Genomic DNA, 143808 nt, shown 5'->3' with positions numbered 1-143808 from the left:
ATGATAATGTTTTTGCCTGCCTTTGTGTGTGTGTGCATGTGTGTGTGTGTGTGTGTGTGTGTGTGTGTGTGTGTGTGTGTGTGTGTGTGTGTGTGTGTATTTGTTCCCATTATATCTCATGAACAATTTGAACTATCAACATGGAACCTTCAGGGTATCAAAATATGGCCAAAAACTTGGACTTAACCATCATATGCTAGCGGGCAATTAGCGTTCAGCTTCTGAATGCTTTTCTTTCATTGTTATTATTATTATTACTGTATTATTATGTAGATAGATGTTTATTAATATAATATGCAAGGATGTAACATTTCCTGTATTTATTATTTTGTAATATAACTAGATTTTTTATTTTGTTGTTAACTCCTCCAATCTGGTAATGCTTTTGTTTTCAGTGTTGTTACCTTCACACACTTACTCAGCTTTGGTAGAGAAATCAGATTATGAAGGAGTTAATGGAAACTTTTTAACTCATCACTACAAATGATTTCTTTCATTCTTGCTACCGTCAAATGATTTTATTTTGGCTTAAGTAGAGAACGTTAGGTTTGTGACTCATCACTGCAAATGGTTTCTCGAGGGGCAACTAAATTGTCTCGTGGTAGCAAGGGGGGAGAGTGTCACAAGATTCAAGAAGGAGTCGAGGTCTCATACTAATCAGAACATCTTCCAGGAACAGAGAAATGTGTATACAGTACATTATATTTATTTTTTATTTATATAATTTACATACAAAGCCATGCTTTTTTTTTTTTTTTTCCCCACATTAACATTCCTTTAACATTACTATCACATATATGTAAGAAAATGCCATAGTTTCTCACCATACAAAATTCAATTATAAAACTAGCTATGGTGTGGTACAGGTCTTTGTACATAATACAGTACAGGCATCCCAGTGTTATGATACACATTGTTCACATTTACCTCCAACTCAAAAGTAATAATTTTCCATTTACAGTACATTGTCCTCATGCATTCAGCTTGATTTCTGAAGGAAAGGTGGGGGGGGAGGGGCTTTGCTTTTTCTGTTACATAAAGTGTTACCAGGGATGAAGTTCGGTCTTGTACCCTTTTATGTTCTGGGCTATATTAGCGTAGCCTCAGGTCCATATGCACTGGAGGCGGGTAATACTGCACATGGAATCTGTCAGCCTTAGTTTTGCAGTGTTAAATATCTTATGTGTTCAGTAGTCTCAGATACCAGTGACATATGTTTCATTTTACTCAGGCCCCAAAAGACAGTTTTGCTGAACAAGGAAGGATTTCAGTTTGTGAAATGGGGTAGTGAAGGATGTTTCCAACACACCCAATTTGAAAAGTATCCCAGAAGGTGACTGTAACTGTATGGAGGCAGCAAGAATGAAATGAAAAGCATATCACTGGACTGAGCTTCACCCTGACACAAAATTAACACATGAAGCAGCCCATGCCTGCCCCCCCACACACACACACATATAGCTGTATCACAAGAACACATTACCTGGTAAATTAAAATTGTTTCTAGTATTGGCTAGTCATCATGATTCCAACTTAAATTCCCACCTAAAAGGCTGGGTGAGCTATGGGGAAAGAAAGCACAAATGTAGAACTAGAGCAGAGATAACACACACAACTTTTAAAACACACAACAGTTGTAGAAATAAAGCTATCTTATACATTCAGTTATAGATGCAGGATATAATACAGTATTTACAGTATACATATATAAATTATTTACAAATATAACTCTCCAGTACAATAGCAAAAGCAAAAATTCTAATAACAAATTGAACACATTTAGCAGCCACAAAAGTATGGAATGTAGTATCAGCTATCTGCTTCAAACCTTCAGTCTGATAATTTATTTTAATCTTAATATCTCCAAATATTCTGTACATCCCAGGAAAGACTTTTGAACAAGCTTTGTTAAATGATCTGTATACTCTTTTCACCTTAATTTGACCCAGATTTTTGTCCTTTTGCAGCATATTTCACATGGCTTAGTGGCAGAAAAAGACGACACTGTGGCTCAAGCCTCTTATTGTTTGTCGTGGTGCTTGAAGCTCTCACGTGACTTCAGAAATGGACTCTCATGGGAGATGTTGTATGCTGATGACTTGGTGTTGATTGCAGAGAATTATAGGGAGTGGGAGAAAAGATTTGGGAAGTGGAGTTGTGGAATGGGGCACAGTGGTTTCTGAGTAAAGGCAGATAAAACAAGTGATGATATCTAAGGCTGGTGGCAGTACTGTCAAAACAGAGGGAGTGTGGCCATGTGCAGTTTGCCACAAAAGTATGGGAAGTAAATTTGTGCATTGTTTGTGGTTCGTTTGTAATAAGAAATGTAGTGGTATTACAGGTAGGCTGCAAAATAATGTTGATTTCATGTGTGTGGTGTGTCAGGGGAGCCTATAGCCATGAAGGGATTGATCTTGCTGGAGAGTCTCGAGTGTGTGGAGTTTTGTTGTGCGGGGGACATGTTATGTGCTGAGGGTGGAGCTGGAACTAGCTCTGTGGCTAGGGTAAGGGGTGGATGGAGGAAATTCTGGGAGCTGTTGCTGTTCCTAACACTGAGGGTGTTCTCTCTCTCTGCTAATGGTCCTTGTATGTGGCATGTGTTACGAGTGTAATGCTGTATGGTAGTGAGACCTGGAAAGTAAAGGAGGGGGATATTCATAAGCTCAGACACAGAGAAATGACAACAATTACAAAGATGTGTAGTGCATCCTTAAATGCAAGGCCTAAGGGGGCTAGGACTGTGACTGAAGAGTTGAGAGGAAGAATGGGACTTGACTGTATTGTTGCTGTGATGAGGAGGGGTAGATTAAGATAGTTTGGGTCTGCTGAGAGATGTCCACAAGAAAGTCAGCACCACGCCTGTCTGCACCACGTTAACTCCAGGTGTATGCATAAATCTTCTGCCACTGTGGTATGTACTCCATCAGCGGCTGACACACAGTACGCGCTAGGGGTACACGTCGGCCCAGGGTTCCGAGGATGTACCGAATACGCTTGTGTGTGACTGCTTGGAAGGCTGGTGTGCGCATCAGGTAGTACAGCAGGTTGATTCGACGATGGGCAAGTTCAGTTCTTTCTGCCATTGTAAGGGCTGCCTCATCGTACAACCGTAAACTGGAAAGAAGGTATTTTAGTACTGTACTGTAGGTTTGTTTTCACTTGATGGAAGTTGAATACTAAGTTGTAATTGCATGAAATTCTATGAGCCTTAGTTGTAAGGTAGGGATAAATCTGCTTGGTTATTATGGTCATTTTGTTTTCACCTGACTGAACTGGGCCACTCCCATGACTTCAACATTAAAACTATAGTTGCATGAGGTTCAGTGTGCTTTAGTTATGCAATAGGAATAAATTTCCTTGGTTACTTCCAGTCTGACTACACTTGGCCATCATATGAACTGAAAGTGGTTAGGGATCTTTATCAAGCAAGAACAAATCCACTGTACCTGATATGTTTCACTGCTCACTTAAACTTGGCTCAGTTAATTCATGGTCATTAGGATGTATAAGGCAGGGAAATTATCTGACATTATAGGTAAAGTCAGGGATGTGTTCCTTAGTATCAGCTTTCTCATTCAGCTGATATTGTAAACTGAGGGTAACAGTGGAACTTTAAGAGGCAATATTTTTTAACATGTGGATATCACAATACTAGGAGTAGTAGCGGTACAGGTAGTTGCAACCCTGGGCTTATTTGTAAGTGAACTTGTTGGACTGAAGATTGAAGATATCCTCATCCTTCAGTTCACCAGCCAGTTTTTTGGGGGGACAGGGAGGTAGTCAAGGGGCATTTATATATCCAGGTACAGTAATTGGGTCACAGGGTTATATTGGTGCCACCATGTGAAGGTGTCCCTCTCCAGCACCTGACTTCACAGTACAAAGGGGATAAGAGAAAAGGCAATGTATGACAAGGGAGAAAATGGGAGAAATGGAGTTCCCCCGAGCTAAGCCCTGTATTGGACTATATAGCCCCGCTAGGGTTACAGGAGGGAGCTACCCCTCCCGGCACGGCAGCCCGGGCGAGGCTCGAACTTGCAATCCCCCGATCACAAGTCCAGCGCGCTACCACTGCTACCGCGTCCCCCTAATGTATGACAAGGGCTTAACTATGTTTACCCTTCTACTCTCACTCACCTGGTAATGTCCATACCAAGGGAGAGTACCCAGGGTATCCAGGCACGCTGACCAAACACATACATGCTGCTGAGGTGGCAGATAGGGCGTAGGATGTGCACTACCTGATGGATGGATTGGATAAGTTTGCATCATCATCATCCAGACCTCCTTTCGCACTCAAAGATGGAGAGAAGTTGGATTTCAGACAGCAAGAAAAGATCATCATCATCATCATCCAGACCTCCTTTCCCACTCAAAGATGGAGAGAAGTTGGATCCAGAAAGCAAGAAAAGATCATCATCATCATCATCTGGACCTCCTTTCCCACCCTAGGGCAGGGTGAGGAGTAGCAACATCCAGACAGCCCAAGTTTGCCCACTCCAATGGGCCACACATCCATTCATTAATAATTCAAGCCTCTGGAATCCTGGATCTATCTGATATGCCAAAGCTTTCACCACATTCCGTAGGTTCCCATAAAAATATCTGACAAAGTTACCTGTACCCAGGAAACAATTTACTATGCTGGGTGATACCCATATTACAGGGGTTTTTGGCCAGGTTATGTGTCCCCCAGATTCCCCTACCTAAAATCACTTAATCATGGTAGAAGCAAGGAAAGAAAAACATCATAAAAGGAGAACTAATCAATGGCATGCATCACAAAATCTGCAACACACTATGGCAGCGATGATAATTACATTCGCTGCCTCCAGATGATGATATAAATTTTAGTGCAAATTTTATCAAAGTACTGTACAAGACTGAATGTACCTTGTCTACTTGCCTCTGCAATAAGATGGTTCCTGGGCATAACTTTGGTGATGAAGGGTTCGCAGATGTTGTTGTTGGGTGGGCATGGTGGCAAGAAAGTGCGTTGGTGGGCTGGGGGAGCACCGGCCAGAGTCCTCATCACTCGACCTGACCTTGGCAACCTCATCACCTCTGTTTGGAAACGATGTGACTGAATAAAATTGAATTTAGCCCATCACTTTTTGAAGGGGAGAGGAGTTTGCCCATTTTTAGGGCAGATAACATTTTCAGTGCTGATTCTTTGTAATTCTCCTTCTGCCTGAACAAACTGCCTGCACATCACCCTGTCCTCTGCCATCAGGTGTCCTCCCCCCTTCTCTCTCTCATGTACTGTATACCACTACACTCCATCCTTCTACCACATTCTAAGTTCCTCACCCCCTCTCCTGCCTTGCATCCATATTTTCTCTTTAGTCAATCCCTCCCCAGTGCTGTTCATGAATGTTAATAGGTAGACAGACACTGAGAGACTAGACAGACAAACACACAAAGACAGTTAAACAAACAAATATCAGTACATCCCATATGCCATGGCAAAAAATACCGAAAACATCTTCCTGAGAACAAACTACAGTGTCAAAACTTTCCTTACCAGGCACTGTCCCATTGTTTGCATACATCTGCTGCTCCCGACTGCTCTTAACAGCCGCTCGTCTGTCCAGCGGCTTGATAGGTGGGGATGGTACTACTTGTATCTTGTGTTGCAGTAGTAGGAAGAACCGGCCTATGCACCTGGAAATACAGTACAAGAAATCCTATGAGCATCAAATTTTGAAGCTGTTTGAACTTTAAACTGCAGTATACAGAACCTGGGAAAGGGTTTTATGTAGATTATACCAAAACACCAGGGTTCAGGCCCAAGAGGGGCCTGAAAAACTAGCTACGAACTTAGACATTACAAGCACAAGACCTCATTTCTAATTTCAGAACAAAATGAATGAAATCTGAACTTGGCTTTGTTTTTTGTTTCTTTTCCTTGAAAGGAAGAAATTTTGCAGGCTTAGCCTTGGGTATTTCGTTATTGAATTAAAAAAAAAAAAAATGCTGTCATTGTTGGTTTTACAATCTTAGAAAGAGGAACATCTATAAGCTGTATGCAAAGATGAAAGTAACTATCCCCACTTGGTTATTATTCCTCCCCCCCCCAACTTACTTGCAAATCTGTATAACTGTAACCACTGCCCAGCGTCCCATCTCCCCCCATAGCTGCACTGCCGCCACCTCCACAAGTACCTCCACATACTCCACCACTGTCAGCAGGATCTGTGTGACAAAATGGGTTATGAGGCCAAAATGCACTATATTACCCCCTATCATATTAGCCCCTTCAATGTGTGCAAGATGCTGGAAAGGGATGCCTTCATGTGGTGGCAATGATATAATCAGGCTGCTTTTATAGAAATGTCCCTGAACTCTCTCCTTATCCTGTGAAAGGAGGATAGAGGACTGCAAAAGGACAACTTTTAAGCCTGCAGTCCACTGAGCTCGCATTCAGATAAGCCTGGGCCACAAGGTTAACCGGCCACAACAACAAGGTATAGGGGCCTGAGTTTAGGTTTCTGCAGTTTTGAAAGTTTAACCCTGCATAACTGGTGATATATATTTTTTATACAGTACAGTAATTGTTTATTTTTCCTACTTCCTTACAGTATGAGTCAGGAGAGATTTTATGAGCTGGAGAAGTCTCAATCAATGAATCATAGGATGCCATGTTTCCTCTTGAAATCCCTTTAGTAAGGCTGATGATGGCAGTGCTGATGTTTTCTATGGACTGGATTCTAAATCCACTGTCAAAACCTGTAATTATTTCCCACCTGTTGCTGGAAAGTATTGTGGAAAAAGAAATGAGAGCAGTGTGAAATGTTTAGTTAATAAGGTGTGTAGCAATGGGAGTCTCAGTCTGGATTTTGAGTAAGATATTGGGCTAAAATATTTTCTACCAGAGAGTGATGATTGTGTAGCTTGTAACCAGGGCTGGATTTAGGCATAAACTAAACAAGCTACAGCTTAGGGCCTCACAGTCAGAATGGGGCCTCTCAAAATCTGATTTTTTAAAATTTGTTAAAGTTTCTTTAAAATGTACATTTAAGTAAAGATTTAACCTAAATAACCCATTCTGCATGGATCTGTCATGCATCTTGGTGGTTTTCTTGTCAAGTTCAGTTGCTACACAACCTTATTCCTTAACAACTGCCAAACAATGTCTCTACACCTTCCAACTGCTTAAGGCCTCACCATGTCTAAATCTGGCCCTGCATGTAGCCACACTTCACTCATGCTATTACCTCCTAAGATTGATGGTAGCTATTTATGTACTATCTAAAACTGTATGTGTAAATGATGGCACACCTTTTGTGACATGGATGAAGTAAGAAGTACAGGTATACTGGTGAGAGAAGAAATTCTGACATAGTAGGAGAGTTATGTGAAGACAAACTAGTTTAGAGGTGGTTCTGTCATGGTCATCCCCTGCCGGGGGGGGGGGGGTTCCCAGGGATATGCAAGGCAATGGAGATGATTTTGATGATCTGGATGACTTCATGTTATAAAAATTAAAGTCTTCTGAGAACATTTTACCTTGAGTCTGTCAGCAGTGTGTGGTGAGAGGTGTGGCAGTGTGCCCTTGATAAGGAAGTCGTTGAACAGCTCAAACAGGCGGGAGCCAGCATACACTATCTCACACAGCAGAGTGGAGTTCTTTAACCGACCTGAGAATAAAAGGAAAATTGTGGTGAGATAATACTGACTTTGTTTATACACAGTCAGATGCCTTAATCCCACATGTGGTGGCCCCAAACAAAATGTCTCCAAGTCACTTTGTCCTCTGCCATTGGCTGCCCTTCTTCCAACTCACACCCTTTTATTTCATACAGTGTATCTGTCCACTCCATTCCTTCATCTCATCCTTGGTCTACCACTTAACCTCGCTCATACATTCCTCTAGTCAGTCTCTAACTTTCCATCCTTTTCACATGGCCGAACCATCTACAAGTATTTCTCGTAACACTTTCAATCACTGCTTCCTGTGGGTATTTATCCCATTATGCTCTTTCTCAAAGTGGCATAACATAACCAGTTGGCTTTACTGTCTGGTTTCACATATGCATCTTGTACTCTCTAGACCATTTTATTCAGTTTTCAAGAGTTGTCATGAAAGTTAGATGTAGCCTTCATATTTATATCCCTTCAATATAAGGGGTGGTGTTGCAAAGGGATGCCTTTATGTGGTAAAATCAATATAACTGAGTTGAAGGGCATTTCCATACCCAGATAGTTGATCAGCCCAGTTATAGGCCTACTGATGCTACCTCATGAAAGCATTCCATTCCATAATTAAAAACACCTCAAAAATATCCTACAACCAAGCTGTAACATTTATCCCATATACCTAAATACCCAAACATTCAAGGTCAATCAACAGTTCAAAACTGTCGTTGATAAGATAAGATGGCATTGAGAAAGGAGCCACCAAATTTGACATTATTCTCTGTTAGGCTACACACCTGCCAGTATGTATGAGCCCCACTTTACGACGGCTTCCATCTCCGAGGCACCTTGTGGGTTGCTCGTAATCCATTTTTTATACCGCTCGAACCACTCTCTTAATTTATCACTGGAACTTGCCATCACGGTTTGTTTACATTTGTCGCGATTGTCAGCCATCTGGGTAGAGGGGAAAAGTTTTAGGTATGTGGGGGCAGAATTGAAAATAATATACTTTGATTTCATTGCATTAAAAAAGTCAATCTTCCTCCTCTAAATCTACTGATGCTAAGAAAAGATGTTTCTTAAATTAAGCTCGTATGTGTAGAGAAATTGTGGTTTCGATGTTTTTTTTTTAATCGGATACTCTGAGTGATATTCATTGAAGAGTGTACTAATTTTCTCATAATATCTTATAGTAAGGTAAAGAGCGCAATATATAATGTGTAAAATATAAAACGTTGCTTTAAAAGTGCCAAATGATTGTGCGTTCTAATTCACCGGTACCGAAATCTCGAAGAGCGGATGTTTACTTTGTCAAGGGCACGTGCTAATATTTTTGAAAATTATATAAAAGCAACTAAACAGGAAGCAAAAGGCATTCCACTGACCACGTTTCTACAAGTGCATGGAAATGAGAAAACGCCTGGAGACTAACTGACAAGAAGAGAAAGACAGTACCGTAGCTGTGTAAAGACCATGGGAGTTGTTCACAATAGCTCTTATTTTACAGCGTTTTGTACTGGAAAATCTATAATTATTTTCAATCACAGGTAATGTATGTGGAAGCACTGAGTTGCCTGTATCCGTATCCATAAGAGCTTTACTTAAGTTCCTTGTATCATAATGGCTGTGACTTGAGATACCTTATTGAAAAAGAGGCAAGATTATCAGGCCGTTTTATTGTTTTGAAAGTAGCTCTAGTTATTCATGCGTTAATGTTATGTAACTTAGATACCTTGGTAGTTACCTTACTGCCAGGTTTTGAAGGTGTTTGTCATGGTATATACCATATTAGTAAAGGAGGGTAATGGCCATAGGTTCTGCAGCTTTTAAATAGCCTACCTGTCTGAAGAAGGCCAGTTATGTGTTAATGATGTATGTATGTAAGATGCTTCACTTAAAGTACTGATATAATTTTTCTTGCACCCAACCTAGATGTTAAGTGAGGACAGATTATTATCATTCATTTGCCTTTCCAGAACCTCGGAAACTCAAGTCCTAAATGAGCTGAGTATTGGAGAGAAGCAGCCAGCCTCAGAGAACAACAGAGACAGTGGCGAGGGTAACATAGTAGCAGCCAGTACCTCCCCCAATGGCAAGTACTTTGTGGTGGCATGTGATACGAAGGTGGCGGTGGTGTGGTGTACACAGACTTGGACGCAGCTGGCCTCTCACTTGCTTGTAAAGAGACCCATGGCACTTGCTGTCACAAGAGATTCTTCAACTCTTCTGGTTGCTGGTAAGTTTGGGGCAGAGTATAGCTAATGTGTGGCTAGTTAGGGAAGAATAGGGTAAAATAAGTTAGGGTAGGGTAGGGTAGAATAGATTAAGTTAAGTTAGGGGAGGGCAGGGCAGGGCAGATCAGGGTAGGTTGGGTTTGGAATAGAGAGGGGAGGGTAGGATGCGATATAGTACAATACAGTGCAATATGATAGGCTCAGGTAGGTTAGATTAGGGTAGAATAAGGTAGCTAGGTTATTTTACAGTAATGTAGATTAAATTAGGTTAGAATAGTTAAGATTAGAGTTGAGTAGGGTAGGTTAGATGATTCCATCTCTTCCAGGATTCCTCTGCTCTTCGGGTCATCTGTTAAGGATAGATTAGAGTGGATATGAATTGGATTTGGCTTAAATAGAGCTGAATATTTACAAGCAGGTAGTGGAGCCACCCAGTTCTTTAGTATCACCACATGTAGGCATCCTTCTCCAGCACCTGATTCTGTTGTAATAGCTGTCAGTGCTTTCCGTATTTTCCCAACATTTTCCCCTTTCTTCCTCAGATAAATCTGGTGACGTCTATGAATTTCCGATGCTTGGACAGAGAGCAGAGATAAAGGACACAGAATTACCGAGCAAAGAGAGTGAAAAGGAGGAATTTGAGGAGCCTGGAGGACATAAGCCACTACTGGGGCATCTCTCAATGTTGCTGGATGTGGTAGGGAGCTGTTAGAGGTATATACTGTATAAGAAATAGACAAAGTCAAGTTAGGATTGACTTAATTAGTAATAGCAGTAATACTGGCAGTTGTTGCAACCCCAGACTCATATGAACATGAACCCAGTAGACTGCAGACCAAAATTGCCATTTTGCAGTCCACCATGTCCTTGGTGAGGAATAAGAAGGGGACTGAAGGATTTTTGTACAACCAGGACACTCCACCACCATGTCATATCAATGCCATCACTTTCAGGTGTCCCTCACCAGCGCCTCGTGTATTAGTAATTGGTTGTGTCAGAAGAGTTGGTGCTGGAGAGGAATGTATTCATGTAGTGGCACCAATGTAAGTGGACAACAGAGCTGCCCATTAATACCAGTGTCTCTCAGCATCCTCCCTGTTCTCTGAAAGATGGATGGTGGACTGTGGTAGAAGGGCAGCTTCAACCTGCATTCCAACAGATTCATGCTTAGATGAGCTGGGATTTGCAACTACTACTACTACTACTCTCAGTGGGAAATAGAATGTTAATGATGGTGATGATGATAATGATAAACAGCTGCCAAAATAATCTTTCAGGCTGTGACAGACGATAACAAGTATGTGATCACGTGTGACCGAGACGAGAAGATCCGGGTGTCACACTACCCAAGAGCGTACGACATTCACACCTTCTGTCTGGGCCATCAGGAGTTTGTCTCACAGGTCTCAGTACTCGCTGGAAATCCACACAAACTACTCTCTTGTTCTGGGGTGAGTGGAGGTCTTTGATTCATCTCTTGGGCAGGATGAAAAGGATGGGCAGTCTCCTAACATGCAGTGCCTCTGCTAACATATCACTGAATATTCCTATGTGCAGTAGCTGTCTACCAGTTTGAGCTTTCCCACTTAATAAAGGTTGATGCAGAGTGGAGTACAGTACTGTACTGTACACTGTTATCATGCTCATTATTTAATGTACAGTACAGTATTTTCTTGTAATTAAAGCCTGCTTTGGTTAACCCAGTGAAAAGTTTTTTATTTATTTATTTATTTTTTATTGTGCCTGTTTTATTAATTTAATTCTCCCACTATTGTATTGTCTCATTTTTGTTGCCCTCTAAACCTTCACCCCACCTGCAGGTGGGGAAAAAGAGGTGGGATGATGATGATGATGATGCATCAGATGGGATCCTAGGCTCATCATTTGCCAGTGGAAAATAGGATGATGGTGTTTGGTGCTTTGTTTCAGGATGGAACATTAAGATTGTGGGACTATGTGAAGGGAGAGTGTGTGTGTTGTGTTGACACCCGAGAGCAGCTGCAACACAGCCCTGACCTTTTGCAGCACTACCTCAACCACCACAACACCAAGATGACACAGCACAGGTACCGGTACTCTCCTGCGTATGTAAGGGTTAGCTTTATCAAGACACTGTGCCAAACTTTTTTTTTTTCTTTTTCTTTTTCTTTACATAAAAGCTTTGCTGATGAGCCTAAGTTACTCAAGCATCCCTCTCACTTCTGTATAAGTAAAAAATAAATAAATGTATAAAATTAAAGAAAAATTAGTTAAACAAAACCTAGAGAGACACATGGAAAAGGCTGAGGAGTCACAAAAAGATGGTTTAGTATGTACTATAATGTTTTTTATATATATATAGTACATAAAGTTAAGTTTTCCAGAGAATTAATGAGTAAAAATGATATTACATATACAGGTCAGATGACACCAATACAGGCAAACATGAACACAAGGGTGATGGGGAAAAGACTGGTAAGCAGGAGGAGATCAGGAAGACACTGCCTGACTACCCTGCAGTGAAGTGCATGGCTGTGTGCCCCTCTGGGACTGAGGTGCATCTCGTAGCAGCGCTGTTGGACAAGTATGTTGTTGATGGTTAGTTATTTAGCACTAGCCTTTCTGCATTGTGTTACTTGCATTGCTGTTTGCCTACTTTCAGTCCTGCTCACATCCATCTATGCATCTCACTCTCACTTTTAATAAATAACAAAAATTCTTAGTGCCCATAGCTCCTTCTGTGGAAAATAATATAATATTTACATAGTTATGCATGCAGACAGTGCTAGCCTGTTTCCTTTGTTATGTAACTAATATAGCTATTCGATTGTCTTTGGTTCTACTCATATCCATCTGTGCCTCTCACTCTTACTTTTAAATAACAGTATTCTTATTGCCTGTAACTGAACAAGCATACATTGTGGATGAGACAGGGCAATGGTGGCATATATGTAAAAGAAACATTATTAATAGCTAATTAAATTCACATTAACATTAGAGTAGTTGTGTAAGAATGATATAAGGAATATATTAAGGGGGGTGTTAGAGCATTTGTATCAAGACAGGATTTGTATGTTGACAGGTGTTATACCCCCAGTAGACAGGTTTGGGGAGGAGGTGGTACGGCATTATCTGAAAAGATGCATTAACTGACAGGGTCTTGGCTGAATTTCAACAGATAAATGCAGGATTTCTGTACAGGTATTTTTCATTTTTTCTGCTTCCCTATGTACCAGTATGTTGTTCTTCCTCACAGAATTCCTGCCATATTCCTGTACAAGGTAGATGACCAGCAAATGATGTACATGTCAACCCTGAATCTGAGCACTGAACCTCACACAGCAGCCTGGATCAGCAACAGAAAATTGGTCATTATACAGAGTGACGTGGAGGAAAAAGTCAGGGTGTTCAGATTCCGGGAGAATGTATTAGACCCCATTTCAGAACATCCCATGGTAGAGGTTGGGAAAAAGTATAAGGATTACTTTAAAGGTAGGGTTATTACTGATACTGTGCTTTTGTTTTAACCTGATAAAGATCCCTAACAATTATGACCTCTTATAATGCTTTATTCTAATCTGATAAAAGATCCCTCACTTTTAGTTCAGATGGTGGCCAAGTGTGGTAAGATTTCATAGTGGACTTTGACTGTAATGCATTTTCTATAACCTGACAAAGATCGTTTGCCGTTTTCACCTCAGTTGATAGCCATGTGTAGTCATATCAGAAGGCCGATTGACAAGTAACCAGCAGACTCTTACCTGCCTCATAACCAAATTTCATGCGACAGTAACTTAGTATCTGAGTTACGGGAGCCACCCATTTCTTTCAGACAAAAACAGACCAACTTTTTCCTTCTTTAAGTCCAAGGCATATTGAATTTCATGCAACTGTCACTCGGTAATAGTTATGGAAGTGGTCCTGGTACTAAATTGTCGACTCTATCCCCAGGTTGGAGTATGGCTGGTAGACTTTAGTTAGAAGTTGCCATTTTTATGCAGTCCATCCTCCTCCTTTCAGGGAAAAATAACCATACAATTTGAGCAGTGCCATTGCATGAAGGCATTCCTCTCCAGCACATGGTCTAGTTATACATACATAAAAATGATGCCATGCGTACTCATAAGGAATCCCCATACTGAGGTTGACCATAATATAGATGTTTTCTGTGAACTGGAAGCTAAACCAAGTGTCAAAACAGTTGCTGGAAGCTGTTGGGAAACAGCACTTGAGATGTGTAATATGATCTGTAACAATGTGAATCTCAGCATAGATAATGACTTTGTATACTGTCACTCAAAAAAATAATAATAATAATAATAAAAATAAATTAATTAATAAAATGTACTTGTGGCTGAATGTTTCCTGCATAAGAGTGAATATTGTAAACCTAGTTACCAAGGTTGTTGCCACACATCACACTTATGTTAGTACCTCCCAGGGTTGATAGCCACCTGAGATCTAGTTATAATGCAGCTAAATTGTTAACCCCTCCCCGCCAGGTTGGTGTGAACCACTAGATGTTGATGTTCTGTACAAACAACGTTATGACAATGTGGCCGACTACCTGAAGAAGAAGGAAGAACGACTGGCCAATGAGAGGGCAGCGCAGGACGGTCTTATGCCACCAGTCAAGAAGGGACGCTGGGTGAAATAACCATCATCATCATTATCGTCATTACCGTTGTCATTTTTGTAAATATTGAAGTAAGAAAAAAGAAAATAAGAAAGTGGTATCATCATAATCATCATCATCATGCCCTGTTTCCAATATAAATGTGGAGTGAGGGGGGATCCAGAAATGAGGAAAGAGGAAAAAAAGAAAGCAGGGGAACTATTAACAGCATGCCCAGTGAGGTGGTCCACAAAGTCATTCAAGCCCTGGAGTCATGGATCTAAGTTGTTATTGTCACACTTCCCCAGTCTGTCTGGCCTCGCAGACCCATCAACCACAAATGAGCGGCCACCTTCGTGTGGCAGACAGTGCCTTGCCAGGGTTGAAACAGGGACCTTCCACATAGTGAGGTGCAGAGAAGAACAAAGAGGCATAGTTCCCAAGAGGACGAGCTGTGTATAGTTGATGTATATGAGTAATAGTCTCAGACCAGACTGTGACAATTTGGTAAATGTGGTTGAGTTCCCTGCCAGAGAGTGTAAAAGATCTCCAGTAACTTGTGGTCTAGAGATGCCTGGTGGTTTAGTGGACCAAGGTGCCAGTTGGAGCAGTGTGTGCTGTGCAAAGGTTTGAATCACCAAGAAATGTTTTAGTCATGTATTGCCACCAGAGAGTTAGTCAGTACATTAACCAATATAGTCTGATGATGCTTTTTACAATCTCTTCATGCTGCTTCATGATTTCCTCTGACTTAAAGGAGATCTCACTGTAGAAGGGTAGGGGGGCAGGGGGGCTCAGTGGTAGAGCACCTGACTCAAGACCAAAGGGTCAAGAGTTCACACCCCACCCTGGTAGCTGCCCTGCATGGAGAGGTAGCACTCTCCCGACACCTAGCAGGGTTATATGATCTGTCATGTTCTAGCTCAGGGAAATCATTTCCCTATATATAGAGAGAGAGAGAGAGACATAAATCAGTTCACTCCAAATGGGTAAGAAACTGCAGTAAGCCCTCCTCTTTCATGGTACGTGATTTTACTGGCCCTGTTTTTTATGGATGAGTAAACCAGTATAGAATATACCAGTTTTAATGGGATAAAATAACAAAATTTTATTGTAAAATTATCGCGGGTACAAGCATGTAGTTTGTTATCAAGTGATGTTTTGGGGCACTGCAGTTTTTTTTTTTTTTTTAAGGCCATTACAATACATAATTAAATGATGACATGTGAGCTCATTTTTTAAGGTGTCTTATTGCTTTTGGAGTACTGCAGGTTTATTTTTAGGCCATTGCAATACATAATTAAATGATGACATGTGAGCTCATTTTTTAAGGTGTGTTATTGCTTTTGCGGATTTTGATTTCTCGGGTATCCATGTTACATGACGCCCGCAAAAGACGAGGGCTTTGTATTGCCACTTATCTCCCTAATTACAAGAGATATCCCTGGGTGAAAGAAATTGTTTGGTGAAAGCAAGAATGAAATATATGCAGACGTCATTTTAACAAAAGGGTTGGCACTGTATGTGGCTAAAGACTGATCACTGATTGGTAAACTGCAGGTATTAATGCTTTTCTTTCAAGATGGAAAAATTTTATTATAATATTAACTACAATATTTCTATGTTGTTTTATTGTTTCCCATGCATTTATGGGGATTTTGATAGAATAATGGTCTCTTCAGAATTGACCTTTTTTTCCTCCAAGGATAGTAGGGTGGTTATCATCCCATGCTGTAATCTAGCCTCAGGTCCCTGCACCTCCAGTGGGGTAATACAGTATGGGATTGGCAGTTATTACCGTATCCTTATCCTGCCTGTTCAGAATTTATTTACTCATACAAAAATTGCCATATCCATCTTAACTGATGAGCTGTCACAATAGATATTTAAACATTAGAATCTAGATCTTGTCTTAAAGTACTATGGAAAGGGTGTACAGCTGTAGCAGTCATTTTTTTTCCACCGTTAGATATGTGGGGAGGGGTGGCTTGGTGATAGAGTGCAAGCCGGTGATTTTTTTCTTTATGCTTGCAGTCTCCAGGTGGGTTTCTTCAGTTTAATAAATTGCACTTCACTCCTTGATTGATCATGCATCAAAAGCTTTTGCATTTCCTGGGAAAAAAATTATCTTTTATCACGAAAATTTTCTTGCTTTGATAATCTCGGCCATGGATATGCAGACTAATACTTAACTCTGCACAAATAGCCTTAAGAACAAATCCCTCTTATAACTAGGACGTTACTGTAGAATGCCAAGGAAGGCTTCTTAGTTACGAGAAAAACCTCAGCCTAAAGTATGGGCATGTAGGCAGTTTATTCGGCTTTGTATCTGGAAGATTATTCGCAAATTTTAAATGATTTCTGTCATAGGTTAGATTTGTTACTGTAGAAAGGACAGTGAAGTGCGTTTCTGCGTCTCTTGTCCATCCTGTAAAAAAAAAAAATCCACAAGGACTGTTATTGTATTTTGCGCATCTCGGTTTGGGTATGTCGGCTATTAATTTGGATCTGCATCTGACTCAGTAACCCGGCACGCGAGACAAATTTCCAGACGAGCCTATGTGAGTGTGAGCCTCGCCCTGACCCGGTGCTTGCGGCAGGGAGCAGCTTAGGCGAGAGAGTAAAGAAAAATAAAATCGGAAAAAAAGCGACACGGAGAGAATTCCTGTTGCTTTGGGCAGTATAAGCGGTGGGGGAAGTGGAATCGTAACTCTTGTAGCCCGCTTTCATGATTTTTTACCCGTTCATTCTGCGAGTGCTCCCATCAAAATTCAGCTTAACGCAGACATTTGTGTATAATGAAAATATGATAATCAGTAAGGGTGCTGATAGAATTACTGAACTAAAATTTAGATGGATTTTATGAGTCCATTTCCCCCACCGCGGAGGGGGGGGTGCGCCGCGGGGTTTGTGCTCCTCCTCCTCGGAAGTTCAGAAGTGAGGTAGACGTTGGGGTGTGAGGGTGTTGTGTCTCTTGCTCTTGATAAACTCCACTGAAACGCCATTAATTAACCCGGTCGCCTGAAATTTACACCACGAAAGGTAAGATCCTCATGCTAGACGTTTTGAACCAAGACCGTCTGAAAAATTTGCTTGGTATTTACGGTGTTGTTGAGGTCACGGGTAGCGGCTGCCAGGTACTGATTTTTGTCATTGTTTCTCCGTCATGTTTCAACCACTTGCCCACCGTTGTCTTTGGCATCTAAGCGGATTATCCATGTATTAAAGGGCACCATAATCCACTATAAATATTTCTGGTGAGATTTAAGTGATAATATAATGAAAAATAAGTAGAAAACAAGCAACACTTGCGGAATACGTTTGGAAGACATGTTAAGAAGCCCTTGCTCTTCAGTACGGTGACGTTATATATATATATATATATATATAATTTGCCTCCAGATGATGATATTCATCTAAGGGGTTAGTGTAGGCTGTATGATGCCTCCGTAGCAGAATAAAATAAGGGGTTAACACTGGCTCCCCCATTTCGTACCAGCTTTGTAGGCCTGTAGTTTATTCACTTGAACTTAGCGGATTCGTCTTTGCAGCCGATATCGTACCTTAATGGATAAGAATAGTACGGCTTGCATTCTTTCCTCAGCACTGCTTCGTGACTAGCACCATACTCAAGTGTTAATGCATTGTTACAGCTCGGCAATAAGGTAGATAGATGACATTTTTGCATCTACATAAAGTGAAGACTAGTTTATTCCAGCCAACGACACTGTATTGTTGCTAATTCTTATCGTCATACGTCGGGGACACGAACTTCGGCAGAAAAAATGAGGAAAAAGTTATTTTATGTACTGTACGTGGTTTAACTTTTACCCTGGCTAATATTGGCCGATTTTTTTCTTTTTTCGCTCAGAAAAATATAAGTTGCACAGATAAGTTTAAATTCTTGATTTAGGTTTTGGGCAAGAATAGAAAACTTCTTAAATGGTTAACTTGAGACGACTGTATTTGTTTAATTTAGTGAAGCTTGTCTCACACACACACATAGACTCTTATTTGGGATTTAATACCGAAGGGTAGAGGACGTGGTACGGTGGTAGTAATACGGTAGTCGTAATAGTAGTAGAGAGGCCAGGTTAGAGAAAAAGAGTACCGGTATAGTGATGGGATTGAGAGTACAGTATTTGCCTTCTGTATTCCTGTAACAAGAGGCGAGATAGCATCATTAGTGTGTTGGTCCAGTACGGGATTAAGGCGGCTACCAGCTTTCTCCACTCCGACCTAGATAACACCCAAGCTCTAATATACCAGTGCTGTTATTTAGAGAAGATCGTTAGGCTAAGTTATTGTTGCTCGTATTCTATGTGGATTTCGGATGTTCATAACCCCACGTTCCATGCGATTTATTTTGTTTTAGATTTATTGATTTTAATTATACTTTTGTCTTTAAAGATAAGGATAATAGTGAAGATGTAGTAGTAATAAATAATGCTAGTGATACAAAATGCTAGTAAATAAAGCGAATAAGAAAGGCGAGGTGTTGGTACCGTCCCAAGGTCAAGTTTGTCCCTAACCACCACAACACCCACCTCGGCTCATCCACACCCTCGGGACAATAACTATCTCCGCCCCCCCTCTCTCTCTCTCTCTCTCTCTCTCTCTCTCTCACCACCACCACCATCATCATCATATTTATCATCATCATTTCCGTCTTTCTCGTCTACCCCTTCCTCCTCCCACTTTGTCCTTTACCATTTTTTTTTACCTAGCATCTTCCCATTCCTCAACTGACCACACATTCCTGAGTTTTTTTATTTTTTCTCTCAGTCATAGGGTAGAAGTCCTTGGCCAGATTTATTATGGATTTTGTGGACAACTATTTCGGGGCCCCTACAGAGAGAGAGAGAGAGATGAAATGGAGAGACGGAAGATATAACACTGGTGAGGGCTAAAGGTGAGAGGGGGGGAGGGACGGAATGGAAAGACGGAAGGAGATATGGATAAAAGTGGTGAGAAAGAGAGAGAGAGAGAGATTCGGAGGGTGGGGATGGAGGGAGGAGAAATGTAGAGGGAGAAAAGCAGCAGATTAAAGGATATTGGAAGGAAAACAAGAAATAGAAAGGGATGATGATGAGGAGGAAGGCGGAGGTGAGACATAGAGGGAAGGAGGGAGGGAGGAGGTATACAGAGAGAAGCGAAATGGAGGGAGCGAGGAAGGTGGAGCAGAGAAATTCAGGGAGGGAGGGAGGAGAAGGTGGAGAGAAAAGGAGGGAGGGAGGGAAGATGTGGAGGTGTTTCAAGGTCGTGACGTCATATGCCCAGCGGATATTCTTTTGGCTAAGTAGCTGGTTCGTCTTGAGGTTTGAATATCACATAATAATAATAATAATAATGTGTTAGTAATCCAGGTGTGGTAATTATCTTATAAATTTAAGTAACTCCTGTATAAATGTCAGTGATAATAATTAAAACAGTATATTTAATGTGTTTATACAAAAAAAGCGAATGTGAAACTTGCAGCCTCATTTGAAGAGGGACATTTCCTAGAGAAAATCCATTTGAGTGTAATTATTCTCATTATAATGATGATAATGATAATAAAATGTTAAATATTATTCTGTATTTGCGTGTGTGGGTATTGGTGGGTGGGTCGTTTTGTGTGGGTGTGGGTGGGAGGGTGGCTTGTGTGTGTGTGTGTGTGTGTGTGTGTGTGTGTGTGTGATCGGTCAAAGGTTACAGGAGGGAGGGAAGAGAGAGGGATGGAAGGAGGGAGAGGACGGGAGGAAGAAGTGAGAAAGACCTTGTACTTCTCTCTCACCTCAACTCCCTCCCTCCCGTTTCTCTTTCCCTCCGTCCCTCCTTCGCTCTCTCTTCTCTTCCTCTCTGACCCACTTCCACTTTACACATAGCCTTCCCCCCCCTCTCTCTCTCTCTAACCCTCTCTCTCTCTCTCTCTCTCTCTCATTTGCCAAAAGTGAAAGTCTTATTCATTCTGAGTCACGTATTTTTTATTAGATTTTTTTTGGTCCGTTTCTTTTCTTTTTTTTTTTTTTTTTTGGTCGACTCTCATGGGGGGAACTGGAGTGCTATTATTTTGTCTCTTGGTGTCACGGCGCGTTCGATGTTCGGTTAATTTATTTGAATTTAGAGTTTCAAGTACCCACTGTCTCGATTTACTCCCCTGCAAGTGGCCCTGCACTGTGTGACAAGACGTGATTTTTGTAAGTCAGAAAACCATTTTACTACGTTGGGTGGTAACCATGTAAGGAAATGACGTTAGGTGGTCTAGTAGGTTAAGGCGCGTCAACCGGATGAGGCACGTAAGGGTTTACATACTAGGCAGAGTTGGGTTTTATTGCTTATTATATTGCCACGCAGCTCCTTAAACCTAGCGCAGGACCCCTACGCTATTGGGCAAGATATATAATGACGAGAAAAAGCACAAGTGTTTCGGACTCAACTTTCCTCCATCATCAGGCAGTCTACATGTTGAAAGAAACCTCATGTGGCAAAAGGTTAAAGCAGGTCACCCTACTGAGTTCATTGAACACAATACGACATAAAAATATCAGTAATTAAATGAGCTGGTCAGTCTATAATAAAACTAAGTACGATAAAAAAAAAAAGTCAGTATTAAAAAAGAAGTTAAACAAGTAAAGCCAAGAAAAAGGACAAGATAAAAAAAAGTCAGGTAGGCTAAAGCAAAGTCCACAGGTAGAACATTATAGCAAGGTACTTACATTTAAAACACATTAGGTAAAGATGTCCTTGCTGGCTAGTGACGACCTATGCTGCACCGTCAACGCAGACTAAACTAGAGACAGCTCCGCCTCGTTCACACAAGCAGTGAGGACTGAAATGAAGTCAAAGCGGATGGGGTGGTTAGGCTGTAGGGAATGTTTACGTCTGGCGCTATATGATGCTTCAGCTAATGGCTTGTTTGTTCTCACTGATCGACCCAAGTGTTTACACAGTCCTAAGGGTTCGTATCTTTGAGCACGTGGGTCGATCATTGAGAACAGACAAACCATTAGCTGAACCATCATATTATAGCGTCATATGTAAACATTCCTTACAGTCTAACCACCCCATCCGCTTTGACTTCCTTTCAGTCTTCAGTGCCTGTGTGAACGAGGCGGAGCTGTCTACTCGAGTCTGTGTTGACGGTGCTACGTGGGCCGTCACTAGCCAGCAAGAACATTTCCCTCGACCTCTTGTGTTTTTAATGTAAGTAGTCTGCTTTCAGGTGTCTTTCGGCGAATTTGATCAGTGAATAAAATGAAATAAAACTAAGAAGAATTGCTTGAAAAAATCGAAAAAATTGACCTGAGTGATGAATGATTTTTGAGCCAGGAAGAGAAAGTAAAATGCTGAAAATTTTTGCAATAGGACTCTCTCTCTCTCTCTCTCTCTCTATCTCTCTCGTTTTCTGTTTGTGTGTGTGTGTATACAGAATGATTGTTTCTTGAACGGTCTGAGAGAGAGACAGACAGAGACAGACAGACAGGCAGGCAGGCAGGCAGGCAGGCAGACAGACAACCAAGACTTGACCGTGACATTTCCTCGTTGCAAGAAGTTTATCAGAGTAACGGGGGTGGGCGTGCACTGGGCCACGTGTAGGGAGACTCACGGTGCACTGGAATATGTCTCTGGGTCATTTAGGAGTCGGAGAAAGGGCAGCCTGATGACGGAGGACAGAATGACGTGGAGGTGATTTGTTTGTGGCCACCCCTTCCCCGATTACGGTATTTGGCTACAGGTATATATAATAATGGTAGATAAATTGGTAGATATACAGACTGGTACGTATAGACAGGTTGAGAGTACGGTATTATTAGTGGTTTTGGACACACCGTAGCGCCTTTTCCTAAACGATTTATCCATTTATTCTGTTCGTAATCCCAAGTTTCCTCTGCGCTGATACTGATGCAAAATGCCCCTTTTAATATGATACAATGATTTTACTAAACATAATAAATCGCTAAGTAGGAGGTGTTACGTAATCCTCCAAACTTCGTAGAATACGTATCTGACTTTATCTGTTTGTTGGTAGTTTAATGTTCTTGTTCTTGTTGGTCTTGTTTTGTTCTTTTCCTCCTCCTCCTCCTCCTCCTCCTCCTCTTCTTCGTTTTCTGCTTTTTCGTTTCTTATTATTTTTATTCTCTTACTATTATTCACCTCCTCCTCCTCCTCTTCCTCTTCGTCTTCTGCTTTTTTGTTTTTTCTTATTCTTATTCTTCTTTCTTACTATTATTCACCTCCTCCTCCTCCTCCTCCTCCTCAGACCCGTTGTTGTTATACCAGACCATGGAGAAGGGGGAGGAGGTTATGGGAAGGGGAAAAACCCTGTTGAACCAGACTGTAATCTGGCAATAGTGAGTGTGTTATCTAAGGCTTATATCATGACTTTCGTGAGAGACTATACTTTTATATCCTGTTTCTCTTCATGGCATCTATCTGTATCTATCTATCAATCTTTTTACGGCATCATTATCCCTGTTTATCTATCCATGGTATGATTGTTGTCTCTCTCTGTCTGTCTGTGTTATCTATTCATGTCTTGTTTCTATATCTCATCCTGTGTGCTATAATTCTCTCTCTATATCTATCTGCGGTCTGTCTCATTCTTTCTGTGCTGTCTGTATGTATCTGCACTGTATATCTTTCGTATATCTATCTGCGGTATATCTTCTGTTTTATATACCGTATCAGTGTATCTCGCCACTAAATATCTCACAGCTACTTTATAACTATCTCATCTGTCAACAATCTATACACTCCTTTCTCTCCATTTATCTGTCAGCTATCTCTCCCTAGTATCCATATCTATCTTTATCTATCTGTCTATGTTGTCTGAGTATATGCCTTTCTGTCTAGGGTATTCACCTCTGTCTACGCTACCTGTCTGTCTATCTGTCTGTCTGTCTACTGTACTCGTGTATCTGCTGTATCTACCTCTCTTTACCCAATCTATATGTGTCTGTCTATTGTATCTCTCTCTGTCTATTGTATCTCTCTCTGTCTACGCTTATCTGTCTATCTATCGCTCTGTCCATCTACTATACCTACATAACTACTGTGTCTGCCTTTCTGTTTTTCTGTATCTATCAATCTTGTCTTTCCAGTGTATGTCTGTCTGCCTATATCTATCTGTCTACCTACCCTCCTCTCTCACTACCTCACCTGCGTCACCCCCCTACCTGTTGCACATCTTAATTGCCTAACTCACCTGCCTCACACCCTGCCTGCTCGCTCGCTCTCTTTCTCTCTCTCTCTCTCTCTCTCTCTCTCTCTGGAATTAAACATGGCGATAAAAATAGCGCCAATAAAGGTAAATGACCCCGGAAAAAGGCCGGGAAAATGCGACCGTCCCTTGAGGAAGACCGTACCATTGACAGCCTTTGTTTACATTCCGTAGTACCGACCCGACCGTGAAATTATCCTGGGAATTTGTGTTGTTGTTGTTGCTGTTTCTTTGTAGTTTCTGGTAGCGAGATTTGTGAATGGTTAGTCTCTCTCTCTCTCTTTGTGTGTGTGTGTGTGTGTGTGTGTGTGTGTGTGTGTGTGTGTGTGATTTATAGTGCTGTAAGGCGCCTCAGCCGGATAGGGCACGCAGGTTTATATCCAAGGGCTGGTTGAGGTTTATTGCTTTCATAATGCTACTCAGGGGCAAATGAGCGTGGTAGCCTAGCCGAGGGTCTCCACACTCGTAATGAGACAGAAAAGGACTGGAGGGAGGGAGGGAGAGATTACTGAATTACTGGTGTGTTGAGTTTGATTTTTTTTTTTCCACATGATCAGTAACTCTACCGTGATTTCTTGCAACGCGTCAGTGGTAGGTAGGTAGTAATAGTAGTAGTGGCGGCAGTAGTGCTAGGAGTAGTAGTAACAGGATATGTGCAGAATTTGGGGGGGGGGGGAATCTATACCTAAGTTTGACAAAGGAGGAAATTTATATAGAGTTGGAATGTTCGAATCGTAAACTAAGAGAGAGAGAGAGAGAGAGAGAGAGAGAGAGAGAGAGAGAGAGAGAGAGAGAGAGAATCAGTGGAAGAGGATCAAGTACCGGTATGTTTATAGGGGTTTGGAGTAATAAACAAATGCGATAAACTAAAAACGCTTGGCAAAGGAACTCTTGTGTGGAGGAATCAGGTGGTAAGCATTCCTGTGTGGCCGTTCAACCCGTTATACCGAACTCACACACACACGCACTCGCCACACACACACACACACTCGCCACACACACACACACACACACACACACACACACACACACACACACACACACACACACACACACACACACACACACACACACACACACATCTCGCCGCCACAGTCAGTTTTCTAGATCCCTTACTTGTACAGAGAGGGACAAGTATCATCCCAGTGTTTGACGAATACAGCTGAAAAAATTCTCCTCTCTCTCTCTCTCTCTCTCTCTCTCTCTCTCTCTCTCTCTCATAAATCCCAACAGCGACCTTGCCAGCGAAGGGTAGTATATCTGGAGCGAGACACAGTGAAGGTTACAAACATAAAGGATTACAGAATACCTGATGGAAAGTGTTTTGTTGTCCGTGTGTAACATAGGGATATATTGCGTTGACTAGAACTGTTAGGTGGCTGGAGGAACTAACGCTGTACAGATTGTTAAACGAAAGGGTTGAACACATATTTACTGTACAAATGCATAGGCCTACATTACATACATACATACACGCACATACATACTGTACAAATGCATACATTACTAACACACATGCATACATATTGTATACATGGAATATTGAGAGAGAGAGAGAGAGAGAGAGGTGGCATGTGACGTTGTGAAGGTGATATTCTCTGATAATTTGCATGCAAAGCCACCTTTCTTACATCACGCTCTTTCTCTCTTGTTCATATATACAGTATATATATATATATATATAGTGAGAGAGAAAGAGAGAATATCTAACGTAGTACACAATTATCGCTAATCTCAAGACGGAGAAATGCATCTCGCCTTGAACTCCATTACTCCTAAAGTAATCGTGAAGAGATAAATAGTATTCGTACCATGATTGCAAAATGTAACTGCCAGAGAGAGAGAGAGAGAGAATCCTAACTAAGGTCAAACTGTTAGGTTAGCGTTCAAAGGTCAACGTTTGTCCACAAGTGAATGAACTTTCGATTGCACGAAAACTTATTCAGCTTTCTCTTAATGTTGCACAATGTTGAAAATGTCACAGAATTTCTTTTTATTCTGCGAAATATTAAGTTTGGTATGGTTCTATCTCTAGGGTGTTGAGTTTTTAGGAAGAGATAAACGCTTGAATATGGTGCATGTCACGAAGAAGTGCTGTAGAAAGGATGTAGAGCCACAGTATTGTCTCATTCTGGCACTTAGCTTCGTGAAATAGCAGCGAAAGGACGAAAAGCTGGGCCAAGTAAAGGTTAAATGGCTAGTTTTGAATTGGCATTGAGTGTGGGAAGTGGAAAATGAAAAAAAGATAATGCAGAGTAGGAATTAAGAACTCAGATAAGCCGTCCCCGCAACACACGAGGAGAAAATGAATGCAATAAATGGACCTCCTTGTGTAGATATTGTCCTCATTGGGAAGGGGAGATGTCAACGGTGGGGTAGAAAGTGATCCATCTGGTGCTTCTAGGTCGAGTTGTTTAAGGTCTTGATTTAGTTTTGATAGGATGCTGCTCTCTCTCTCTCTCTCTCTCTCTCTCTCTCTCTCTCTCTCTCTCTCTCAGCCTACAATACATTCCCACACTGAATAGTCTCACATTATATAGTCTGCCAATCAATTTCTTCTAACGCTGGGGACAGACATTAGAATACACCCATTTACATACATTTATATCAGTTACCCGTGTATTACTCATTTTTTATCAGGTACTCATTTATTACACACTTATTTGACCCACATTTACATTTCTGCTCCATCGCCTGTAAACGTAAACACAGCGACCGTCCCACGCTGGAGACAGGCCCGAGTTTGTTTACATTGAAAGTCCGTGGAACCCAGTCATGGTCACAGCCTATTGTCTGTAGTCACGATTGGGACGGGAATTTAAATTAGGTCTCAAGTAGGTGATGTTTTAACGTGGTGGTGGTGGTGGTGGTGGTGGTAGCAGGTTAGTAGTTGTAGTAATAGTTATATAATAGTAATAGTCGTATCATAAGAGTAGTATTGGTATAGTAGTAATAGGTATTAGTAATGGTGGTGGTGGTAGTAGTAGTACCGGTAGTAGTTGTAGTAGTAGTAATTTTAATCACCCGTTTCCCATCCTACATCGCGTGAGACAGAGGCATAACTTTGATGTCTTGGCATTTGGATGAGAGCTGCTGGTCTCCCCACTATGTCGCAAGAGTTGTGGGGCTGCATGCATGAGAGGGAGAGAGCTGGGGACATGACACCTTTATGACAGTCCCCTTCTACCGTCCACTTTTATGGAATTTCTATCGCGTGCTGGGAATACTTGGATAATATTGATTTTTCTTCATTTTGAGGGATTGTAAAGATGATACTATTATTATTATTATTATTATTATTATTATTATAACTATTATTACCGGTATTGACAAATAAAGTAACCGATTTATACATTAATAATTCCGATATTGATAGAGCGGTACTAACGATGATAATGATTAGTAAAAAAAAATATAATTCCAGTTTTAGACAGCGAGTTAAAGTGTTTATTCTGTAAATATGAAATTTTGGGGGAAATGAAAGTTTTAACATTTAACATGGAAATTAACAAACGAAACCACACACCTCACGATCCATGTTCGTTGGGGATCACTGAACCATTAAAAGTAGTAGTAGTGGTAGTAGTAGTAGTAGCAGTAGTAGTAGTAGCAGTTAGTAGTAGTGGTGGTGGTAGTAGTAGTAGTAGTTGTTGTTGTTGTTGTTGCTGTTGTTGTTGTTGTTGTTGTGGCCCCAGGCTTATCTGAAATGCGAACCCAGTGGACTGCAGGCTTAAGTTACTCCTCTCCAGTCCACCATCCTCCTTTCGGGGGATAGAGAAGTAGTTGAGGGACGTTTGTATGGCCAGGCAGTGGGGCTTCCCACTTATACCAAGGAATAGAATGATAAAGGCTACGGTGATATTAGTGACGTCATAAGTGGACTGATGACGTCATAGGTGAAGGACCACTTGTATAAGAGCATGGAGTGTCTGGGGTGAATTAACAATGGGTGAGCAAGGCCGAGTGAGGCTTAAATTGCTGTATTGTTTTTGTTTTTTGTAATTTCTTAGCTGCTTTTTTGTTTTGGTTGCGTTGTTAACTTCCTGTCTTAATTTGGGGGTGTTGTTCCGTGTTATTGTTTGATACAGATAGATAGATAGATTGTCTCTTTTGTCATTACTATATTTTCATCAGTACGGTGTTATTATTGTTATTTTATTATTAGTATTAGTTTTAGTATTGGTATTGTATGATGCTTCTTTCACTGGGGAACCTGTCTGATAGTTCTGCATGGTTTGCTTGTTGCTGAATCCTGCCTCATTGTACTGTATCTCTTACGTGAGAATTAGGTTTGGGGTGATGATGATGAAGACTGTGGTGGTGGTGATGGTGGTGGGAGTGATGATGATGATGAAGATTGTGGTGGTGATGGTGGTGGTGATACAGATTGTGGTGCTGGTGGTGGCGGCGGTGGTGGTCGAGATATTATTGTGCTGGCGTCATTATTACTCCACCATCACCACCATCATCATCATCATCATCATCATCATCATCACATCCATTATTGGTTAATTTTCTACGCTTGAATTATAGTGTGAGAAGCATATGACCTTTGAGTTAATGACGGAGCCTGGCTGAGTTATTTATCAGAGAGAGAGAGAGAGTGAGCGTGTGTGTGTGTGTGTGTGTGTGTGTGTGTGTGTGTGTGTGTGTGTGTGTGTGTGTGTGTGCGCGCGCTGATGGGAACTCACCCTCAAGCTGTCTCCCTTGCTTCCTCTCTCTCTCTCTCTCTCTCTCTCTCTCTCTCTCTCTCTCTCTCTCTCGTCTCCTCCTCCTCCTCCTCCTCCTCCTCCTCCAGCCATCCATCCAAATCATCATATAATCTGCATATATAAAGATTATTAAGTCTTGTATTCCTGGCCCATATCCTAATAAAGAAATGTACCCTAGTGTTTTGAAGGGAGGAGGAGAGGGTGACCGAGGACGAGGTGGAAGAATGGAGGAGTAAATGAATGAGAGAGTGATATGTAAATTGCAGAATAAGACGCTAACGGCGAGGTGTTAGGAAATTGCCAAGCTGCTTAGAATTCGGTCGTTTGTGTCAATAATAAGGTTGAATCCCTAGAAAGGACCTCAGTGTGTGTGTGGGCTATGTAACCTGTGTGGCACTCCCTCTGGCCTTGACCGTTGGGGCGTTACTGTAACCTTAGGGCCTTTGGGTGACGCCCTTACTGATATTTCTGGCACCATACCCACCCCTGTCACTTAGGTTACCACATACATACATACATACACACATACATACATACTTAAACTTACATACATTCATTGTTACATACACAGGTGAAGAGAGAGAGAGAAAAATAAAGATAATTGGGGGTATGAACAGTCAGCTGGCTAAATAGATATATAGATAAGGGATTGACGTGTACTGTTGACTGACAAGAGGATAGCTGCAGAGAGGGAAAACACACAGCCATATACTCGTGTGTGTGTGTGTGTGTGTGTGTGTGTGTGTGTGTGTGTGTGTGTGTGTGTGTGTGTGTGTGTGTGTGTGTGTGTGTGTGTGTGTGTGTGTGTGTGTGAGAGAGAGAGAGAGAGAGACTGGGAGAAGCATCCGGGCGTGACCATAATGGTACTCACGGGGGAGTACCACCTGGCTACAAGCACCTGTGGCAAAGATGGTAGCTAGTTGTGGTAGCCGTGAGTAGCTGTGGTAGTTATGGTAGCGGTAGCATATAATTGTGGTGGTGGTGGTTACGGCGCTGAGAAATACGTACATAAGAGCATACATACGTAGAAATTGACACACACACACACACACACACACACACACACACACACACACACACACACACACACACAGAACAAAGCCAGGGATAAAAACATGCAAACGTACACAATAGGCGAGGGAATAAAAAGGGCAGTAGGAAATAGCACGTGGTTATTTTGATAGTACTAATAGCACTCATTTTACTCATGAATAATGTCTTTCTCTCGGCGGCCAGGAAGTCACTTATTCTGTCTGTATGCCGTTATTTGTGTGTGTGCGTGTGTGTGTGTGTGTGTGTGTGTGTGTGTGTGTGTGTGTGTGTGTGTGTGTGTGTGTAAGTGTGGACAGGTGTACATATCAGGTGTACTGTATTCAGGATTCCGGAAGATGACTCAAATTGTTGTTGTATAATCCAGCGAGAAATCTCTACAATTACTGTGTTATAATTTAGGCGGGTCCATGCTCTCTCTCTCTCTCTCTCTCTCTCTCTCATTGTATTATTGTAATGGGGAAATATTTGCCAAGTAACGCAGCTGGCTTTACATCAGACCGGTAAGCAAATAACAAGCATACTCGTAGCACGCACGAAATCCATTAGAAACTTGAAAATAAAGAGAGAGAGAGAGAGAGAGAGAGAGAGAGAGAGAGAGAGAGAGAGAGAGAGAGAGAGAGAGAGAGCAATTAAATCAGGTGATGCAGAAAGGAAAATTTTAATATGAGTAAGGAAAGTGTGGAATTATACGGTATGCAGTTTAGAGAGAGAGAGAGAGAGAGAGAGAGAGAGAGAGAGAGAGAGAGAGCAAGTGTAGAAAGGAAAAACTGAATATGAGTTAAGAAAAAAAAACATGAGGAATTGAAGTAGTTTCCTCTAAATGCATATATATAGGACTATTCAGATAAGATTTCTCCAGGACTTCTTTTTTGCCGTTTTATTTCTTCACATGGCAGGTTAATATCGTACTCTCGTTTATGATATGTATGCAAACTGCGTCGGTAGTAATGAAAATAATATACTTGTTTACCATATAACATAAATGAAAATATTAAGGCGTATTATAAGGAGTAGACTGTTGAGAGAAATCAGGCTAACTTTTGCATAACTAGAAACCACATCATAAAGAAAGTGCATTTATGACAGTGTAACGTAGAAAGGGAAATTCAAAGATAGCGCAATGTGTGCAGGTAAAAATGAAATGTGTGTCTGTACCGAAATTAGATGATAATGTTTCTGGCGAGTGTCATGTTAATGTTTAGTAAAAGGAGAGTAATGTAGAAAGGAAAATTCAAATATAATCGTAAAAGATGTAAAGTTAGAAGCAGTTACCTCACAGTCAAATTAAAATATAAAGTTTGGATCTAGTGTTTACATCTGATCCAATATGGCGGCTGGAGGGGCTACGAGCGTGTGTGTATTTACCTCAAGGGGCTACGTGTGGTGGGCTGGGGTCCGTTATGTAGCAGCTGCCGTAGCCCAGTGGTTATGCTCCCGCCCTGGAACCCAACCACTGTTTATTCAGGTCCTCAAACTGTTATTCTGCACTAATTTGTTGTGGAAATGCGCTGTGTTGACTGACCAAACGACGACGTGCTTTTGAAGTGTGTGTGTGTGTGTGTGTGTGTGTGTGTGTGTGTGTGTGTGTGTGTGTGTGTGTGTGTGTGTGTGTGTGTGTGTGTGTGTGTGTGTTCAGTATTTGTCGCGTTTTGCTTCATTAAATGTGTTGTTGTTGCTTGGGATGTGTTTAAAAGATCTGAAGGACCCCCCCCTCTCTATCTCTTACTACGAGAGAGAGAGAGAGAGAGAGAGAGAGTACAAGCCATGAACATTCCAGAGCACCGACTGTTACCAAACCCACCCACCGTGACCACAAGAAAGAAAGAAAGAAAGTAAGAAAGAATAAAAGTGAGAGAGCACCAGTACAAAGACAATGACGAAAGGGAAAAAAAGTGAGATAAATTTCGAGAAAGGGAAGAAAATGAACATAATCCATCTCACGTTCTCAATTTCCTCTCCTGGCTAATATTCCCAAGCTGAGAAAGGCCTGGTATGTTTTCCTGTGTTACTATTACTACTGCTATTACTACTATACTACTACTACTAATACTAATACCGGTACTACTAATGCTGTGTTTTTCTGTCGTAAGCCTCCACCTGCACACTTCCTCACGCCCCTCTGCTGGCTGATATTCCTAAGCTGAGAGAGGCTCGGTGTGTTTCTCTGTCCAAATATTTCACTTGACCCATATATTCCTTACCCCTGCTGGCTAATATTCCTTATTCGTGTGAAATGATGATGCTTATACTACTACTACTACTATTACTACTACTACTACTACTAATACAAATGTAACGGATATTTCATGATCAGAGTCACTCTTATGGAGGTTGTTTATCGTAAATATTACTGAGAGAGAGAGAGAGAGAGAGAGAGAGAGAGAGAGAGAGAGAGAGAGAGAGAGAGAGAGAATGTTCAAGCTGAGTGTGAGCCTGTGTAACTTGAAAGGGTGCATTAGATGTTATAACGGTATGGTAAGTATATTCTGTCTTCATGCGTCTGTCTGTCTCTCTCTATATCTATCTTTCTATCTGTGTCTGTCTGCCTCTCTCTATATCTGTCTTTCTATCTGTGTCTGTCTGTCTTTCTGTATATCTGTCTTTCTATCTGTGTCTGTCTGTCTTTCTGTATATCTGCCTTTCTATCTGTCTTTCTATCTGTAACTTTTCATTTATTTATCTGTCTCTTTTTTCTAACTTTCCATCTATTTATCTATTACTGTTTGTCTATCTGCCTTCCTATCTCTCTGTTTGTCTGTCTATGTCTGTCTATCTGTCTGTCTGCCTTAGTCATTTTATATCTACAGTATATGGCCGTCTCCTTACCTGTCTACCTGGGTCTGTCTATATATCTGTCTACTTACCTATCTATCTATCTGTCCATTTGAGAGAGAGAGAGAGAGAGAGAGAGAGAGAGAGAGAGAGAGAGAGAGAGAGAGAGAGAGAGAGAGAGAGAGAAGTGGTCAGACAGGATGCTAGGCAGGAAGATGTGAGAAGGGGAGGGGTGAGGGGAGGGGAGGAGAGAGACCTGGAGAGAAGAGAGGGGAGGAAATTTGAGAGGGGAGAGGGAAGGGAGAGGAAGGAAGGGATGGAGAGAAAGAGAAGGAGGAGAGAGAGGGAGGAAAAAGAAAATGGGAGGAAGAAAGGGATGGGGAGAGAGAAGGGGGGAGGTAGAGAGGAAGAAAGAAGTGGATAGTGAGAGAGGGGGAGTGGGGGAGGGAGGGAGGAAGAAGAGACGAGAAAGTAGGAAGAAGCGAGGGGAGAGGGAGGGAAGGAATGAGGAAGAAGCGGGTGGAGAGGGAGGGAAGGAGAAGAGAAATGAAGAGGAAGAAGAAAGGGAAGAGGGAGGAAGGGAGGGAAAAGAGAAGAGAGAGGAAGGAAGATGTTTAGAGATTGGGTTGATTAGAGGGAGAGGGAGGGAGGAAGAAAATGTAGAAGATGGAAGTCACAAAAAGGAAAAAAGAGGAAAGGTTGAGGAAGGGAGAAGAAAGAACTGAGAAAATGAGGAAAGAAATGAAGAAGGAAATAGAGGAAAGGAGGGAGATGAAGCAGGGCAGGAGGTGAGGAAAGGAAGGATGGGAAGTGAGGAGAGGAGCAAGAGAAAGAGCTAAGAGGAAAGAAAAGGAGAAAGAAAGAGGAAGGAAAGGAAGGTGGAGGAGGAGGAGAGAGGAGAAGGAATGGGTTGAAAATTGTGGAGAGGAGGGAAAAGAAGAGGAAAGAGGAAGGAAGGAGAGAGGTAAAGAGGGAGAGAGAGAGAGAGGGAGGAGGGGGAAGGGAAGGAAAGGGGGAGGGGGAGGGATGGAAGGCAGAGGTGGACTTGCCTGACCCAAAAGCCTGAATTCTCCAGCACTTCCTTACGGCTAGGAGAGAGAGAGAGAGAGAGAGAGTAACAGTAAGAGGTCCCCTTCACCAAAAGCTTCCCTTCTTTACTTCATGTGGAGTTATTACTGTTGATATTATCGCTCTGTCTCTAATTCTTTTCTCGCCCTATTTTCTTCTGCTTTCACCTCTTTCTCCTCTTCCTTGTCATCTTCTTCTTTTGCTACTACTACTACTGCTACTACTACTACTACTACTACTACTGCTACTACTACTACTACTACTACTACTACTACTACTACTACTACTACTACTATCATCATCATCATCTCCTCCACTTCCTCCTCCTCATCATCATCATCATCATCATCTCCTCCACCTCCTCCTCCTCCTCATCATCATCATCATCACCATCATCATCTCCTCCTCCTCCTCCTCCTCCTCCTCCTCCTCCTCCTCCTCCTCTCCCCCTTCCTCCTCTCTCATCATGTCTATTTTTAATCCCATATCCTTCTCTCAATACATCGATCAGTATTTCCTGTGACCTTTTCTTTAAGTTTCGTTCACTGAATTTAATGGCAGTGTTTTTAGTGAAGGAAATTTATCGTGTGGCAAAATGGAAGATGCGAATTGAAGTGGTTATGAGTTGATAGATACATAGATAGATAGATACAGTAGATAGAAGATGGATGGATAGATAGCATGATAGCATCATGAGAGATAATTGGGTAGACAGGCAGACGTAGATAGATTGATATATAGATAGCCAAATATGAGAGAGAGAGAGAGAGAGAGAAGGCTGACGGGAGAGAGAGAAGAGGAAGAGAATGACTTGGAAGATGGAGTGGAAGAATACGTGAGAGAGCGAGTTGGTGGCATTGGTCTGCGTTGGGAGGGTGTTCTGGAGCGGGTTCGAGTCCCACTGAATGCCACTGAGTTTGTAATAATAATAAAATGTACCCCATACCTCTGTCTACTACCACTGTATTCTGTTTCCCTGTATCTGCCCTACCCTCCTACCTTTACGAGAGAGAGAGAGAGAGAGAGAATCGGGAGGAGTATAATCTCGTCCTCCTCCTCCTTCGTGTTTACCAGTGACGTCACAACATGGCTGCCGGTGTACGATAATTACCATATATTTTTATTTTTAATTCCCACACTTGTCAGATTTTTTTTAATTAGTTGGTAATTCTTTCGTTCTTTCTTTTCAATCGTTGTTCATAAGCTTCTGTGTATTTCATTTGTTGGTATTATACAGCTACTGTTATTATCTTCTTCATCATCATCATCATCATCATCATCTTCTTCTTCTTCTTCTTCCTTCTTTTTCTTCATCATCTTTTTCTGCTGCTTCTTCCTCTTCCTCATTATCTTCTACCTTTCGTCTCCTCCTCCTCCTCCTCCTCCTGAAGTGTAGGATGGTTAGACGAGTGTAGAAACCTAAGGAGAAGGGGGAAGGGGGAAGAACCAGGGTCAGGTGTAGAAGAATGGAGTATTGTATATACACTTGGCCATAAACTGAGCTGATAGTTGGGAATCTGCCTGACTAAATGCGCTAAAAATAACACACACACACACACACACACACACACACACACACACACACACACACACACACACACACACACACACACACAATGAATCATCTTTTTCATAAACCTAACAATATTCACACCTAATAATAAATAATAAAGAAGTTCAGACAATTATTAGATAACGAAGTAAAGATATTTGGGTCACTATCTTATTACAGATCTGAAACTGTTTGGATGTGGACTGCGTTGAGAAGGAAGACAGGGAAGTTGCTGAGTATTTTTTTTTTTTTTTTAATGCAAGGAACAAGGAACTAAAGGCCGGGCAAAACCTCCCATTCTTTGAGGAAGGAAAGTCAGAACATCTTCAAAGCAAATATCCTCATCAGCGATGTTGGGGTCACACGAATTTCCAGCCTCCTCTTGCTTCTGATCTATGTAGAAACTTGGGAAGGAAATGTCAAATACTTTCACCATTAAGATGCATCATCAGCTACAACTTTCTTTACTTTCCCTTGAATACTGAACCGATTGACAATTTCCTCTTAGGCAGATGCAGTGTTAAATGTTGTGTGTCGACCATCAAAATTATCACAACCCAGCTCAACCCAGGCCACTTTTCTCGGTGGCCTCGACTCAGGTGGGTCAGGTGCCATGAGAGTGTTGAGGACAAAGGCAGGAGAACTGTCAAAACGCGGCTTAGCTGGGTTAATCCTGTGGCATCTTAATCCCATAATGACAGCTGGGTATGGGATAAACTTACCACTACCACTCTCCTTCCCTTTCATAATACCAATTTAATTACAATTACAATTCATTACTTCAATTTTACTTTTAATTACAATTATGATTACGATTACAATATTTCTAAATAATTACATTTCAGTTAAATTACAATTACAATTACTCCAACCCTGCTCTCATCTCTTTTCTATACGATTTACTCCCAGTCCTCCATGTATGCAACAGGTCAACTCTGGAACTGTCTTCCTCTGTATTTCCTACTGCCTATGACCTCCAGTCTTTCAAACGCAGTGCATCCAGGCATCTCCAAATGAACACATCCTGAATTCAGCCCTCTTATTAATGTATTTAATTTCTGGGAGGGAGAAATCGTGCGGGCTTCTGGCCTTTGGTTCCTTCTTCCATGCATAAAAAAAATAATTCGTAAAGCTTAAGTAATTACAGATGCAAATTCACCCTTGAATCTTTGTTGGTTAGGGGAGAGAGAGAGAATGTATGTGTGTGTGTGTGTGTGTGTGTGTGTGTGTGTGTGTGTGTGTGTGTTCTACTTAACTGCTGCTTAAGATCAAGTTCCACTTAAGTGCCACTCAAGTTCCACTCAAGCGGCACTTAAGGGGAACTTGAACTTAAGTGACACTTAAGTAGAACACTTCCACATAGGTGCCACCTGAGTGCCACTTGAGGCACTTAAGTTGGCACTTAAATTGGGACAAGTTGGGAACTAAGTTGGCACTTGAGTTGGGACTTTAGTTGGAACTTGAGATGGGTCTTTAAGTTTGCGCTTCAGTTCGGTCATAGGTTGGCACTTGAGCTGGGACATAAGTTGGTGCTTGAGTTGGGACTTAAGTTGGCGCTTGAGTTGGGACTTAAGTTGGCGCTTGAGTTGGGACTTAAGTTGGCGCTTGAGTTGGGATTTAAGTTGGCGTTTGAGTTGGAACTTAAGTTGAGGCTTCAGATGGGACCTAAGATGGCGCTTGAATTGGGACTTAGGTTGGCGCTTGAGTTGTGACTTAAGTTGGTGCTTGAGTTGGGACTTAAGTTGGCGCTTGAGTTGGAACTTAAGTTGGCGCCAACTTAGATCCTAGCTCAAGTGACAACTAAAGTCCCAACTCAAGCGCCACATTTAGTCCCAATTAAAGGGCGAACATAGGTCTCAACTCAAGCACCAACTTAAGTTCCATTTCAAGCAGCAGCTTAAGTCCCAACTCAAGTGCAAACTTAAGTCCAAACTTAACTGCCAACGTAAATGCCAAATAAAGTGCTAACGTAAATGATAAGTGCAAACTTGTGTGCCAATTCAAGTGCCAACTTAAGTGCCAACTCAAATGCAAACTGAAGAGAAAACTCAAATGTTAACTTAACTGGAAACGCAAATGCTACCCTAAGTGCAAACGCGAATGCCAACTTAAGTGCAAACGCAAATCCCAACTTAAGTGCAAACTCACGTGGTGACGTAAGTTCCAATTCAAATGTTAACTAAAGCTCCGACTCAAGTGCCAAATTAAGTCCCAAAATAAGTGCCAACTTAAGTCCTATAACAAGTGCCAACTTAAGTCCTAAAACAAGTGCCAACTTAAATCCAACACAAGCGCCAATTTAAATCCCAAATCAAGTACCACCTAGTGATCAAACTCAAGTGTCAATTCGTCCCAACACAGGTACCACTTCGGTCCAAACACAAGTACCAACTTAAGTCCTAACACAAGTTCGAGATCAAGTCCTAACTCAAGCGCTAACTTAAGTCCCAACTTAAGCGCCAACTAAGGTCTCAACTCAAGCGCCAACTTAAGTCCCAAGTCAAGCGTAAACTTGTCCCAATCCAAGCACCAACTTTAGTCCCAACTCAAGCACCAACTGAAGTCCCAACTCAAGCACCAACTTAAGTCCCAACTCAAGCGCGAACTTAGGTCCCAACTCAAGCGCCAACTTAAGTAAAAACTCAAGCGCCAACCTAAGTCCTAACTCAAGCGCCAACTTAAGTCCTAACTCAGGCGCCAAACTAATTCCCAACTCAAGCACCAACTTAAGTCCCAAGTCAAGCGACAACCTAAGTCCCAAGTCAAGCGACAACCTAAGTCCCAACTCAAGCACCAAAGTAGATCCCAACTCAAGCCCCAATTCAAGTGCCAACTTAAGTCCCAACTCAAGCGCCAACTTAAGTCCCAACTCAAGCGCCAACTTAAGTCCCAACTCAAGTACCAACTTAAGTCCCAACACAAGCACCAACCTACGTCCCAACTCAAGCGCCAACCTAAGTCCAAACTCAAGTGCCAAAGTAGCTCCCAACTCAAGCACCAACTTAAGTCCCAACTCAAGCGCCAACATAAGTCCCAACTCAAGCGCCAACTTAAGTCCCAACTCAAGCGCCAACTGAAATTCCAACTCAAGCGCCAACTTAAGTCCCAACTCAAGCGCCAATTTAAGTCCCAACTCAAGCGCCAATTTAAGTCCCAACTCAAGCGCCAATTTAAGTCCCAACTCAAGCGCCAACTTAAATTCCAACTCAAGCGCCAACTTAAGTTTCAACTCAAGCGCCAACTTAAGTCCCAACTCAAGCGCCAACTAAAGTCCCAACTCAAATGCCAGCTTAGTTCCAACTTGTCCCAATTTAAGTGCCAACTTAAATGCCTAAAGTGGCACTCAGATGGCACCTATCCGGAAGAGTTTTACTTAAGTTCCACTAAGTTCAAGTTCCACTTGAGTGGCACTTAAGTGGCACTTTAGTGGAACTTAAGTGGAACTTAAGTGCCACTTAAGTGGCACTTAAGTGCCACTTAAGTGCCACTCAAGTGGAACTTGAACTTAGTGGAACTTAAGTAGAACTCTTCCGGATAGGTGCCATCTGAGTGCCACTTTAGGCATTTAAGTTGGCACTTAAATTGGGACAAGTTGGAACTAAGTTGGCATTTGAGTTGAGACTTTAGTTGGCGCTTGAGTTGGGACTTAAGTTGGCGCTTGAGTTGAAACTTAAGTTGGCGCTTGAGTTAGGACTTAAGTTGACGCTTGAATTGGGACTTAAGTTGGCGCTTGAGTTGGGACTTAGGTTGGCGCTTGAGTTGGGACTTAAGTTGGCGCTTGAGTAGGGACTTAAGTTGGCGCTTGAGTTGGAATTTAAGTTGGTGCTTGAGTTGGGACTTAAGTTGGCGCTTGAGTTGAGACTTAAGTTGACGCTTGAATTGGGACTTAAGTTGGCGCTTGAGTTGGGACTTAGGTTGGCGCTTGAGTTGGGGCTTAAGTTGGCGCATGAGTAGGGACTTAAGTTGGCGCTTAAGTAGGGACTTAAGTTGGCGCTTAAGTAGGGACTTAAGTTGGCGCTTGAGTTGGGACTTAAGTTGGCGTTGAGTTGGGACTTAGGTTGGCGCCTGAGTTGGACATAAGTTGGCGCTTGAGTTGGAACTTAAGTACGCGCTTGAGCTGGGATCTACATTGGCGCTTGAGTTTTGACCTAAGTTGGCACTTAAGGTTTCAATTGAGTTGGGATTAATGTTGGTGCTTGAGATGCAGCGTAAGTTGGCGCTTTAGTTGGGACTTGAGTTGACTTGTGAACTGGGACTTAAGTTGGTGCTTGAGTTGTAACTTACGTTGGCACTTGAGTTGTGACCTACGTTGGCACTTGAGTTGGGACTTCAGTTGGTGCTTGAGTTGGGACTTCAGTTGGTGCTTGAGTTGGAACTTAAGTTGGTGCTTGGATTGGGACAAGTTGACTCATGAGTTGGGATCTTAGTTGGCACTTGAGTTGGGACTTAAGTTAGCGCTTGAGTTAGGACTTGAGCTCGTACTTGTGTTAGGACTTCAGTTGGTACTTGTGTTTGGGCCCAAGTAGTACCTGTGTTGGGACTTGAGTTGACACTTGAGTTTGAGCTATAGTTGGTACTTGAGTTGGGATTTAAATTGGCGCTTGTGTTGGATTTAAGTTGGCACTTGTCTTAGGATTTAAGTTGGCACTTATTTTGGGACTTAATTTGGCACTTTGGTCGGAGCTTAACATTTGAATTGGCACTTACGTCACCACGTGAGTTTGCACTTAAGTTGGCATTTAAGTTGACATTTGAGTTTTCTCTTAAGTTTGCATTTGAGTTGGCACTTAAGTTGGCACTTGAACTGGCACTCACATTTGCACTTATCATTTACGATAGCACTTTATTTGGCACTTAAGTTGGCAGTTAAGTTTGGACTTAAGGTGGCACTTGAGTTGGGACTTAAGCTGGTGCTTGAATTGGAACTCCAGTTGATGCTTGAGTTGGGACGTAAGCTCGCCCTTTCGTTGGGACTAAAGATGGTGCTTGAATTGGGACTTGAGTTTCCGCTTGAGATGAAACATGATGGAGGTTGAGTTGGGACTTAAGTTGTAACTTAAGCTAAGACCCAAGCTGGCGCATGAGTTTGGACCTGAGTTGACGTTTGAGCTGGCACTTATTTTGTCACTTGAGTTGGCACTTATGTTGTCACGAGTTGGCACTTGTGTTGTCACTTGAGTTGGCACTTATGTTGTCACTTGAGTTGGGAGATATGTTTGCGCTTGAGTTGCAACATAAGTTGGCGCTTTAGTTGGCACTTAAGTTAGCTCTTGAGTTGGCATTTACGTTGGCACTAGTTGGAGCTTTCGTTGACACTTACGTTGGCACTTGAGTTGGAGCTAACGTTGGCACTTGAGTTGGGACCTATGCTGACCCGTGAGTTGTGATTAAGCTGGTGCTTGAGTTGGGACTAAGGTTGGCGCTTGAGTTGAGACATGGGTTGGCACTTGAGTTGGGACCTACGTTGGCGCTTGAGTTTTGACCCAAGTTGGCACTTGAGTTGGCACTTAAGGTTTCACTTGAGTTGGGATTAATGTTCGTACCTGAGTTGGCACGTTGTCACTTGAGTTGGCACTTAAGTTGATTCATTAGTTGGGACTTAAGTTGACACTTGAGTTGTAATTTACGTTGGCACTTGAGTTGGGACTTAGGCTGGCGCTTGGGTTGGGACGCTTGAGCTGATACTTAAGTTTCCGCTTGAGTTGGGACTAAGTTAACGCTTGAGTTATGACTTGAGTTGGTACTTGTGTTAAGACTTAAGTTGGTACTTGCGTTTGGTAACTGTGTTGGGACCTGAGTTGGCACTTGTGTTTGAACGTCAGTTCGTACTGGAGTTGGGATTTAAATTGGCCCTTGTGCAGAGAGGATGGGGAAGGGTAGGGGGAGGAGATGAAGGGGGGAGTCGTAGGGGGAGGAGAGGAGGGGGGGAGAGGGTCCGAGGACTGGCAAGGAGGGGAGAAAAGGAGGGGGCGAAGGAGATAATGGCAGGAAGGGAGGAAATGCTGAAAAGAACAGGGAGGGAGAAGAGGGAAGGATGTGAAAAGGAAGATGGAAGGAAAAGGAGTGGAAATGGTGAAAAGAATTAGGAGGAGGAAAAGGGAACTGGATGGGAAAAAGTGAGGAAGGGGAAATAGGGAAAGAAAGAGACGTCGAAGAAAGGAAGGAATTAAGGAAAAAAGGGAAGGAAAGAAGGAGTTAGCCTGAGACGTAAAGAGAAGTAAGGTCGTTCCCACAAAGGTTCGAGACAGGCAGACAAAAGATAAGAGAGAGAGAGAGAGAGTTATCGTGCTATCGGACAGACGTAAACATGAAGCAAACTAAACATTATAATGCTAACAAAAACAACACTAATTCTACTGTAAATTTGTGTTTATCTGACGGAAGTGGGCCACTGACAGCCTGAATATTATGTTGTGGTTCCATGAAATTTAATTAGCTTTATTCCTGCTCTAAAAATGAGTCTCCTTGGTTACTATAGCCGCGGCGCGCGACTCTGAGGTTGTTATTATCGTGTATAATATGTTCGTGAATAATAATATTCGTGGATAATATATCCGTGCATAATAATAAGATTCGTGTGTAATATTATTCGTGTATAATATATTCGTGCATACTTATATTCGTGTGTCATATTATTCGTGTATAATATATTCGTGCACAATAATATGATTCGTGTATATGTTCGTGTATAATAATATTCGTGCATAATAATATGATTCGTGTATAATATGTTCGTGTATAATAATATTCGTGTATAATATATTCGTGCATATAATATGATTCGTGTATAATATGATACGAAATCGGACGCACTCTCGAATGGTAGGTTGCCAGGGTACGATAATGACAACCTCAGAGTCCTGCTCCGCGACTACAGTCTATTCAGTCCTCTAATCTGACTATAGTGGGTATTGTGTCGCGGGTATCGTGAACTGTGGCAGGAGTTGTAAATATTGTTTTGGTTATCGTGGATATTGTGATTACTGTTCCTGTTACCGCAGTGGGCTAATTAACTTTGCTGAGTGTGTGTGTGTGTGTGTGTGTGTGTGTGTGTGTGTGTGTGTGTGTGTGTGTGTGTGTGTGTGTGTGTGTGTGTGTGTGTGTGTGTGTGTTTTGATGCAAGGAAGAAGGAACCAAAAGCTAGAAGACGGCAAGATTGTTCCTCCCAAGAAGAAAAATAAAAACAAAACAAGTCCGGTATCGCGGGAGCTCGATTCCTGGTGCGGGCAGGTGTCACTCAAGCCAGGTGTCCATATGTCCCTTGTCCTGTAGTTTGGCGGGTAAAATGGGAGTCCAGGGTAACGCTTGGTGGGGGTAACTGTGGTAACCTGGATGATAGAGTGGCTGTTTGTCCCTGGATACTGGTTGAAGTGTTGGCTGGGTTAGAGGGACAGGTTAGAGTTTGAATTCTGTGTATGGCTGTGGGAATGGGAGAGGTAAGGGCACGATATATGGTGTTAATATATGGTGAGTATGTTTGATTGATGTATGGTGTTAATATATCGTGGGTATGGGCGCGATATATAATGTTGATGTATCGTGGGTATGGCTGTTTGGGTATGGTAGTGTGTGTGTGTGTGAGACAGTGTTGTTTTGAGGTGAGCGTACCGCTATACCTGACTCTCTCTTACCTGTCATTCCTCACCCCCCCCTCCCCTGGCCTCACCTGTCCTCTCCTTGTAAATATGCTCTACTTTGATACCCTTCTCTTCTCTCCCAGTCTTATCATCTCTTCTCTGCTTTGTCTTATGTTCTCCCTTTTCCTTCTCTCCTTTCTTCCTCTGTCATTTTCCCTCCCTCCCACCTTTCCTGACCTCCCCTTTCCTACATACCTTCCTCCCTCTTCCCCTCCCTCTCCCTCACTCACCCCCTTACCCTTTAGGCTTGTCTTTCCCGGATATTCTTCTCTCTCTTCTTCTCGTCTCTTATTCTCTCTTCCCACCCCCACCTTCCCTCCCCCTTTTCTCTCATGGCCCTCATCTACCCTTCCGTCTCTTTCCTGTCCTCATCTTCCCTTCCCTCTCTCCTACCCTCTTCTACCTTTCCCTCTCTCTTCTACCCTTCTCTACTCTTCCCTCCCTCTCTCTCCTACCGTCATCTGCTCTCAACTTTCTCACATCTATCCTTATCTTCCCTCTCCTCTTTCCTACCCTCATCTACCCTTCCCCCTCTCTCCTGTCCACATCTGCCTTTCCGACGGCCACCTCTATTTTTCTACCCCGTCTCTACCACTCCTCTCCCTTCGTCCTCCCCTCTTCACTTGTCTGTTCTGTTTTCGTCTCTCTTTCCTCCATTCTGCTTCCCTTTCCTTCCTCCTCCTCTTTCTTATCTACCTCTCCCATCTCTTTGTCTTCTTTCCTCTTGTTTCCTCTCCCTTACCCATTTTTTTCTGTCCATACCTTCCTTTCCTTCATCTCTTCTTTCTTTTTCCTCCTTTCCTCCCCTTCTTCCCACCCCCCTTCCCTTCTTTACTGCCCCGCCCCACCTTCATCCGTTTCCTTCCTCCTCCCCTCTCATCCTCTCTCTGCATTCCTTCCACATTCTCTCCCTCTCCCCTCTCCTTCTCCACTTCTCCCCCTCATTCTTCATTCCCCATCTCCTCCCCCTTCTCCCTCCTCCTCCCCTCCTCCTTCCTCCTCCCCCTCCCCTGCCCATCTCCTTCTCCTTTCCTTCCTACTCTTCTCACTCCCTTCCCCCTCCCCTCCCTCCCTCCCTCCCTCCTCCTCGTGCCCCACCTTCATACCTTTCCCTCCACACCCTTCCCCCTCCCTCATGCATTCCTCCTCCTTTGACCTCTACTTCTCTCTCTCTCTCTCTCTCTCTCTCTGGTATATAAGATAAAATAACAAATACGTGTGATATATAATATGAACTATAATCGTGGTAGGGAAAAAAACTGGAATTCTAGGTTTCAGAGTATTACTTTGTTGAAACAATAGACGAAAGCTCGATATATCACTCTTACTTTTTTTCCTTAGGGAAATTATACGTCAGGATGGTGTGTGTGTGTGTGTGTGTGTGTGTGTGTGTGTGTGTGTGTGTGTGTGTGTGTGTGTCATTAGGTTCATACAATCTTGACGTACATTATGTCTAACCTCAGGAAAGCTGAACACTGAAAGACGAGCGTTGTTATATTGAAAGATTGAGCAACACCCACTACTTATTATTCAGAAATTTTTATATGTTTACCTAATGTGATAGTAAAATATAACATGGTCGTAACTGTCAAGAAATATCAAATGGAATTCACCACTCTTACGCAAGAAAAGAAAAGAAAAGAAAAACTAATCACGGTAGCCTACTTTCTCTCTCAATTGTTTGATTTAAATTCTTCAGTATAGTGACTTCTCGTTTTTTCTTTCATTTATTTTTATTATTATTATTATTATTATTATTATTATTGTTATTGGTGGCAGTAGTAGTTGTAGTAGTAGTAGTAGTATCATCATTGTTGTTATTATTAGTGGTAGTAGTAGTAGCAGTGGTATAATTATAATTGTTGGTGGCTGTGATTTTTGTTTCATGGGATAGATTGGGAATTAATGATGATAGCCTGGTTGTGATAGTGGTTTTATTAATAGTGATAGTAGCTGCAGTCATAATATAATAAAAATAATAATAATAATAATAATAATAATAATAATAATAATGGTACAGTAATAAAATTTCTTCGTATTACTATTATTATTATTATTATTATTATTATTATTATTATTCCTATTTTTATACAGAGATAAGGAAACTATTTACTGCTACTTCTACTCTTACTACTACTACTACTACCACTACTGTTATAAATCTCAAAATCTCAAAGAAATCGTTCGTAAATCCCCAAAATTATCCATACCTTAACTCTGAGGTACTTTCCGCATTGCTCCATCTGCCGCCATAACGGTATATCAGTTGCCGCTTACCACTGGCCTCGACAAGATTCATTATTTCCCTCTATTTCAATCTTTTTACTCATAATTTCGTCATGTATTGGTAGATTTAATTATTTATTGGTTATTTCTTTATTTTGTGTTTGATGGTGATGTTTTTCGGGTAATTTTTTTACGAGCTCTTGTTGATGTTAGAGTTGCCACATGTACTCAACCTACTTTTCTCCTATGTTTAATCTGTGTGTGTGTGTGTGTGTGTGTGTGTGTGTGTGTGTGTGTGTGTGTGTGTGTGTGTGTGTGTGTGTGTGTGCTTCTTGGTTTGTTTTTATATTTTCTCACAATGTAAAGGAAAAAACAAAAAAGAAGAGTATACAGGTAATCATTACAGTATGAAGGTCAGTGTCCAGCAACGTCCCTCATGCGGTTTGATGGAGTCTCGTCCTTCCCATTTATTTTCACTTTTTATGTTTGTTTTGACGTTGAGTAGAACAAATATTTACCTCAGATTTCTCTCGGTAGGTAGCTTTTCATAATCTCGTTTATTTATTTATTATTTCCCTACTGGACCAGAGGTGTGAGCGGTTCCGTCAGTCCGTCAGTCCGTCTGCAATTTCGTGTCCGCTCCGTAACTTCACATGCAGGGACAGATTTTGATATAACTTCACACAATTGTTCCCCATACCACGATGGTGTGTCGCGCGCAATCATTCCCAGGGTCAAGGTCATACTTGGGGCTCAAACAAGGTCGAGTGCTGTCATTCTTAACAGCCACACCTACATTCGTGTCCGCTTCGTAACTCCCACATGCATGTACAGATTTTGATGAACCTTCACACAATTGTTCCCTATACCATGACGGTGTGTCTTGCGGAACAGCCAGCATCTACTCTCAGGGTCAATTACATCTGTATATCATCCTAGAGGAGACTTTGTAGTGCACGGCAGTACTGAATGCACTGCTCATTTATTTATTTATTTACTTATATATTTATTTTGCAAAGAAGGAACGAAATGCCAGAAACCCACAAAATTATTCCCTAAAAAACATGATGATAATAATAATAATGAAATTAGTAGTAGTAGACTAAAAGTAGTAGTAGTACTAGCTGTAGTAGTAATAGAAGTAGTAGTAATAATAATAATAACTGGTATTTTTATTCGTGTTTAAATAGTAGCAATTACGCATAGGAAAATATCGAGGCGTTATGCTGTATGGGAAAAAAAAGAAAGAAATCTCCAAGGAATTTCTGCTGATATTAATCCATAAACCTTGCAGCTTGACTGATGACTGGGCATTGTTAGGAAAGTTTGACTAGTAACCAAGGAGACAACTGAAGACAAACTAATCGTGAGGGAATTTCAACTCCCCTGATAGTGATCCATAAGCCCTTCCGCACGATTGATGGTCAGGCGTAGTTAGGAGGGTTTGACTAGTAACCAAGGAGACGACAGAATGGAAAAATAAATCGTGAGGGAATTTCAACTCTTGTGATAGTGATCCGTAAACCTGCTTGATTGATGTCCAGGCCTAGTTAGGAGAGTTTGACTAGTAACCAAGGAGACTCATTCGTACTTCATAAAGGCTCCCAAGTCGTGGAAATGACCCAGTTCCGTCATATGAAAATAAACTGACTATACAAAAGAAAGTATATGACAAGATTTCAGCCCATAGGTTAATGTGGAGTATGGAAATAAGGCGCTGTTAAAGTGTTGTTAAGTCGGCATTGGCCAAGAAAAGCGACACACACACACACACACACACACACACACACACACACACACAGGCAGACAGACAGACAGACAGACAGGGAGGGAAAAAAAATCCGGCCACACAAAAAGTGATAACCGCAAACTCGCCACCTCCTTCCCACGCCATCGTACTTGTAACACCACATTGCTGTACATTTTATAGCGGTTTCTTCCGGACCAACGTTGTGCTGTTATATTTAAACGTATGATGTATTTTGTGATGGTGATGTATGTGGCTTTGATTTATTGTGGTGGTGATGTATGTGGCTTTGATTTATTGTGATGGTGATGTGTGTGGCTTTGATTTATTGTGATGGTGATGTGTGTGGCTTTGATTTATTGTGATGGTGATGTGTGTGGCTTTGATTTATTGTGATGGTGATGTATGTGGCTTTGAGTTGGTGATATTTATGGTGCTTTTCCGTGATTTATTTGTTTATATATTTGTTTATTTTCACTTTTTATATTTCTTGCGGTTTCTTCCAGCCCAACGTTGAGCTGTTATTTTTAGACAATTTAAATATATATTGTAATGGTCATGTGTGTGGTTTTGATTTAGTGCCATCTGTGAATGATTTTGTTATACTGTATTTATGTTATATATTCTTCTGCTCCTACTCCTCCTTATCATCATCATCATCATCATCATCATCATCCGTCATAATAATCTTCCTTTTTTCTTCTTCTATTTCTTGTTCTTTCTTCCTTTTTCTTTCATTTTTCTTCTTCATCATCTTCCACTTTTTCCTCCTCCTCCTCCTCCTTATCATCATCATCATCATTATCATCATAATATTCTTCTTCCTCTTTTTCTTCTTCCACTTCTTGTTCATTCTTTCTTTTTTCATTCTTCTTCATCTTCTTGCACTTTTTCCTCCCTCTCCTCCTCCTCCTCCCCTTCTTCCATTTCTTCATCCTCCTCCTCCTCTTCTTCCATTTCTTCATCCTCCTCCTCCTCTTCTTCCATTTCTTCATCCTCCTCCCCCTCTTCTTCTTAACACTTAGGCAGCACCATGGATACCCCCACAAGCCTTTCTATAATCGTCTTTCCCTTTTCTTCAGATGGTGTCATCGTCTCGTGCCCTGGACCTGGGTGACCCGTGCACCCCCATGGCCTGGCAGCAGCGGGACATCAACTACCACCAGAACGGCTACCAAGACAGATACGGACCAGGTGAGACACTGCAGCGTTATTGGGAGGACATTTTTGAGGGACATCTGGGGTAATCTGAGACATTAGTGGACATTTTGGGGACATTTTCAGACATTTGGGGCATTTGGGGAATATTTTGAGACATTTGGGGCATTTTGGGATATTCAGAGACATTTTTGGGATATTTTTGGACATTCTGAGACAATTGGGGACATTTGGGGGACTGTTGAGACATTTTGTGTGATATTTTGAAACATTCTATGACATTTTTTAGACATTTTGGGATATTTTGAGATGCTTTCAGACATTTAGGGGTGTTATGAGACATTTTTGGACATTTAGAGACATTTGGGGACATTGTGACATTTTAGGACCTTTGGTAGATATGCCTGAGACTATTGGGACATTAACTACCACCATAATGGGCATTAAAGATAGATATGAATCGGGTGGGATATAAGGGGTACATGTGGGGGTTTATTGTAAAGGTTTTTGGGACATTAAGGGATGTTTGGTGGATGCAGTTAAGACGTTTGGGATGTCAACTACTTCCCAGACAGATTCCGGACCAAGTGGGATATATAGGTCTGGTGGGACATACTAGATATATTTGGGAAGCATTTTGGGACATTTTGGGACACTTCTTGGGTATTCCTAAGACTCTGAGGACATTGTGGACCACCAGAACGGATATCAAGACGTGCAGACCAGGAGGAGTGAAGAAGTGGGATTGTGGAAGTATAGTTATACTCTTTTCACTTTAACTTGGTCCAAAATTATCACCTCTCCACCTGAATTCCTGAGTTGTAACAATAGAGTAATGCTAGAATTTTATGCTAGTCATGAAGAAGTGCTGTGGAATAAATGGAGAACCATAGTACTGTATTGTTATGTTCTGCCATTGAGCAGTGGGAAATAAGCTAAAAGTGACAAAAATCTGGGTCAGGTTAGGGTGAAAAGAGTATAGTTGTTGACTTGTACCCAGGAGAGCAGTGCATTTTGGTGGCATCACATCTTATTTTGGTGAGGGATGCTTTAATGAGGTGGCATCGATGTAGCCGAGAAGTTCCACTCTCTGGTTATGCAAGTCTATCATCTCGCTCCCTATACCCTGAAAAGAAGATGGTGGACTTCATGAGAGGGGCAGATTCAACCAGCAGTCCACCAGGTTAATGTCCAGATGAGACTGGTGCCACAATATTAACAACACCAATCACACTTCGCCTGCCTTGTGGCATCACTCGTTCCATAATGCATGACCTTCAGGGTGACATGGCCTTTTATTCTTGTCTGCTATGGAAGCTTCGTAACTCCTCTTCCATACCAGCTTACATCTCCATAGTGCATGTTGTAGTGCTTTTAGTCTAACCTGACAAAGATCCTTAACCTCTTTCAGCTCAGTTGATGGCCAGGTGTAGTCAGATTGGACTCTTGATTTGACTGTACTGTACTCTGCAATGTTTAATTAGGTGTAAAATTGCCATCTCTTCTTGAATGCAGAATTGTAACAACATATTAACACTAGAATATGATGCAATTCATGAAGAAAGTTATGAAAAGGATGTTGATCCATAGTTTTGTCTTACTCTGCCACTGATCTTCATCTTAAGACTTCAGGAATCCCTGTATTAAGGGTGACCATGGAAGAGCTGATGTTTTCAATGGGCTGTAAGATAAACCAAGTGCAAAAACCAGCTAATTGCTTCTGATCAGTTGCTAGAAACTGTTGGGAGAAAAATCAAAGATGTGCAGTATGATAAGTAACGGAGTGAGAGTCTTGACTTAAGCATTGACTCATAACTTGGGTTTGGATTTTCTACATAAGAGTGATGATTGTATGGCTAGTTAGCTACCAAGTTTGTTGCTACACATCACTCTCATGGTAGTACCTCCAAAGGTCAGTGGTAGTCAACCTCCTGCTCTCATCAGTTGTAATTGAAGCAGTCTCGTCTGTGCTTCAAAACTGAAGGAGGGAGGTTTGAACAAAGACTTCCTTTGCTACTTACCCATGTTCCAAAAGGTATTTCTAAAACTGGATTAAATTTCCACGTGGTGCAAGAAGTAGAGTTTTCCTGTAACTTCAGCACATTAAGGGCTTTTATCTCAGAGCTACCCTTCCCACTAACTCCCTAAATTCTTCATCTCTTTACTGTGGTGTTGCATTGCTTTGTCTATTGCTTCTGCTGTCTCATGGTCTCGCTTGTGCATTTTCTGCTTGCATTCCTTCCCCATTATGGCAAGCATGTAGCACCCACAGTGCTATACACTGTCACCCCGTTAAGGCCCAGCTCTGCAATGTGACAGAAAACTGGTGTTTTCAGGGTTTCATATATGGTAACTGGTCATTTCCGGAACTGTCATTTCCAGTGTGTTTGACCTCTAAAATGTCAGTCTGTGTACCTTAAAATGAATGGATCTTGAATATGGCTTTCTTTTTGCCTAATTTCCTTTGGAAAGAAGAAGTATTGCATGGTCTCAGCCTTGGGTTCATTCTTGTTTGCATGAAAAGTGGGAAGTTTGTGAAGGCCATTCCCGTACCTTCAGTGCAAGAGATCACATCTAAGCCTAAAAAACACTGTCTGGTATAAGGCACAAAAAGTTGCTATCACAGTCCATGGTGTACACTCATACTCTAGAGTTTGCCCCTTTGAGTGCCCATTGACAACAGGGCTGTGATGATAATGCTGCCACTGCTGCTGCTGCTGCTGCTTGATCTCCCATTTTCATGCACATTGGCAACAGTGTCATGGTAATAATGCTGGTGCTGGTGGTGATGATAATGATGATGATGACGATGACATATTCCAGGTGCGGGAGGTCATGGCAGCAGTCGTGCGGGTCCACCTTCCACTAGTGACCGTATCAGCCATCGCACTGACAAGTCCTGGCGCACGCACCGTGATTCACGTGACTCGGGCAACTCTGGCCACCCACACCTGATGCCTTACCCAGACCAGTACAGCCACACCCCTGCCCACTATCCCCCATCCCGCCCATCATACTCCAGTGGACGCCCAGCATCCCGCCCACACAGCCCCTCCACCACATCCTCCTCCTCCACCTCATCCAGCGGAGATGACAGTGAGCAAGTTGCTGGCCCAGCTATGCCCCCACCTCATTATGGCTACTCTGGCTACTACCCTGGTTATCCCCCACCTGCCCCGCCCCCTGGCACCATCAAGTCGGCCCATTCAGTGCCGGCCCTGGCCCTGGCCACCTGGGATGGTGAGCCCTGCCCTGTGCATGGTGGTGCCCCTCCTGGCACTGGTCCCATGCCCTATCCTGGCCCTGTCCCACCCCCTGGCTACCCCCCCATGGTACCAGGACCTGTGTCCATGCCAATCCCACCCCCACCCGGCCCCACTCGCCGCGTCAACTCAATCTATGACATGAGGCTGGGATCATCACCGCCATCAGCCATCTATGGCACCCTGCCTGGCCGACCAGTGCCATCTGACAGACGCAGCCTTGCAGGATCATCGGTGGCCCCCGCTGGCATTCCACCCCACCTCCTGCCGCCCATGGCACGACCACTGCCCATAGTGGTAGATGAGAAGGGCAACCCAGAGCCGCTGCCAGTGCGCCAGACCGGGGACAAGGCCGGGACGCTGCCACCAGCCGTGGTGGCCAAGGTGGCAGCGTCGGTGGCAGGCGACGAGGACAAGGAAAAGAAGCGCGTGTGTTGCCGTGGTGGAGCGTGTGTCGGATGGATCATATTGGCACTGATCTGTCTTGGAGTATTACTGGCTGTCATGCTCAGGTTTATACTCTAGTCACAGTCCATAAGGGTATAGTGGTTAGGACGCCCCAGTTAGAGTGATGGCCTTGCATACAGAGGGGTCGTTTCCCAAGAGGTGGCTGGATTTTTTTTTTTTTTTTTTTCCCCATAAAACTTAGAACACCTCTGTTCGAATGACAGCCTTACCTAGGGCCATTTCCTAAGAGGTGAATGGAGGTCTTTTTGTCATGTTATACCACATTGGAGTCAGCTGGTTTCCCACCCTTAAATGTACTGGCTTATGTTAGCCAAGCCTAGGACCCTTACACCTTGAAAGGGACAATAGGAACTGGCTGTTTTGATATGGTGACCATTGCTCATTCAGACTATCAAAATTTACAAGATAAGCATATATTTTTATAACCTTGTAGCATTTTACGTGAATACAAAGTATCTTGTATAATGAACTTTACATCACTCATATGATAAAGTATTGTATTTCAAGTGGCTTTGGAAACTTTGTAAGACTCCTTTCTTAGCAGTTATATAATTCTGTGCTTTACATTTCAGTGGCCTCTTACATCACTGATAAAAACTATGTTGATAATGAAACAAGATAAATAACACAAAAGATAATGTTATCATGTATTAAGTAAAATATTTCACTCGAGAAGAGGTATGAAGTCTTCTGTGCCATTGAAAATATGACCAAGAGATGTTTGGAGCAGAGTGGCGGTAGGGATTAAGATATTATTTTATTATATCCCAGTTTTATATGTATGTAACGTTAACCCCCTTCAGTTTGATGGTGTGTTCATTATTTAATTCTTGCTGCAACGGACAATTTTTATTCCATCTATACTGTACTTGTATATCTATAGCCAGACATCTTTATCTCAGAAAGGATAGCCACAATGATTCTTCATGTCATTCTGTCCTCCAGCATCAGGCAGCCCTCTTTCCAGCTCACCCCCCTCTTCCTCATATACCTCTCCACCTCATCTTTTTGATTCTTGAGCCGTTAGTCAGGAAGGAGTTGATTAAAGGATAATATCTAACCCCTTGAGTTCAGAGTCTCTCCTAAGCTAAATAAAATAGTCGAGATAGCAAGAATTAAATACAAAATATCTATCATCAGTGGGAAGTGGTTAATATTGTTTCAAAGCTGTAATGGAGAATACAGCCTCCCTATACATATCCATCGTTAGTTTGTATTATTACATTGGTAGAGATACTGTATGCTAAGTTTATATAATATGTGTATATATATGTTATCTGTGCTGGTACACTTTTATTTTTACTTATGCAAATGCTGGTTTACATTTTGTGTACATGAATTCTGACACGTTTGTATATACAATATAATGTACAGTAAGTCTTTGTTATATGTCATTGATCAAACACTAAAGTACTGTAGTATTAGTAGTTCAACCTCAGGCTCATCTGAACATGAACCCAGTGGACTGCAGGCAGAAGTTGCCTTATTTCCACTGGCCACCATCCTCCTTTTGGGGGATAGGGAGGGACTAAAGGACTGGGCAGCTCCTTTGCTTGATTATATTGGTATCATTACATGAAAGTGTCCCCCTCCATAACTAGTAACCAAGTAAAATCAGTTGATGCCATGTTTCCTCTTAAGAAGTCCTCATATATAAGTTGGCCATGGTATAGCTGGTGTTTCACATGGACTGGAAGCTAAACCAAGTGCATACACCGCGTAATTATATCCCAACCATTGCTGGGAAGTGTTGGGAGGAAAGGAGTCTAAGATGTGTAACACTAGTTTTAACTATGTGAGGCTTTCAGCTTGGCCTTTGACTCTGTTTACTTGTTTCCTGCCTGAGAGTACCAGTAAATATAAAAAATATGTGTTTGGCATATAACGAAGACTTCGTGTATAAGACTGAGGCATTACTGACTATGGTGCTGGGATGGACAAATATATATACATTATAATTATATTTTTCATCAGTGTACATATAATAATATCTGGAGAGCCATTAAACTATTGAATGGATATAGGGTTCATTTCATATCCTTCCAGCCTAAAAATTCCCTTCCTGCAGTGAAGGGTATATATAGTGCTTTTGTTGTAACCTTATGTAACTCCTTTCAGCTCACTTGATGATCAAATCTATTGACTATATTGTGCTTTGTTCCCTTTAACTAGGGAAAAAATTACCATCTCTCCATCTTGATATCGAAGCAGTAACAGTAGATTAGCATAGGATGAAGACCTATAGTATTGTCTCTTACCAATGAGCTAGGGAGAAAAAGCTGCCATAGTAAAAAAATCTTTGCCATTTTAAAGTGAATGAACTATTTAGTTGAACAGACTTACTTGTACCTTATAACTGAGGTGTATCAAATTCCATGCAACCACAACTTATCATTCAAGTTGTGGGAGTGGCCCAATTCTGTCAAGTGAAAACAGATTAACAGGCTTCTCTGTTCTCCACTGATTTCAGGAATGGGTGAAAGGATAGCCAGGCAGAGGGTGAAGTGTGACAGATATTGGTGATAAATACAGCATGCAAAAATTTCTCCTTTCTGCAAGACACCATGCACACAACATGCATGTGTTCCTCACTATTGCAAGACAGTTGATGGTCTTGGCTCAGGTTAGTCAGATTTAACAAGTGAGCGTAGTAGTATTTTGAAGGGCAAGATGGTTGTAGTGTGTTGGTTCTAACTTAAGAAGATTCTTAACCCCTTTCAGCACATATGATGGCTAGGAGTAGTCAGAAAGAAGTTCCGTATGACTAATAACCATGGTGACTCATTCCTACTTCATAATTAAGGCGTATTGAGTTTTATGTAACCTTGTCTAAGAATTGAAGTTGGGGGAATAGACCAGTTCTGTCAGATGAAATTGAACTATCTTACAGGGTTGATGAACCTGCAAGAAAGTGGGTCTGCTATGTTCATATGAAAGTGCAACCCTGTCAGTGAGTGAGAGAGAGCTTTCCAGGTTACAGTCATTTTAAATGACCCCTCTTGGAATAGGCGAAGGCATTACCGGGATGGATGGTGTAAGTAATAGAGAAATCATGGATATTTCCAGATTGGAGAAGGGGCAATAGAAGTGGGATGTGTCAAACCACTGTCATGTGTTCCTCCATGCATATTTCATCCAACTATTTTGATCCCTTGTCAGTTTCTGACTTTCCTCAACTTTCATATCTTGCATTTTTATATACTGTACACACATCTACCACATCCATCCACCTTCATGGCCTACCACCCCTCCTCTCACCTTCATAAACGTGAAAAGACAAGCATGACACCAGGGACAGAAAGTTACCTTAAAACAATTGAATTTTTCTCTACAATCTCTCTCTTCTCAAGCTGAAGAAAATAGTCTGGCATTGATAGGAATAAAATACAGTACAAAAGACGTCATACTTTAGAATTTACTGGATAGTGCCTTTAACTCCTTCATTCTTAAGGTTCCCCCTCAGTTGAATCAAATTGGCTGGCAGTGGCATCACTTTAATTATCATCATCCAGGCCTCTTTTCTCACCTAAGGATGGGGTGAGGTAGGGTCCAGAGAGCAAGAAATAAACAGAGGAAGAACTGTCAACAGCATGTCCTACTAAATGGTCCACACTTTCATTTACTCACCATTTCAGATCTAGGAATCCTGACTTCACCTCATAGGCAAAACCATCCACACTTAGACACTGTACATTACATATCGGCTGGAGTCAGTCCAATGACCATCACATCAGCAGGTTAAAACAGGGATGCCACACCCCTGTCATAGACTGCTCTATACAGTGAAATATCAGTGTAATTGCACTGAAGGGGTTACTATAACAGAAACAAAACCAGATTCACTTCTGTATTCTTAAATAATTTGCTAACTTTACAGATTCAAACATAACAAGGAAATTCGTAAAATGAACCCTCACCACATTCCAAATAACAAAAATAATATAAAGCACAGAGTATACAAAAATGAGATGATATTCCTTATCCTTAACCCCATACAGCAGCTCAACAACGAAACATCAGTTGATATAAAGTACAGTTGCCATATAGTGTACATCCTACAGGAGCTGTTGTATTGGAGATTCAGATGTAATTCAACCTCCAGGTAAACAGTTTGTAACACCATATTTAGGTAAAAGAGTTGTTCTGTTTGCTCCAACGCAGCAGAAATTTGGTGTAAACAAATACATTGGTGCCACATCGACCTCCAACACACCATCCCATACAATATTTAAAAGTGATAGTGACTGTACTTATGTGTTAGGTAGAAACAGTGCTTCACATCATCTTAACCCTATTTCCCAGTAATACAAAAGAAGGATAAAGGAATGCAGAACAATCAGCATAAAAGTAGAAAATCATACTTGTACTAATCTTGATTCCTGTGCTGCCAAAAATAAATATACAAATAAAAAAATAAATACAAACATAATATAATAAAATATATATATAAAACGGGGAGTGAGTAAGCATATTATGAGCATATTGTACTTGAGAATAAAGTATCTAAATGACAAATAATCCCTTAATATTGTTAAAACTGTCATAGGTAGGCTAATGAAGACCACAAACTCCTTCACCAAGAGAGGTCTTCCCTTAAGATGAATAAAGTCCTATGGCACTGGTAAGAATAAACTATAAAAAGCATCACCATAGTGACGGAGTTTTTTTTGCCATCACAGGTAGTGTCTAATTTCTCTTCTTCTGGCTACTGAACATATGATTTTGACCTCTGTAATAACATTCATTACATAGTTTATTCTTGCTGTCTGCAGATTATTTATCTTATTGGAGACTTTGAACTGGGGAGGTTAGATATAGCCTTCAATAACTCCTTTGCTACTAGAGGTCCTTTCAAAATACAAATAAAATAATTTGCATGTGGCCTGATTGCCATAATGTGAGAAATATATTTGGACTGATGAGGTAAATGCAAATTAACTACTTGAATAATTCCTACAGTAACACGACATACACTTAATATATAAATAATGTAAGAGGGGATGAGTGAACACATAAGAACATAATGATACGGATCTATGCAAATGATAAAAACTGCATTGCACTAAACTAATAGGAAGACCACTTGAGAATCAAATGTTATGGGAAAAAAGTATTGTACGCAGGGTTCTTAAATACATAATACAACCAAATGGGTACAAATAAATCATCATAATCATCATCATCATCCATCAATCATCATCACTTGTCATCATCATCCATCAATCATCATCATCATCATCATCATCATCCAGACCTTTCCCTGCCTAAGGATAGGGTGAGGTAGAGTCAAGGAAGCAAGGAAAAAAACTGATAGAAGGAGATACTAATCAAAAGTCTGGCCACATATTGAGCCACACTCTCATTCACTCACCATTCAAGCCCTCAGAATCCTGATCACACCTCAGAGGCATAAATATCAACATTGATGCACTTTCAAAAAAAGTGAATGAATAAATAATAATAATAAATAGACAAACAACACTTACAATAATCTTACTTTATAGACTTCTGAGCCTTGGTAACTTCACAAAGGTGGCATCAGCTTGATTTGCATATGTGGTACGGTCATCCCTGATTTTATGCAATTTAAATTTTACCAGTTTTGGTTTTTGTATATGAGTAAGTTATCACAAAAATACACTACTCTGGGGAGTATTCTGGCTTGGCTTAACAAAATTTGATGTTATATAATCTGTAAATACACTTCAAACAAGTCGATTTTAATGTCTGGTGATACTTGGTGCTTAAAAAAATGGTTTTCAGACAATCACATAGTTAAATTTTGGCTGTGGAGGCCCTTTTTGGTTGGGTTTTCAATATTCGTGGACTTTCATTATTTGTACATGTGCCCATTCTCTAACACCCACAAATAACAGGGGATAACTGTTTACACTTAAATGGTAGTGAGTTATTATTATGATATTTTTGGTCCCTCCCTGTATAACAACTAATTCAAAGGACAAATGGCCACCTCTTACGGAATTAGTGTATCTGGCTATTGATAGACTGAAGGTATTTGCATAATTTCCACCTCCCATTTTACCTCTAACTCTTTCACTTTGATGATATAATTCTATTTTATTCTTGCTACATTCAGATTTTTACATGACCCTTAGGAATAACTTTTTAAACCAAAGGAATTAGATGCAGTCATAATTATAACCCTGAATGGGAAAAGATCTTACAGATTTAATTTAGATAATCTGGAAGTACAGCAATAAGAACAGTAATAGCAGTTGCATCCCCAGGATCATTTAAATATGAACTTGGTGGACTGCAGATTGAAGTTGCCCCTCTTCTGCAGTCCACCACCATCTTTCTGGGGGGATAGAAAGGGGGCTGAGGAATATATGTATAACTTGGCAGCTCTTCTGGCCAGTCTTATTGGTGCCACTACATGAAGACATCCCTCTCTAGGACAAGCATCAAGAATAAAATTAAAAAGACATCATCATAGTGACAAGGTTAAAAATTTCATAATCTTACATCTAGATTTACCTTCTAAGATTATCTAACCTTACAAACCTTCCAAAATACTGGAAACTTGGGCATCCAGAGTAAACAAATGCTTGTCAATGTAATCTCAAAGATACAATAATTTAAAGTGCCTTCTAATATTAAAGGATGAAAAGATGAGAAGCACAAAGGAGTACCATTTAAAATTATATAACCTCACGAAGCTTCTAATATATTGCGAACTTGGGCTTCCAAGGTAAACAGATGTTTATCCTCTACCCCCATTGCCGCCATAGTTCTAGCCAGCTGAAAGAGGTACTCGGCATTGGAGCCACTTGGACCCACTGATCTTGAGATGATGGTGGCTATTTCTGCCTCTGGTGTGTAGCCTGTGTAGAATGGATTTGTGTCTGTACCTGAGGGAGAGGAATATGGGGTTGTGAGAGGAATATCAAATTAGGAAGCACAGAAGTACTATGTCTATTTAAAGCCACACACTTCAGTCCAAGAGAGGATGGCCAAAAATGAATCACTTCCATGTTCCACTGTCTTCTGTCATCAGATACCCTCTCTCATATACATTTACCCCCCATCCTTCCATCTTATCCTTGGTCACCTCATCCACCTCACTCACATACACCCTACTGAACTAAGTTTCTTTTCATCTGGCTGAGCTAACTTGAATGCCAAGTTGTGGTTGTATGATATTTGATGAGCCTTAGTTATAAGGCAACAATGACTCTCCTTGGTGACTAGTCAAAGCAACCTTCCTGTCTGATTGCAACTGGCCATTACTTAAGCTGAAAAGTGTCAGGCATCTTTGTCAGGTTAGAATGAATGCAGCAGTTTATAGTCAGTCTCTTAGTCTCCTTTCTCACCACATGGCCAAATTAAAATACAAGTCCAAATAGATGCTGAGCATCCAGACATCTTGGTTACTTGTCAGATGGCTATCAACTGAGCTGAAAGGGGTTAGGGATCTGTGTCAGGTTAGAACAATTGCAATACAGTCAGTCTCATTCTTCATTCTCACCATGCAACCAAATTAGTACACCAACCCAGATATATGGTTAGCGTCCATGGTTTTAGCTCTGTATTCTGTGGGTGGAAGAGAACGTCAACCTTCTGATACCCATCCTTCTCTCGGTGATCCAAGTGCGCCATGACTCGATCAATGTCCTTTTCTGCTATACAGTATGCAACACCCCACACCCTCTCCTGCAGTGGTAGGACACTATGAGAAAGGGATGGTTCATGAATGTGTAGATAAAGTTGGCTTGTATTACCAATCAGAATAGAACTGTTAGCCCAATGGGATTACCTAGTACATCCATGGGGTGGTTGTGATTTACATTTATGACAAAAGTTACAAGTCACTCCATTCCATGGAATCATTTCAATAAGGGCATAGTTTGCATCAGTCATATACAAGAGGATATTGAGGTGTACTGTACAAAAAAAAAAAAAAAAAAAAAAAAAAAAAAAAAGGCTATGGAAAAGGTTTTGTGAAATCTGTCACACAGAATCTAATCCTAAAAGTAAAACTTCAGCTCACCTCAGGGTCTGTGGAGGGCACCAGGGTGACCACACGGCCAGGCTGAAAAATAACCAAGCCTTATAGAGACTGTGGTCATGCTACTTTAACTCTTTCAGTCTAGTTACCCTATTTTATATTTTAATCAGGCTGTCACCCAATGATTTTGTTCAATTTCACAAGGACCCACAGTATAGAAAGAAATTACTGTATAAAGTGCCTATTTTTTATCTTCCAGTTTGAAAATTCTTTCCCAAGATTAACAAACTGTGTTAAGATAACATCAATACCCCGCCCCCCAACACACACACAAAATGCCATCACATTCTAAGGGTTAATAGGTATATATTTTATAATTTAATCATGTATTAAATGCCAATACAATCAATATAAAAAAAGTAGCTTGTAATAAGTACTTGCAACAGTAAATGTATTACCAGTAGCAACTGTACAATATAATATTTTCATGTTTAAATATAGTCAGTTTGTTTCCACCTGATGGAACTGGCCTACTCCCACAACCTGAATGCTACCTGTTGCATGGAATTCAGTAAGCCTTAGTTATGAGATAGGAATCAGTCACCGGGCTCATCTGGGTGTGAACTTGATGGACTGCAGGCTGAAACTGCCGTCATCAGATAGCCCATCATCCTTTGCCTAGGATGTAGGGAGAGACATTTTCATAACCAGTCAGCGGAATTGTCCCATTATATCAGTGCCACCACAAGAAGGGGCCCCTCTCCAGCACCAGTCTCAAAACTGGCTTACGGTCTAGCTACTCTTGGCCACCAATTGAACTGAGAGAACTTAGAGAGCTTCATCAGGTTACAACAGACATGTACATTATTGACTAAACATCCGAAAAATCACATACACCCTAAATTCACCTTTCCCGGCACTCCCCTATGGTCCTCACTGGCCTGCCAAAACCTGCGCACATAACCCTTGATGTAGCCCACTTCTCGCTGGCAGAACGGAAAGTCCACCTTCCATGTTAGTGACCCGTACCCAAAGATCCACATTATCACCTGCAGGGAAACGGATTTAGGATATTGCTTTGAAATGTGGAGTCTAAGGGGTAATTAAATGTAACTTACAAACAAAATTACCCGTCAATATACTTGTCATCCGTTCCTTTTTTCTCTATCAGGAGCATAAGGACGCAGGGCTAGGTTACTCATTCCTGATGCAAGAGATAAGGATGACCAGCCTCACTCGCCCATGAGTGGCACTATGCGAACAATAAACCCCACCCAAACCACCCGGTAGAGGGAAACCTAGTCCCAGTCCAGTTACCTTGTCTTAACCCGCTACAAAAATAGCCTTTAAGAATTCATACCTCATTCGCTGTTTTGCTGATATTTTGGCACGGGTTCCACTCAGCAGTAATGACAGTAAGGGATAACCTATAGCATTTTTATCCACTTATAAGCACAGACGGTACTAAGTTAAACCAGCAACAGATTACGTTATTTACCCTTGTCGAGTTACGGCTGACACCAACTCGCACTCCTAAATAGGGTCTCTCTCTCTCTAAATATTCCTTCGGAGGAGTGCGTGTAGACGTCGGGACCCTCGGGAGAGGAAAAATGTCCCGATGTCGAGAACAGCTGTTTAAACCAAAACAAAACCCTTTCGGACTATCTAGGCACTTGTTCCTTTACTTTCTGGTAATATTATAGAGCCGTAAGGAGTAGGAAAGAATTGAAATATTTATTGCTGTAAAATGTGCAGAGTGCTAATAGAAAGACAACAGTTACATATATTCAATACAACATGTAATATTGTCGTGTTGGCGGTTGAGACGAATTTCCCATTGGTGGGTCAAAGCGTCTGGGCGTCGCTTCAGATGACGTGGGATTGAATGATTGAAATGTTTATTGTTGTAAAGGTATACAGAGTACATATTCAACAAAAGGAGGTGGTGGGTCTTTCCACACACACCCTTCAGCAAAACACAGCTATACATAGTGGTTACAAATCTGAGGTGTGTAGTACCCATCACCCATAATAATGGGTTTTCTTATTCAGGACCTTGTGGTACTATAAGCAGGGATGTATTTGTTATACTGTACCGTTTGATTACCACCAGTGAGGGAAGTAGTAAAACGGCTGCATACATTTTGCAGTTTACCGACAAACTCTTTCAGTTGGATTTTAGATAACAAAGTAAGTTAATTTTGAACAAGACAAACGACACCTTTGATTTGTACCCACTCCAGCCTTATCCACCACCTGAGCACATCGTCAGGTCATTTGTCTTTAGGCACATCCCAGTTAAATCCTAGTTGCACACCACACACACCTTAGACACGCATCAGGCGCGTGCCAGGCACACCACCAGTAACCCCTTTCCCTCTCCCCCCCCCCATACACCTATGTGACCTGCCAGGCAAAAAGGGACACTGACAAAGTGAGTGAGTGACACGTTTAGGGTGATTTGTCCATCCTTGTGGGTGTGGCATATACTGTATGCCCAGTTCACGACGGTGAATTGGAAAAATTTGCTACTCTGCACTTTTTTTTCTAAAAAGAAAAAAATACATATTAGGTGCCCCTCTACAGATAACGCCATCACCTGGACCATAGTAGAAAAGTGCATGAGCACTTCCAGAATGTTGTTTAGAGAAAATTACGTAGTCTTATTACTATTTTTCTTTTTCTTTTTGAAGGGAGAGAAAATATTTCCTGTTCTTCATCCACAAATAAGCCCATCACTAGCAGGGCTGGTACATACATGTATATGTAAGCTTTCAGAATAAGTAGTTGGTTAGAAAACAATTAGGTACAATTATATTTTTTCCTCTTTCTTTCTTTTTCTTCTCTCTTTCTTCGTCAAGGAAAATATTCCAGTGTTCATCCACAAATGAGTCCATCCACTGGGCTGGTAGAGGTGTGCATGTGTGCTTCGAGAATGTTGCTGGACAGATGTGCCGTAACGCAGTCAGCTCCATCACTATTACCATCGAGTGCCCTGTTGTTCCTCCACATTATGAACGAACTGGCCATCGCGCCTGTTAGAGAGAGAGAGAGAGAGAGAGAGAGAGAATTTTCAGTTGTACTCTCAGTGAATAAACTATCCATGGCATTTTGGGCAGAGTAAAAGAGTTATCGTGATGTGTGTGTGTGTGTGTGTGTGTGTGTGTGTGTGTGTGTATGAATGAATTATGTGCAACTGGCAGGCCGTCAAGTGATTCAGAGCCGCACAAAAAGTGACATGTGTAAAATGTGTAAAAATACCTACTTGTTCCATCCAGCCATCTCAGTGTGCCCTCGTCCTGTGTGTCCGTGGCGGGTATCCATGTGTGTCCGTAGGCAAAGTTGACGGCCACACTTGACATCCAGTTCCAGTCCTTAGTGTCCTTAGGGATGAAGAACTGGGGAAGACGAGAAAGTTTTAGCTGTATCTCTCTCTCTCTCTCTCTCTCTCTCTCTCTGTTTGTGTGTGTGTGTGTGTGTGTGTGTGTGTGTGTGTGTGTGTGTGACCAACTACTACTGCGGCGTGATGAAAACTGTCTGAGAAAAATTATTATCTGTCTCATAATTTTTTCTTACATGTCTCGCAGCTGTTTCTTAGATGTGTGATTGATGCCACATTACACCAAACACCATACCACCCCCTCACACACCACACCATACCACCTCCTCATATCATGCCATACCATCCTTACACACCACACCATACCATCTTCTCATACCATGCCATATCACCCTCACACATCATACCATACCTCCCTTACCATACCATACCACTCCCTCATATACCATAAAATACCACTCACACACCACCATCACACCATAACCCCCTTCGCACCATACCATACCACCCTCACACACCATCAAACCATGCTGGGTGATATCCATATAGCCAAGCAACCACGACATATTATTGGGTCGTAGTTGTGTGACCCTGATGTTAGAGAGTAATTTGTCCCTCTTGTTATTAAAATAATTACTTGTCACGGCCCCTGGGTGTGTATCAGTGCTGTCCTCCTTGTGAGTGGCCCAGTTCCCTCAGGTGATGAACAAACTGAGTATATAGTGTACTCACGGACAGTCCACGGTCAGTGCACCATGCCTTGGCCGCCTCCCAGTTCAGGCTCGGGGCATTCTTTGGGTAGGGCAGCGTTACCTGGTTGCCGTACATGAGGAAGGATGGGGCCTGATCCTCGTCTGATGACATGAACAGGAAAAAGAGGGAATTACACTTTGAAAATTGTACTGTGGCTGATGACAGGTTAAAATATTGTTTCCTTTACTTCAGAGAACCATTTCCTACGCTGGTATTTGGTAACCACGTAGCCAACACATGGACGTCTGATGGTCTGAATTTCTGGTACTCCTCATGGATGTAGCCCATAATATATAAAGTTGCATAACCAAAAGTGGTGTGGTTACCGAAATGTGGAACCCATTAACTCTAGTGAGCCTGGGGTTCTGGAGGTGATGGAAGAGGGAGACCTTACCATTATTCCCAAGGACGAAGTCAGGTGTTTTAGGCGACTGAGCGAGAATGAGAGTTTTCCATCTGTTTGACCGTTCGTTTGAGTTCAGCATTTACTGCCGCAATTTTTTGGAGCGATTTTGATGAGCGGGGTCTCAGTGAATCATGCTGGTGGTGTGCCCTCGTCTTTGTGGTCAGCACTTAGGTCAGTTTCAAGGTCAGTGTGATCAAAAAGGTCAGAGTCAGTCAACTGGGAATCCCCCTTTGATGTCATAGTACTTCACATCCAACAACAGACACCTACCCCACCCCTACCCGTGTCTCACGCACCCTCCTTTGATCGTGCCCCAGATTTATTGAGAGAGAGAGAGAGAGAGAGAGATAATAGCCGAAACTCACCATAATAGGCAGTGACACCGGCGGTGGCGGTGGCGTAGGAGGTGAGTTGGGAAAAAACTGAGCATTGTATTGCGCCAGTGTTGTCATCCAGTGTGAAGGCACGGCATGAATGGGCCTGACACACACTGCCACACTGCACAGACGTCCGCACCTGAGCAATGTGCAGGAATAAGAGTTAGTGGTTTATTCATACAGAGTTAATGAATCACATGTATTCCCTGTTTTGTCTGTAGATTATTTAAAGCTCGCAAAACGGAACCAGAGTCCTAACAGGTCAGATGAGTCTCAGATGGTTTGTCTTTTTCGCGATGTGTTTACCAGGTATTTGAAGATAATCTGTTCCTTGACTGGGCCTGGGTTTTTATGGGAGCGTTTTAACATTATCCAGGCTAGATTTGAACTTTGAATCATCCAGTTTGGTCCACCATATAACGCAATACACCAAACTATGCCAGCCATTTATTTCCATGGTCAATATTACCTAACTTGATGCTTATGTTTCTCCCACCGGTTTTACGAGCGTGCCTTGGGCCCATAGGGTAATTAGGTACACAGTCATATTCTGAAAACTGAGGACAAACACACATACTGTACATACACGGCTCAGTGGTAACGCTTTCGCGTAACAATTGCTCAGACGGGGGTTCGCGCCTTGCTCGGGATGCGAAAAGTTTTACTGATGAAGCGGGTGGGTACTGTCCCCCTTGAGCAAGGGGATGGGTGTGTGCGTGTGTGAAGGTCAAGGCTTTGCCCTTAGATCGGACTATATGAGCTCTCAAGCTCTCTGCCGGGAGGGTAAAAAGCTAATGATCACGACAGTCACGTGATCCTGACCGACCCTATGAATTACACACACACACACACACACACACACACACACACACACACACACACACACACACACACACACACCTGCCTACCTACCTACCTACCTACATACATACATACACACACACACACACACACACACACACACACACACACACACACACACACACACACACACACACACACACACACACACACACACTATAAAAAGTATACAAAATTACCTGCAAGGAGAGGGCAACTTTGCCTGTCCATTTTGCCCCCTCCAACCTGACGTACTTAGCGGCTTCCACCACATTTGCCACACCTGTCACCACACCCACCACACCTGCCCTGAACCACACCTCCAGCCAACCCTGAAATGAGAAAAATATCAACATCATCATTAACACCATCATCATCATCACCCTCATTATCACCATCATCATCATCACCCTCATTATCACCATCATCATCATCACCCTCATTATCACCATCATCATCATCATCATCCAGACGTTTTCAATCTCAAGGTGGGGTGAGGTATTTTGATAATAATAAAAATAACAGTAGCAGTAATAATGATAAAATGATGATAAAAATAATAATACTTATCATCATCATCATCATCACCACCACCACCACCACCACCACCATTCCCACACACTTACCTTTATTCCCATACCCCGTTCTCGGTGTACCACTCCATCTTCTGCCATCCGCCGTGCTCTCTGTATCAATAATTCACTCAACAGCACGCCACACTTCCCCATGTACCCCTCTCACCATATCCATTATCTGCTGTATTTTTTTTCTCTTTTTATCATCAATATCACTATCGTCTTCTTCCTCTCCTCCTCCTCCTCCTCCTTCTCCTCCTCCTCCTCCTCCTCCTCCTCCTCCTCAACCCTATGTTCCCTGTACCCTTTTGGTCAACCTCTTCTTGTTTCGAAAGTGTATTCTCATATTCTCCTTTGACAAATTACCTTGCCACCACGTGTGTGTGTGTGTGTGTGTGTGTGTGTGTGTGTGTGTGTGTGTGTGTGAGAGAGAGAGAGAGAGAGAGAGAGAGAGAGCGGCCTATTCGTGACACATAGTAAATAGCGCTGTACTAGAATCTCATTTAGTGCTATCTTGTGTGTTTGGGAGTAGGTGTAGCAGCGCGCCTAGGAAACGAATGGATTATACAGGATAGACACTGATGAAGCTGCCTGATCCTACAACACACAAGATATCGCCTGTAGGAGGGGAAGTGCAGCGTTATGTTTGGACAACCCTGTATTTGAAAACGGCAAAAATAAATAAATAATTAGATAAATAAATAAGCCGTCTATAGATCTTGTAAAATTTGTTGTTTCCGCACAGTGTTATGAGAAGAAAGATGATGATGATGATGATGATGATGATGGAGGAAGAGGACAAGGAGGAAGAGGAGGAGAAGGAAGGGAAGGAGGAGGAAGAAAAGGAAGGGGAGGAGGAGGAGGAAAAGGAAGGGGAGGAGGAGGAGGAGGAAAAGGAAGGGGAGGAGGAGGAGGAGGAAAAGGAAGGGTAGGAGGAGGAAGAAGAAAAGGAAGGGGAGGAGGAGGAGGAACAGAAGGAGATGGGGGAGAATGAGCAGGAAAAGGAGGAGGAAGAGGAGGGAGGAACAGAAGGAGGAGGAGGAGGGGAAAAGGAGCAGAAAAAGGAGGAGGAGGAGGAGGAAGGAGGAACAGAAGGAAAAGGAGGAGGAAGGAGGAACAGGGTAAGGAGGAGGGGTGGAAGGAGCGGGAAAAGGAGGAGGAGGAGGAGGAGGAGGAGGGATGAACAGAAGAAGAAGGAGGAGGGGGAGGGAACAGAAAAAGGAGGAGGAGGAGAAGCGGCAGCAGCAGCAGAAAAAGGAGGAGGAGGGGTGGGAAAAGAAAGACAGTCAGAATCCATACCCGTACATTTGGAAACACCTAAAGCAAGACAAATCATTCCCATAGCCTCCACCACCACCATCACCACATTTCATCACCACCACATATCATCGCCACCACCACCACCACCACCACCACCATTTCATCACCCCCTCCACTACTCCTCATTCACCTTGTCTCACGGATTGTCTTTTCATTTCCTTTTTTTTTCCTCATACTTCCCCCCCCCTCTCTCTCTCTCTCTTTCTCATTTTATTCATCCCAGGACAGACCCCCGGCAGCGAAGGTGCTATACTGAAGGCTGAATCTAGCCCCTCCAGTTCCTAACACCTTTCCACAGCCGAATTAAACCGTCTGGTGTAGTCATAACAGGATAACGTCATCGGTACGAAGGGGTTTGCTGTTATGTAATGGGAAAATCGAAATGAGAATGGATTTTTTTTTTTAATAGGAATTTTGTGTGAATTTTGTCTGGTTCCCTCTTTTTGCAAGCGCGCACACACACACACACACACACACACACACACACACACACACACACACACACACACACACACACACACACACACACACACACACACACACTCACTCACACACTCACTCACACACTCACTCACACACACACACACACACACACACACACACACACACATGCCGTGATTTCGTGGGTAGTAGCAATAAACTATGCGCATATTAAGGTTTCAGCACAGGCTCAGCCCATATACCAGCACACCATATACCCTACTAGAGAGAGAGAGAGAGAGAGAGAGACGGGGGGAGGGGGGGAGCTGTGAAGATCGTAAAGGAGCTAATGACAAAGAACGATGAGTTAAGACAAATAAGGTTATAATAACAGTGGGGAATGGGAAGGCATCGAAGAGAGAGAGAGAGAGAGAGAGAGAGAGAGAGAGAGAGGGAGAGAGAGTCAGTGGATTAAAAGGGGTAAACTTCAATAACTCCAGAAGTATTTGTTTATTTTTGTCCTCAGACGATTTCATTCAGTTTAGGGGAGGGTTTTCCAGCTAGGGGGGTTAGATAAAGCCTTCATTTAACCCTTCGATCTAATCTCCCTCTCTCTCTCTCTCTCTCTCTCTCTCTCTCTCTCTCTCTCTCTCTCTCTCTCTCTCTCTCTCTCTCTCTCATACTTACCATCCCCAGACTTTTTTTTTTTTTTTTTTTTTAGTAGGGAGAGAATTATCAAGCTGGAGGGGTTGGATAAGACCTTCATTCACCTCTCATTTTACATTTTTCATCTCCAGACGATTTTATTCAGTTCAGGAGACGGTTTTGAAAATGGGGGGAGGGGTTAGGTGCAGTCCTCATCAATATTTTAGTGTAATAGGTCACTCCCCCTAAAAAAAGAAAAAAAAAATCGCACACGCATCGACAGTAACCTTCAGTAACTTTTGGAGCAGTATTAATATTATTCTCGTGGGTTAAGGAAGCTCTTTAACACCTTTTCCTATGCTATTTTTATTTTGCTTACTGCACGCCACTGTCCTTTTCTGCTTTATATAAATCCCCAAGCGTCGCCATACTCTATATATATAACGTACAAAAGATTGTTATCCAAAAATAAATCTTCAAGGAAGAGGTGTTAGGGAGCATCTTCAACCAAGGAGAACACGGGTCATAGGAGCATGTCACTAGGGCAAACGCAAGACAGGAACGAGGTGCAAAAGTTGGGAAATGAGGAAGAAGGACTAATGATAATGATGATGATAATTATAATTATAATTAGAACGCCGTAAAATTGTCAAGAAACATTTCTGGTACCGGTACAGAAAAATTCAACCCAGTTATTGCGCACAAGAAACCGAACTATAATGGGACCTTGAGGTTAAAGTCACTGATCTTGTGCATGTCACCTTAGGTCATCAAGGTCTATAAGTCCACCATGTTTGGTGGCTCTTTCTTTATTCTTTCGTGTAAAATTAGGCGATTTGTTTGTCATTCACAGTAACCCAAAATTTTGGACCATGGGCGATTTCAGCGAATAATGATCCGATGTGGACTATATTAAGAACTGCATTCTTGCCATGGCCCAGGTATATGCCATAAAAATGTGAGTCCTCTAACTTAAGTGGTTCTTGAGCTTTAGGGTCCTTTTTTTTAATTTTTTCCGGATCCTATCTTGGTTCCGGTAGTCAGATCAGGATGATATTTGGTCAAATGAAACGGTCAGCTAGTACTATAATATGACAAACAATGAAGGTTGTAGCTCAGACGGTATGCGAATGACAGCAGTGTGTATCTTCCCTACAATAATAGTAGCCTAATATTAAAAGCAAGTTTCCCACCGGGATTTGGGAAGTTTTAATAATAAATCCCAGAAAATGTCAGACCATCTACCCTAATGATCGTAATGGATGTTACAGTAACCCTAGTAGTAGTAGGAGTAGTAGTAGTAGTTCTCTAAAAACGTCAAATCACCTACCATAATAAATGTTGTGAATGGTAGAGTCAGGAGGTATGGTGGTGGAGTGACTGTGGTAGGAAAGGCTGTGGTGATGGAGTGGATGTGGTGGTGGGTGGTGGTGGAGTGGCGGGCTATCTCACTGTCACTCTGCACCGCATCTCAGACTTCGATCAGTTCCATGGGTCGTGCAGTGAAAATATTAATTTCGGAGGAGGAACAGTATTAGAAATGAAGAGTCCAAATCCTACGCAAATACGGCTTGTCAGAATTCCTACAGGTTAACGGGTGACCAAGGTACTGTTCTAAGGGAACATCAAAGAATTAGATTATTTGTTTATATTGGTTGCCCCTTATTTTTTATTTGTTCATGATGAAGACTTGACAGACTTCCTGACCCAATACCTGCTTGAAAAGGTTCATAGGAGCGTACATACGATTTTTAAAAATGAGATGGGTCAGCCTACCTATGAAGTTGCCCATGGAGAACTCTAGGAAGATCTGGGGGTATCTACTCGGATGTGATGCGGTCACTGGGGTGGTCAGGATTATAATTTTCTGGTGGCCAATCCAGCCACCCCTTAGGCTACGTCTATCTATCTATCTATCGCCCTACGCCCTAATCCCGCAAAGGGTTGCCGCAGGCAAAACGCCTCCAAGTCGCTCTGTCACCCACCATTTGACTGCCCTCCCCCCCAACTCACTCCCCCCTCCCTCATTTACCTCTCGACTCCATCCCTCCACCTCATCCTCGGTCTCCCCCTTCCTCACCCTCCCTCCACTTCACCTACTGTACATACACCCTGTTAGTCTTTCATTCTCCATTCTCTCCATTTGTCATTCTCTCCACTATGTCACTGCCAGTTAATTGATTGAATTCATGCATATTTTGGTAGAACTTAGTTTTATTGTTTAAGGAAGAAAAAGTAATTTTGCTGCAAGTATTCAAGAGCGCTTTGCCACGCACTTGTATTTTCCCTTCCTTCGTTGATAAGTTATCGTGTGAACCATCTCATCCGCACGATTTTCCTTCAGATAATATTTAAACTGCCTTTACAGATTCTCAGTGGAATTTAATTTAAATTTCACGTTAATTATGTATCATCTTTTCCCGGTCTTCTATAATCTCAAGAAAAATACAGAAACGTCAGAAGGAGACCGCAGGGCGTCTGTCTTTTGATGTGGTAAGCAAATATTAGAAAAAATCTGATGTACTCCCGACCTTAAAATTTCAGTGCCGATCAGTTTCAAGGGCTTCTACCATCAAATGCGATAATTATGTATAAATTTGTTTTTGTAATTCTTTATATTTTTGTTTATAAGACAAAAAATCTTGTTTGTTTATGTAAAAGATTGCTGTGTGTTGCGAAGGGCGTGTTATGAGCCAGCTGCTGCTCAACCAGTAGACAGTTCGAGGCGCAATAACTTTCGCCTGCTGACCCAGAAAGCCATATTTATAGGCTCAACAGCCTTAGCTCTGTGACTCAACACAAAACTTAGATTGGAGTGCTATAACTGCTGTCAGGTAATTTAGCTTTATTGACAGGATTGATAGATATAGATTGAATGTCGAAGTATCCAGCACGACGAATTCTCTCCCTCCGGTGCTGCCCTCTGTCGAGCTGACGTGGCGTGAAGCGACATGACCTATTGTAAACACACCTCTGTTCTCGCTGTTTTCTGATCCAAACTAGCCAATATGTTAGTGTCTGCGGCTTTATTCGTGATCTGCAATTTGATGTGGGTCGTGGTCGGAGATGAGCACACACACACGGTAAGAAAATAAGGAGGTAGAAGGTAAAACAGGCGATACGGTCACTGATCTGTTGACGTAGATATGCATGTAACCTACCGATACCGGTGTTGTTTGGATTTAGGCGTTTTACTGTTTCCACGTGGCCTTTGTGTTGGTTGTTGATTATGTTTGAAATGTCATCCGTTATTTGTATTTATATCTTTGTGGTATTTGTTATTTTTATGCAGTGGCGGTTCAGAGGAAAATTAGCTCTCAAAGGTAGGCTAGCTTAAGGTGTTTAATACTCTGAACCCTTTGTATTATCTGTAATTTGTTTATTGGTACCCCTTTGTTGATGAGAGGCCCCTTTAAACAGAATATAATCATGTGATGTTAGCAAAAATAAAAGTCATGGTTTGTGTCGTTGGAGGGTCAACCATGTGATGATAGGTCCCAATTATCACCTGATTGCCAAAAAATGTTTTAGGAATGTAATGCTGTACGGTAGTGACGCTTAGGGAGTAACGTTGCGGGAGGATATTTGTAGGCTCAAATGTATGGAGATTATAGTGATTAGATGGATGTGTAGTGCATCCTTGAATGTGATGCAGGGAGGGGTTAGGATTGCGAATAAAGTGTCAGAGAAAAGGTGTGCTTGAACATATTCTTGTTGGCCATCCTTCCTCTAAACTCTTCATCTATTCATCTTAGCCTTCACTGTGTCTACCCATTCCCCTCAGCTAACCCCACCATCTCTGTGTTTTATCCTTTGTTCCATATCCCTCGTCCACCCCCCACAGTCACCTAGCCTTTTGTTATGTCGCCATTGATGTTAGAGAGAGAGAGGCATTGTGTGTGATAGTTACTTCCTGTCATCATTACTTCTTTTTATCAGCTAACTAATTATACAGTATGCTGTTAAGCCAAATACGTGAACTTGTTCTGACCTTCAAAAATTCACCAAGGCCAAGCAGATGTAACTGTCAGTATACTATCTGGCAATCTCTCACTGAATGTATGGTGAGAGGTGATGGAGAGAGAGACTTGGAACTAAAAGGGATAGATACTGTATAGCTTTTTAGGAACCCCTTTACTACTCAGGTGCTCTCAAATTAAGTAAAATAAATTGTTAGAAATAAATACAGTACAGTACAGTCATTTTATTCTCAACATTACTTGCCACAATATTAACTTCATAGTACGAGGGTAATGTGAAATATTAGTATATACTGGTAAATAGAATAACTGGAAAGCCTAACACCTACAGTCTGACATACTGTATTTTTCTTGCTGCCATGTGGTATCTCAGATGATTTTCTTCACCCCAAGATAAACTTTTTGATCTGTAAGAATAGATACTAGACTAGATATAGTCTCCAGTTACCCCCTCGCTACTAAAGCTCCTTCCTGAAGTGAAAAAAGTACCGGTAGTTTGGTAGTGACACGAATAAAGCTGTATCATAGTACAGTACTAAAGAGGTTTAATCGTGGACAAAGAAGTGTTGACCGACTTGTGAATGCTAACACTGTGCATAGCAGTATAATATATGGTCAGTCTGATGTTCAGGCATAAACATTGCAGCTTGTTACATGCAGGGTGAGTCAGGTATGAAACAGAGGAAAGGTCATATCACAGGATATACACACTGTGACGTCCATCCTGTTAATCCTCATTCTGGCCTGGTCACACTTGGTTATTTGATTCATGCTACATCCATGCCATTTTATTCACATGAGGGATTTTCCAGCAGTGCAAAGGGACTATTAGTATTCCACTCAGCTGAACAAAACCATCTTGGCAGCCAGAATAAAATGGTGTAATGCATTTGTAAAAGGTGAAAGGGTTAAATGCATGTTCACTGGCATCTTTTCCTGTCGTTGTGAATTTCCTGTATGTCATCATATATTAACAAATGCTTGTAAAAAGAGGAAGCATTACAGTTTTTCCTCTGTATTTTTTGGGGGGGATAGGTAGAGATGGGGTGCAGAGGTATATGAGTGAGTGGGATAAGAATTAGGGCAGGCTGATGGGGAAGGACTGGGTGACATGAAGGAGATTCGTTTGTATTATGTCATCTTGCCGTTGATAGATGTCGATAGTTAACTGTTGGTGAGGAACTGGTGAGCAGCGAGTGTGATAGTGTAGATTGGATAGGTTGAGTGTGTGACCACCAAGCATTTGTGGCAAATAGAGGTCGGACAATGTTGGATAGGATAAGTAACTGACAGATCCAATTTTGCTCCATTTGGAGTTTAGGGGTCAGAGACTAGGCTACCATTAGGTCAGAACATTGATGGATAAGAGACCAGCCTATGCCCCTGGTAGTAGGTACATGATAGAAAAACCTCTATCCACCCATGGGACTCGAACCCCAGTGCATAAACCACAATGTGTACACCACTACCGTAGGTATTTAGTTTTTATAGGATAAGTAATGTAGGCAGTCGTATTCTACACACTACAAAAGTTGTTCTGATGTGCCAGTATACAGATGCAGAGGAGGTGGTGCTATGGATGAACACAGTGGGTCCGTACCACAACCGGCAGGAGACATACTCGTACTTCTCCTTGCCGTTCTGTGTGGGACCCAAGGAGAAAATATCCCACTACCATGAGACGCTGGGCGAGGCACTGCAGGGAGTTGAGTTGGAGTTTTCTGGCCTTGAAATTGACTTCAAGGGTGAGTTACTATTGAATACAGGTAGTCTTCATATAGTGTATATACTCTTTTCATTTTAATTATACCCTTTTTACACTAACTTGATCAAAAATTGTCATCTCTCCATGCTGAGTTGTAACAGTAGATTAGCTAACTCTAGAAAAAGGCTGTAGTACAGTATTATATTTTCCTGATCGTGAGTTATGCAAAATAAGCTGCAAAAGGACAAAAATCTTGAACAAGTTGCAGTAGAATAAAAATGGTACTGGTATATATATTAAATTGCCATTTGTTCATCTTGAATATTGATCAGTAACAAGTCATTAACAATAGCATATGATGCCAGCCATGGAGGAGTCTCATGGAAAGAATGTTGAGCCATAGTATTGTTTCTTCTGCCATTGAATTATGGAAAAGAAACGTTTTAAGGGAAAAAAAAAATCTCTGCATAATAAAAATAAATGAACTAAAGGATGTGTGTTGGCAGAATTGAACTTTTTTTCACGATTGAAGAAGCAAAAAATTAAAAGCACTAAAAACTATATTCTAACTTCAGAACATTATTGTGACTCAGGAACAACTTTAGTGAAAATTAAGTATCAGTAGTTAGTCATAAAAGCTATTGCTTCTGCAGTTCACTATTGATTTTCATCTGCATATCATAGTTATAAAGGTTGTTGGGATTTGCATGTAAGCATTTGGTGACTTCCGTATGGTATAACATTTGAAAATATAGTTTCCCTCACCCCACTCTTTCCTCACACAGCTGACATCAGCAAGACAACGTACTGTGAGATAGAACTGAATGAGGAGCGACTGAAGACCTTTATATATGCAGTAAAGAATCACTACTGGTACCAGATGTACATTGATGATCTACCTATCTGGGGTGAGTCACTCATGTATCTTCCATGTTTTTATACAGTTTAAAAATATTATGTCCTTAGTCTTGTTTCCACAGTCTGGTAAAGTAAAGCTTGTACAGTACGGTACTTGGACCATTTGATTCAGATGTATTTTCATACTGGAGAATTAACTGAAGATTTTTTCTAATCCATCCACTGTGATTCAACCTGGTTCATTTGGCGGTAATAAGAATGAAACTAAAAGATGTCGTTTTCGTTGTTTCCTCGCACAGGGATCGTGGGTGAGGTAGATGAGGCTAGTGACCAGTACTACATCTGGACACACAAAAAGTTTGATCTTGGCTACAGTGACAACCAGATAGTGGATGTGAACTTGACCTCAGAGGCACGACAGAGGCTGGAGCTGGGGGCCAAGGTCAAGTTCACTTATGAGGTCAACTGGCGAAAGTCAAGCATCAAGTTTGAGGATCGCTTTGACAAGTATCTCGACCCTAACTTCTTCCAGCACAGGGTGAGGTTTTGAACTTGTTTATACCTGGCAATATAGGGTTGTTACAGTACTAGGGAGCTGTGCAAAGTAGAGAAGTGTTATCAGGTGAACTTATCAGAACAATGTTACACGTGGAAAACAGATGTAAAGTAAAAAATGATTGTGTTGATGACAGTCTGGTGGTTTCTTGCTAGTGCAATTTACTGTATAAAGCATTCCATACTCTGACTGTTGCCAGAGGTAGATTGACAGATGATGATGTTGCACTGAGTATAGTAGGGGATGTAATCTTCTTCATCCAAAGTTCTTGATATTGTATTATTCTATTTAATCTTAGAAATAACTGTGAAAATTTGAATATAAGCTTATGTAAAGAAAAGAAGTAATTTAAGCTTCTGTGGCATTAATACATATGTTGAGGATATCATGAGGTTGTTGATTGTTGTATATCAAACCTTTTATTTAATAGGACTGTGATAGCTGAGCCTCAGATCCGTGTTCCTTCAGAGTCATATCTGTAGATTCAACTGCACAGAACCATAATTTCCAAACGTTTCCTGTTAAATGTACAGTGATAAAACTGTGGTAGCCATGGTTCATCATTAAAGTAATAATATGATGCTAAACTCGCATTTTGAAAGAGTTGCCAGTATATCATCTCCGTATCAGATCCACTGGTTCAGCATCTTCAATTCCTTCATGATGGTAATTTTCCTGGTTGGTCTGGTGTCCATGATTCTGATGAGGACACTACGCAAGGACTATGCTCGCTACTCCAAAGATGAGGAGATGGATGATATGGTGAGTTTGAGTATTGTATTAGCTGTTAATGTTTCATTGATCACTTTGTTAACCCTTTCAGGGATGATGGACAGATTTCTAGTAAACATGTTTCATTATAGTCTCAATTAACCCATTCACTATGATGTAGGAGAGGTTGGAAAATGAACAACTGATTTGAAGAGTGTATGTGAGTGAGATGCAGTGGGGAGGCCAAGGATGAGATGTAGGAAAGGAGTTGGGGGATATATGTGGAAGGTGGTTTAATTTGGAGAGAGGACAGCTAAATGGCAGAGGACAGGGTGACATGAGGCAGTTTATTTGTAGCCACCCCTTGCAAATATTTTTATTTAGGTTAGCAAGGATATCTTAGTAAAGAAGGAGCTTACCAAACTTGTGGATAACAGCAAAATAGCATCTAAATAATGAAACTACTTTAAAGGAAAACTAACTCACCATAACTTCTTCCTCGCATTAAAAAAAAAAAAAAAAATAAACGAGTGCAGTGAAATTTGCGTAGATCTGTTTACATCTGGTTGTAAGCTGTGTAATATTTCTGTACACATGATTTATGCAGGAAATAATGCCTGTGACTGTATTTGCCCACCAAAGATAACTCCATTCAGCTGCTGTCACATCACTGACACTCCTCTATAGCTGTCCATCTTTTCTAAGTACAGAATTTCATGTTAATATGGCCATTAATAACAGTGTGTAGATGTGTTTTTAGCCATTTCATAAGCCTGTGATAGTTTGACCTTTAATTTAGATGGCAGTATTAGTCATGCCCATTTGTAGGTGTGTATTTAGGCATGATGTAAACTTTGGATAATATGACCCTAAGTTTAGATGGCGGTATTACACTTATGTCCATTTGTGATTAATTTATATTTAAGGCATGATGTTTTGCTGATAAGTCCGACATGGTAAACTGATGAGAACTGTCACTGACCCACCATGGTAGATAAGACACACACGCTGTTATTGTACTCCACCATCACTAATTTATTTTTGTTTCTGTGTGTGTTTGTGTTTGTGTGGTATGTGTGTTCATGTCTGTGGTTGTGTATGCTTATTTTTTTTTCTTATACTGGAATATGTATGTGTGTGTATATGGCCTGTGTTTGTGAATTTGTGTGTGTGTGTGTGTGTGTGTGTGTGTGTGTGTGTGTGTGTGTGTGCATGTGCGTGCATGCATGTGAACCCCACAGGAACGTGACCTAGGGGACGAATATGGGTGGAAGCAGGTCCATGGGGATGTTTTCCGGCCTCCTTCTCACCCCATGCTATTCTCAGCATTAGTGGGCACTGGATGTCAGATGCTCATCGTTACGTCACTCGTCATTCTGCTTGCAATTGTTGGAGAGCTTTACACAGAGTGAGTACCCCTTCCCCCTTTCTGTCACTCGTTTGTGCTTTCTATCTCTCGTTCTTTCTCCTCCTCATTCCATGCTCGTATTATCAGCACTGGTGGACACAGGATATCAGTATTTAGTGTTGCATCACTTATCATTTTATCTAATATTGCGAAGGTACTATAGACAGAGTGAGTGTCTCTGTCTTGCTCACTTGTTCCTTCTCCTTATCCCCCCTTATCTCCCCCCACCTCATCCTTCGCTTTCGCACATCCTCTCCGTGTCCCACCACATGCTCTTCTCAGCACTGGTCAGCACCATATGCCAGATACCGGTATTTTAGTTACTTTACTTGTCATTTTCCTTGTTTTTCAGGGGAACAAGGCTCTTAAACCCGTCTGTTAGTAGAGTTGGATTGTATATTCCTGTTACTTATGAGATCCTACATCTGAAATAATAGGTTGTTGGGATATGATGATATATTGAAGATTTTGTCCTTGTTCACCAGACGAGGGTCGATGGTAAGCATTGCCATCTTCATCTATGCAGCAACATCACCCATCAATGGATACTTTGGGGGATCCCTCTACTCTAGAATGGGAGGTGAGGATAATGATAGGGCTATTTTTTATCATGATTATTTTTATTTTTTACAGTAAAACCTCTATATAACTGACTTCAATAGACCAGAATTCGCTTTTTCCGGAATCGATGAGATACCAGACAAATTCTTATTTAAAGACAAGTTTATCAGTGTACAGTACAGTATTATTACTGTACCAGTATATATATTATACCATGTAGTTATTGTAGTGAATGTATAATACAGTACAGTACTGCAATGGTAGTGAAAACAGTTTAAAAACTGTTGGTGCGATCCGGACTAATGTCTGATATATTGGGAAAAGTTCGGGTTCATAGGAGGAAGTCCAGGTGTTGCTTTTATCAGAGCTTCACGTTTTTCAGAATGACTTGGGCCCCAATTAGTCCGTTATAGTGAGGTTTTACCGTACTGTTATTACAGTATTATTATTGTTTACATTATTGCCTTAAATGTCAAGACTGAGTAGCCTAGTCCCAGGTCCCTACACCCCTGTTTTTATTGGGCAGAATGAGCCACCACAGCAGAATGAAAGATCTTTAGTGGAGTGCTTACCTGAACTACGCTGATTGTCAGAAGATTACTGGGAGAATGTTGTTTCAAAATACTGTACTCTGTCTGTGGGTGGACTCAGACCGGAAATATTATGCAGTGTTCAGTTCCTCCTTCTCTTCCATGTACCAGTTTCCTTCTTTTCACTTGTCATTCAGCCATATTTTATGTGTGCCATGTCATTATTTTTTTCAGGTAAGGTGTGGATCCGTCAGATGATGTTGTCTGCACTGTTACTGCCAACACTGGTGTGTGGTACAGCGTTCTTCATCAACTTCATTGCCATCTACTACCATGCCTCCAGGGCCATTGCATTCACTATTATGGTAATATTATTGGCTGCATTGAATTCTGAAGTTGCATGGAGAGAGAGAGACAGACAGACAGACAATGAGGAAGTGAAGGAGCACTGTGGTGTTGCTGTGCATGTGTTAGAAAGCATTGTGAGAAATGCCCTGGAAGTGGTATTTCCATTGAGAGAGAATGGAAAATGAGAGACTGACTAGGAGATTGTATGTGAGTGAGGAGGATGGGGTAAGGGGGAGACTGAGGATGAAATGAATAAGGTGGAGAGGTACAAGAGAGGGGTGGTATGAATGGGAGAGAACTAGCCTGATGGTGGAGGGCAGAGTGACATGGTGGCATATGGCCATAGATAAGTAAATGTTAAAATATGAGATAGAGAGCCAGTTTTACCGTCCCATTGCAGTTCCAGGGACAAAAATTGGCAAACTATTTTGCTGCAGGTATTTCACATTTTGGGCTTGTTATTCATTTTTCTTCATGACATATCATATGAGAGAGGATCATCTGTGAGAGAAGAAATATACCAAACCTCTCAAGTTAGTCACTTTTCTTACTGATGTGACACATCAAAGAGAGTCGTCTGTGTATAGAGACACATACCAAGCTCCTCTTCACAAAGGAATATTAACCACCATAAGAAAGTGACAAGTACAAGGGGTGAGGTATCAGGTAAAATGAGGGGGACCTGTACCATAGCCTAGCCTTGGGCCCCTATGTTTCAAAGGGGTTAGTATGTGATTGGCAGCTATCCCCACAACCAAATCAGTTTTAGTGGGCTGGGGCATTTTCACCAGGAAGCATTAAGTGAGCAGACTATTGTATTACTTACATACATACATACATCATCTAATCCTGTGGAGCGTAGGAGCCTGGGTCTAGGCAAGTTTGTCTTGACATTTAAGATGAGAGTGACCAGGCTCACACTTCCCTGGGTGGCATTACATGAGCAGTAAACCCCAACCATCCCTTGGTTATAAACCTACACAGGCTCAGTCTGGTTGGAGCACCTTACTTACCCACTAAATCACAAGGCATCATGGTTTGGTTATATGGTTACCACCCATCGAAGTAAATGGTTTCTTGGTGTACAGGAAACCATTTGGCTTGTCACTCAGTGTAGAGTCACCCATAGACAGAAGGAAGAGAAAAGAAAGAAGGAAATAAAGACAGAGGAGGAAGGAAGGAAGAGAGGGAAGAGCAGTCACCCGAGAGCAGTACTGCATCAAGTGAGTGGATAGTGAGCACCCCCATCTACCACTACTATTGTATAATACCATATGATTTCCATTGTCTTTACCCTCGCATTTGGCAGTGATATATTTATGTATGTTTCTGATCCTTCAGTTATAAGAGCTGTACTGTAGCATTATCTTACTTCATTTTAGGCGGTCATCTACACAAAGAGGTGGTGCGTCTAGACTAGGAAACTTAAACAGACAACAGTGTACAATAATTTCCATTTTCTTTACTCCTTCAGTTGGCGGTGATCTGCATTTGTACATTTGTGATCCTGCCGTTGACCCTAGTAGGTACGGTGCTGGGGCGCAACTTAGCAGGTCACCCCAACCACCCCTGCCGGGTCAATGCTGTGCCACGCCCCATACCAGAGAAGAAGTGGTTCATGGAACCACTTGTCATCATACCCCTCGGCGGCATACTACCATTTGGATCCATCTTTATTGAGATGTGAGAACCTCCATTGTTTGTTAGGTTATATATTATTTTCTGTAGTTAAGGTGGCATACAGTAGCACAGACTGGATCTGTATTGAAATATGAGTCATTTTCTCGTGTTGAGTGTAGGTTATACTGTGGTTGACAGCTGTCTGCAAATCTTTAACTAATCATAGTCATATTGGAACATGATGGTGATTATGATAGTTACTGGTATAGATCCAACTAACATGTACATTGCTGTTTAATTTCCAACAGGTACTTCATCTTCACATCATTCTGGGCTTACAAGATCTACTATGTGTATGGGTTCATGCTACTTGTGTATGTAATCCTGCTGGTTGTGGTGATGTGCGTAACAGTGGTGTGTGCATACTTCCTCCTCAACGCAGAGGACTATCGCTGGCAGTGGACAAGTTTCCTGGCAGCTGCTTCCACTGCTGGCTATGTGTATATCTACGCCACATATTATTTCTTCTTCAAAACCAAGTAAGTCGTTGTCATCAACTTCGAAATGAACTAGGCCTTGGAATCTAGGGAAAGTGAGGCTGATCAATATTGTCTCAAATGCCAGGTCTGAGTAGCCTAACACTTATGATGGGGCATAAAGGGATGGAAGATATAACTGTTCTAACCCTCAGTCTCAGTACAATTATTCTGGTAGTTCATTCTTTGCTTTGATTTTTGTGTAGGTTCCTGTAGATTTGTGATTAACTTTAGGAAGTTTATCCTTGGTGAACAAGATAATCTATTGTTATTCACAGTAAAAATTTTCGTTGTCCTTGGGTGCTTAAGGGTTTAATGAAGATGGTTTCAGTCAAGTTAATTTGGTTGAGTCATGTAGCGAGGCAGACAGACCAGTGAGGAAGTAAAGGCTGCAAAATGACAAGAATCTCCAACAACTTATGGTGAAAGAACTATATAATGTTTTTATTTTTTTTCCAGAATGTATGGCTTTTTCCAGACCAGCTTCTATTTTGGGTACATGGCCCTGTTCAGCATCACCTTAGGTATCATGTGCGGCACCATTGGGTACCTGGGCACCAGCGAGTTCGTGCGTAAGATCTACTCCACAGTCAAGATAGATTAGACCCTATGTAAGATTCCATGAGAGTTGTGTTTCTATCAGGGTACACCCTGGAATAGTATGAAAGATTTATTCTATGTGGCAGAGGAGGATTTGTAACACCTCTTCCTTAGTTACTTATTGTGCATGTTCCACCTTATGATTCTCGTGTAGCAATGTTATCAGCTATGTTATTTTAATGTTATGTTACCTGTAGTTCTAATTAAAGTTATAAGAGGGCATTGAGGTGTAATGTGCTGGATAATGCACTGAGGGAAAGGTATATGTTGACGTAGTTCAAATTAATAACATACAAGAATATCGAGGTGCAATGTACAGAATAAATCCATAAGGAAGAGGTGATATCAAATCTCAAAGCGACTTAGAATACATCTCTAAGAGTGGCAGAGCAGGGCCCAGATTCACGGACGTATGACCAGTTCCCTGTTGTTACCATGATTGGTTTTAGAGGAAGAATTAGAGACTAGTAATGTAAAAGAAGTGCATTACAGTAGTTGCAACCTTGAGCTTACCCAAATGTGAACCTGGTGGACTGCAGGCTGAAGTTGCCCTCCTGCAATCCACTGTCCTTTTGTGGGATAGGGAGGGAGTTGAGGGATATTTGTATTACTGGATAGCTTCACTGCACATTTATATCAGTGTTACCACATGAAAATGTTCCGTTCCAGCACCAGATATGTGAAGGACAACATACATTCTTATGTTCAATGTGTTCATACTTAAAGAGGATATAGCTCTTCTTGGTAAGCTACTTTTCGGTTGTGAATGTAATTATTTCATATGAGCAGTTATGGGACATTTCTAGATATGGATATACTAGTATACTGTAATTGCAATAGTTGTGGCACTTAGGTATCAAGATACAGATATGAGAAGATTCTGCGCGCTCCTTTTCCTGTCCTTTATGCAAAAAGATATCAGTTACACAGTGCTTTTCCCCTTGTAACCAAGATCAGATGTGCAGGAAAGGCAAGGAAAAAAAGGGCTGGATCTTCTTAGATAAATACCTCCTGGTTACAGCAGGTAAATGGATGTGTGTATATTAGTGAATCTGGCCCTGAGATCTTACTGTGAAGATTAATTGCTAGCGAGTGTGTTGTTAGGTCTTGTGAGGAAATGGTTTCATGATTAAGTTGAGGATTAGCGGCCATGGATTTTTTAAAGGTAGATGAACGAGCATAGTAAAGATCACATTGCTGTGTAGCAGTGATAATTTAAGAGAGGATCAGGAAGATGTCCATTAAGAAGAAGTATTGAGACCCCTCAAGGTGAATTGTGTGAGGTGTAGGGTGCACAGTGTTGATGATGATGATGATGATGATGATGATGATGTAGGGTGCTTAGAAAATACAATAGGTGTGAATGAAATGATTGATTGCTTAGGATGTATGGTGTGTGAGTGATATGATGAGGTATGCACTACAGTATTCAGAAATTTAATTTATATTTAATGTAGCAGTAGAAATAGACAGTTTGGTTTGAGAGTTGACCCTTTCACCACAAGATGTGTCCCATGAGATGTGTATAATAGTATGGTGATAATAGAAATAATGTATAAAATGCCATCTTACTGAAGAGTTAATAGTGGCTGCTTCCTAATGTTGTGAGAGGAGAGACGTGCCCGAAACTAAATGAAATACGATAGTGTCTAATGTATTCACCCTGAGAGACCGTCTTTAAGCCGAAGAAACAGTTGGGTAGTGGCAAGAGTTAAACTGGAGGAGACATCGTTGTAGTGAAAGACTTAATGACGATTCTTTCCATTGACGTCACTGAGGAATTTTGCACCAGTTAAATAAAATATTTTGCTTGATTTAAGAGCTCTTCAGTGTGAGAGGTCTATGGTAAATTGAAGGATTTAATTAGCATAAATACAATAGAAGAGATTGTTGTTATTATTATTATTATTATTACACTATTATTATTATTAATAACTGTAAAACCTCTTCAGTTACACAGTGAGTAGAAGGTAGAAAAGAGTAGTGAGAATATAGAATGAAGGAGTGAATGAGTCTGTACATAGATCTTATGAACTTGTTGATAGCTTTCCCTGTTTCGTAATTTTCCCTTCCTTATAATAACCTCTATGACCTCTTTAAGTTGCAAAGTAAGTAGCCTGTAGAGGAGATAAAAAGAATGAGATTGAAAGGGTGATTTTGTTTGCAGATTTTTTTAACTGATGTCAATTCACTCTCTTATGATTTTCTTTTTTCCTAGTTCGTTTCTCGCCCAATTTTTAGATGGGGAAAAAATGTCAGAATAATGAAATATAGAGATCTGTAAGAATGGTTGATGTTTTGTGGTTTGATAATGATTTGTAATTTTGAGTCACAGCAATGGTTTTCTTAAGTGAGCACCTACATTTGTGTATTATGTTGTTGCTCACAGGTTTTGTTAAGAAATTGGGTGATTGGTTAATACCGTACTTTTTTTTTTTCTTCTTCTTTTTTTTTTTTTTTTAAATAATCACGATATTTAATTCATCTTGTTGAGTTTTTTTTGTTGAATGGCACCTTTTGATATATATTTATCTGTTTACTAGGGAGCAGAATATACGCATCATGTTGTTTAATCTCCTTTTTTTATTACATGTAACAGAATATTTGCATTATTCATACATCGTGCTAACATTTTCCAGACCAACCAGCGAAATACTCTTCTGTGACAGTGCATATCTTGAATGACACAAGTTTTTTCTTCCTATCTCTAGCCAGGTACCTTAATCCCAAAAGGGGTGGCCACATACAAATCACCTCTTTATCACCTTGTCCTTGACCATCAGGCTGCCCTCTCTGCAGTGCACCTCAGTTTCTCTCATTACATCCAACAAATTACTCATATGTCATACATCTCATTATACCAGTTTTTCACCTTTCTCTTTATTTTATTTGTGGCTGCTTTCTCTTACTGCATATATCCTTGATGCTTTTAGTTCTCCCCCTCCCCCTCCTTTTTTTTTTTTTTTTTTTACCACCTCACCCGGTCCGTAAGTGGGAAATAAAGGTCTGGATGATGATGATGATTGGTGGTACTGCACTTCGTCATGGGACTTTTTTATATCCTATCATCATCATCATCATCATCATCAACAACAACAACAACATCATCATTATCATCCTCATCCTCATCATCATCATCATTAACAACATCATCATCATCATCATTAACAACATCCTCATCCTCATCCTCATCATCATCATCATCATCATCTTCATCTGGACCTCCTTTCCCACCTTAGGGCAGGGTGAGGGGTATTAGTGTCCAGACAGCCCAAGTTTGCCCAGTCCAATGGACCACGCATCCATTCACTCATCATTCAGGCCCTCAGAATCCTGGCACTGTCTGATACACCTAAAACTTTCACCACATACTGTAGCTTCACATTAATGTATCGTATCAGAGTTGGTAATACATTCACCTGTTGTTAATTCTGACACACTTCAGCCCAAGGATGTTATATTTGTTTTTGCTCTTCATTTGATTAAATTCAAAGTAGGAAGGACCTCTTGTAGTAGTAGTGGTAGTAGTAGCTGATAGGTGTAGTTGTAGTAGTAGCAGCAGCTCCAGATCTGAAATATGAACCCCTGGGACTGACTGCTGAAGTTGTCCTCCTCCTACAGTCCACCATCCTCCTTTGTGGGGATAGGGAGGGAACTGAGGGATGCTCACATAGCCAGGTCATGGAGCCAGCTGGTCATATTGGTGCCACCACATGAAGGCATCCTTATCCTTCAAAAGAGGATAGTGGACTGTGAAAGGTCAGCTTTGGCCTGCAGTCTACCAGGATCATGTTCAGTGGAGCCTAGGGGTGCAGCTAATACTAATACCAGTTCCAATACTAGTACTACTACTAATAAAAATACTTCATGAAGGGTCAAACTTTACAGTCCTCCTTTATAATAGTGGTTGTAAAAGACCTGACAAAAGTCGTAGTTCTCAAACTCGTTGCGGCACTGTACGTCTTCGTATTGTAGATGTTTATTATGACATTAAAAGAGCATTCCATATGAAGTTTCTGTCCTAGGTTTTATGCCACTAACTTAAGCAAAATATGGCCTCATTTTAAGCATTTCAGTGCCTAATTTTATATTTATTTTGTTTATTTATTAGTATGTTTTGGCACATTTTTGGTTTACCCATATATGACAAAGATACCCAACCCCTCTCAGCTTAGTTGATGGTAGGATGTACTGTACTTAGATTGGAGGTTTGATTTGACCACCAACCAAGGAGAGTCATTCCTACTTCTTAATTGAGGCTTTGAATTTCATGCAACCACTACATAGTAATCAAGTTATGAGTGGCCCAGTTCTGTCAAATGAAAGCAAACCAACTACAGTATACTAGACTTTTATTTAGTTTAGGAGAGTCCCGTAATACTGATGGAGTTAATGATTGTTATACCGGACTCTCTCAGTTCAAAAAGTCTTACCCAAATAAAATAATCTGGAGATAAAGAATTAAATACAAAATTACTTGATCACACTGCTTGGGTTAAGATATGAGAGTCAGATGGTTGTGCAGGTGTTGATGTATATTGATGTTTGATATTGTGACTTGCTTCTTAGATTTAAACCATTTCACTTTCATGTTGGATCGCTGGGTGTATTCTCGCTGTGCAGAGATGATTGGTGCTGGACAGGGATGCGTTCATGTGGTGGCATGATATAATTGAGTAACGTCTCTGCCCAATTGTACCAATGCCCCATAACTCATTCCCTGCCCCCAAGATGGAGAATGGTGAACTGCAGGTAAAGAGGAACATCAGTCTGCAGTTCAGCAGGTTCCTATCCAGATGAGCCTGGGTCTACTGTTGCTGTTACTAATACAACTACCACTACTACAGATGATTTGATTCATCTTAGGGGAAACGCATTACAGGGAATATGTTAGAAAGAGTCTGTTGTATTCTGAATATGTTCAAAATGGAATCTGTCACATTCTGAAAGGGTTATTGGAGAAGCAACTTTTTATTACATTAAGTCCTTGTAACTGATAACCTTTTGTTAGGTATCATTCCCTAGTACAGTAAGCCCATGGGATATTATAGAAATACTGGGTACAATATGTACAATCTTCCGCGTCTTCTCCAGAGTCAGCACTACCCTTTTCCTTTTCCCTGGTGGAGGGGCCATCATCACACACCCTAGGAAGAGGCATGCAAGAAACAGGAAGTCCAGAAGCAGGTAGGAAACAATCACAAAAGCCACCACGTTTGCTGCCATAACAACTGTCTGAGGGGAGCTGCGCACTACGCAATCACCACGCCCGAGAGGGTCCATAGCCGATGCTGGGTGAACTACCTAGCCAGACAGTGCTGCGCCACCGGGCTATTCCTGCCTGGCCAGGCGAAAATGATTGCATGGCCACAATTTCCACCTGGATGCAATAATTTTGTCCAGAAAGAATGGACAAATTTATGAATAATGGTTTTGAACAGCCATATCACAGCATCCAGGTAACGGATTGTTCAGATAATGGACATCCAGATAATCGGGTATAATCGAGGGATTACTGTAGTAGTACAGTTGCAACCTCTGTCTTATCTGAAACGTAACCTGGTGGTCTGCAGGCATAACTTGCCCTACTTCTGCAGTCTGTTGTCCACTTTTGGGGACAGAGATAGTTGAGGATATTAAAGAGGCAGTTTTACCTCATTCATATCATTGTCATCACATGAAGACATCTCCTTACATAACCTACATTAATCCATTGACCACCCAGCAAGTGGGAAAAAGACAGAAAAGGAATAATGGTGGTGGTGGTGATATAATGATGATGAACAAGACTTAATTTCATTCAGCATGTTAACATCCTTATCATTTTCTTTTTTCATTAGTGAGTTTTGCAGTGTGGGTGAGTTGGATATTGCACATATGTTTTTAAAGTTGGCATTGCTGGTGGTTGTTATAATTAGTGATTACTTGACTTGTAGTAGGATGAACTAATTTATTTTAATGTAAGTCCCTATTATAGTTTTTTAAATTCTCTCTCTCTCTCTCTCTCTGTTATATATAATGTATATATATATATATCCATATAAATAATATTTTTTCCTATCAGGCCTACAGTATATTGAAATATAGTACAGTACCTGTACCTCTTAGTACCTTCAGTCCGATTTTTTTTTTTTTCCTGTAGATGATTTTATTTAGCTGGTGATAATGTGAACTGGAGGGATTAGTTATATTCATAATTAATCCCATCACAACTCAGCATCCTTCCTAAGTTGATATAAAATTGCCTGGTGGTAGCAAGACTAAAGGAAAAAGTCATATGAGTGAAGGGTTGATGTGTGATTCTTAAGATGTAAAGAAAGGACATTATCGTATCAAATGTGTGTGTATCTGGGTCAGTGAATAGTGTCTCCGAAGGCGGTATGGGTTATATAAGTACGGTTTTGTAGGAGTGTCTATGCTAATTTGTCACGGTTGCCAGGAGGTACAGTAACTGGAAGTTTTCTCGTCATCTAAATGTTAACAAGGATGTAAGGTGGTGGTCTATAGCTTTGCTCCTTGAATTTGTGTGATGTCCTTTTTGTTTTTTTTATGCTGCTACCAGGTGATTTTAGTCTGCTTAAGAAAGGCCTCTTGTATTGAAGAGATTTTTTAATGCTACATGTAACTCCTCCAGTTCGAAAAGTCTTTTAAACTGAATAGAATAATTAGAAGGTGCCGAGATGAAAATAAGATGTCCCTGGGCCCAGTGAGTTAAATGATTTGTACTACATTAGTGTATCCTTAGGCCCTCCAGTGCACCAAAAGGGATAATGAAGGATTATCTGTTACCATTTTACATAAGGTTTGGTGAATGTATCTAAGACACACAGTAGACAAGATAGATGATGCTATGTACTGTATTGTGTTTCACAGTGCTGCCAGTGTTTCAAAGGGTGAGTTATGCCTGAGTAGTGAAACTGTTTGTTATGAGGATCTGTGTCAGACTGAAACTGTTCTGTCTTCACAATGAACTCAGTTTCATTGTGCAGAGAAACACCATTACAAGACTCTGCCTTTTTTCGTGAATAAAAAAGGCCAAGTCCCGTAATGCTGTTTCTCTGCATATAGCTGTGGCTGACCATGCCTAGTTTTACACACACTATCATTTTATGGATTAGAATGTCCCAGCCAGAAAGATAACCTTGCAAAGGTTTCATTCCCAGGAAGTGACTGGACATTTCCTAATCATGTATTGCTATGAAAGTAAGTAAACTGGAGTTTATTACTAAATATCCTGGGCCATGGTAGCCAACCTTTGCACCTGTACATTTCGAAGGTGGTGATATGGGATTCTCTCTCTCTCTCTCTCTCTCACACACACACACACACACACACACACACACGCACACACACACACACACTTTTTTTTTCCTCTCTCTCTCTCTCTCTCTCTCTCCAAGATTTGTATTCTGTATCACCAGTTGTAAATAGTTGTCTGACAAAGTTGGGAAGGTTGTTGTTTCACTGACTACTTATTGCATACACATAGGAGGTGCACTTTGAGTTATTTGCGTTATTTTGATAGAATGGTATTTGCCAGCACAAATACTTGTTGCATTCCTCTTTAATTTAGTAGTATTTTTCCCATGGTAGTTGAGTATTATTTTCTCTGTAATAGCCTAACCTTATGCCCATACACCTTGGAGGGGTATGGGACTAGTTGACATTTTAATTATTTTCCCAAATCATTTATAAACAGACTAAACAATTTTTTATAAACATTTTCAAGTACATACAGATGACTTGCAGTGCTGTGAATAGTAACCTGATTGCACAGTGACATCCTTTTATTCATGCTACCACTGATTGACAAAATTGTGAGAAGGACGTTCTGTAATGAAAGGACCAAAATCTCCATTAACTGCGTTTGGATGTGAAATCTTCCTTGGTTGTAATAGTATAGTAGTAGTAGTAGTGGTGACAATACTGTAGTTGTAGTAATAGTAGTAGTATAGTGGATGTACTGTAATGTTAGTTGTACTAGTCATAGTAGTAGTAGTGGTTTCAGTCCCATGAACCTGATGAACTGCAGGCCTTAGTTGCCCTTCTTCAGTAATCTACCATCTTCTTTGGGGAAGAGGGAAGGAATTGAGGGATGTTTGTATAACCAGGTAGCTCCACCACCCAGTCGTATCAATACCACTGCATTGAAGACATCCCTCTCCAGCACCAGATCAAGCACAATAAAACTGTTGCAGTTAACCTCATTGCTTCAGAGTAATATTTTTCATTTTATTTTTGCAGTCTCCAGATTGGTGGTGGAGAGATGTGCCTTCACATGGTGGTGCTAGTGTAAGGTGGTTCCTCTCTTTGGTTATACAAATGTCCATCAACTCATGCCCTGAAAGGAGGATGGTGGACTGCAGGAGTAAGGCAGCTGCAGCCTGCAATCCACCTGGTTCACATTTCAGATGAACCTGGGGCTACAACTACTACTGTTTTGACTCTTTAAATATGAGAGGCCTTTTTCTAAATTGAATGAATTTGTCTGGAAGAAGCAAAATTAAGTAGAAAAAATTCATCATAGGGGTTATTGGTCTACTGTATATACATGATTTCTTATGTTAGTAACCTGGGTGGATGGGTTTATGTTCAGTATTTGCTGTGTTGAATGTTGTTTTAAACATTCATATGCTTCATATTTACTTGAAATTAACTCCCTTCTGCACAAGGACATTGTCTGCAGTTTGATTTTGCTGCCTGCTGACTTACCCATGGAGTAATTACTTTATTATTCCTATTTCTCTTTTCTGATATTCTGCTTAGGTTAGACTTTTGAAGTGGAGGGGTTGCATACAAGTATAATAAACCTCTTAGAATATGAGACGCCTTTCCTAACTAGAATAATATCATCTGGTAGCTGCAAGAATGAATTTAAAAGGATATCACATGGATTTTGAGGGGTTAAGGGAAGATGTCTGATGGGCAAAAGGTTAATGAAGATCATATCTCATTCATTTCCAAAATGATCAAACTGAATAAAATTGTCTAGTGGTAGCAGGAATATGGTGTGTAATGACTAAGATATGGCTTACAATACTTAAGTATTGTTTAGATATTTTTAATTTAAATACATTGATTTGAGCTTAATGCCTTTCAATATGACATAAGTTTATTGCTGGTGCCAGATGAATTTATTCAGCTACGTTGAGCCCCTGGTGGTGAAAGGATTTATGAAGGGTGTATTTAATTAGGCTTGTTGGCATTGATTGTAGTTTCAGTCTGAGAATTGGTTGGGGTTTGTTACTGTCATAATATTAGCCACTCTGTCACCCTTGCCTTAAATGTTTGGATTGTTTAGCATAGCTCTGGGTCCCAAGTGTTCCTGATGAGGGGGAAAAAAAAAAAAAAGGAATTAAATAAATGATTGTATTTACCTACTCCAGTTTGAAAAGTCAGCCCAGTAACCAAATAAAATTATCAAGAGACAGCAGAAGAGAATATACATGATGCCCCCAGGCAGAAGAGGTTACTAAGTTGGAATTAAAAAAAAAAAAAAAAAAAAAGTGCATCTCTTCAGCATGTAAAGCACATTGACTGTATTTTCTTTATTTAGATTCAGGTGGCTGCAGTGAGGGAAAGTTGTGGTACAGTAGCTTTGACAGTGAAATTTAAGGGGGAAAAAATCACTCTATTCACAAACTGAAGTGTCTGCTGTCCATGCAATCCTTCCTTTGGTTGAGAAGTTGTTGCTAGAGTGTCTTGTTAAGTTGGTAATTTGAGACTTATACTATACAGGGAATAGTTTGAAATAACACTGTTACTTTTGCAGTTTGGGAAACCTTTGAACTGCCTTAATGAAGAGCTGTGGTCCCTCATTACAGTGGTAGGTCAGGACTGTTAGACTATGTGAGGAGAAGTATGTGGCAGCAGCTGTTGCTCATGCAGTGTAGAAAACCTCTGACCCACCACCAACTGGTGTCTCTTTGATGTACAACCTTGACTTCCATTTAGCCAGGGGTGAGCAGAAACTGACTTCTAAACATACAGTCAAATACATTAGTCCATTCACCTCCCCTGCCTCTCTCCTAATTCAAGATTCATACATGCTTGAATGAAACAGTTTACAAAGGTGAATGATGTGCTCTTCAGTCCCCTATATCACATTCAGGTGTTTATGAATCTATTGTGAAAAAGAGGTAGGAGAGGCAAACAGACTTAAGTATTGAACTGTACCTCTCTCTGACATGTAGATAATATACAGTATGCAGATTAATGGTAGTGCATTGAGGTCAATTACATTATCCTTATTTCGGTTGGAGAATTGTAGGCCGTTTAGTAGTTATTATTTTATTGGCATTAGCTGAGTGTGTGTGAGTCTTCTAACTATACATATTCCTGTATCCTTAAGGCTCATTGTCCTGTATGTTTCACAGAGAAATTGGTCAGGAATGCCCATCATTTCTCGGCTCTTCATTAACATTTTACTATTTTAGCCACGTTAAACAATTTTCTTAATTCATTCTTGCTATCTCAAGACAATTTTAATCAGCCTAAACATTTTTGAACTGGAGAAATTAGTAAGCATTTGTCTTTTGCACTGTCGAACTTGCTAGCTCTGTTTTTTTTGCTGGTGAGTTAACCATAAAAAATACACTACTTTTAGATGTATTGAGAATTATTTAACAACATTTGTGAATAAAAAATCTCAAAATACACTTTAACCAAATAGAATCTAATGTCTGGTGATGTTTGGGATTCTAGAAAGGGTTTTTAGGCCATTTTATAGTTAAATTACGGCTGTGGGACTCCTTACATAATGGTTTCAATACTCAGCTTTAAATTTGTTTCACGTGGGTGTCCATGTAATTAACCCCCATGAGACGAGGGCTTACTGTATTGTATAGGTTTTACTAACTTCCCTTTGAGAGCTTCATCATAAGTGGAATAAAATTGTCAGGAGGTGGTAAGAATAAACTAAAGTAATACATCATCACTGTTGAGGTTTCGAGTTCTCGGGCCATCTGGGAAAAAAAAAAAAAAAAAAAAGAATGGGATGTGCAGTAAGTCCATCCGTTGGTGTGTGAATCCTTGATTTTTAAAAATTTCTACTCATCCTAGTAAAAGAAAATACAGTATACAGTATATGTATGGGGGGAAAATTTGATGAAAAAGTCATTCCAATACTGCACCAAGCTATAGCATTTTTTTTTTTTTTTTTTTTTTTTTACCCTTTGTAATATAAAGATGTGTTGTTTGAGGTAGAGAGTTTGTGTTTTTGTATTTGTTATGCCTTTACAATAATTAGAGAAGGACCATAAATGCCACTGCTTTCTTCATTTGTCATATAAATACATGAAGTTGATTGTACCATTGAACTTTCCTCTGACCTTTATAATAAGGTTTGTGTTATAAGTGGCATAGTTTTATTTACTATTAGTAAAGTTGTAGGTGGCGATGCCCATCATCCACTCATGATGTAGTGCTGCCTACTTCTTCCTTCAGCTTTATTCCCCTCCCCCCCCATCTACCCTTCTTTCTTCCTATTTGCATCATCTTTCTAGTCAGTTTTTATTACAGGTAGCCTTCTTCCAACTTCAAGTAGCTGTACACTGAGTGACAAGCCAAATGGTTTTTTATAATCCATGAAACCATTTACAGTGCTGGGTGGTAACCATATAACCAGGTAACAGAGTGATGTTTGGCCTAGTATGATGTCTGAGTTTGGGTGGAGAGCTGCAAATGTGGCCTCCATCCAGGAACCAAACGTCCACATTCTTCCCAGCTCCTCGCAGTGGCTAGTTGCTGTCAACCACAAGGGAACATTGCTTTGTTGCAGGGGACAGCCCTTCAGGGTCAGTTGCTTGCTTGCAGTTGATGAGTCTGTTCAGCCAGGCAGACCAGGGTTAACAACACAAGAACATTATTTTGCATTTATTTTATGATTTTAGTTGAGTGAGAAGTGAAGTAAATCTTCAGGAATCAAATAATGAAAACACTTTAAATTAGAAATACCTTTGTTATCGTTATCACAGGTTGTGGAACATCAAGTCTGTTAGGCTTCACACCATACCTGCCACAGTGATGAGTTAGGAAGCTTCATCCACGGTAGTTTGAAATGAACTCAGGCTTCTACAGTGAAGAGTAATCAGTGGGAAATATAAGGCAAGGAATAGATACCTGTCTCTTATGTTTATTATGTAGTTTGGACCATGCCAACATGGTCAGTGGTTTCTAAATGTAAACCATGTAAATTGGACATGAGGAAAGAATGTGCGAGGGTATTAGTAATACTGTAGTAGTAGCAGTAGTAGTAGTAGCTCCAGGTCCATCTCAAATGTGAACCTGATGGATTGCTGGCTGAAATTTCCCTTCTCCAGCAGTCAATCATGCTCCTCTTGCGTGACAGAGGGAGCTGAGGGATGTTTGTAAGACTAGGTAGTTCTACCTTCAAACAAAAGCAGTCTCATTGCATGAAATGCCATTCAGACCAAGGAATGTGTTGGATGACAGCCTGAAAAAGGTAAGAGGACTTGACCAGAATCCTGCAACAGTTGAGAATGTGACTGACCAGTGTAAGCATAGAACATTAGCTTATAAAATGTATTGTACAGTATGTATTTACCTTTTTGTTTCTTTAGTATGATGACTCATTACTGTATACAGTACTGTACTGTACTGTATTATTGTTCCAGTTAGTCAGACAGTTTTATTGAGCCTAGGAAAGGTATCTTGTATTGAAGTGATCAATTACAGTACATTGACTTCTTGTCTACACATGGTCTTCCCTTAGGTGGGTAAAATTACCTCTCAGTAGCACTGTTTAGATAAGGCATCATAGCATTCTTACTTCATTGTGTTCCTTCTAGTCATCCACCCATCATTCAATCCCTTATTGTCTCCATTATAAGCGTGGGACCCAGGGCTAGGCTACTCACAACTCTGAACCACATCTGGTTGGAGCACCTTAACTCAGTAGACCACCAGGTGCCTGTTTCATTGCTCAGATTTGGAGACTAGTTAACTCTGTGGGCTTGTGACTGTATTTGTTTAATACTTGAGTTGCCCCAGCTGTGAATGGGTCAGGCATTAGCTGCAATAGAACACTAGATTTGTTGTGATGATGAGAATGTTAAAAAGTGCAACCACTTATAGACAACAGCTTTATTGCTAAGACGAAGGCAGATATGCAACTGAAAGCAATATTAAAAGACACAAAATACCATATCCCACATACAGTACAAACAGTACTGGCTGAACCCATGCAGTTCAATAATGTATTTTTTATTCTATTCTTGCTACCAATCATTCTCCTCAACTTGGTGGAGATTTTCATCTTTTTACAGCTCATTGACAGAATAAGTGAATGCTGTGGCTTTATATCCTTTCTTTAACACTTCTTCATGACCAGCTCCATATACTAGTGCTAATCATTATAGCTTCAGATAAACGATGTAGAGATGTCAATTTTATGTCTAGTTAAATTGAACAGCAATACCTCCAAATTTTAGTCCACATAGGACGCACTTTTGGAACAAGGGGTTAGATACGGACTTAACTCCACTGTCATAGACGCTTCGTAAGTTGGGTAAAAACAGTCTGTTGGCAGCAAAAATAAACCAAGAAATACATCACTGGATTCAATGGTTTCTAAGAGTAATCTGTCATGTTTGGAAAATATAGTAAGTTTTTGTTATGTGTTGCTGATGTGTTAAAAAATATCACAGTATTTTGCACACTCCACCTAAAATATTACAACCTTTCCCACTTGTTGTGGCCCAGGTTCATCTGAAGTGTGAATACAGTGAGTTGCAGGCTGAAGTTGTCTTTCTTCTGCAGGCCACTATCCTCCATTTGGGGGATAAGTGAGTTCAGGGATGTTTGTATGACCACACCACTGTGTAAAGGAATCTCTCTCCAGCACCATATTTCCTGTACAACTGGTTGTGTTAATTGGGATCAACAGAGAAATCATTTTCACAGACAGCAGTGGAACTTAACCCCTTCACTTGAATTATTTATTTTCCATTTTATCCTAGCAGCCACCTGACAAACATCAAAGTGTAGGAGTTAACAGCATAAAGGAACATAGGTGGTGGTAGCAGTAGTAGTTGCAGCCCAAAACTCATCTGAATATGAACCAAGTGGACTGAGGCTGAAGCTGCCCTGCTCCTGCAGTCCACCAGTATCCTTTTGGGGGATACGGAGGGAGCTGAGGGACATTTGTATGAATGGGTAACAAAGTCAAACAGTTGCATCAATGCCACTGCATGAAGGCATCCCTCTCCAGCACCAGGAACAAAAAAAAGGTGACATATAACAATAACTTGCTGTACTTCCTTTAAACAAAAATCCAACACAAGTGTTGTCAATACATATAAACAGTTCTTTACATCTACATTATTTACAAAACATATTACAGTAGCTCACAAACCACCAGTAATCATAAAAAGAAAAACGAGAACTGTACCATCTGTCTCCAAGCTAGCTGTTACTATGCGATAATTTCTTAGCTTGTGCCAATTCATCTAGAAATGTGTACAAGTTTAATACTATATATCACATTATAATTTTTTTTCCCCATTTCAGAATGATGATGCCTTTAAATTTTATTTTTGGTTCCATTGGATGATGGTACTCAGCTCAATGGAGACTTTGAGGTTGGGGAATTAAGTGTGGTGATGATTATGCAGTTTACTGCTATGACCCCTTCAGGTGTTGACGAGGAACGCTTTTATATAATGACTGATAAATCTGGGTTTGATCTGATGCCTCTTACACAAGCATCCCCTCCTCTGAAAGGAGGATTGTGGACTGCAGGAGGAGGGTAACTTCAGCCTGCAGTCCATGGGGTTCATGTCCAGATGGGGCTGGGGTTACACGAAGAGCAGGACCCCATCAATCCGGTGATTTATTTTCACTTCATTCTTGCTGCCGTCAAACAATACAGGTGTACTGTTTAGCAAAGGAGAGACGTCTGGTAGTGACTATGTTCGCAATAAATGCCATTAATGCCTCTATTTTGAAAGATACATCCTGAGCAGAGTAAAACTGTCTCACGGTAGCATAAAAGCATATCACTGGATTAGTAGTAATATTTTCAGTGTTGGGTTCACCTGATTGTGAACCCAGTGAACTCAGACTGAAGCTGTTCCTCACCTGAAATCTGTCTTCCTCATTCTGGGGGCACTGGAAATAGCTGAGGGATATTTGTATAACCAGACAGGTGAGTTGCCCTGCTTATCAGTGCCAGCACATGAAAGCATCCCTGTCTAGCAGCCCATCACCAGACTGAATGGGTTAAGTATGACCCCATTTAAAGGACTGTGGAGGCATACAGCACTGTGTAACAAACTGCCTTGCCTAGACTCATTCACTGGCCCTCATGTGGCATCAAACACACAACCCTGCCATCAGCAGCATACACTCCGACCTGCAAGACCACAGCAGCTTCATTAACCCCTTCATTATCAGGCCATCTCTTCAGTTGAATAAAATCATCTGGTGGAAGCAAAAGTAAAATATAAACGGTATCATCATACTGAAATGGTTAAATCAACTGTTTATCTACGCAAGAACCCTTAATCCCAGAAGGGATGGCCACAAATCAATCAGCTCCATGCCACCCTGTCCTCCATCAGGCTCAGGCTATCCTCTCCAAGTTTCACCCGCCCCCCTTACTCATATGCCACTCCACCCCATCCTAAAGCTGATCCTTCCAATCGTGACATGCTTCAAACATGAATTTACAATGTTCACTTAAAAAAAAAAAAAAAAACTTGGCTGGGCATATTACAAGCTATGGAACAGCTGTAACTGCACTGAAAATACATTACACAAAAACCCTACACACTCAGTACTGATGAACTTGGAATATCAATCTCATATAATCCAGAATGCTGGATGAAAAGATATTAAGAAGTACACTTGAAAATTTAGTTGCCATCAGAAAAGAATAGGTGGTTACACATATAATACATAAGTGTTTATTAAATAATACAGGTTGTCCATTAAAGTCTGGAATCGTGGGAAAAATAATGAAAAATGGCAATAAAAAAGCTTCTATGGGCAAAACATATTTATGAGTCCACCACTGTTCCTCTTATATACATCAAGATAAGATACCTAGTCAGCATCTTGGTCCCGCGAGAAAAAACTACATAAATTCAGCATGCCCTGTTTTAAGACTAGGATGCATTTTTGAAAACCAATCGTATAACAAATTTAGTGTTGTAGCAATCTTATAAGTAAGAGAAACAGTCATATAACAAGAAATCTGGGTATCACTAATTGTATATGCAAAAAACAGTCATTAAACAACAAGAAATCTGGGTATCATAGTAACTGTATATGAAAAAAACAATCATTAAACAAATAGGGTCAACATTCTCATTGATAAAATAAGCTAATTATTATATATAGCCCGATGATATAAGAAGGGTGTGCTGTATATGAATTATAGTAATTATATTTTCCCATGACTCCAGACCTGTGGGACAGATACCCTGGATAACTGAGACTATAATACTGTACACTATACATGTCTTAATGTTCACTTGCCATCACATGGAAACAAGCAGACACACACACACACCAAGGCCCATCAGCATTTTTAACCCTTAAAATCCAGTTATGTAATATCTTTATTTCTTGCTAGTTCCAAATGACATTACTCGGTTTAGGAAAGCACCCTAGCAATAAATGCATTAATAAAGGCTATATATAAAACCCCTCCAGTCTTAGTTTATGTTAAAGAGAAGAAAATCATCCAGAGTAAGCAAGAATTAAAATACATCATCAGACTGAATGGGTTATAACTGAAAGGTGAAGAACGTTAAGCCCCATTATGTGGCAATCTGTTTCTGAAAAATAAGCTGAAAGCTAATCATGTTCAGGTTGTTCCTCATTCATTCCATCAGAATAGCATTACCATCCATCATTCAGTTAAGGGAAGTCCTCAATACAGTATATGTCAAGTATATGCTACAAAGTTATCAATACTTTTTCCATTTAGCTGGTTCTGTAAATAGGGGCAGTTGTTGTGGCCTGAGGCTCCTCTGAAATGTGAACTTTGTGGACTGCAGGCTTCAGAGTCCTTTCTCTGGCAGTCCACCATCCTCCTTTTAGGGGACAGGGAAGTACTGTAGCTGAGGGACATTTGTATAACCAAGCAGTCAGTTGCCTGGTTATATCAATGCCACCACATTAAGGTGTCCTTTTCCAGCAACAGGCAACTCACCATTATAGGTAGCAATAGAAGTTTTATATGCATTTTTTTTTTTTTTTTTTTTTTTTTTTTTTTTTTTTTTGGGGGGGGGGGGGGGGGGGTCATTTACTGTGAACTAACAGGAAAAAAGGCCAGAATGTGATATGGACTTAACTTCCACATAACACAAGTCTCAGTAAGTCCAGCATCTTCTGATCCCAACAGCCTACAATCCTGTATCTTACATTAAACATTAACAGTGGTGTGGTTTATAATTTTTCAGGGTGTGGTGGACAACTACTGTATAGTATGTTTGTTCTAACCTGATTTGGATATCCCCTGCCACTTTCACTTCAGTTGATGGCCGTGTATAGTCATACTACACTGTTGGTTTGACTAGTAACCATGGAGACACAGTCCTGCTTCATAACTGATGCTTGTTGACTTTTGCATAACCGTGGTACAGTAGTAAATTGTGAGAGTAGCCTAGTTCCGTCAAGTAACAACAAATAATCACAACCAGGAAGACTCATCTTCCACCCTTCCCAAGTTAAACCTGCAGCCAAATGAAATTACATAGTGTGGTACCATCTTGGCAGTCAGTCAGTCAAAAGATGCCATGCTTTCCCTTAATGATTCCCCATGTTGCAGTTGGCCATGGTACAGCTGATACTTTTTGTGGAACTCTTAAGATGTGAAATAAGATCTGTAACAATGTAAGGGTCTCAGCTTGGACTTGATTGTGTATTTGTAGCTGAATGTTTCCTACCAGAGAGTGATGATATGTAGCTAGTTACCAAGCTTGTAGCCATCTTCAACATTTGTAATAATTTTACTGGGAAGAGGTTTTTTCCCTCAGCTGGAAAAATCATCTAAGAATACAATCATTGGGATGTGATCCATAAACATACCACTGAAAGGGGAGACAGAGCATACTGCACTTTCGGTTTGCCTTTCTTTGTTCATCTTTATAATTTTTGAAAAAAAAAAAAAAAAAAAAAAAAAAAAAATAATAATAATAATAATAATACAAATCACTCAGTCCAGGTACCACCAAAAGGGTTTTGATGCAAACAAGAACATTAATAAACAATTTGTCTTTTTGTCCATCTTACTAAATTTGTATTTTTAAAAAATGTAGCATATTAATACAAAGTCTCCCAGTGAAGGTATTGTAATCTGGAAGACTGAGTCTTTACTGCCACAGTAATGATGTGTGACAGTTTATAAGTTTAGCTTGTTTGATTTTTTAGTCAAGACAATGTGTGAAAATTTTTTTGGTCCGGTTAGTTTGACTTGGGAAGACAAAGAGGTAACACCTTCAAAGATTTACATTATTACAACCACACTGCACCAGAATACTCTAACCTACTGCAGTTATTCTAACCTCAACTAAGCTAGTCTACCCTAACCTAACCTAACAATCACTTGCATTATGCAACAATTATTTCTTGGAAGTCTGTAAAGAATTCTGTTGAAACACCCACCAAAGCACAGTAAAAATCACTGAAGACATCTCAGCCATCAGTCCTGGTTAACCATTCAGCTATGACATGCCCTGTTAGAAGGACTTTCTGATAGCCTATGCAGTGTACCTCTGGGAATCCCAACTAATTTGTCGAAATTTCTGTGTTTCCTACTGCTCTGAGGCATGTGCTTATGCTTGGTGAGTGGCCAGACACAAGAGTAAAGACTGTTAAAGAGTTTTATTGAGGTATGGTAAATATTTCTAGGAAATTTTTCAAGCAAAAAAGGTCAAATTTTTCAAACTTCCCACACCACAGACCTCTTGTTTGGCAGGTATGCCACAGTCTTTTGCCTAAAGGACAGTTACCTTCTCCTCATAAATAAGGTTTTAGATATTTAGTGTCAAAAGACTGACGTTTACAAACATTAAATACGGCTTGGCCCAAAATCTAACACTGAGTAATGTGGTACAACACACACGATGTGGATCAGCTGTGGGTATGACTATGCCAGGTACATACATGTGTATCACCATACAAACTATTATTACAAATAGTGAAAGAAAACACTGAAGGTGAATAAATAACAGGACTGATGCATAGCAGTCATTAGGTATACATGCCTGACTAGGTTCATAAGAGTACCCAAACTGTGCATGGGCTAATGCACCTTCATCTATTAGTTACATATAATCACGATATCTGGCTCATAGTACAGGAAACTATTTACCACTAATAGCATCAATATTTTACACTGATTTTTTTTTTTCTTTTTCTTTTTTTTATGTGACCTTAACCTCTGACCTTGCCACAGAGAACCTGTGACATGAGCAGGTCCTTAATATAAGTCAGGCTGTTTTCTTTAAATACTGTATTAAAAATATTTCATACAACCAATACTCTACATTAAGGAAAATTACAGTTCTTTCACCTTAACTTGGCCCACATTTTTCCCTTTGGTAGCTTATTTCACATAATGGCAAAAGACAGTACTATGGCTCTACATCCTATCCATAGCACTTCCTCACAACCAACATCATATCCTAGTGTTAATCTATTGTTACAGCTCAGCAGTCAGGATGAAGAGATGGCAGTTTTAAGCCAAGTTAGAGTAAATGGAGTATAGCAAATCTGCCTTATATGTAGCACTGGCACTTCCCTAGGCAAAATTTTTGTTTCATTTGGGTCTTATAAAAAAAAAAAAAAAAAAAAAAAAAAAAAAAAAAGGACAATGTACTTTAAGTGGTCAAAATTTTATTAGTCAGGTACTTGGCCAGGTAGATATGTACTACACTTCGTCTACCTTAACTTGGCGAAGACTTTTGTCCTGTGCAGCTTACAGTATATCCCTTAGCTTCGAATAAGACATTATGGCTGGACATCTTTCCAGTAACACTTTCATTACTATAGTTCTTTCACCTTAACTTGGCCCAGCGTTTTGCCCTTTTGCAGCTTATTTCACACAGTTCAGTGGCAGAGAAAACACTATGGCTCTACCATTTTTCCATCTTTTCATGATAAGCATAATAATCTACTGCCTAACCTCTCATTACAGCTCAGCATTCACAATGGAGAGGTGACAATTTTAGGCCAAGTTTCAGTGAATACAGTGTAGCACCATTATTTCTTGATAATCTCTTACAGTTCAGTATTTATGACTGAGAGAGGTGATCTGAAGCCAAGTTAACATAGACAGAGCATATTATCAATAATAATAATAACAAGTATATAGTTGCTCACTATTTCTAAAGAAGTAACCAGCATCAGTCCTATATGCAACTTGTCATAATACATATTCAGTAAAATTCCTTTAAAGTGGATTAACTGGGGTGGAAGGGTGTCCATCATATAGCAACTTTACAAAACTCAGTTTTATTCAGTTAGCATCAAAGGAAAGGGCAACTAAACAAAGAGATATGGGTTGGGCCCCATGTTTGGTGTCTTGCTCAGGGCTATATTTACCCTGTACTGTGGAAATTTCTCCCACTTTACCTGTCTGCCTTAACAGAAATCCACCTTAAGGGAATTTTACTGTGGCCTGCTGTCATTAACATTTGTCCACTCTTGAAGTAATATCCATTCCTGAGACAATAAAAAACTTACTGTATGAACAAAGTAGGAATAGACACACAGTCCTTGTTATAAGTCACGGATGTGTTAAAAAATATAAATTGTTCCATTTTCCAAACATTAGGTAGTTACTGTAAATGAGGAAACAGTTCTTTCACCTAGGGATTCATCCTTTTCGATCTACTGTACATAATGCCAAATACCGTAATCCTCTTTAGGGAGATCATAAATTGCCACCATTTCACCATCTTCTGCCATCAGGTTACCCTCTGTTCATTTCACACACCCCTCTCTCATGTACTCACCATCCCTTCCCTCCATTAGTCTCCTCCATCTCATCCCCAATCTCCCCTTCCATCTCACTCACATACAATTTTTTTTGCAGCTAATTTCACAGAAAGAAAGGCAGTGCTGTGGCTCTACATCCCTGGAACATAACTTTTTCTAATATCATATAGTATTTTAGTGTTAATCTGTTGCTACAAATCAGCATTCAAGATGGAAAGAAGACAATTTCAGGCCAAGTTAAGGGGTTAAGAGTATAGCAGATTATACATAGCATTTGAACTTAAATAGGCAAGAGTTCCATACAGTACTTTACTGTGGAGGTAATCCCATGAATGGCTACACTGAGTGTCAGATAATAATACAATAGTAGTAGTAGTAGCAGCTGTAGTAGTAACAGTAGTAGTAGTAGTAGCAGCAGTAGTAATAATAAGGTAGTTTATAACAAGGACATAGTTTATCCATTTCCTACACTGACACTCTGTACATGGTCCTGTGGATATATATATATATATACCCTGGTATATAGGTCAAACCCTGTTGCTCAGTTGTAACATCTAGCTACAGATTGAGGAAAATGTGCCACCAACATTGATATACAAGGTGGTTCATACATAACACACCCTTTACACTCTGCCAGGGGATATCGTGTGTGTTGAGGGGACAACTCGGTCAGCGCTGTGAATGTCTAGCCTGCATCACGTCATTTCCTGTTCACACTGCCATACCCACACCCATATCAGCAGAGCCACACCCACCCACACCAGCAAACTGAGCCATCCCTGCAATACATAAGATGCAGCCAGGTGAGCTTCTAGAGGAGTGCTATTTGAAGACCACCCTGTACTATACATAGTTTGTTGTGTTCACGATGCTGATTTAGCAAGCTCCATTTCTGTCCACCTGTATGCTATATGCTTCAATCCTAGAGGTGGTGGCCACAAACAAATTGCCTACAGGGTGACATCACTTCATTTATATAGACTCCAACATGCGCTTGAATGCACTGGCCTTCATCACCTAACGGTGGCTGTTGACACTGTTCAATCTCTATGAAGGCAACCTGTTTGTGGCCACCCCCTCCGAGACTAAAGTTTATGGCTAGATACGGAAAGAAATAGAACTTGTTAAGTCAGATTCACAGACTTTACACTGAATACTTATTGTTAAACAGTCTTCTGTACTGGTTATGCTAACTTCCAATACAGTAATCCCGCAATTATCCGAACAATTCATTATCCAGACGCTGTGATCTGGCCGTTCAAATCCATTATTCATACATTCTTCCATTTTAGCCGGGCAAAATGCATGCATCTGGGTGGAAATTATGGCCGAGAGAACATTTTTGCCCAGCAGGGCCTCTTCCCCCCCCCCCCCATGTCAGTGCAGGGTATGGCCCTGCAGTGGTGATTGCCTGTCTGTGGTTGATGAGTCTGCTTGACCTGGGTAAATGCTTGGCTGTGATTTAGAGGTCTGCCTGACCAGATAGGGTAGTGTAAAACACACCCTGTACAATGTACTGTAATAGCCTTTTGCACTGGCTTTCAAAGTTAGGGTATGTACGAAGGGGGGCCAGGGGAGAAGTCCATTATCCACACAGATTCACTATCCAGACATGCTTTTGGCTCTATTATGTATGATAATTGAGGGATTACTGTATTTATATATATATATTTTTTTGTAATATTCTTGCTTATACGGGCACAATTAACTCCTTGATACATGTGATGTCCTTTTTAGTTTATTCACACTGTTTGTAGATTATTTTATTAAACTTATGGAAGGCCTCTTGCACTGAAAATGTTTTTAGGTTATGTCCATTTAAGAAGTCTTATCCTTCACTGAATGAAATCATGAGATAATACTGTAATAATAATAAAAAATAATGGGGTCACTCATCATCCACTCATTCCATGCAGTGCTGCTCTCGGGTGACTGCCCTTTCCTCTCTTCCTTCCGTCCTCTTCTGTCTTTCTTTCCTTCATTCTTTCCTCTTCCTTATGCCTCCGGGTGACTCTATTCTTCCTCTTCTGTCTTTTTCTCCTTCATTCTTTCCTCTTCCTATTGGCCATGGGTGACTCTACACTGAGTGACAAGCCAAATTATTTCCTGTACACTAGGAAACCATTTACTATGCTGGGTGGTAACCATACAACCAAGTTATGGCACATGGTGGTTTAGTGGGTAATTAAGGCACTCCAATCAGATTGAGCCTGTGCAGGTTTCCACATCCAAGGGGTGGATGGGGTTTATTGCTCACATAATGCCACTCAGGGATGAGTGAGGCTGGTCATTCTCATCTTAAATGTCAGGACCAACTTGCCTAGCCCTAAGCTCATACGCCCCTCATGGGGAAACACAGGATTAGATGATGATGATGAAAAAAAAAATGATGATAGTAATGATAGTAATCTGGTCCTCTGTTTCTCAGAAGCACTGTTCCTTTCAATAATAATCCCACCATCCATGCATCATCCAATCCTATGTTGCACCATGAGGAGTGTAGGAGCCCAGGGCTAGGTAAGTTGGTCCTGACATTTGTGAGAGTGACCTGCCTCTCTCATCCCTGAGTGGCATTATGTAAGCAATAAACCCCAACCACCCCTTGGATATAAACCTGCACCACCTCAATCCAATTGAAGTGCCTTAATTACCCACTAAACCACCAGGTGCCATAATTTGGTTATGTGGTTACCACCAAGCGTAGTAAATGGTTTCCTGGTGTACAGGAAACCATTTGGCTTGTCACTCAGTGCAGAGTCATCTACAGGCAGAAGGAAGGGGAGAGAATGAAGGAAACAAAGACAAAAGAGGAAGTGTAAAGTCACCTGTAAGCAGAAGGAAGAGGAATAAGGGAAAGACAGAAGAGGAAGGAAGGACGAGAGGAAAGGGCAGACATCCAAAGCGGCGCAACATCGAGTGAGTGGATGGTAAGCGCCCCCCCCCCCACAATAATAATTAATACCGTAATAATATGGTTTTTCATTTCACAAAAGCACCAGTCCCTTCAATAATAATAATATTTCAATAATAAAATAAAAAGGATATCACTAAGCTCACTAGGTTAACGGAAGTGCCACATGTTTTCTAAGTAACAGGTAAACACAGAAAGTAGCTCTGACTGGCTGGCCACTTATCTGTATCATCCATATATCCATTTATTTATCAGTAAACCTGTTTTATTTCATTCATTTATAAAGGTGCCAATATACTTGCATGTGTCAGCCTTTGTCACCAACTGGTGGCTCTCCATGCCGCTTAGTCTCTACCAGCCTTTTTGAATAGTCTCTTATCCCTGAGGTCACATTATATGGCCATCCCATCTCTTTTGGTCTGCCTCCACAACCCTACCCTCATTGTTCAAACCTCTCACCCTCTGCACCCAGTTGCCATCCTCCATCCTCTCCACATGTCCAAACTATCTCATCACTGATATTAATAACAACCTTCACAGGCTATTACAGAACTGCCCTGCAATATAAATTGCACATCAACATCAATTACTGGTCAGTATTGTGCTAACTGCCCATCCACATTCATAACTGTACTGTTTTAAACTGTCCATCCACATTAACAACCGTACTATATTGTTCTCAGTCACCCATCCACATAAGTGACTGTACTGTTTTGTCCATTTGCCCATCAAGGTTAATGAATGCCTAGCACCACGTTTCACAAGGGTACAGTCCTAAATCACCTCACAGCGTTGCTCGATCCAGTCAGAGCCAGGGTGGGCCACAGGAGCCTAGGAATTATTGTGGTTGTTTATTTCCACGCTGGGGCCCTGGTACTCTGCCTGATCACACCAGAAATCAGAAGGTGTTGGTATACTGAGGAGCCACGTGGAATTAGGTGTCTCAGGATTGACAGACAAGTTGGGGAGAAGACCTGGGGTGAGGTGCGGGGCAAGGCTTTGGGCCAGACTCGGAGACAGTTCCTGGTAGTAATGGCAGTCGCGATCATATCCTGTACGGATGTCCTCGCCATACGGAGGTGAAAGAATGTCGAGGAATGCTGCAGGACCATCCACCGAGTGTATTTCGTGGATGTTGTGGTCGCCTGGGCAAAGTCTGCATGCCTCATCTCCTGCCCGCACCTCTACCTTAGAGTGCTTAGTAGCAGGGAACACTCCACCTGTGCCGGTCTCCCCTGCTACCTCCCCACCTAGGCTGTAGCTCTGTACTGACACCACACCATGCACCACCTGGAAATATTTGCAGTTAGTTAGCATCATCATTACCATCATCACCTATCATGAATCATCATCATCACAACCATCATCACCGATTACTGTATGCATCATCGCCACCGCCACCCCATGCAGTACCTGAAAACAGCAGTGGTCAGACGCTAGTACAGAAGATCCTTCCATTATGTTACTTTTTCTTAACAATGTTTTCTGTTGTTAAGCCAACTTCTGCCATGTGCTCCCAGAAATCATTCTGAAATTACTGTACACTGAAGGACTGTCTGTGTTATGAGTGAGGTGCAGGAGGTGAGTAATGGTGTGGGGGGCTGAATTATACTGTGATCATAATGGATTGTTTTTATGAGTTGTATTTTGTGTTGGTACTGAAAAAGGAAGGGGTGATGATTCTGTTGTGGTCTCAGGCTTTTCTGAAACATGAACCCGGTGGACTACTTCCCCATCCTCCTTTCAGAAGATATGGAAGTAGTTGTGGGACATTTGTATAGCCAGGCAGTTAAGAAAATTTGTATAACCATCAGAGCCAGATTTAAGCATCTGCTAAACAAGCTACAGCTTAGGGCCCCACAGTCTGAGGGGAACCTCTAAAAATCTTTGTTTTTTAAGTGTTTTATTATAATTTATACTTGAGGAATGATTTAACCAAATTAACCTATTCTTCACAGACTTGTGATGCATCTTTGCAGCATTTTTGTCAAGTTCAATTGTTACACAGCCTTAGTCTCCAGATAAGGTCTCCACAGTTTCCCATAGCTTAGGGCCTCACCATGTCAATATCCAGCCCCAATAACCAGGCAGTTGTCACCCAGTTACATCAGTGCCACCACATGCAGGCATCCCTCTCTTGCACCATTGCTCACTATAAACATTATGCACAATGCTGGTTATAGAATGCAATAGCAGCCATTGTTTTCAATGCAATACTATTTATGACTTCATAATCATGCCAATTCGAGGTTTTGAGTACTAGTGATTTTTTTCTGAAAACTGACACTTTTGAGAAACAAGATCAGCCATTATTACTTATGATATTTGATTACCTTAAGGAGTCCATACATGTCTGGGTGGTCGTGTAGTGGCAGCCGCACCCCGTGCTTCAGTATAAACACACAGATGGTCACGTCTTGGTCCTCATATATCTGCATGTATGTCACTGGAGCACCATCCCTGTTTGGCTTTTGGCAGAAACAGATACTGATAATAGTAGCATTTCTAATACAGTTATTGACCTTATGAGAAACATGTAAAAAACATGCCTATGACTGAGGGGACAAAAAAAAATCCTACAGCATGTCATTATTGATGACCCATTGTCACAACAAATTAGTTATCATCTCTGTCACTACCATTGTCATCATTATCATCATGACATTGCAGTGGTGACTTGTTTATTAATCACTGTCACAGGCAGTCAGTATTTACTTTACAGCCTTCTTTTTCGTGTGTGTGTGTGTGTGTGTGTGTGTGTGTGTGTGTTATGGTGCTGTATCGCGGAACAATAAGCTAAAAAGAAACACCAAAGTATAGGAGCCCACAAATACTGACCGAACAGGCTAAAATCTTATTTAAATTTTACTACAACTGGATAAAACGTACATTATAGTGTCCACGATCATGGAGTAGGCGAGGGTCGAGGTTGAGGTCCTGTGGTGTTAGGGTGTTCAGGAGATCGCACAGTTGTTCATATCGGCCCTTGAATACCTCTGTGGTCAGCTTAGGGTCTCTGCGGAATGTATTCACTGCCAGTCTTGCTAGATTTTGAATTAGGGTGGCCATTGCTGAGGTGCTGTAGAGCAAAAGTGGGCTGGACCTCGAGAATAACAAACGGCTTTCAATGATGATTAACACACAGGTGAAAATTTTCCTGATCATACTTAGGTAATTCATTTTGGCAAACCATTTTTGCTATTTTGGGTAAAATATAATAAACTGTAGGAAAATATACGTTCTTTTTCACTCTAGTAGCGAGAAACAGGAAATATTAGGAATTGGTGTGGTTGTGAATGTTACAAACAGCTGTTGATGATGCCAGGTACTCACGTTCTGGTAATAACATACTATTTATTACTTATTTTCAGGCTGTCAGAACGCAATGCACGCTTATCTGATGATGCCTTGATAAAAATGGGACTAGCTACATTGCTTAGGTAAGTGTTTGAGTTGTTGTCAATTATTTCCTAGAATGAAATTTGCGTTTACTTGGTTTATTGGTTTTGTAGTTATGACAAATGACATGGCGTAGATTATTTAAGAATACAGCACAATACATAATTTAAACCTGCTTACAGTTTGAGTGCTTACGATCATGCCATTGAAAAAAAAAATAATACACCCTTTAACCTTTAGCCTACGTGACGAGATGCAACCACAGAGATAAGAATACACACTAGAGAGGTGCAGGCACAAAGACAACTTGGGAATAAACATCGCAAATATTTGCTCCCTGTTGAAAATTTGGAAGAACGAATCAGTTATGGAGGTTAAGCCGGGTTTTGAATACAAACAGGAAAGGTTAGGTTAGTTCCGGTGGTGCAATCTACAGTTGGGGAAAAAGTTCACATTTTCATTATTCCGTCTACTCTGTAACTATATCCCTAATACCAGTAAAACGCCTTTGTCGGCGAGGTACGAGCGAGGCAGTTTAAATCCGAAAGCACTGAATTGTCACCTTACACCCCGAGGATGCCTAGAGTATAGTACGTGATGGCCATCTGCCTACCAAGTTTCATGCCTTTACGGGCCTGTGACCGTCCGAAGATTTTCGACATGCACTTGGCGCGTGTCACGTGCCACGTGCACCGCCTGGGTGTGATGAAACCTGTCAAAAACAGATCTTAAAGAACTGGGCTATCATATGGTGTAAATCACACAGTGATCGGCCCTGTGGTTGCTGAGATATAGCCTAAGCTAGCATTTCAGAAGCGTTATAATCGGGCCGCTCATATAATGAGAAAATGCCACCACTTGCGAGACTGGTGGGGGCTTCGCCCTCGCTCGTAGGGTCATGGTATGATACTTTTTAACGTTTCACTAAACCCTTTACTTTCTGCTGCTGGCTGTTATTCGTAATGAGAGGCTTGGGCCCGTATTCTCGTCGGTTAAGGAAGCTTCCTAATACCTTTTCCTAAGTGAATTTTTTTATTATTATACCTTACTGCCCTTTTATGTTACATAAATCTTTCTATTATCGCCATACTTTGCATAAATAATGTACAAATGGATATTAACCATCCAAATCCAAAAATAAATCGCTTAGGAAGAGGTGCTGGCTATATTTCTAGGTTAATGTGAGAGAGGATCTGAATGTTTTTGTCTGCTAAAATTTCACTTCTGCATTTTAATTTTCGCTTCCGACCGATATTCCTGATCTGAGAGAGACTGTCGGCTGTTTATCTTTCCTCACATTTACTTTCCTCTGCTGAGTAATACTCCTAATGTAAGAGAAGCTCTGTTTTTTCTCTTCTGATGTGTCACCACTCCCCTTTTCTTGGTATGTTTCTCTCTCCTGTTTTTTACTTCTGCTGGTCTGCTGGCTAATACCTGTATATTCCTAAGCTGAGAGATTTGATATATTTTCTCTTGCTTTTTACATTCCTCTGCTGGCTAATATTTCTGAGCTGAGAGTGGTTTGGTATATCTCTCTCTCCTACCCTTTGCTTTCCTCTGCTGGCTAATATTTCTAAGTTAAGAGAAGCTTGGGATGTTTCTCTGCCTATGAATGATTCTTTTTAATAGGATACGTCAGGACGGACATGCCTTAACTGTGACGTAGACGTAGTGGAATAGTAGGTTAACTTTGTGGCTGACTATGCTGGAGATCTGATGAAAATGATTACCGTAGTTTCCAAGATACAAACGCATGGATACTATTTCTCTAACTTAGACTACAAACAGTGAATTTGTAGTTAGGTAGTTTAGAATGTATTGTGATAGGTTAACTTTGGAGTCATATTGTCAGAACATGTGTGAAAACATATTCTCTCTCTCTTCCTGGGTCAAGCCTTTGAACCAACTGACCAATATATTAATGTAGTTGTTTATTCCTCGATGATAAACATGAAGCATATTCTTAGCATTGGTAAATAAACAGGTCTTAATACGATGGATACAAAGCAGATATATACTGTGGATAATAATGATGACCAGCAGACGTAATAAAAAGCAGACAGGTGGATACAAAGCAAATACTGTAAATGATAATGATGACCAGCAGGCGTAGTAAAAAGCAGACGGATGGATACAAAGCAGATACAGTAGATAATAACGATGACCAGCAGACCTAGCAATGTAATCTCTCACCAACTCACACAGACGCACTGATAAAGGAATTTGTACAGTACAGTACTCCAGTGTTATTATGTACTTATACTCAAGTCTGAACATTGTATAAGAGGCAACCCCCAATTTTTTAGGCTTGTGTCTGATGCAGGATATTAGTAGTAGTTGTAGCAGTAGTAGTAGTTGTGGTATGTTTCCGTGGACATGCTCGTTGATATGCGGTAGTTCTCTCTCTCTCTCTCTCTCTCTCCTGTATTCTGCCTCATCTAACCCAGGTGGGGATTAGGGCGGGGATGATTTTTTTTTCAAGCAAAAGAAAGGACCTATGGCTGAAACCTATTTCTAGACGCTTGGAGATACTGCGTTTAAATTACCCTTTTTTTTTTCTTTTTTTTTAACCCTTAAATAGAAGATGAACAGAGGAAGGAAAAATAAATGGAATAAAAAGAATCCATGTTTTTCATCTGACTGAATTTGTGATTGCATGAAAATCGATAAACCATAGTTAAGAGGTAGGGATGAGTCTCCTGGTTACTAGTCAATTATACCCTTCAATTTTACTACACAATAGAGAAAAAAGATTGTGGTAAAAACAGGTTCAGAGTTGATCAGATCAGTTGTATGTAATATTTACGTAAGACAGAGTATTGGGTAAAGGAGAGAGATAATCGATTTGTGTGTGTGTGTGAGTGTGTGTGTGAGAGAGAGAGGCGGGGGGGGGGGATAACTTTCAGACAGAAAAGTGTACGTTTTGGTGGGTCACTGGTAGGTCAGATATGTACAGTATGTGCACTTGCAAGAGTACGCGTGCACCTGCGTGTGTGTGTGTGAATCCGGAATGTACCTGATCTCACCTTATCTCTCCACAAATATGCCAGATCAGTATCGCACTGGTCACCGTTCATCGTTACTTAACAAGATATTTTCAGCCAGCCGGCAGGGTGGCAGGTGGAGAGACCGAAAACAGGGCAGACAGGGAGCCCTAGATTGCATAAAGGGTTTTGTATAATAATTTCCTTGATGATTTATAAACTCCGCCAACGAAGTTGGACAGAGATTATATATGTACCCACTCACGTCTCTCTATATGTGCACAAGGTATCTCAGAAAGCTGCTGTCGGATTGCAGTGAAATCTGGTGGACAGGTGGGCGGTGGGTCAAGGCAGAGTTTATTAGAGTTTGAGGTGGAGCCAGATATAAGAGTAAATAATAAATTATATTGGCGTTGGCGGAGGTATGCCCTCTCTGATTTGTGTAACATGGCTGACTAAGACCGTGCAATTAGTTGACTGTGAGGCCGTAAACGTGTTCGTTTGGTAGGAAAGAGGAATTGCAGTAATAAATAATTAATTTGAGGGGTACTGTATTGATTTAGGTGTGTGTTCTTTAAGTGTTTTTTTTTTTTCCCTCATAAACCTTAACATTTTCTTATTTATACCCTTTAAATATCCGGCCGTGTTCCAGGCTGCCTACCAGGCCTAGTAGCCCCTCTTAGTAATTTATTTAGCATATTACAGCCTAGCATTGCCTTCTGTGTTGTTATTCCATTTTTTATATGGACATGATCAGTAACTCACAAAAAGGTAATGAGGTATAATGTACAGAATAAACCGCTAAGGAAGAGGTGTTACTAAATATTCAGTCTCTTCTCGCTCTTTTAAGTCAGACTTTGATCTGAGGTAAAGATACAAACTGTACCTGTACTGTATATGGAAGGCTTTTGCTTTCCTTGACTTGTCCGTCAGCGAGTGAGATACGTGTGTATACATACATAACATACATACATACATACAGAGAGAGAGAGAGAGAGAGAGAGAGAGAGAGAAATGCAGAATCACAAGCTTCGTTATCTAACAGGGTAGAAAAGACATTAAAAACGTAAAATAAATTAAGAGAGAGAGAGAGAGAGAGAGATTAATAAAACTCAGTACAATGCATCTCTCCAACACCTGAAAACACCTGTGATTGCATATTTTTTTCCTCTCTTTCTCTCTCTCTCTCTCTCTCTCTCTCTCTCTCTCTCTCCCCTCCTCCTCCTCCTCCTCCTCCTCCTCCTCCTCCTCCTCCTCCTCAAGGCCATCATGTGCATCGGTAACACTAAATGCATTGTTACCAAGCCGAACACACACACACACACACACACAACAATATATATACAGTAACAGATGACCTTACACTCTGCCAGTCGTTGCTTCGCCGTCTAACAAGGAGGTAAAACACATCTTACTATGGTCCACGTCAGACCGCTTGTGGGTTTGAGCAGGGAGAGCATTTACCGTACCCCCCTTCACCTCCAGACTTGTAGTCGCGAAACTCATGGACCCATTCTTAAGACCTCTTGCTATCTTTTCTCTTTTTTCTCTTTTTTTTTCTTAGCTTGCGATAGACTTCTTCCAATCTGAGAGGTTGCATATAGTCTTCCTTAACTTCTCTACTATACTTCTTTCACATTAACTTGGTCCGGGTTTTCGTCCTTTTTACTGCTTATTTCACGTAGCGCTGAGGCAGATAAGACAGTGGGGCTCTACATCCTGCCCATAGCACTTCATCGTGACTAGTACTTCACTCTTAAGTAACAGGTGACTATTCAAGATGGAGGGATGGCAGTTTTAGGCCAAGTTAGAGGAACAAGAGTATAGTAAACTCTAAACAGAAAGGCATTACACTAAAGCCTTACTCTCGTCGGTTAAGAAAGCTCCCTAGCACCTCCTCCATAGCGATTTATTTTTGGATATAGCTTTTTAATATCCTTTTGTAAGGTATATATGCAGAGTATGGCAATGTTTGAAAGATTTGTATAACACAGAGTAGGACTGCAATGTGTAATAAGCAAGATAAATCGATTAGGAAAAGGTGTTAGGGAGCTTCCTTACCTTCCCCCCAGAATATAGGCCTGTGTTCACATTCTTCTTAACAGGTGTGAATTATGGCATGCAGGTAAAGGCAGTAACATCCCCCGTACACAGTATTATTATTATTATTATTATTATTATTATTACATTATTATTATTATTATTATTATTATTATTATATTATTATGTTGGACTGTTTGGTGAATGAAGGTCGTAAGGTGGGTTTGGTTATTAATTGTGGAAAAACTGAAATAATCAATATGAATATGGAAAATGCGCAGGAATGTGTAATTGGAGGTATGGTTGTAAAGCAAGTTGATAGGTTTAAATATTTAGGTACTTATTTAGCCAAGGATGGTTCTTTGAACTTTGAATTCGAGGAAAGGTTAAAGAAGGCTAATCAGGCAATGGGAATGCTTAAAAATATTTGGAATAATAAAAATTTTTCTGTGCATACAAAAATCAAACTTTATAAGGTAATGGTTAGGAGTATCTTAATTTATGGACACGAGTCTTGGTACAGCACAGTGACTATGGAAAATAAATTCTTGGTGTTTGAAAATAAAGCACTTAGAAGAATATTAGGAGTTAAGTGGTGGGAAAGGATACCAAATAGTAGAATTAGAGAAATAACGGGAGTGCAGCCGATCGATGAATATGTTAGATTCTCACGATGGAAGTGGCTAGGACATGTGTATAGGAGACAGGGAATAGTACGAGGTACACCAGGGTGGGTGGCACTTGGTAGGAGAGGTAGAGGAAGGCCAAAAGAGACGTGGGTGAGGACAATGAGACGGGAAGCTGGAGATGAGTGTTGGGGAGATCTTGAGGAGTTAGCACAAGATAGGATGTGGTGGTGTGAGTTCATCGAGGCCCTATGCATCCCCGAGGGTGCCACAGGAAATGATTGATTGATTGATTGATTATTATTATTATTATTATCATCATCATCATCATCATCATTATCATCATCATTATCATCATCATCATCATTCTTCTTCTTCCTCTGACCTTTCCTGTTCTACTTAACAGTTGATACTATTGTTATTATTTTTATTACTACAACATTATTATTATTATTTTTTTTTATTATTATTATTTATTATTATTATTATTTGTTACTCCTCCTCCTCCTCCTCCTCAAACCCTCCCTAATCATCATCTTGCCAGGTGTGAATTATGGGTGTGGAGGTAGAGGCAGTGACCCGTCCAGTGCAGCTCGGCGAGGGTCCACACTGGAGTCCAAGGGAACAGGCTCTTTATTACGTGGACATCTTTAAGCAGGATGTCCACAGGTACCACCCCGCCTCAGACACACACTCCAAGCTGCATATAGGTGAGAGAGCATGAATTTAGGTGGTTTCTAAGTATTTTTTGATGAGAGCGTCGCGTGCTTACTTCCTTGCTTGTTTTTTTTTCATTGTCTTCAACCAGGATGTTCACAAGTGTCATCCCGCCTCAAACACACACCCCAAGCTACATAAAGGTGAGAACTATCATGGATTTATATGTATTTTTTACGTTACCTCTATGAGCGTGTCGCGTGCTTACTTCCCTGTTTGTTTTTTTTCTTGTCTTTACGTCGTCATAAGCAAATATAGGTGAGAAAGCGTGGATTTGTGTTTTGAGAGAGAGAGAGAGAGATTCTTTAAGAGGGCGGTTCCTTCACTCTAGTAGTATCTCATGCCAATAAACCGAGGACCTTCATAGTACGTGTGGTTCGATAGATGGAGATAGATAGATAGATAAAGAAATAGGTAAGTAGGTGGGTAGGTAGGCTTTCAATAGGTAGGTAGTATAAGTAAGTGGGAAGGCAACTATTTCGATAAGTAGGTAAGTAGTTAGATACATTGATAGATAGGTAGACATGAGTATAGACGGACGGGTAGATGGGCAGGTAGATAGAAGAATTACCTTTTTAATACCTTTTGGGGAGGGAGGGAGGGGGGAAGGAAATACTTCCCCAGTATCCCTGCTTGTCGTACGAGGCGACTAAAAGGGGCCTTTCTGTCTCCAGTCTTTCCGTACTGTCCTCTTCTGCTCTTCTCTCCAGCCTCTTCTCTCGATATTTCCATGTTTCTTCCGGCCTTTATTGTCCCTGTGCTTGTGCAGTGCCATATAGCCACAGTATGGGTGGTGCTAATTCTTCCTTATTTCTTCCTGCCCATCTTTTTAATAGACAGTCAGGTGGATAGGCAAACAGAGGAAGAATTCCGTTACTTGTGTTTTCTGCAGAGGGCGGTCCAGTCACCCTAGTAGTACCCCACACCAGCAAACCCAACACCTTGATAGTGAGTGTCGGTCGCTCCCTGGCGGCTGTGACCTGGCCTGACCCCACCCGTGACCTCACCATCTCCACCTTCACCACCCTGGCTACTGTTGAACCCGGGTAAGGTCACGAGGGGCCTACGCGCGGTGACATCATTGGCGTTCCTTTTGTACTTAATTTAAACTAGTATTAGGTGTGGCTTTGAGTTATTTATTTATTTATTTATTCGTTAACCATAAATTAAAATGAGAAAATTTACTCTTTTCACCTTAACTTGGCCCTAATTTTCATCCTTTTCCTGCTTATTTCATGTAATTGAGTTATAGAGAAAATACTATGGCTTTGCGTCCATTCCACAGCACTTCTTCGTGACTAGCATCATATTCTAGTGTTAGGCATGTATTCTCGTCGGTTAAGGAAGCTCCCCAGCACCTCTCCCCTGGCGATTTATTTTTAGTTATGGCTGGTTCATATCCTTTTGTACGGTATTTTTGCAGAGTATGGCGATGTTTGAAGGACGCGTACAACACAGAATAGGACAGTAAGGTGTAATAAGCAAAATAAATCACTTAGGAACTAGTAACCAAGGAGACTCATCCCTGCCTCGTGATTCCGTATTCTCGTCAGTTAAGGAAACTCCCTAACACCTCTTCCTAAGCGAGTCATTTTGTTTATTGCACCTTGCTGTCCCCTTCTGTTCTATGAATTATTTTTGTATCACAGCATTCTGCGTATGTAAAGTGCAAAGTTATATTAACCAACCGTATAAAAAAAAAATCGCTAAGGAAGAGGTGTTAGGGACCAAATCTAAACCGCTAAGGAAGGGGTGTTAGGGGCCAAAACTTGATCGCTAAGAAAGAGGTGTTAGGGAACTTCTTTAACCAAAGTGAAGACAGGCCTTAGCATTCAAGCATAATTAACCCAGTTCCCTCAGATGAACACAGACGTCCAGATTCGTAGGAAGCTTTCTAAATATTTCTATTTTTTTCCGTACAGGTTACCGGGCAATAGATTTAATGACGGCAAGTGTGATGACCTGGGCCGGCTGTGGGCAGGTGAGAGAGAGAACTTCCTCTTCCTCTTCTTCGTCTTCTTCCTCCTCCTCCTCCTCCTCCTCCTCCTCCTCCTGCATTACTAAGGGTTACTTATGCGGTATCACTATCACACCAACATTGCGTAACACATTGATTGGCAGTGTGTGGGTGTGTTTTTATCCAAGAGTAATTTATTCACTACCACACCACCACTACCACAACAACAATAGCAACAACAACACAACTCCAATGATACCACCACCACCACAACAACACCAACAACATTAATAATAATAATAATAATAGTTATAGTAGTAGTAGTAGCAGTGGTGGTGGTGGTAGTGATAGTAGTGGTAGTAGCAGTTATACGTAGTGGTAGTAGAAGTAGTAGTAGTAGTAGTGTTTATATTATTATTATTATTATTATTATTATTTACAACAAGATATATGTCCAGAGTCAAAAAACAAAATCATCACCCTACTCTCCATCATCATTTCTGTTGCTAATTAACCTTGGCGTCACGTGTGCAGGTACAATGGGTGCCACAGACGTTCCAGACAACCCAAGTCCGCACCAGGGCAGCCTATACACCCTGGGCAGTACAGGAGCTGCCATGGTGCTTGACAAGGTAGGTTCAGTACCGATTGTGATGTATACCTTACCTAACTAAACCATCTCTTGCTTAATATAACATAGTCTCACCTAATGTAACCTAACCTAACTTCACCCAGCCTTACCTAACCTAACCTAACCTCACCTATCCCAACCCAACCCAACCTAACCTAACCTAACCTAACCTAACCTAACCCAGCCCTACCCAACCCAACCCAACCCAACCCAACCCAATCAAACCAAACCAAACCAAACCAAACCAAACCAAACCTAAACCAAACCCAAATATTATATTTAGGTATTCAGTGAAATAACATTACCTGTGTCACCGTTACCTAGGTCAGCATCAGTAACGGGCTGGCGTGGAGTGAGGACAACCACACGTTTTACTACGTGGACACAGCCGAGTACAAGGTGGAGGCGTTTACCTGTGACTTCACCAAGGCACAGATTAGTAAGTCTGGAATAGAGTTGTTTATAGTTACTGGGCTGCTGACTTGTTCGAATTGGTGTGTGTGTGTGTGTGTGTGTGTGTGTGTGTGTGTGTGCGCGCGCGTGTGCGCGCGTGTGTGTGCGCGCGCGCGCGCTGCCGTCGCTGCCTTCGCCAAAAGGAAGCGTGGTTCAGAAATGGCTGTAATTTGGGCAAGTGGTGATCTCTTGTTCATACCTATTATTCATCTCTAATTTTTTGCCAGTCTCTCACCCATTAACTTATAGCTATTATTCGTTTGTAATGTCATGAGATGGAGGAATGGAGTAGAGAGGTACAGGAGAGAGTGGGGATGTAAGCTGAGGGTAGGGCAGCGATGTGGCAGGGGACAGGGCGACATGGAGGCGATTTGTGTGTGATCCCCTTGCGGGATTAAGGCGTCTGGCTATAAATAGATAGATAGGTAGACAGAGAGATAGAATTTTATACAAGTCTTTTACCCATTCTTCACGCATCAAGTTATTCATTTTATTTATTCTTTTCGTGCAGATGAGCGACGTACCATCCTTGATTACCGGACCGCTGGCCTCTACCCCTCCTTCCCCGACGGCCTCACCATCGACACCAAGGGACGCCTCTGGGTTGCTTGCTTCGGCGCTGGCAAGGTTAGACTCTTGGCCTTCTATCCCTGACACATCTTTCGTAGCGATTTACTTTGGATATGTCCGGTTAATATCCTTTTGTAAATTATTTATGCAGGGTATGGCGATATTGGAAGGATTTACGTAAAGCAGAAGAGGACAGTAAGGTGTAATAAACGTAATAAATCGCTTAGAAGGTGTTAGGGAGCTTCCAAACCCGACGAGAATGCGGGCCTTGATGTGTTTAGTTGTGTTGATTTAGTACAGGCATGGACAAAGGAGAAACTAAGTACAGTACCACCAACAAGTAAAGGAAATAACGAAAGGAAGAGAGGACAAGGGCGATGATAAGTGGTGAAATAAACAAATAAAATATGTATGAATGCTATGTATGTATATATGTGTGTGTATGTAGGTGTATGTATTTATATATGTGTTTATACGTACGTGTAAAGAGAGAGAGAATTGGACAGTGAGAAAAATGCGTTGTACTGAATGAGTCACACTTGGCAGCTCATTTCAAAGGGTACGGGAGAGAGAGAGAGAGAGAGAGAGAGAGAGAGAGAGAGAGAGAATCTGCCCATCATATATCGTCTGCAAAATTTCTAACACGTAGCTTTAACAACAGATTCACTGCATCGACCCCCAAAGCAGACAGATAGTGGACAGCGTAGACCTGCCCACGTCCAACATCACCTCCGTGTGCTGGGGCGGGGCTAACCTGGATGAGCTCTATGTTACTACCACGCAGAAGGGACTTACTGCTGCACAGCTCAAGGCTCAACCCAGTGCCGGGGCTGTGTTCAGGTAGGTTGGATATATATATGAGTGAGAGAGAGAGAGAGGAAGGGGGCAACACCGTAAGAAGGGAACAGAAGTGAAGTGATACAGCCGCTGGAATATGAACGATATTGAAGTAAACAAAATATCCACAACATGAACTAACTGCAGGTCCTCCTCGAAAACGATGAAGATTTACACGCCATTTTTCAGCATGCACGGGTTCTCCTTAAAGATAGTTGCCATATATGGCTGATAACAGCCCTATGGTTTGGTTCCCTGCGAAATTGATACAAGTTTAAACTCATGCTGTTCTTTATCAGATTCCTCACAATTTGTTACCACCCGCTTTGCGAAACGAGTAGAGTGGTAATGTTTTCATTTGTGAGGTTGGCTGGCTGGCTTTTTTGTGTGTTTTGCGTCCTGAATTTGCGTCAAATCAGAAATGAAAGTACAAAATTATGTGCCGAGGACAAACTTTCTGGCTGCCCGGGTGGTGAGATTCCATCGTGAGATGGCATCTAGTTGCCAGATCCCCTTTTTTTTTTTCCTTTAGCGAAATTGTTAAAACATTTATGTAAGACATTTATTGCATTCATTTTGGTAAAAATGTTCTTCAGTTATAATCAATGAATGGTTTCCCGAAAATATTTGGGTCGTACACCCACCCCCTTCCCGGCACTCCCCAAATCCGTGCCTGGATGATGGTGATGATGATGATAATGATGATGATGTTAATGACTATAGTTTTGTATAATCAGCGGCAACAGCAATAACTGATAGAAACAGAAGTAGTAGCAGTAGTAATAGCAGTAGTAGTAGTAGTAGTAGTAACTCTATTTTTCGCAGGGTGGCTGGCGTAGGAGCTCGTGGAAGACCCCCAAAGGACTGTTGCATCGCTCTGCCGGCTTAGCGAGAGAGAGAGAGAGAGAGAGAGAGAGAGAGAGAGAGAGAGAGAGAGAGCAATGAAACTGTTGCTTGAGACAGTTTTTATCATTTGACTGGTCTAATGGAGCTTTAATGACAAAGTCGTTTGGTGTGTGAGTAAATCTGTAAGTGGATCCATAATGGAAAATGAGCACAAGAGAGAACTGGTTAAGTTGAAAAGAAAAAGACCAGAAGATGATGATGATGATGATTAGGAGGAGGACGACGACGACGATGAGAGAGGGAGAAAGGGAAAACTTACAGCATACTGAAAAAATGTATGAACTGATTTGAAATAAACTATCGTAATCATTTTTTCTACTTTATTTTCTCATTTACTTAATTCTCTCTCTCTCTCTCTCTCTCTTATTCTTGTGTTTACCCACTTAATTTATAAGTACCACACAGGGTGAAAATGATCATGATGGTGGTGGTAATAATAATAAATGATGATTGTACCTGTAGTAGTAGCAGCAGTAGTAGTGGTAGCAGTAGTAGTAGTAGTAATGACACCAGCATCAGTAGTAGTAGTAGTAGTAGTAGTAGTGGCACCAACATCAGCAGTAGTAGTAAAAGTAAGTAGTAGTAATGGTAGTAGTAATAGTAATGACACCAGCATCAGCAGTAGTAGTAGTGGCACCAGCGTCGGCAGTAGTAGTAAAAGTAATAGTAGTAGTAGCACCACCAGCAGAAGTAGCAGTTGGATGAGTTAGGAGGAAATAGGAATGGGATGAATTTAACATAAAGTTTGTGATTCTCCTACTTGTTATGTTATGCTTATTTAATCATACCCACCACCTTTCGTGAGAGGGATGAGCACAACATGGAGCAGTGCACCCCTCTCCCACCGCCAGAATTGGGCTTAGCCCCACCTTGGCTCTCTCATTTGTGGAGATCGTTGTACAAAATGCCTCAACTCCCGTCTCCCAAAAGAGAGATTGTGAAATGCAGAAAGGCAGCTTCAACTTGCAGTTCACAAGGGTTATTGTGTCATTGCGGTAGGTTTCTTTGGTTGTTTTTATTTTTGATGCATTTGTACATATGCTTTTTAAAAGCTCGCTTTCACATTTGTCGAGGAGGAACTTTAATAAAATAACGTACGTCTCCCATCTTTCCTGTCACTTCTTATTACTTTTCTTTCCTTTACAGGTGGCGTTACATTGAGTGACAAGCCAAATGGTTTCCTGTAAGCCAAGAAACCATTTCCAACGCTGGGTGGTAACCATATAACCAAACCATACGTGCTCCCAACGTGTCAACAATTGGGTTGGTGGAGGGTTAGGGCCCCTCTTCCCGTAAAACAAATAACTCAGTCAATAGCCAACCCTTACGGGATTATGGCGTCTGGCAATAGATAGGTAGATAGATAGACATTTAAAAATGGCTTCCCGCCACTCTCGAAACTCCTCGAAGGTGCTTGAAGGTACGTAAACAAACTCTATTTTTGCCTAAATAGACTTTTCGGCGTCATGGTTGCATCGTCACATCCAAGCGATCAATATACTCTGAGAAATGAGTCGTATTACATTAGTTCAATTCTACCGTGGTATAATATACTAGTTAGTGGCCAATTTTCGTACTTTATAAATTAGTACATCAAGACTTTTGTAGATCAGAGGACGAATTTTGAGCTGGGCGAATGATTGAATACACAAGAAAAGACTGTGGAAAGAGACCCCAGTGGCAAACCTTACTGACTGGCTGGCTGGAATTTTCAGCATTTTGACAAGAGGGAAAGTGTGTGAGTTAGTGTGTAGTTATACCATTACGTTAATGAGAAAGTGAAATGTAGCTCGTTTAGTGACGACTGACGAGAAACAATGGCACTGGACTGGATTTGAGTAGGAGTACGATTTTTGGCGCAGCGCAGTTACTTTTATTTTTTTTCATTTACCGTTGAGATATGTGGTACTTCTGTTTGCTGTTGAAATAACCAGTTCACCCCAATATTGGAATTATTGTGATATATTGGATAACTTGATATCAGTCAGGGAAGTGTAAATGTCAACTTTGAAAATGACAGTTTCCCTAAGTATCTGGTAATAAACTTGTTTCTTGACATTGTTTAGCTTTGACAGTTTATAATAGTGGTTTATTTAATGTGACCCTTTAAAAACCAGATTCACTTGTAGTTGTTTGAATTGATAGTAGGTTTATAGCAACTTGTATCACAGTGGCCACAGGTTCTGCCTCCAATTGGTGTTGATTTTTAATAATAGCTTATAGTAATGCATCCATCACTGTTTTTTGTAACATGTATTGGTTCAGTTTGGCCAGTGTTTCACCTCTAAATAAATCAGTGTTAGTTTTTTTTGGCAAGACCATAGACTTACATGTATGGTAATTTTAATTTCATTAGTTAAAGCTGCAGGAGAGTCCCTGTGGATACGGGTAGAGTTTGCAGTTGTATTTTTGGTATTTCAGAAGTACACCCAACTAATGTAGTGTGGAATTCATATGTTTTGACATTTAGTTTGTGGAATTTTAATCAATTTTTCTTCTATATACGTCTGTTGCAAATCCACTTTTTCGTACGGTACTAAGTAGATAAGGAGTGGGAGTCGGAGATGTTTAGCTCGTAGCTCCGTCTGTTATCAAATCTATGTCCAGACTACATTAAATTAGGTTAGGTTAGGTTAAGTTCAATAAAATTAGGTTATGTTTTTTGATGCAGTGAAGGACGGAGATAGGAATGGGAGACTTCCCCCCCTCCCCTCCACATCTCATTTTTTATGTACGAAGGAAAGCATTTGTAACATATGCTTATATAAGAAGAAAATGCTTAGAATTGCTGAAATTCATCAGTGAGCATATTAATTTCAGTTTCCATTAGTTGGGTGTATTTCTGAAAGTTTACCTTAATTTCTTCCCAGTAAACAGTAACATGAGGTATCTATCATTGTTATAGATTTAAAATATAACAGAAATGCATACTTTTTAAGACATCAATTCAGCAGTCTCATTAGTTTTACCAGCAGACAATGGCAAATGGCCACCTGTCAAAAGCTTTCAGGTTGATTCGGCTTTAGTCATTCAGTCACCAGTCGTTCATCCTTACTAACCTAGCATAATATAACTTAACCCTACTTAACCATACCTAGTCTAATTTTCCTAACCTAACTACTGGTAACCAGAATGATTAGGGGACGAATGAGTTTTGGGTCTGAATCGACACACTGACCTGAGTAAGACCCCACCGCTAACATCAGTGAACCTGTCTTTGTGCTTTTTAGCAACAGATTTTATTTCTGAAAAATATGGACGGGATGTTATGAATTACCGGTACTGTTTACAGTTATGAAAAATAATCCTGGTCATAAAATTTTCACGTGATAATGTGAGCTTTCTTGCAGTTTGACCCATTAGTAAAACACAGATCATTTTAGTTTTCAAAATTGATCATGTAATTAAAAGGTAAAATTCTGTATAGGCTAAGTGAACCAAGGAATATTGCAATCAAAACCTACTAGCAATTTTGAAAAGCAGAAATCACTAGAACCTTTGAATCCAGTGATGTATTGCGTAGTTTAGTAATTGCCATCTCTAGGTGGTTGAAGAGAGAGTGGTTTCAGAGAGAGGACCTAGAATTCTTGGTAGGTCCATGTTACATGTGCCCTGTCATCTGCGAATTTGAGATGCATACTTGTGGCTGGACAGGTGATACTTCACATTGTGCAGTGGACCAGGGTGAAGGCAGAAGCTGCTGAGAACATAGGTGATGACCGCACAACTATGGTGGAGACTGGCCACTACATGTATCCAAAGCTATGTCCAGGAGCTTCAAGGGGCACAGACATGAGATAGGTTAAGTACCACTGCTTTTGAGAGAGATGGCAAGCATTGAAACTTCACTTTTTCTCAGTAGGCTAATACTTAGTGTGTTTGTGGATTTCAGGTGAGGTGGTGTAATAATGTACTGCTGGGGCTCAACAGTGTCTGGGGAGCTGGGTGTTGGGGCCCCAGAGGTAGAACAAATTACACAACCCACATTTATGACCTTTGCACACTCCTGGAATGTCAGACAGGGTGAGGCATGCTAGTGCTAGTAGTAGTAGTAGTAGTTCTCAATCAAGTATTGCTAACACACCCAAGTAATGTTTTCTAAATTACTTTACAGGGTGGAAAGTAACTAAGGGTTATAAAATTTCATGTAACCAAGATTTGGTATTCAGTTTGTGATATTACCCCAGATCCTTCACACAAACACAAACTAACTGTAGTGTGATACTGTTATTGCAGTGGCATCAGGACTGAGCCACTCATTATTACTAACGGATGACGGCCGCGTGTATTCCTGCGGAAACAATGAGGTCGGACAGCTGGGACACAGGAAGATCACCAGAACACCAGGTTAGTACACTGGGTATCTTTTTTGCTTATTCTTTTTACCCCCAAGCAGTTTTATGCATGTTAGAAGAGTAGCAAGAATGAAATTAAAACTTGTATTCTAATTAGCTTTGATGATCTCATAACACCTCTTCATTAGTGACTTATTCTGTTTAGTTGTTTCATTTCATTTCATGTATAAAGGCTCCATAATGCTTGCTGCGTTAGCCTTGGTCACCTACTGGCAGCCCTCCCTGCTGCCAGATCTCCAACAGCCACTTTATTCATTCCCATGTCTCTGGAGTCACACTATCCTTTGTCCCTATTGTATTAGTTAACTATAGTCAGATACCATAATCCTGTAAAGGGTGGCTGTTTGTCTGTGATTTGCTGTAGTTGTTTTACGGGGAGGGGCGCTAACCCTCCGCCAACCCACTTGTTGATGTGTAGGGAACATGTCAAGGTTGGTTATATGGTTCCTACCCCGTGTTGTAAATGGTTTCATGGCTTACAGGAAACCATTAGTCTTGTCACTCAATGTAAAGCCACATGAAAAGGAAATAGTAATAAAAAGTGACAGGGAAGATGGGAGAAACAGAAGAGGAGAGCAGACAAGGAAAAGAATGATAAAGATGAAAAAAGAAGTAGACAGCACTACATCATATGAGTGGATGGTGGCTGCCATCACCCTATTGCTCATTATTAATGCAAGCTTTGTCAGTACTAAAAAAAAGTATAAATGGCTAGCACACAAGGGAATGTTTAATTTGTAATACGCGGTATAAGTCGCTAAGGAAGCGGTACTACAAAGTTTTGCGTAACGCCGAGAATGTAGTCCGAAAAAAAGCCCAACCACAGCACCTTACATATGACTACAGTACACTATTTTTACTCTAATTTGACCAAAAATTGCCATCTCTCCATCATGAATAATGAGCTGCAATAATAGATTTACACTAGAATATTATATAAGTCATGAAGAAGTGTCATGATAAGAATGTAGAGCCATAGCATTGTCTTTTCCTGCAACTGTCCTGTGTGAAATAAGTTGCAGTAGGATGAGAATCTGGGCTTGGTTAAAGTAAAATTAGTGTACCACCATGTCCACAACCACAACCACAATACAGCAGACTGGAGGGGACTATCATATACTAGCAGAATTTAGGGTGGTGGCGACCATCATCCACTCACTTCATGTAGTGCTGCCTACTTCTTCCTTAGCCTTTATCATTCCTTTTCTGTGCCTGCCCTCCTCTCTTCCTATTTCTCCCATCTTTATGGTCACTTCTTATTGCTTTTCTTTCCTTTACAGGTGGCTTTACATTGAGTGACAAGCCCAATGGTTTCCTGTAAGCCAGGAAACCATTTACAATGCTGGGTGGTAACCATATAACCAAACCATACGTGTTCCCTACGTGTCAACAAGTGGGTTGTTGGAGGGTTAGTGCCCCTCCCCGTAAAACAACTAACTCAAGTCAAATGGCCTCCCCTTACGGGATTATGGCATCTGGCAATAGATAGATAGATAAGGTCATTAAGTGTGACCTTAGGGTTAAGGGACTGAACAGGGAGGCTGCAATGGATCGTGCAGCGTGGAGATCCGCCATTAGGTGACCAAGGCTGACACATGCAAGCATGTTGGAGCCTTTAAAAACGAAACGAACGAAACGAAACGATAGATAGATTGAATTTAGGGATTTCTGCAGCTTGGAGGAGGTAATATGGAAATTGTTGTTTTGACCTAACTGTACAGTTTGTCAAGGTGCAAAAACTAGCTACCAGAAGAAATAATTATTTCTGCTATATACCAAGGTTGACTCTAGCTGATTGATAATACAGTATGAAGTGATGATTATGCCTGTATGGTGGAGTCAGGATTCTGGGGGCCTGAATGGTGAGTGAATGAAGGTGTACTCTGTTTAACTGGACAGATTTGGGTTTAGTTTCTGCCATCAGGCTTTTTTTTTTTTTTTTTTTTTTTTCCCACTCTGGACTTGACCTCAAGCCATCCTTAAGTGAAGAGGCAAGAAACTAACTTCATTAAGCCATTCAGTTTAATGCCATCTATTTATTGTTATTTTTTATGGTGGTCTAATGAGCGGAGGCACTCCAACTGGATGTGGCCCATAAGGATTCAGTTCTAAAGAATGGTTGGAACTTACTGCTCACATATTGCCACTCGGGGAAAAGCAACTGGTGACCACTCTGTATATGTTTTGATTAGATGGCTAGACTGAGAGGCCGTCTTGTCCATGATGAGGCTGCATAGTTATATGGAATTAGCCAGTATTTTTCTTTCTTTTACCAGAGAGCTGGCACAGGACAGAGCAGGATCGAGAAGTGCTATCAGGTGAATTCCATCTGACCCATATTTTATGGAAAAATTGATGTAAAACTGAAAATTATGATGATTATAATGATTGGAGAGATCATTTGTAGTGAAGGGTGTTAAATCCTGGCGCCTTGTCCTCAGATTGTGGTGAGCATGTTATCAGGTTTGAGTTAATGGGAGATGAAGGGATGCTGGCAGTGACCTTGACCTGATCCAACACGCACTTCCTTCCCGAGCCTCTGCCATGCCACACTACCAACCTTATGGCTTATTGTATGTGTAGGAGAGTCAGCATAGCCTGTGTAACACTTTGAAGAAGAAGTATACTGTACATACCAAAAAAAAAAAAAAAAAAAATGTAAATAATTTGTGTCCTGCATTGTGACAAAACAAATGAGACTTAAATTGCCCTGCAAATACAGTAAGTTTTTTTTTTTTTCATATCAGAGTGTGGTACCATAGGAACACTGTTTTTTCATACAACTGGAGCTGTAAATTTTGGTTGTTGTTGTGGCCTAAAGTTCATCTGGATGTGAACCCAGTGGATTGCTGGGAACCAGCCATTTCTGCTGGGTGCTCATAGAGAGTGTTTGTGGAGGCTGTGTTGAAGGGTTTTCTGTGTTGTGGTAGTGAGTTGTATGTGTTGTGGTGTGGGTGCCATATTGCAGTGTGGGTATAGTGGATTGTTCCTGAGTTATACATGTGTTTCAGAACAGTTGCAAGGAAGGGTGGTGACCCTGTCATGGTCTGGTCAGGTGCACTCATGTCTCTGGGAAAGACAATTTCTGTGGGATACATGTCTGATGGGGATTTAGGAAGGATGTTTGGGTGGCTGTGGAGGCTATGTGTTTGTGTAATTGTGGGTGGAGGAGAAGTCGTATTGTTTAGGCATTCTGTGTAGTGTTTGGAAGTGGCTTGACTTTTTTTCTTTGTGGTTCAGTTCCATCAAATGAAAACAGAATATAAAAACTCCATATTCCACTTAATATCCTGGAAATGTTCATATGCACTACTTTATGTTGAGAAATCTCTATTTACTGTACACAGATATTATGAAAATAATAGTATACACCACACAATGAAAGTTAGATTGGTTGTTTTCACCTGATGGAACTGGGCCACTCTCACAGCTTGAATACTAAGCCATAGTTGTGTGAAATTTGATGAGCCTTAGTTCTGAGGTAGGATTGAGTCTCCTTGGTTGCCAGTTAAATCAGTCCTCATGTCTGATTACACATGGCCATCAACTGATTTGAAAAGGGTTAAGCATCCCTATTAAATGAACAAGTGCGCTACAGTATACCAACCCTGTTTTTTAGTAGGAAGTAGGGTTAGAAAAATAGTCACAATCCATGCTAGTTTCTCTCTGTCTGTCTGTCTCTCTCTCTGTCTCTGTCTCTGTCTCTCTCTCTCTCTCTCCCTCTCCCTTTTACGCTTTTACATCACCCAGTCCTTTGGTAGGAAAGGGGGTGTATGGACAATGATGATAATGCTGCTGCCGATGATGATGATAAAAAGTACCAGGAGAAGGTTGGTGATGATGTTAGAATGTTACAAGCCCCATAATAACATTGCTGATTCTCACTTTCAGAACAGGTGGATGCCTTAGAAAGTCACAGTATACAGCAGGTAGCAGCAGGAGATCAACACTCTCTTGCACTAACATCATGGGGCCTGGTAAGTGCATTATACTCAAGCAGATGGTTGATTGTTTTGTTTATAAAATACTCATTACTTTAACTGTAGGATTGTGAATAAGGAGCTGAGAGAAAGGATGGGACTTCATTGTATTAGTGTTGTGAGAAGAAGGGGTAGATTGAGATGCTTTGGGCATGGAAAGAATGGAGGATGACAGCTGGGTGTGGAGGGTGAGAGGTGTAAACATTGAGGATAGAGTTGCAAGAGGCTGACTAAAAAAGACCTGAGACAAGGTAATAATGCATGACTTATGGGATAAGGAACTGAATAGAGAGGTTGGTGAGGATTGATCAGCATGGAGAGCCACCAGTAGGTGATTAAGGTTGATGCATGCAAGTGTGTTGGAGCAGTTATAAACAAATGAACAACATTCATTTTAATGACATGGAGATTTTCATCCTTTTGCATAGCCCAGTGGTAGAGTAAGCCAATACTAAGACTCACCATCCTTCTCCATAGAACTTCTTAATGAGTAACACCACATTAGTGTTCACTTGTTGCAGCTTGTCATTCAGGATGAGATGGCAGTTTTTCAGTTAGTTGATGTGAACAGAGTTTAGATGAAAAAGTATTATCTCTGTATTGAAAACTGAGGTATACTGTAGTAAGAGATTAACACTAGAGTATGGTGCTAGATGTGAATAAATACTATGGAAAGGGTGTGGAGCCATAGTTTTCTTATTCAAACAGGGAGTTATGGGAAATGGGCCACAGGAGGAGATAAATTTCTGCCAAGTTAAAGTGAATGAACTATAGCAGAGTCATATGAGCCTGAGAGTGTTAACCCCATCACTCTGATGATATAATATATTAGTTTTCCGAAGGTAGTAAAAATATGCTAAAATATATATCATTGTGGTGAAGGGGTTAATATAAAATTGACCACGCATTGGTACTTACCATTAACCAACAGATCTACGCATGGGGTGAGAATGGGTCTGGTCAGCTGGGTATCAACTCCAATGAGGGTCACATCTCATCACCACGTCTTGTGAAGAGCCTGGCCAGCAAACAGGTGGTACAGCTGGCTGCTGGATCACATCACACAATGGCACTGGCTGCAGGTATGTGTACCATCTGTATATACTTATACGTGCATATTATACATATAAATGTTGTATATAATCTTACATATACATATGCACACACACACACACTATATATATATATATATATATATATATATATATATATATATATATATATATATATATTTATATATGTGTATATACTGTATATACAGGAAAAGTCCTGCAATGCGAATGGCAGGAGACCAAGGGTCTTTCGGATTATTAAAATTTTATATATATATACTGTATAAATACACACACACACACACACACACACACACACACACACATACATTTAAAAAAATAAAAAATTACTGCCATCTCCTTCTTGTACTTTCAGATGGATCTTTGTATGCATGGGGTCAAAACAGCTGTGGGCAGCTGGGCATTGGGAACAAGAACAGCCCACAAAAGGAGCCGGTGCTGGTGACGGCACTGAGTGGGACGCCTCTGGTGCACCTGACTGCAGGTGGAAGCCACTCCGCTGCCCTCACCCAGGCAGGCTTCCTTGTCACATGGGGCTCTAACAAATATGGACAGCTGGGGTATAAGACCAATGATAGTGAATGTAGGTGAGTTTTATGTGTAGGTGTTGTGTTGTGTTGTTTTGTGTGCATAATTAATTTCAACATGATCTGTGGGAGTGTGTGGCTGAAGTGTCCAGTATCTTTCAACAGTTCATCATTCTTCTTCTTATTTATTTTTTCAGTGATGTGCCAGTGTTAGTCCCGAACTTAGCCACATATTCAAGCCCCATTGTTTACGTTGCATTGGGGGAGAGCCACACCTCTGTTCTGGACAACCATGGCAAGGTGGGCACTGGCATTCGTTATTTATGTGTGAGATTTATTTACTTATGGTATGTAATCATTTCACTGTGCATGCTGTTGATGGTTCTCCCTCTGCAGTGTTGTGTTTGGTCCACCTGTCATTTGAATGTGGTGGTGGTGGTGGTGATGATGGTTATGGTCATGATGATGATGATGATGATTATGTTGCTCAGTCCGATTGGAGCGCCTTAATTACTCACTAAATGTTTATATGGTTACCACCCAGCATAGTAAATGGTTTCGTGGTTTCCTGTACACCAGGAAACCATTTACTATGCTGGGTGGTAACCATAGACCCAAATTATGGCACCTGATGGTTTAGCAAGTAATTATGGCACTCCAGTCAGATTGAGCCGGTACAGGTTTATATCTAAGAGGTAGTTGGGGTTTATTGTTCACGTAATGCCACTCAGAGATGAGTGAGGCTGGTCACTTTCATCTTTAATGTCAGGCCAACTTGCCTAGCCCCAGGCTTCTACGCTCCTCATGGGGCAGCATACTATTGAATGATGGATGGATGGGATTATTATTATTATTATTATTATGGTATTTATTTTTTACTTACCTTCTCACTTGACAGTACCGGTATTTTATCATTCTTATTGCTTTCTGAGCATTTAGGGAATTGACGATGTGTTATTGTCTTTATTTCTTTATTTATTGATTACCTCCGCCAAGGAGGTTATGTTTTTGCTGGTGTTTGTTTGTTTGTTTGTCTGTTTAACAGGATTACTCATGAAGTTTATGAACGGATTTTGTTGAAATTTTTTTTGAGGGTTAGGGTATGACCTAAGGAACAATCCATTAGATTTCAGTGGTGATCATGCTGATTTTGATGCTGACAATAGTGATGTACTTTCCACAGTTATGGACATTTGGCCATGGACGTTACGGTCAGCTGGGACATGGCAACAACGATGACATCAGTGTACCCCGAACCTGTCTCGACCTTGTGGGATCTAAGGTTACGCAGGTCGCATGCGGTCGAGGACACACACTGGTTTACCTGCCAGCCCAGGTAGGTTACCATTTGTCACCACTAGTTATCATACTTATTATCAGTCTCATCATCATCATCATCATCATCATCATTTCTGGCTCTTTGTGCCCTACCTCACCTGTGTTAGGTGAAAAAAAGAAAAAAAGATCTGGAATGTGTTGATGATGATAATTGATTTGATGTTGATGATGATGATGATTGATATGATGATGGCAGTTATATTTATTTCATTTTCTTTGACATTGCAGGGTCAGGTGTATGCATTTGGTCAGGGTCTCTCCGGACAGTTGGGAATCAAGACACCCCACAATCGAAACCTTCCACAGGTGGTGGTTGGCCCCTGGGTGTCCCCTGGGGGAAGGTCACTGCTTCAGGATGCGGAGGAGGACACACAGAAAGTATATGTTAACAGGGTAAGTGGAGAGAGAGAGAGAGAAGAGGGGGAGATAAAGTGATACTGCACTGGGAAAGCAGCCAAACTTAATATTATGGCAAGCGTGGTTCCATGGGCTTGAACAGTATGTACGTTATTTTGTGGCTCATTTCACTGGCCATTCCATGCTGTTTAATAGATGGCATTGCTTTTGTGCATTTCGTTAATTTTCTGGACTGTCTCTTATGGAGGAATTAGGGTTGGGATGATGATGATGATGATGACGATGACGATGACGAGTATGGGGATAGTGATACGGATGGCAGTGGTGATGGAATAGTGATAGTGGTTATGAGAATGATGGTGATGGTGGTGGCATTGATGATGATGATTAAGGATGTTGGTGGTTGGATAATGCTAGTGGTGGTGGTGGTGGCAGTGATGGTAATAACAGATAGTGAATATAATGGTGATGAAAGTTGTTCTTACTCAACCCTATTCATGCACAGCCCAGAGACATGTTGAACACAAGTAAGCAACTGCCCTTATGGGATCATTCCGTAGGTTCCTTACACCATTGATGATTTGTCTGTGCCCTGGTGTGATATGTGCTGTGCAGTGTACCATAATGTAGGTTATGATGTGAGGGCATATTTAACAAGAGGGGTACATGTCATATGTGACTTCATGCGACCTAAATGTAAACTGGTAAGTGAGGACTGGATGATATCCTGACCTATGCCAAGCTAGATGAACTCAATGAAAGTGATAATATTTTTTCTCTAGATATATGCAGGTGGTGATGTGAGCATGGCTCGGGTGACAACAGAACCCAACACAGCCCCCGACTTCTGCAAAACCCGACCCCTTCAGCAGCCTCTGTGCCTCCAGGAAGATAAGATCAACAGGATGGTCAGCATTGGAGAGGAGGACATGATTGACGATGAGCTCTTCACGTAAGTTTGCTTATTTATTTACTTTTTAAGGTTTCGCTTCACTTCATTTAATTTTCCTTTTTTTATCTTTTTTTTCCTTTCCTTCCTTTTCATTTCTTTCCGTTCCTTTTCTTTTCCTATTTAAAGGACTTTGATTGGAGCAAGTAGCACTTTACCACTAGATGCCGTTAATGACATCAACCAGTTTTCCACGAGTGGGAGCAAATGCTTGACTTCTTGGTCAGTAACATACGCTCAAATCCTCTAGACCATGGAGACAGTGCTCATCATATCCTATACCATATCATCCACACTTACAGTCATGAACAAAAGTTTGCAAACAATCCTGTGCCAGCATTGTGTCCTGCCTTCCATATTTCTCTTTCCTCCTCAGACAACAGAGAGCATCCTTCTTCCCATACTCTTGTTGTGTGCTTCATGTTGCCAGCTTTTGATTATGGCTGTACTGAGAGATAGTGTTGTTCGTGCCATCATTTCCCATTTTGTCCACAGGTACATAGAGACAGTGTTTGGGTCACTGGCATGCTGGAATAATTCGTTCCTGCGGCCAGACGCTGAAAAACAATCACACGGCCTAGACTACAGGCTGGCTGAGGAGTGCATGGCCAAGTTGGGTCGGATACCAAGACAGGCCATCAAAGAGCTGGTAAGATATCGGATATTGGATCATAGTGTAGCCACAGATTGAGAGATATTATCCATTGGGTATATATAGTGTATGACTAGGGTTTGGCACCCCTTTAAACATTATTGTCATTGCATTGATCTGTCTGATAGGTAGTTGTGAAATGCAGGTACATAAAAAGTGTACCTGTGAAGTGGACCCAAGATTCCAGGGGGTTTAATGGTGAGTGGATGAGTGAGTGGCCCATTTAATATGACAGATTTGGGTTGTTATCATTCTGTCATTTTGGATGTTGATGATGATATCACATGCCAACAGATCCACTCTAGTGTGCTGAGTATTGTGAAGCAGCTGCGCACACCCATGCTGAGCACAGAGTCACTGCGGTGCTTCATCCTGCTGCCACTGCTGCAGGACTTCCTTGACCCCACCAACATGAGGGACCTGCAGCTGTTGTATGCTGAGGCAGTCCTGGGGCTGGAGAAGAATAAATCAGAAGTATTTAGTGAGTTTATACAGTTGCTTGTTTGATATTTAGTTTTGTGTTTTCTTGTTCTTTGTTTCTGGATGGTGCTGGAGAGGGATGCCTTCATGTAGCAACACTGGTATGAGTGGATAGTTGAGCTGCCCAGTTATACAGTTGTCCCTCAGTTCCCCCTCTGTCTCTCAAAAGGAAGATGGTAGGCTGTGGAAGAAGGGTTACTTGGCCCACATCCACCAGGTTCATGTCTAGATGAGCCCAGGGTTTCAGCTACTACGACTACCACCACACTAGTACTTGTTTTTGGATCCACCAGGGGAGTGGATGAGAGTACTCCACGTGGACTTCACCACCCGGCTGCTGACCATCTACAAGTCTGTGGTGGTGCAGATCCTCAACACCACCAGCCGATCATCGTCTGAAGTGAGTTGTGATGATGCTGTAGTGTAGTGTGTTTTCACAACCCCTAGATTGACTGATGATGTTGAATAGAATATGATAAAGTTTTCACAACTCCTTAGATTGATTGTGATGATGATGGTGATGATTGACCATCTCTCACTGGACCCTACCTCACCCCATCCTTTTGTGGGAAAAGAGACCTAGAGGAGACGATGTTAATGATGATGATATTGAATAGGTGTTAAAATTTTGCTCTTCCCTAGATTGACCGTCGTGTCCTGCTTTCATCGCTGAAGCTGCTGAGTCTGCTTCATGAAGAGAACTTTAAGGAGGGATCCCATGTGGCCAGAATTGCATACGAGCAGTTCTACATCCCAGAGATTGCCGAGAAGATCGATATCCGCACCGACTACCTCAACTGGATGAGCAGCAGAGTTAGACCTATGTTTAGGACAGATGTTAGTATTTTGTGTGCTTGTGTGTGTGTGGTAGTGTAATAGTGAGCTTCATTGGCTAAGCCAAGGAGAGTCCCTTGCATCTCAAGTTTTTCTTTTTTTATACGTTTATTTATTTATTTATTTTTGCTTGGTAATATAAAAATAGTAATAGTAATAATAATAATAGTATTATAGTAACAATAATAATGAGATAAAGATAATAATAATCTCTTTTGCTTCTCAAAAATGCTAGTTCTTGTAGAATTAGTACTCAAAACATGTCTGCACCTATACAGATACGAGAATTGTGACCTTATTCACATCCAATACAAATTTCATCTGCAGAAGTGGCTGCGGCTAAGCCGTTTACTCATTACAACACCTCTCAAGATTACAGCTTGAAAATAGAAAAGTGTGAGCTGCCCCTTTTAAAGGTTCACCAGAAATCAGGTGCCTCATGGATAACAACAGTCAGTTATATAACCTAGGGGCCTCATAGGAAAAAAACAATCAGAGAAAGATGACTGATAACAGCTCTTGGCTCAGTAGTTACCAACAACTGTTGGGAAGTAATCAGCAGGTCCTGGCTTTTAATTTAGCTTCAGGCCATAGAAACCATCAACTCTTCTATGATCAACCTCAGTATGGGAATTCTTTTAAGAAGGAATATAGTGTCGTTTATATTTATTTATTATTGTTATTATTATTGATTCTAACGGATACATTTATGTGAAGTTACAGAATGTGATGAAAGTTTTTTGGCATATCAGATATAGCCGGGATTCCGTGGGCTTGAATGATGAGTGAATGGAAGCGTGACCCAGTGGATTGGGCAAACTTGGGCTGTCTGGATGTTTTTACTCCTCTCCCTGCCCTAGGGTGGGAAAGGAGGTCCAGATGATGATGATGATGATGATGATGATGATGATGATGATGATTATTATTATTATGGTATGGTCGTGTGGAAAGAATGGATAACAGTAGAGTGGTGAAAAAGGTATACCTGAGCGAATTTGAAGGAGGGAGGAAGTGAGGTAGGCCAAGGAGAAGGTGGAGAGATATGGTGGATGAGTGTTTGAGGAAGAGAGGTTTGGAAGTCGGTGAGTGCTAGGGAACTGACAAGAGATCGAGCTGGCTGGATGAATGTTGTGAGGAGAAGAAGTGCATGATCAGAGATTTTGGCACCCCTTGTGAGCATGGCAGCATCCGGATTGACTGAATCGGATATGTTTGTGTGAAGCTGCAGAGTGTGGAGAATGTTTTTGGCGTATCCGGTAGAACCAGGATTCTGGGGGCTTGAATGATGAGTGAATGGAAGCGTGGCCTATATGGATTGGGCAAGTTCGTGCTGTCTGGACATTGCTACTCCTTACCCCGCCCTTGGGTGGGAAAGGAGGTCTGGATGATGATGATAATGATTATTATTTTTTTAGTGGTTGGTGGGGGCACTCACCATCCACTCACTCAGTGTAGTGCTGCTCTCGAGTGCCTGCACTTTCCTCTCTTCCTTCCTTCTTTCCACCCGCTCTCTTCTTTCTTTCTTTCTTTCATTCTTTCCTCTTCCTTCTGCCTATGGGTGACTACACTGAGTGACAAGCCAAATAGTTTCTTGTACACCAGGAAACCATTTACTGTGCTGGATAGTAACCATATAACCAAATTATGGCACCTGGTGGTTTAGTGGGCAATTAAAGCGCTCCAGTTGGATTGCGCCAGTACAGGTTTTTATCCAAGGGATGGTTGGGGTTTATTGCTCACGTAATGCTACTCTGGGATGAGTGAGGGTGGTCACTCTCATCTTAAATGTCAGGACCAACTTGCCTAGCCCTTGGCTCCTACACTGCTCATGAGACAACACTGGATTAGATGAAGAATGAATGAATGAATTATTGTTATTTTTAAGGAATGGTTGTACTGAACCTACTAGTTTATGGAATAGGTGACAAGGTTTAATTTAGCTGCATAGTTTTTGTTTCTAGCTGGCTGTATGTTCATTCAGTACTTTGATAATTTAGTAGTATTGTATGAAGCTTCTTTGCTTTTGTATAAGTTAATGTATTCCTGATACATGAATAATTTATAGATAGGTGGTTTCCTTAAATCTTATGACAGAAGGTCACTTATGCAAGCAGCAGGTTATCCCTGGATCTCTGGAACCGCCTTAGTCTGTACTACCCTGTACCTGTGACTGCCACTTTGTTAAACAAAATGTGTCCAGACATCATGAAATGAATTGATTGTGAATTTTTGTTTTTGTTTTTCTTGGAAAGAACTTCGTAGGATTTTAGCCTTCAGTTCATTTTTTGTTGCATTAAAAAAAAAAAAAAAAAAAAAAAAAAAAAGCATCCATGTATCCTTTATTAGACTTGTTTGTGTTGTCAGAACCCCATCTCCATGTGTGAGTACCCATTCCTGTTTGACGCCCAGGCCAAGACATTACTGCTGCGATGCGATGCTTCCAGACAGGTACGCCAACAAATATTATATTGTATTTAACATCTTGGTTTATATACATTTCACACCAGTGACAGCTTGAATACTAAGTTGAAGTTGCATGAAGTTTCATGGGAATTAGTTATGAGGTGTAAACAATTCATTGGTTGCAGTCTGACCACACTTGGTCATCAGCTAAGCTGAGAGAAGTTACGGACCTTCATGAAGTTAAACATGTTACAACTACTATAAGTATACCAAATGTATATTAAGCATTCGGTGGGTTGATGATGATGTATGCTGTTGATGGTTATGATCATGATGGTGAAAGTGAAGGTGGTGGTGATGGTAATGGTGGTAACGGTCTTTTTGATGATGACGATAATGGTGGTGGTGGTGGTGGTGATGAGAATGATTGTGCTGATGTTAATAGAGAGTGATATTAAAAACAAGGATACTGACAATTGATCCATGTATTCCTGCTGCCAATACAGATGCAGGGTGCCATCCAGGAAGCAGTAATCAACAGCAACCCTCTGCTGTGGCTGTTTGACCCAGCACAGGTGCAGTTCCTCAACATCAACATTCACCGAGACAACATTGTTGACGACACTATCAAGCAGTTAATGCATCATGGTGTTACTGATTACAAGAGGCCTCTCAAGGTACACTTATATAATTTATCTCTCTGCTAATCTAACCAGTCTATATCAATCTGTGTCTGTCTCATCTGTCTGTCTGTTTATATCTGTCTAATTCATGCTGGAAAGGGATGTCTTCATGAGATGGCGCTGATATAACTGGGTAGTAGACCTGTCCTTTTATACAAATATGTTGTGTCCCTTACCTCTCTCTATTCCTGGAAAAGAGGATGGTGGGGTGTAGGAGAGGACCAGCATCAACCTGCAATCCACTGGGTTCACGTTCAGATGAACCTGGAACTACTGCTAATACAATTTGAATCTTTCTGTAAGACTACCTGTCAGAGGCACCCATTGGCAGTATAAAGCAGGAATATGTTGAAATATATCACATTATCAGTACAGTTAATAGCAAGGGAATTTATTAGGTACCCTACTGTCATTTTTGTTTCACATTATCAATACAGGTAATAACAAGGGAATGTATCAGATACAGTAATTTTTTTCTTTACATAATTGGTGTTTAAAGCAGAAAAGGAAATTAAAAAGGTGTTTTATAAAGAGGGCTCAATGGGTTTATGTATTTATTCATTTTTAATCATCCAACATAAGATGTAGGCTAGATGTAGGGTAAGCATCTAAAATATCTCATGTATGTAGGTGCACTTCATTGGTGAGGAGGCAGAGGATGCAGGTGGTGTGCGTAAGGAGTTTTTCCTACTGCTGCTGCGTGAGATCCTGAACCCCGACTATGGCATGTTCCAGCAGTACTCTGAGACCAACACTATCTGGTTTAAAGAGGGAACACTGGAGGCTGCTGCCGCATACTCCCTTATTGGTAAGTTGATTGACAGTTTTACCGGCACCACCACTTCTTCCAACAATATTCTAACACCAATACCATCTGGTTGAAAGAGTGCCATTTTACATCCTGTTACAAACAGTCTTCATGATGGTAGTGGTGATAATGAAAGGACAAAAGTACGGATGATAATAATGTTAATAATGGTGATGGCTAAGTTGATCGGGACAGTGGGTTTATCCCTCTATGTACCGTATCTATCACCAGATGCCGTAATCCCATTTGGGGTGACTACAAATGAATCATCTCCGTGTCACTCTCTCCTCTGTCATCAAGTTGCCCACTCTCCAACTCCAGCTCACACTTCCTTCCTCTTGTATCTCCATCCCTCCATTTCATTCTTGGGTATAATTCTGCCTACACAGTACATGTTGTGATAATGCCTCTGACCATCTATCCTACAGGTATTGTCTGTGGACTGGCCATCTACAACTTCACCATCATCAACCTACCCTTCCCTCTCGCCCTCTACAAGAAGCTTCTCGGACAGTCGGTTGGCCTTGATGATTTGGCTGATTTTGACCCTCATCTTGTCAGGTACCATATTGAATAGCGTGTTTATTCTGATGCTGGAGAGAGAGAGAGGCCTTCATGCACAGGCATTGATATAGCCAGTCAGGTGTGCAGCTCAGTTATATACAGATGTCCCTCAGCTCCTTCCCTCTCCCCTGGGATAGTGGACTGCCTGAGATGGGTAACTTCAGCCTGCAGTCCACCAGGCTCACATTTCAATTGAACCTGGGGCTAAAACTACTATATAGTTCTAGTGTATTTGTTCTAACCTGACAGAAATGGCCAACCACTCTCAGCACAGGTGATAGCATGGTACTGTCAGATTTTATGATTAATCTTGACCAGTAACCACCACCACCATCATCATCATCATCATCATCATCATCATCAGGACCTCCATTCCCACCCTAGGGCAGGGTGAAGAGTAACAACATCCAGACAGCCCAAGTTTGCCCACTCAAGTGGGCCACGCTTCCATTCACTCACCATTCGAGCTCCCGGAATCCTGGCTCTCTCTGATACGCCAAAAACTTTGACCACATTCTTTAGTTTCACATAAACGTATCCGATAGAGTCAATCCGAACCCTGTCACATTAAAAGGGGTGCCAAATCCCTGATCATTCACTTCTCAGAACATTCATCCAGCCAGTTCGATTGTCAGTCCCTTAGCCTCACCGACATCCATACCTCTCTTCCTCAAACACTCATCCACCATATTCTTCCACCTTCTCCTTGGCTTACCTTGCCTTCTTCTTCATTCAGATTTGTTCAGTACCCAAGGAGACTATTTTCTGTCTTTTCTACGGTATAATAAAAGGTGATTGAATTTCATGTAACCACAGATTAGTTTCTCCTTCTGTCAGATTTTTCTTGCTCTTTGGACTTTCCCTCACCTCATCGTCAGTTGTAAAAAGAGGCCTGGATGATGATGATGATGATGATGAAGAGGAGGAGGAAAAGGAAGAGAAAGAGGAGGAGGAGGGTGGAGAGGGGGAGAAGAAGTATAGGCTAAAATCTTCTAACCAAACCACACGTATTATGTCAGGAACCTGCACGAGCTCTTAGAATACGAGGGTAATGATGTTGAGGAAGTGTTCTGCCTTAACTTCACCGTGACACAACACTTCTATGACGTCACCAAGAGCATCCCACTCAAGGAGGGTGGAGAGGATATACCTGTCACTGCACAGAATAAGTAAGTCTCCCACCTATGGCACTATATGTTGTTTTCTTTTGCCTTTTTTGGTCATGAGTTGTGCTTGATAGAGATCCTTAATTTTTTTTCAGCTTGGTAAAGATAGCAAAATGTAGTCAAATTGGAGGGTCAGTTTGACTAGCCACTAAGAATACTTTTTCTTATAACTATTTTCAAATTATTATAGTGCTAACAATAATATTATTATTTATTTATTTATTTTTTTATTTTCTCATCCAAGACAGGAGTATGTAGACCTGCTGGTAGACTACAAACTAAACGAGAGCATAAAGAGCCAGTACCGAGCGTTCCATGACGGGTTCTACCGTGTGTGTGGCGGGGATGTCCTCAAGTTATTCCAGCCAATGGAGTTGATGGCGCTGGTCACAGGCAATGAGAATTATAACTGGGCAGAGCTGGAGGAGAACACAGAGTACAAGGTGGGCATTACCATATACTCTCCTAGGCAGTTTCTTCCTCACTCAGATCCTTTCTCATCTCTCTCCATTTGTCTGTTTGGTAAAGCTTCTATTAAAATTGGCACTGAGACTTGTAACGGAGCAGAGTTGTAGGAGAACACGGAGGACGAGGTGCGGCTGCGATATCCTCTCCAATACAGTAGTTCTTTCACATTAATGTGGTTCAGGCTTTCATCCTTTTGTAGCATATTTTTTATGGCACAGTGGCACCTACACTTTTGCATTCAGAATCTCATGTTTCTCACTTGAAAAGTTGGGGATGATTGCTGATGATGGATAGTTATTTTGATAAGATGAGGATTGCTGAGAATAATTAAGAGGGTGGTGTTGATTTTGATCATTTGAGATAGATAGTTCTTAAAGGATCCATCTGTCTGTCTGTTCATTTGAGATAGATAGTTCATAAAGGATCCATCTGTCTGTCTGTCTATCTTCCTCCCTCTGTCTGTCAGTAGCAGACAGAGTGGCAACAAATCATTCACCTCAGTGTCCATATCACACCATCTAGCTTAAATACCTGTCCACCCCATCCCTTCATCTCATCCTCTGTCTCCTCCTTCCACTTAATGTGCATTCTCCTAGTCAGTCTCTCTCCTTTCACAAAATACCTTTTACTGTGGCAGGGTTCATACCACCGAGAGCACGCCACAATAAAGATGTTCTGGGAGGTGTTTCATGACCTGTCCACCGACCAGAAGAAGCAGTTTCTCAAATTCCTGACGGGCACTGACCGCGTACCCATCCTGGGCATGAAGGTAGGGATGATGATGATAATGATGATGATTTAAACCTAATTTCATGGCCTAAACTTAACTGTAGTAAATTCTTTGCCATACACTCCCTGTGTAGCATTATCACAGCCTGAACCCTCTCAAGTCCTTGAAGAAAAAATCCTGATGGGGCAGATGACTCATATCTTTCCCCAAATAGAATATTATACTGTTGTCTTGGCAATTTGGTCTTTCTATACCTTAATCTGAAACCAAACTTTCTTTACCCTCCATTCCATGGAGGTAAAAATCCAGTCAGTGGCTGATGACTGGTATCTTTTCCTAATTGATGTACGTTTTCTGAAATCGTCACCTAAATGACTCGTATCTTTTCCTAAGTCATTTCGTAACTACAGTGTTATAACTTAATCTCAGACCAAAATTTCTGTCCACTCCCCCAGTCGATGAAGATGATAATACAATCAACAGCAGATGTCTCATACCTGCCTGTAGCCCACACATGCGTTGGCCAGCTGGACCTTCCAGCATACAGCACCAAGGAGAAGCTGAAGTACAAGTTGCTGCAGGCCATCCAACAGAGTGAAGGATTTGGCCTTGTTTAGTGGGAAGTTTATTTGTCTCCCTCACAGTCCATACCTGGTATTTTCTTCCCCATCCCTTCCTGTTCCTCAGTCTCCCTCCCTGTCTGTTTCTTTGTCTCCATTCTTCTTTACTAGTTGCTGTAGGTCATCAAAAAGAGTGAAGGATTTGGTCTTGTCTGGTTTGAAATCTGTTTGTCTCCATCACAGTCTTCTCTCATGTCTGAATCCTTATCAGTCACTCTCCTTTTTCTTGTTTCTGTCTTTTACTCAATCTCTTTGTATATCTCTATTCTTTCCTTTCTTCTTTCCATATTCTCCTTTTCTCTTTCCCTCACTGTGTCTGTTTCTGTCTGTCTGTTTCTCTTTTTCCTTTTCCTTGGCTGTATTTTCCACAGTCTCCTCTCTCAGTTTTTCTTTTCCCATTTTCTTTCCTTTCTCCCTCTCCTTTCTTTTCCTCAGTGTCTTTGTTCCTCCTTATCTCTGTCTCCTTGCTACACACACATGTTGTCCATCTGGAGCTGCCTGCCTACAACACCCAGAAGCTCAGGTACACATTACTGCAGGGCATCCAACACAGTGAAGGATTTGATCTCATCTACTGTAGTGTGTATTCTCTATTTGCATTGCTGTTTGTGTCCTCCTCCTCCTTCTCCCCCTCTCTTTCCCTCTCCCCCTCCCTCCCCTTCTCCCTTATCCTTCCTCTCCTTTACTCAGCAACTGCCATAATCCATTGTAAAGAATAGAGTTATTTGTAGAAAAAATAGTCTTATACATTGGGGAGAATTTTAGAGCAGAGACAATTATTTATACTGTCCTTGCCATAAGGTTCCTACTTGCTTTGTATTTTCTAGATTGCTTGAAATACTAGAGAATGATCAGATTGTTTAACATTAACTCCCTCCAGTCCTATGAAGTGCATTTTATTTAATTATTGCTATAGCCATATGATTTTGTTCAGTTAAGGGAAGACTTTAAGCAGGAAAGTTAAACTGTAGCCTTTGAAAAGACGTCTGCTCTTCAAAATACAGTGTTTGGTACATAGCAGGATTAAATAAGCAGTGTATGGTTGTGGCCACAAATATTGATACGTTTCATTTCAGTAAATAATGAGACAGTGGCCATTGACTTTCAAAACTCAGTAAGCAGTGACTTTCGTAACTCACTATGGGAACTGAAACCAAACAAATTTTAACATTTGCAAGATTTCTGTGAGTGTTCAGCTTAAAAGCAGAGTGATTTTCTTGTCTGTAACTGTACTCAAGCTGAACAGGTTGATAAAGGAAAATGAAGGTGAGAGACAGATGATGTGCTGAGAGAAGTTGTGATATACTGGCAGACGTCCCTGGCATCCAAAGAGGAATGGATGTAAGTACGATCACTCAGGCCCTTTTAGTTTTACCATCATTTGAGGTATCTGATTTAAGTCACTTTTTATGTTATACAGTATAGTTGTTCTCCT

General features: G+C 41.1%; 8 protein-coding genes across 8 annotated transcripts; 5 read left to right on the top strand and 3 right to left on the bottom strand.

Moving 5' to 3' along the window:
- Positions 1-2327: 2327 nt before the first annotated feature.
- Positions 2328-8569, bottom strand: Pex16 (peroxisomal biogenesis factor 16). Its single transcript, XM_080279189.1, has 7 exons — positions 8436-8569; positions 7510-7640; positions 6086-6195; positions 5525-5664; positions 4903-5064; positions 4138-4237; positions 2328-3114 (listed from the first exon to the last, which is right to left on the bottom strand). Exons 1-7 carry the CDS (start codon positions 8557-8559, stop codon positions 2874-2876), a joined length of 1008 nt encoding a protein of 335 aa, XP_080135315.1. The 5' UTR covers positions 8560-8569; the 3' UTR covers positions 2328-2873.
- A 384-nt stretch (positions 8570-8953) lies between these two features.
- Positions 8954-14571, top strand: wuho (tRNA (guanine-N(7)-)-methyltransferase non-catalytic subunit wuho). Its single transcript, XM_080279147.1, has 8 exons — positions 8954-9188; positions 9618-9877; positions 10418-10572; positions 11153-11326; positions 11805-11941; positions 12274-12438; positions 13111-13346; positions 14357-14571. Exons 1-8 carry the CDS (start codon positions 9115-9117, stop codon positions 14509-14511), a joined length of 1356 nt encoding a protein of 451 aa, XP_080135273.1. The 5' UTR covers positions 8954-9114; the 3' UTR covers positions 14512-14571.
- A 32949-nt stretch (positions 14572-47520) lies between these two features.
- On the top strand, positions 47521-51402 carry LOC145408485 (uncharacterized). The gene is made up of 2 exons (XM_080279218.1): positions 47521-47632; positions 50420-51402. The coding sequence occupies exons 1-2, from the start codon at positions 47521-47523 to the stop codon at positions 51382-51384; spliced, it is 1077 nt and encodes a 358-aa protein (XP_080135344.1). The 3' UTR covers positions 51385-51402.
- Positions 51403-57999: 6597 nt separating this feature from the next.
- On the bottom strand, positions 58000-60339 carry LOC145408418 (putative glutathione-specific gamma-glutamylcyclotransferase 2). Its single transcript, XM_080279146.1, has 4 exons — positions 60205-60339; positions 59339-59380; positions 58842-59001; positions 58000-58199 (listed from the first exon to the last, which is right to left on the bottom strand). Exons 1-4 carry the CDS (start codon positions 60337-60339, stop codon positions 58000-58002), a joined length of 537 nt encoding a protein of 178 aa, XP_080135272.1.
- Positions 60340-70918: 10579 nt separating this feature from the next.
- On the top strand, positions 70919-83199 carry TM9SF3 (transmembrane 9 superfamily protein member 3). The gene is made up of 11 exons (XM_080279266.1): positions 70919-71055; positions 73502-73697; positions 74443-74565; positions 74815-75053; positions 75702-75833; positions 77024-77190; positions 77676-77770; positions 78516-78646; positions 80104-80312; positions 80558-80788; positions 81245-83199. Exons 1-11 carry the CDS (start codon positions 70981-70983, stop codon positions 81387-81389), a joined length of 1743 nt encoding a protein of 580 aa, XP_080135392.1. The 5' UTR covers positions 70919-70980; the 3' UTR covers positions 81390-83199.
- Positions 83200-106043: 22844 nt separating this feature from the next.
- On the bottom strand, positions 106044-108335 carry LOC145408454 (2-aminoethanethiol dioxygenase). Its single transcript, XM_080279183.1, has 3 exons — positions 108156-108335; positions 107600-107734; positions 106044-106556 (listed from the first exon to the last, which is right to left on the bottom strand). Exons 1-3 carry the CDS (start codon positions 108333-108335, stop codon positions 106098-106100), a joined length of 774 nt encoding a protein of 257 aa, XP_080135309.1. The 3' UTR covers positions 106044-106097.
- A 6533-nt stretch (positions 108336-114868) lies between these two features.
- On the top strand, positions 114869-120369 carry LOC145408417 (regucalcin-like). Its single transcript, XM_080279145.1, has 8 exons — positions 114869-115025; positions 115925-116078; positions 116955-117013; positions 117524-117621; positions 117945-118059; positions 118585-118700; positions 119305-119483; positions 120306-120369. The coding sequence occupies exons 1-8, from the start codon at positions 114869-114871 to the stop codon at positions 120367-120369; spliced, it is 942 nt and encodes a 313-aa protein (XP_080135271.1).
- Positions 120370-124294: 3925 nt separating this feature from the next.
- Positions 124295-142377, top strand: Herc4 (HECT and RLD domain containing E3 ubiquitin ligase 4). The gene is made up of 21 exons (XM_080279187.1): positions 124295-124409; positions 124623-124733; positions 128633-128718; positions 129653-129803; positions 130150-130381; positions 130519-130621; positions 131505-131657; positions 131888-132052; positions 132799-132968; positions 133461-133614; positions 133912-134098; positions 134391-134497; positions 134740-134934; positions 137296-137379; positions 137841-138011; positions 138648-138825; positions 139254-139386; positions 140409-140558; positions 140800-140998; positions 141661-141792; positions 142209-142377. The coding sequence occupies exons 1-21, from the start codon at positions 124295-124297 to the stop codon at positions 142368-142370; spliced, it is 3138 nt and encodes a 1045-aa protein (XP_080135313.1). The 3' UTR covers positions 142371-142377.
- Positions 142378-143808: the final 1431 nt, after the last annotated feature.

This window comes from Coenobita brevimanus, chromosome 77 (assembly GCF_032717465.1).
Source record: "Coenobita brevimanus isolate Jiangsu-jjx chromosome 77, ASM3271746v2, whole genome shotgun sequence".
Taxonomy (NCBI): Eukaryota; Metazoa; Arthropoda; class Malacostraca; order Decapoda; family Coenobitidae; genus Coenobita; species Coenobita brevimanus.
The sequence above is the reverse complement of the archived record's forward strand: the minus strand, read 5'-3'. Positions and strand labels throughout refer to the sequence as shown.

What these genes read in the sequence shown, in the direction of transcription:
- LOC145408485 (XM_080279218.1), top strand. Translation starts at nt 47,521, where the DNA reads ATGGTGTCATCGTCTCGTGCCCTGGACCTGGGTGACCCGTGCACCCCC. An exon ending in CCAAGACAGATACGGACCAG is followed by an intron (nt 47,633 to 50,419) that starts GTGAGACACTGC and finishes GACATATTCCAG; the next exon opens with GTGCGGGAGGTCATGGCAGC.
- Pex16 (XM_080279189.1), bottom strand. Translation starts at nt 8,559, where the DNA reads ATGGCAAGTTCCAGTGATAAATTAAGAGAGTGGTTCGAGCGGTATAAA. An exon ending in ACACTGCTGACAGACTCAAG is followed by an intron (nt 6,196 to 7,509) that starts GTAAAATGTTCT and finishes TTTGTCACACAG; the next exon opens with ATCCTGCTGACAGTGGTGGA. An exon ending in CCATCTTATTGCAGAGGCAA is followed by an intron (nt 4,238 to 4,902) that starts GTAGACAAGGTA and finishes TCCATCAGGTAG; the next exon opens with TGCACATCCTACGCCCTATC.
- Herc4 (XM_080279187.1), top strand. Translation starts at nt 124,295, where the DNA reads ATGTACTGCTGGGGCTCAACAGTGTCTGGGGAGCTGGGTGTTGGGGCC. An exon ending in ATTGACGATGAGCTCTTCAC is followed by an intron (nt 132,969 to 133,460) that starts GTAAGTTTGCTT and finishes TTTTGTCCACAG; the next exon opens with GTACATAGAGACAGTGTTTG. An exon ending in GATGCGATGCTTCCAGACAG is followed by an intron (nt 137,380 to 137,840) that starts GTACGCCAACAA and finishes CTGCCAATACAG; the next exon opens with ATGCAGGGTGCCATCCAGGA.
- wuho (XM_080279147.1), top strand. Translation starts at nt 9,115, where the DNA reads ATGGGAGTTGTTCACAATAGCTCTTATTTTACAGCGTTTTGTACTGGA. An exon ending in TCTCAATGTTGCTGGATGTG is followed by an intron (nt 10,573 to 11,152) that starts GTAGGGAGCTGT and finishes ATAATCTTTCAG; the next exon opens with GCTGTGACAGACGATAACAA. An exon ending in GTATAAGGATTACTTTAAAG is followed by an intron (nt 13,347 to 14,356) that starts GTAGGGTTATTA and finishes CCTCCCCGCCAG; the next exon opens with GTTGGTGTGAACCACTAGAT.
- LOC145408418 (XM_080279146.1), bottom strand. Translation starts at nt 60,339, where the DNA reads ATGTGGATCTTTGGGTACGGGTCACTAACATGGAAGGTGGACTTTCCG. An exon ending in TGCCCTCCACAGACCCTGAG is followed by an intron (nt 59,002 to 59,338) that starts GTGAGCTGAAGT and finishes CTACCACTGCAG; the next exon opens with GAGAGGGTGTGGGGTGTTGC. An exon ending in GACGCTAACCATATATCTGG is followed by an intron (nt 58,200 to 58,841) that starts GTTGGTGTACTA and finishes CCTCTCCCTCAG; the next exon opens with GTACAGACACAAATCCATTC.
- LOC145408454 (XM_080279183.1), bottom strand. Translation starts at nt 108,335, where the DNA reads ATGGCCACCCTAATTCAAAATCTAGCAAGACTGGCAGTGAATACATTC. An exon ending in ATGATCGTGGACACTATAAT is followed by an intron (nt 107,735 to 108,155) that starts GTACGTTTTATC and finishes TTCTGCCAAAAG; the next exon opens with CCAAACAGGGATGGTGCTCC. An exon ending in ACATGTATGGACTCCTTAAG is followed by an intron (nt 106,557 to 107,599) that starts GTAATCAAATAT and finishes AAATATTTCCAG; the next exon opens with GTGGTGCATGGTGTGGTGTC.
- LOC145408417 (XM_080279145.1), top strand. Translation starts at nt 114,869, where the DNA reads ATGGGTGTGGAGGTAGAGGCAGTGACCCGTCCAGTGCAGCTCGGCGAG. An exon ending in CTGGCTACTGTTGAACCCGG is followed by an intron (nt 116,079 to 116,954) that starts GTAAGGTCACGA and finishes TTTTCCGTACAG; the next exon opens with GTTACCGGGCAATAGATTTA. An exon ending in CTGCCATGGTGCTTGACAAG is followed by an intron (nt 117,622 to 117,944) that starts GTAGGTTCAGTA and finishes ACCGTTACCTAG; the next exon opens with GTCAGCATCAGTAACGGGCT.
- TM9SF3 (XM_080279266.1), top strand. Translation starts at nt 70,981, where the DNA reads ATGTTAGTGTCTGCGGCTTTATTCGTGATCTGCAATTTGATGTGGGTC. An exon ending in GTTGGAGAGCTTTACACAGA is followed by an intron (nt 77,191 to 77,675) that starts GTGAGTACCCCT and finishes CTTGTTCACCAG; the next exon opens with ACGAGGGTCGATGGTAAGCA. An exon ending in TATTTCTTCTTCAAAACCAA is followed by an intron (nt 80,789 to 81,244) that starts GTAAGTCGTTGT and finishes TTTTTTTTCCAG; the next exon opens with AATGTATGGCTTTTTCCAGA.